This window comes from Hirsutella rhossiliensis, assembly GCF_020360975.1.
Source record: "Hirsutella rhossiliensis strain HR02 chromosome Unknown scaffold00004, whole genome shotgun sequence".
Lineage (NCBI taxonomy): Eukaryota > Fungi > Ascomycota > Sordariomycetes > Hypocreales > Ophiocordycipitaceae > Hirsutella > Hirsutella rhossiliensis.
Window position 1 is genome coordinate 4749268 of NW_025408670.1, and position 121896 is coordinate 4871163.

Sequence of the window (121896 nt, forward strand, 5' to 3'; positions counted from 1 at the left end):
ACGCCTATTTACGTAGTTAGGGCAGCCTAGTCCTAAATCGCCTAGATCTTTATAGGATCCGCCTATATACCTACGCCGGCGTAGATAATAAAGCCTAGGTACTTAACCCTCTTAACCCCGAATTCGTACTTATCTAGGTCGAGGTAAAGCCTATAAAGTTAGAGGCGCTCTAGGACCCTCTATACTTTCCGTATATAGTCCTCGTAGGAGCCGCTTATATAGATAAGGATATTATCTATATATATAGAGGCGAACTTATCGAGGAAGTCCTAAAGCACGTTATTAATATAACGCTAGAAGGTAGCGGGCGCTCTTAAGAGGTTAAAGGGCGTTATAAGCTACTCGAATAAGCTATAGCGTATATAGAACGCTGTCTTCTACTCGTTACCCTCTAAGATTTATACTTTATAGAACGCCTATTTTATATCTAGCTTCGTAAACTACTTCGCCTTCGAAAGGTTATAGAGCGTATCTAAGATTAAGGGTAAGGGGTAGCGGTCCGGCCTTATAATTGCGTTTAGAGCCCTATAGTCGCAATAGAACTATATCCCGCCCCTTAGTTTACGCATAAATAAGACCGGCGCTCCTACTTCGGAGCTACTTACTTAAATAAAACCCTTATCTAAGAGGTCCCTTAGCGTCTTCTTTAGCACTAGTAGTTCCGCGTATAATATACTATATAGTAGTCCGAACGGTGCGGGTAGTTCCTACCCCTTCTTATCGGTACGGAGTACGATCTTATAATCTACTCCCGGCTTATACGGGTTAAGCTTATCCGCTTCCTAGGACTTAAATAGCGGTAGGAGGTCGTAAAAGCGCTCCGGTATCTACTACCGTAGCTTAGAGGGCGACTTTAGCTTCTTCGCCTAGAGGGCCTTATCGATATCCGCTAAGCTAACTACGTAGACCGCTACGTTAGCCGCTGCCCGGCCTTCCTCCCGCTCTAACTATCGTATAGTTCCTATAAAGATAGAGGCAAGGACTTCTTATACCGAGTATAAAGCTCGTATACCTAGTCCTACGCTTATAGAACCGTTGTCGTAGCGGACCTACTATTACGTAGGCCTAAACTATAGCTTCTTTTAATACGGAACCGAGTATAACTCCATATATAATAACTAGGGTTTCCCAAGGATTAAGGGAAACTCTAGTTAAGGGATTATATAGGCTATAATAAGCTTATAGTAACTATCGACCTCTATAGCTAGCTATATAATGCCCTTAATTACTATACCCTCTATCGCGCCTAAGGCGCCCTTTACTCGCCTTAGGGCGATCTTTTCTACTAGCACTTATATCTCTTATATAAGCGCCTCGTTAACTATAGCGTAGTACTAGTAGCCCTCGTCTATAAAGGCGGCGATAGGTAAGGAGTTATTAACTATAACCTATATTAAAGTAGGCTCCTCTTCTATACGGGCGGATAATTCCTCCTTCTCCTTTACTAGTGCTAGTAATTAGGGCTCTAGAGCCCGTCTTTACTCTAGGGCTACTCTTTTTCCTCTAGGCCTAAGGGAGCGGAGTCCTCTTCGTCGTTTAAGGTAAGGAGCGGTTCTATCTTCGCTACTCGAACTACTATAGGCCGCTTAGCTAAAAGGAAAGGGCATTTTAATATAAAGTATATAAACGCGCCGTAACGTAGGCAGCGGCCGTTAGCCTTCTTTTTCCCGATTTCCTCGCTCGTTACCTACTTTACCTATTACTTAGAGAGCGGGATAGTATAGGGGATATTTAAAGACGACTTCCTACCGCGTTTAGCTCGGTCTATACGGGTAGCCGATATTAGGGTATCTCCGTTAGTATCGATAGTTAGCTATTCCTCTTATAGAGGGGCGGTAATCCCGTTACCGCTATATAGCGTGCGCTTACAAAGCTTCTAGAAACGCGGCGTCTGCTTATAGCCCTATACTACCTTTATTAACCGGCTTATATACTCGCCGTAGTTAGTAGGTATAATTATAGGGATAAGTAGCTCTTATAGGGCTAGCGTAATCGAGTTCTATAACTATATAAGCTTTACGCTATCTTCCTATACCGTGGTTCCCGCTACTTATAAGAGCGTCTCTTCGAAGTCGGGGAGGAATTCGCTAAAGGTCTACCCGTCCCTTTACTTAAGGGTCCGTAGCCTATCCTACGCCTTCTCCCGCTCCTATACGTTGCCGAACGTATATATAAGGTGTTAGAAGAAGTCCTATAGGTCGCGTCTGCCTCTAGGGCCGCCCTTATCCTAGAATCCGGAGATCCGCCGTATCTAGGGCTCCGGCAGTATATAGAGGAGCGAGTACTACGCTATATTACGATAACCATTTAGGCCCTATTTCTCGTCTATTATAAACTTTATCTATAGCCGACTAAGGAAGAAGTAGAAGGACTTAGGCTTACCGTCCTAAGTCGGCTAGGGAAGCGGCTTCTATATCGGTAGTGCCGCCGCCGTAACCGGTGTTGCTAAGGTCGTAGGGGTTAACGCTAGTCTCGTAGACAGCTCCCTTAGTATAGCGAGAACCTCGTTCTTCTCGCTAGCCGTCGCGCTTCTAATCGCTTCTAGGATAGCTATAATACTTCCTATCCGCCCGGGGGGTAGCGGGGTGCTCCCTTAAGAAAGCGGCACCCTTTCTAGGGAGATATCTATTAAATCTATTAGTTAATAGCTTATACTATTACGGAGTAGGCAGAGGCGTATACGTAGGTGCCGTCTATAGGATAATATTAATAAGCTATATAGAGCTCTTCTATACGCGGCTGGCCCGCCCCTATACTTATAGGATCCGGCCCTCCGCACGTAACTATACGGCTTAGGCCACGGCCTAAGCCTATTACCTATAATAGTTAAAGACTCTTATAAAGACCTACTATTAAAAGACTATAACTAAATAAGACCTAACCTAAAACTAAACTAAGATAGAGCTAATAACTAGCCCTTAAACTACGACCTTAGCTTAACTTATCGGTAGTAACGTCTACCTTATTATCGCGGCGGGAATAATAGGACCCCCTTAAAGTAGTATATAGGGTATAAGAGGGAGTAACTTAAGACTTATAAGGAGTATAAGGACTATTACCGCTATAAGAAGCCTAATAATAACTAGCTAGGCCTAACCTTAAACTTAAACTAAAGCTAGTTTAGATAGCTAGCTTATAAGATAAAGTAATAACTAAGGTCTATAGTAAGGTAGGACTTATACTAGTAGTAGCGTAGAGGCGTTTACTATAGCCTATACTATAACTATAGATCTAATTAAGGTTAAGACTAGCAACGATCTTAGCTAGGACTAAACTATAATAGCTATAAAGATACTACTAAATAAAGTTAAGAGCGTTAATAAAGTTAGTAGGCGATATAAAATAAGGACGCTTTAAGGCGGGCTTAGTACTAAAAGAACTACTAAGCTATAACTTAGCGTTAGAGCTAATAAAAGGTAATATAGTAAGCTCCTATATTAGCTTTAAGATAACTATAGGTATAGTAATAGTAGTAGACTCCTTAGCCTTAGCCTTAAATAGACCTTTAGACGTAATAGCTACTTTACCTTTACCTTTACCCTTACCCTTCCCTTTATTAAAAAGGGCTAGGGCTAGACCGGGCCTAGTAAGGTTAAAACCGCTACCCTTACTACCGTAGTTATTACTAGTAATAAGATAGAAATAGTTAGTAAGATCGTTAACTACTATAAGAGTATTTTAAGTAACTAAGAGCGACTTAAGCTTAACCTAGGCTAAGGTCTTAATAGTATTACTAAACTTACCTAGGTACTTTTTTAAGGACTTATATATATAGCGGGTATTATTTATAAAATAGGTAAAAGCTAAGGTAAGCGTCTTAATATTTTCGGCGATTATAGCTAGACTAAGGGCAGACTCGCTTAACGCGCCCTTACCCTTAGCGGTAAGGGCCTTCTAACTAGCGTATATATAAGTTTTTAAAGTAGTATAGTAAAAGCGCTCTTATACTAAGCCCTTAATAAGAAAGGGGCTATTAACCTTAGACTAAGCTTAGTAAAAGGTATAAGCGGCCTCCTTACCTTTAAAGGTAATTTAAAACTTAAATTAATACTAAACTTAGACTATACTATAGTAAGGTAGGGTTACTTACTTAGTAATAGGATTAGTTAAAGTCGGTATAAGTAATATACGCTTTAGCCTTTATAGCTAGTAAAGTTAGCGAAAAGTACTAAAGGTAGGACCGACCTAAGATAAGACTAAGACTAATACTTATAGGACTAGTTTTAATAGCTAGCAAAGGACTTATAAGTAAGCTTATTAGTAAGGCGCCCGATATATATAAAATAAGGGATAGAGTATTTTAATCTTACTATAGTAGCGACTTTCTTATAAAGAGGGGGCTTTAAAGGAGGTAAGCCGCTACTACTTAAGTTAGCTTCTTAGTTAAATATAGTAATATAACGGTAAATAAACTAAATAAAGTACTAAGGAGAACTAAGGATATAAAAATAATATAAGTAAGGAACTAAGGCTTATAAAAAAGATAATAAATAAAGAGGTAAGAGGAGATAGAAATAAAACTATAAGGGGAGGGTAGGTATATATATACGCGAGCTAGGCGCGCGTAATTAGTAACTACGTAATAGATAGTAAATATAAGCCGCTGCGCCCCCGATTAAGAAGTCGCGTAGCTAGACGGGAACCGATTTTCGATTAGTAGAGCTAGCCGACTAAATTTCGATTAGCCGGCCCTACCTAGGAGCGACCTATACTAGCGCCCGCCCGGTAACTAGACATTACCCGCCCTACTAACTAATAGACCGATAGGCCGATGCGGCCGCCGCCGCGGCTACGCGGTAGCAACGCGGGAGCTATAGAGAAGAGAGGCGCCTACGAGCCGGGCCCCTAGAGAGAGACTACTACCTATAACCCTAGGCCTAGGCTAGCGAGCCTAGGCTATAGCCGCTCGGGATAGTAGCGGCTATAGCCTAAGAGGGCCTACGCCGAAATATAAATACGCAGGAGAAGCCCGTAGTAGCCGGCGTAAATTTCCTATATACTACTACTACGACCTCGTTCGAGGCGGACCTATACTAAAAGAAGGGAGGGTTTTCCCTTAGGCACTTTAGTTTTTCCCTCTTATTTAATATCGAAGTTCTAGATACCTCTAGCTAGGTCCCTAGTATAATCTTAATAATAATAATATACCTTTTTATATTTATAAACTTTATAGTTTAGGTATATATATTTATTATAATCTTCTTTATTATATTTAACTTATTATATAAGCCTTTTAAAGATTAATAGTTTAGATACTTTAATAGGGGTATCTATACCCTAAGGAATATATAGCTTACGTAGTAGAGTCCTTAGTAGGGTCCTTAGTAGGGTCCTTAGTAGGATCCTTAATAGAGTCTCTAGCTAGCCCTCTTCTTAATTAGATAATCCCTTAGCCCTTATTTATCTAAGGAAGAAGGAGGAAAATTCGGTCTATAAAAGAGGTCTCTTTTCCTTCTTAGCTAATAGATAGTATTAGTATTATCTTCTTTTATATCCTCTTTTCCTAATATACCTTTTTAGCCCTCTTTGCCTTTACCTTACCCTACTTAGTACTTTCTCTTTTCCTTCGTTCCCCTTAGACCCCCTCGTCCTTCGGTATCTAGCTACTACTATTGCCGTTAGCGTAGGTATATCTTTAGGTATATGCCGCAGCTACTATTAAAACTAGTCTCTAGAGCGTAAAGCTTCTATTTCCCTTTCCCTCTATCTCTCTCTCTATCTCTTAAGAAGAGGAAGAAGATACGAGAAGGGCAGAGCTAAACGAACTACGCCGGTACTGCCGTACCTTTCCTATCGAGATAAGCGCTAGGCAGGGAAAGATTTCACCGACTTTTTTTCTTTTTCCCTAGCCGTTGGCCCAGCCGTTGGCCTAGACTATGGCCCCTGCCCCTATCCCGGCCGAAGTCCCCTGCCCGGCCGAAGTCCCCTTATACTAGACGGAGCTTTCTTTTTTTAACGAACCGACCTTTCCTCCCCGGCAGGCTCTATCTACGGCAGCTGCTTTAGTTATAGACGGGGACGTCTAGTCTTTATTATAGAGGGAAGACACCTGCGCAAGTAGCAGCAGCGGACATTTTCTAGGTTTTCTTTCTCTGCTAATACGATAACTTCTTCTATAGCCTATACGACTAGCAGCTTCCACGGGACCAGCAGCTCCACGGGACCAGCAGCTTCCACGGGACTAACAGCTCTTCGAGACCAATAGCTCTTCGAGACCAACAGCTCCACGGGACCAACAGCTCTACGGGACTAGCAGTCTCTATAGTCCGACAGCTTCCTTGGCTATAGTCTCGACAGCTCCTTCGGCCACAGCCTAACAGCTTCCTTAGCTACAGTCTCGATAGCTCCTTCGGCCACAGCCCAACAGCTTCCTTAGCTATAGTCTCGACAGCTCCTTCGGCCACAGCCTAATAGCTTCCTTAGATACAGTCTCGATAGCTCCTTCGGCTATAGTCCCGATAGCTTCCCTAGCTACGGTCTCGATAGCCCCCTCGGCTACGGTCTTTTATAAGCTCTTTCTATAGTAGTCTTCTTTGGCAGTCTTCTTTTTCGGCAGTCTCTTTCTTCGGCAATCTTCGATAATTTCCTCGGCAGCGCCTTTAGTACGGCAGCTTCCTTTGATTTTATTCCTTCCCGCACGATCAGATGGTCCTAACGGCTCCTTCGGCACTAATGGCCCGGACTAATGGCTCCCCTTAGCACCTATTCTAACTATCCGATTACGCACCTAGAGACTGTAGGCACCTCTCTTTTGCCTTGTTTCCCCCCCCTTTTTACTAGATTTCCTAGTAGACGATGTCGATAGATAACCTTTTCCGTCCCGGCAAACGATTTCTTCCTTAATAGACGATGCCGGCAGATAACCTTTTCCGTCTTAGTAGGCGATTTCCTCTTTAGCAGACGTCCTAGTAGATAGTCTTCTCTCGGCAGACAATTCCTTTATAGTAGACGGACCTTTCCCTAAGTAGACAGCTTCTTCCTCGATAGACCTTTTTCCTTAATAGACGACTTTCGCGATAGACGACCTTTCCGATAGCAATAATAGCACGTAAGAGATCCTTCCTTCCGCCCTTCCTAGCACGGTCCGCAGCAGCCGACGCGGCAGGCACCTTTAAGCAGTCTTAATAAAAGTATAAAAAATCCCCTTTTTAAAATACCTAAAATAAATAATATAAGAATAGCAATCTCCGGTATTCTCCTCCTAGGTATAGGTATTTGCCTAGGTAAAGCTAGCTAGACGTAAAAGTCGCTGGGGGAAAAGAGGGTATAATTTTTGAATTTTAAATGATTTTTCTAGGTATTTCTTTAGGGACTTTTTCCCCCTTTTTCTCTAAGATTTCTTTCCTCTGCCTTCCTCGTTAGCTTCTTCTTTCCTTTACCTATAAGGATCTCTTTTCCTTCCCTCTATTACTATTTCTTTCCGTTAGTCTCTAGTTAGCCTATTAGCCCGTTGCTTAGTCTATCCCTTAGTCTCTCGTTAGCCTATTCCTTAGCCCGCTGCTTGGTCTATTCCTTGGTCTCCCGTTGCGCTGTTTCTTGCCTGCTTAGCTGCTTAGCTGCTTGCCTGCTTGCCTGCTTGCCTGCTTGCCTGCTTGCCTGCTTGCCTGCTTGCCTGCTTGCCTGCTTGCCTGCTTGCCTGCTTGCCTGCTTGTCTATTTCTTTATTCCTTGGCTGTTACCTACCCGCTTACTTACCTAGCAGACGAGGGCGTCTGTTCTTTGTTATAGAGGAGTTTAACGGGGGCATCTATACCCTAAGGAACACATAGCCCGCGCAGTAGAGTCCTTGGCAGGGTCCTTAGCAGGGTCCTTGGCAGGATCCTTGGCAGAGTCTCTGGCTAGCCCTCTTCTTAATTAGATGATCCCTTGGCCCCTGTTTGTCTAGGGAAGAAGGAGGAAAATTCGGTCTATAAAAGAGGTCTCTTTTCCTCCTTAGCTAGTAGATAGCATTAGCATTATCTTCTTCTATATCTTTTCTCCGCTAATATACCTTTTTAGCCCTCTTTACCTTTACCTTGCCTTACTTAGTGCTTTCTCGTTTCCTTTATCCCCCTTAGACCCCCTCGTCCTTCGGTATCTAGCTACTACTATTACCGTTAGTATATATATATCTTTAGGTATATACCGCAGCTACTATTAAAATATCTTAGAGCGAGTAGCGTTATACTATTCCTTTACTTTAGTATATTTATAGATTTTATATATCTCTAAAAGATATTTATTAATAAACTATAATTATCGCGATATTTAAGTAGTATATTATAATTAGGTTCTAATAATATAACTTAGTCGTTTAGGTAGCGTTAATCGATTTTCTAATAGTCTAGTTCTATACTTAAGTAAGGTTTTAAAAGTACTTATCCCTTAAACTTAACTAAGAAAGCGTCGTATTATACCTTTATCTAAAAGTATATTATATAATCTAGGTAGACGTATAATATCTATAAAATATACTTATAGTACTTATAAGTAAGTAGTATTTATAGATTATCTTTAAATTCTTCTTATAGTTACTATTCTTATTATAAAGCTATAAAAGTATTAACTATAATAATAGCTATAGTATAGTCTCCTTTATATAGTACTAATTAATATTAAATTAATATAGCTTATTAGTTTTCTATAGGAATTTAAGGTATTTATTAGGTTCTAATTTTAAGTATTTCTTTAAATTCTTTAAAGTATAAAGCATATTCTTTAATTATAGTATTTTCCATTAATAGTAAGGGTAGTAGTATAAGTTCGTTCTTATCTTTTATTTCTTTAAGTATTTCTTATTCTTTAAAGCTTATATTATTAATACTTTATTATTCCTTTTTAGGTTATTATCTAAGTTTTATAAGTATAAGAGCTATATCTATATCTTCTTTATTATATTATTTATAGACTATATATTATTATTATTAATTTTTATTTTATATATCTTCCTAGAATCGTTTACTATTCTTTTTAATTTAGTCTTAGGAGACTCCTTTAAGATATAGGTATTCTAGTTCTATAAATTTAACTTATTTCTATATTTTAAGATCCCTTTATTATATTATTATAAGGGTCTTCTTTAATACCTTTAAGAACTATTTAGTACCGTTCTTATCGCTTAAGTATACTATATATTTATTATCGTAGTATATAGTCTAACTAAGGAGTTTATACTTTAGTTCCTATCTATTAATAGCGTTTAAGTATTTCTTACCTTTTAAAGCTAATATTTAGCTAGTTTTCTTCTCCTTATAAGGTTATTTATATTCTTTAAAGTAATATCTAAGTTTCCTATAGTTAAAATACTTTCTTTTACTTTTCTATATTATATCTAGATCTATCTTACCTAGGTTAGTTATATAAGCATAGGTAATAGGAGTTTTATACTTCTTTTTATAGTTAGCGCGTTAGTTAAAGTTATTCTTATAAGAAGGGTTTTAGTTTCCTCTTCCTTATTTCTTTTCTTAGCGTTACGTATACTATCTATCGTCGATTTATACTACTACAGCGATATAGTTTAAGAGGCTATTAAGTCGATCTTCCTTATAAAGTTCGTCCTTAACTTCTTTCCTAAGTCTATTATAGAATCGTAATATAAAGGGTTTATTATCTTAATTAAGTTTTAAGGTAACTTAATAGAATTTAATAGTATAGTCTAATACTAAGGTCCTTTATTAAAGTTCTTAAAGTCTTTATTTAGCTTCTTATTCTTTATTAGTTATTTTAAATACCTTAGTAATAGCTTCTTTAAATCCTTAGAAACTAATAAAGACTTTATTTATTTTACTATTTTATTATACTAGTTATTTATTAAGATAGTCCCTTATAATAGGTCTAAACTAAGCGAGTATTATTTTAGATAAATAATTTCCTATATAAAGTACCTTTTTAACTAGGTTTAAAAGTTTCGTTAAGTAAAACTAGTAGTAGGCCTTAAGTTAAGTAAGAAAGTCTTAAAGAGTACTATAAGTACTATTAAATAGTCCTAGCTACTTTAGTTTAACTACTTCTCTAAGGTCCCTAACTTATCTATTACCTCCTTTATTCTTAAGTAACTATACCTCTTATTAAAGGGTAATAATCTCGCGTATTATATCCTAAGGCGATATAGTAGCTCTAGAGTTAGTTAATCTAGTTTACTATATAGGTATATTAATAGTTATAATATTACTTAAAGTAACGCGGTATTATACTAAATAAGAGCTTTTAATATATAATAACTAGTATTATTCTTAAGGGATAAACCTATTAAGGGGGTTTATATTAATAGATATAATAGGGCGTAGTCTAAGCAATAATATATATATTACGTTAGTAATAAGTTAGAGGCTATAGACTATAGACTATAACTAAGTAATTAGAATTAAAGATAGAATTATAATAAAGATTTATATTAAAAGCTAGAGAGCTATCTATCTAAAAGAGTAAAAGTAGGTAGCTATATATACTTATAGAGACTATCCTTAGATTACGGCTAGGGCTATAATCCCCTTTATAGCTTACTATAGCTTACTCGTAAGCTATATTCCTAAGTAGTAATCTATCTATATAAGGCTTACTTAGCTTACGTATGCTCTAGGTAAGCTAAGCCTAAGTGACTTCTCGTCCCGACTATTATTCTAAGCCGCCTTATTACCTAAACGTGGCCGGCTCTCCTACGGCCCGCTAACCGTGGTCGTAATACTATAAAGGCGCCGTTAACGCGAGTAAAATCGAGAGATCTACCTTTAATAGTACTAATCTCTAGGTTCCGGGCTAAAAGGCCTAAAATCTACTACTTCTTAAGCGGACGGGTATCGCCGCCGGCCTTAACGATATAGCTAGTAAATTCCTTAACCTAATAATATATTAGAGGTAGCCTAAGGGCGGCCTAGGCAAGAACCTAGTTAGTAAGGTGTTTTTCCTACTCTCGGCTAAGCCTCTAATATGCCTCTTTTGCCTCCTTAATAGGCAGAGCCCCTTTAAGATATATATAGAGGGTCCCTCTTAGAATACCCTACTTTTAACTAGTATAAAGCTAAGGTATCCCGTTTTTAATAGCTTTAAGTGCTTCTTAGAGCTGGTTTTCGGTATACTTAGAAAGCCGAGGCATTGCTAATATAAATAGTATTTATTTTATAATTATAAGGCAAGAGATGCACGAGAAAACGCGGTTGCAATATAATGTATTTAACGACGCGATGGTGTTATGGAGAGTGCCGGTGTTGGGGTGTGCCGGACTTTAGGTGGGCTGACTTAGCTTGTTGTCATAATATAACGGAAGGCACCAGCGGCACATCCCTCTGCCTACCCCGTAACATGGGCGTTAGGTCAGGGGGGCCAACCCTCAGCTAATGTATATACACTAAGGATGCCCATTAGGAGCCCACCTAGGGAGCAACTGAATGAGCGCCCGAGTAAGCACTGAGAGGCATCCATGGCCCAGAGACCCCGAGCAAAGAGGTTCGCACAATCATTTCCGACGGCTGCACTCTCTGTCCAGAGCCGCGGCAACCTCCTTGCCGAACCGCTGGGCAGGTTTGGCTGCCGTGGCGATGGGGTCCAGAAGGGAGATCCATAAAGTCCCTCGGATTTCCTTGCGAGCACCCAGCCCGGGAGCAAGTGTATAGCCCAGTTCCTCCAGAGCTCCATGGAGCGCACCCGCCAACCGTCTCTGCGTGAGACCACGAACCACGGCCGACGCACCGGCGGCGCGTGTCGTGAACATGATCCACAGCGGCTCGTCCAGCTTCCTGCGAGCGTACCGGGACCTCGTCATGGCGGCTAGAGGGTGGCCCTTGGGGTCGAAATACTTCATGTCGAACGGGTGCAGGACGTGTCGAGAACTGAAAGCAATCTTGGCACGGTATTCGGCAGAAATCTTGCGCATCTCGGGCTGGGAGGTGAAGGGCCTCATCCTGGCATTGTCGGGTTCGATGTCGTTCTCGAGTAGAAACCGGACGTTCTCGCGCGTCGTAAGGAGCGTGCCGGATGTTTTGACGAATTTACGTGCGTCCTCGGCAACGTACCTCTGGACCCCGCCTCGCTGTTGGGGTCTGCCGCCCTGGACATTGTTGCGCGTATACGGTTTGACGAGTCTGCGTCCATCCTCTGGACGGTCGGTTTGGACTCGGCCCCGGTACTGAGCTCTGTCGCCGTGGACGTTGTCGCGCGTAGCGACGCGTGCACCGTGCGGTTTGGCGGATTGCCTTCGGTCCACGGAAATGTCCCTTTGAGCTTCGTCTCGATATTGGGTTCTGCCGCCCTGTCCTGGCGCAGCGGTGTAGAGGAGGCGCAACGATAAAGTTGGCAATGTGGAGGAGAGCTTTGGCCCCAGCCCAGGGAGAGTTCGAGCTGCCGCCATGTCGCCAGGAATGTCGACCCTGCCTCGAGCATTGTTGCCGCGCCGTCAAGACTGGAAACTGATCCTCATGAGATGCAGCGTCGTGGGCAGGCTTCGTCCTGAAGCTTAAGCTGGTCTTCACGATAACAAGCAAGTCCCTCCGCGGACCATCTGCGGCTGGAAATTAAGCACCTGATTAGGTAATTCCCCTGTGGCTTGACGCCTGCCAAGTTGCTGATCAGAGGGACTTGAGCCAATGGATCAGCTTGTCGTGAGATTGATAGCGACTTACAGCTCTTCATGCAGAGATCATCTGCTGCAGCTGAGTAGTCTGGTAGCAGCAGTGACTCCACGCACAAGTCCCGGCAAGATCAGGCAACCAGCCCTCCAGCCTCTAGCCCCAAGCCCAACCAGCGCTCGGTCCCGCATGCAAAGGCGCCCAGCCGACCACCACAAAAAAAAGCGACCCACCGCCCAGCGCATGCGTCGCCACACAGCTGCAAAACCGCACCGCCAAACTCGCGACCGACAACCCCCTCCTCCACCTTGCATCCTCAGTGCCTGATTACTGCATTCCGTCCTCTCGCCTTCTCTCAACCGCAACTCAGGGCCAACAGACCACAGGCAAGCAGTATGCCCAAGAACAAGGGAAAGGTGCGAAGGAAGCCCCTCCCCCCCTAACCCAATGCCGTGGTGCCCCGCCCCCGCCATGGCGGTTTTTGATGTCGCGCTGCTGACGTTCTGGTTGATGATGCACAGGGCGGCAAGAACCGCAGAAGAGGAACAAAGGAAAATGATGACCAGCGCCGAGAGTTGACCTTCAAGGAGGACGGCCAGGAGTACGCCCAGGTCATCAAGATGCTCGGCAACGGGCGCCTCGAGGCCTTGTGCTTTGACGGCAGCAAGCGCCTTGCCAACGTACGTCGATTTCTTCCCCGCGCTGATCCCTTGACCCCTCCCCCCTCTTCACCCTTTTTTCTTTATCTTTCTTTCTTTTTCCTGCTTCGTATAGAAGCCGCTCGACTGTCTTCGCCATGTCCCTGTGAGAAAGGGGGCAACATCACTCGCTCTCCTTCGCTCACTGACTGCATGGTGTGATCCTCCGCAAATTAATTATTCTAACGTGACATCCCATAGATCCGCGGCAAGATGCGCAAAAAGGTCTGGATCAACCAGGGCGACATCATCCTCCTCTCGCTCCGCGATTTCCAGGACAACAAGGGCGACGTCATCCTCAAGTATACCGCCGACGAGGCTCGATCTCTCAAGTCGTACGGCGAACTGCCCGAGCACGCCAAGATCAACGAGACGGATTCCTTTGGACAGGGCGAAGATGGCGAGGCTTACTTCGAGTTCGGCGACGCTGATTCGGAAGAGGACTCTGACGAGCCGGGGGTCAAGAAGGAGGTCGATATCGACGACATCTAAGCCTTGTCGCTCTGACATGCCTACACAAGGCTACGCGTGTTTTCTTGCGCGCTCTCACTCCCGCGCAGCACCAATGGCGAGTTCCCCTTCGTCAGGGCAGTCATCTCCCCTAATGGGCTGCTGGGGTCACACACTGTCTTCTCTCTCTGGCCCGTCGAGCACCTGCTGCTCACCGGGTCCCACGACAGGAGTGGGGGCGGAGGTTGGACGGCTGTGGTGGGAGAGACGTCACTGTCCGTCATCTTGTTTACTTGACGTTGTTTCTATCCCGTACTTATGAATATGAGAACTTGCTTGTCATCACTTGCACGGGCCGACCATCATGGCCCGATAAATAAATATATGCTTGTTCCCGTAAACGTAATCGTTCGCTAGCTTTGTCTCATTCTTTACTCCCAGACGGTATCCCCTGGATCACAAAGTCTCCCCAATGGAGAGAATACGGTTCCTTTTCTTCGTCCCCGCCGTTCCTCAGGTTCGCTTTGGGTCAGGCATCTGAATCAATCGACATGCTCGCCTGAGAGCCAACGGGTAAATCAGAAGCTCCACTAGCTGAGAATCCCCTTAATGCTGTCGGCACTGCCGCCCCTGCCCGCAGCACGGCGAGCAAGGAACAGATTTTCTGCAATACACATTCACCGCGATCACACATAAGTCGCCACAACGTGCTCGGCCAGCACGTCACGTACGTCCCTTCTCTTGCGCAGTCCATCTTCTCACCAATCATCGTCATCGGCCTCGTCGTCTGGATATTTGTGTCAGCAAATGTGTCGTCTTTTCATCCATGACTGGATACTCACCACTCTTGCTGACTTTCTCCTTTCTCTTCTGCAGAGCTGCTGCCAGAGCATCGGCCATGCCGCCGCCGCCACCACCTGGCGCGGCCCCGGCCTGCGGAGCCCCCGCGTCACCACCCCCTCCGACGTGTGCGGCGCTTCGGTCTCTGATCTGACTCCTGTCAACCTTCTTGAGTGCGCCAATGCCACCCGCCTTCTGGATATCGCCCAGCATGGCTGATCGTCCCTTGTCGGGGGATGCCAACGCTGGAGCCGACAACCCCGATGCGTAACCCGAGTCCCGATTGGGGGGCAACGGCGGAGGCGGAGGAGGGCCACTGCCGGATGGGGCTGGCATCGGCGGGGGCGGGGGCGGGAGCGGAGCAGTCGACGATGGTAGAGGAGGCGGCAGAGGAGCGCTGGACGACGGTAGAGGAGGTGGTGGAGGAGCGCTTGACGACGGTAAGGGAGGCGGCGGGGGCGCGTCTGATGACGGCAGGGGGGGCGGCGGTGGCGCGTCTGATGACGGCAGGGGAGGCGGTGGAGGAGCATTAGACGATGGCAGAGGAGGAGGAGGCGGAAGGGGAGGCCCGTCGCCGTTCGGCGGAGGAGGAACCGGCCGTGAACTTGATGGCGGCAGCGGAGGAGGGGCATTTCCGGTCGGCACTTTCGGCGGCAGTGGCGGAGGGGTCGGCGCATGCCCAGACTGGCTGTCGTTGCTTCTCGAGGGAGGCGGCGGCGGCACAGGGCCACGGCTGGGCGTAGGAGGCGGCATGCGCTGGCTTGCGAAGGGTGAGGGAACCCCGAATTTGTGGCTCTGGCTCTCGGGCTCGATCGGCGTCTTGGCAGGCCTTGGAGGAGGGGGCGGCCCAGGGTTGGCCAGCGGGGCAGCTTTTGGCTTGTCCTGGCTCACGAATCTGCCCGCTTCTGGCAGAGGGGGGGGGGCATTGAACCTTGGCCGAGGAGGGGAGGGCCCCCGGGGAGGGCTCTCCTCCCGTGGCAACGGGTCAACCTTGCCAGATCGCCTTGGTGCCGGCGGCGGCGGCGGAACTGCTCTCTTGGCCGACGACGGAGAAGAGGGGTTCGCAGCGCCGGCGGATGGAGGAGGTGGAGGCGGCGGCGCTCTTACGCTCCTCGAATCGTGGCCGTTTGTCGGGGGCGGAGGAGGCAGTGCTGGAGGTCCGGATAGGGTCGGGGGGCGCGGTGCCACCTGGCTCGCTACCTTGGCTTGTTCGTCCCTCAGAAAGTCAACAATGAATTCCTGGTTTTCCTTGATGAAGTCGTCCGTCAACCCTTTGTCACTCAAATCCTGACCAAAGTGCTCCCGCCACAGAGGGTCAAAGGCGTCAAGCAGGGCAAATTCCGAGGGGTGGTCACTGCCATTGGTGCTCGGGGCCAACATTGAAGAGTGATGGCCAGGATGCGCAGAGTGGTTGGGCTGGGTAGCTTGAGCTGGCGCCGGAGCGGATGAGTGACGATGGAAAAAACCACCTAGCAAGCCGTGTTTTGGAGCGGGCTGGGAACCACCGCCAAAGGGAGTCGATCTCGTCGCGCGGCTGGCGTTCTTCTCGCGTTCATCCATTTTCTTCTTGAACTGTTTTGCCTCCTTTTCGTCGACAAAGCTGAGGCCCGCCAGGCAGTCCTCCAACTCAAAGGTGTGGAAGAAGGTCCGGTCCTGGTTGTAGTTCCAGGTATCGAAGATTTCCTGGTCCCAAATGACTCCTCGTCCCGAGGGCTACGGCGTGATGGTCAGTGTCAAACTCGTAGGCTACACACTGAGCGTCGCACGCACCGATATGTCCACCATTTTGAGCCAGAATGTGTTGCCCACCAGATCGTTTGCGATGACGATAGCTCCCTGGACGCCCGTGTAGGTCCATTTCGATCGGTTGGGGTAGGCAACGTAGAGCCTCGCGACGGCCACGGCCTGGATTTTGTTGGACTGCTTGGGGACGAAACGCTTGACAGTGTCTTTGTCCTCGTCACTGAGGATGGACGGCATGGCGGCGGCGATACGAGGACGCTTGGGGTGATGCTGGAGACGCCTTCCAAAATCGTAGGGGAAGAGTTGGAAGCAAAGATGGCTTCATGAAAGGATGCGTCGTGCTAGATACGCGTGGATGGTCGAGCTGACGCTGCCGCCCTTGTCATCCGGAGATTGCTGTCGGTGGCTTCGGCGGGCGGTTGGGAGGCAGCCGAGAGGATTGACAAAGGCCAAAGCACGGAAAAGCAGCCGAAAGAAGAGAGTGTCGCCGCTGCACCGAGATCCGAGCAGCGATTTTCGGGTGTTCTCGCTAGCCGGGGCAAATAGCACGAATGGCGTCGAGGGGACTGCCGTTGCGGAGGAGAGGAGATGATTGTTGGTCGGTCCGTCTCCAACGAAGCACGCTGCCTGTAGCCCACCCGCAGCCCACCCACGCTGCGCGGCTTCAGCCACAGTGATGGAGTAGGCACAGCCACAGCACGGACAGGGTGGGTGGATCAAACGACTGCGTCATCGTGGAGTCGACAGGCGAATACTGAAGCTGTTCGCTCGCCTTCTTTCTTCAACTTGTGTGCCTTGCGACCGGCAATATTTTGCTTTCAAGTTCTTTGATTGTCCCAAGGCTGAACGAAACCCGTGTGACCCCAAGTCTTCTGCACAACTCATCAGCCTCGGGCCATGCCCCAGCCCAGCTGGGTGTCATGATTCGGCCCAGCATAGATACACAAGCCACCGTACAAGCAAGCAGTCGACGGCGTTTCCCTCCACAAACGTAATAAAACAAGTCTGACGAATAGCACTCAAGTTCGTACAACTTCCAACGACGGTCCATGGACGGGTGCCGTGTTCCAACGCTATTGCTACTTGTTCAGCGCCTCCATCTTGGCTTTGCGGTCCTGCTCGGTGCCCTCTTGCTCGGGCATCTCATTGGGAATGACAGGACCCGGGTTGGCACTGTGAATGGCGGCGGCCGCCGAAGTGTTGTTGCAATCGCCGTTGTCCTTGATGGGCTGGATGCTAAACTCCTTCTCCCCACCCTTGCCAAGTCGTCAGCCTCTGCTAAGTGCCGGGGGATGAACGGTTCAGCGCATACCTGCTTCTTCTGAGTATTGGAGGAGTCCATGATCAAACGGCGGTTATCTGCGATGACGGAGGAGAGACTCGAGGATGGAGGAAAGAACTCAGAGCGCGAGTAGTTGACCGGCCAGGGCGAGCTCAGACGGCCCCTCGGGCGTATTTGTAGAACCTGCCCCTCGCTAAAACGGAGGATGACGTATAGAGAGAGCATAATGAAACAGGGCGGGCGGGCTGCGGCGGCAGATCCATTCATGCTCACCCGGGTGGCTGCAGAGTCGGGATTGACTTGCCAACAGGCGATCGATTTGACAGTTCTAACTCACACTGTATACACTGTCTCACAGCACTGCACTCTTGTCCGCGTGTGCGTGGCACGTAAGCGTTCCCTGCTCCCTGAGGTCAACACACCATCTTTCTTCAGGCCGTCTGTCTGTAAGCAGATAGCTCGCCATGTCACAGTGGTTTCCCACGGGATGCCGGGCAGCTTCGGCTCTCGGTTCGTGGTTGCACAGTCGACAGTACTAAAACCACCCCGCCTGAGTCAAGGCTCACGGGCCGATGAGGGTGATCGGCACAGTGCGCATTCAACCCTCGTCAATTCCGAGACACCTGATTGGCGTCGCAACTCGACTTCAGCTTCCCACGGCGAGCCGACCTCAGCAGAGAGACGGCGCTCCGAACTCGACAAACTCGGCTCCGTCGGTGGCTTCGCAGCACCCAGCACTCACGGTGCCCCGTATGTCGACGAGCAATGCGCCGCAACCAGTGAAGCTCTCGCTGCCCCTGGTCAGACCGCCCTCCCCGTCCAGCTGTCCGGCGCTGACCATTCTCCAGGAATACCAACAGGATCTCTTTCAGGAGCTCCGCGCCGAGGATGAGCTCGTGGTCCTCGCCCGTGGTCTCGGGCTGATGCGCCTCGTCACGAATCTGCTGCACTCGTACGACGCTGCCGGCAACAACCTCATTGTCGTTGTTGGCGCAGACGAGCGAGAAAATGGCTGGATCGGCGAGGCATTGGCCGAGCACGCCGCCATCAGCGCCTCTCCCAAGGCCCGGGGCTTGACGGTGGTCAACACCGACTTCCAGAGCGTCGGCGCAAGGGAAAAGATGTATGCCGGCGGCGGCATCTTCAGCATCACGTCGCGCATCCTCGTCGTCGATCTTCTCACCGGCCTCCTGGATCCCGTCACCATCACAGGCCTCGTCGTTCTCCATGCCGATCGCGTCATCGTCACTTCCCTCGAGGCCTTCATCCTCCGTGTATACCGGCAGAAGAACAAGGTCGGCTTTCTGAAGGCCTTTTCGGACAATCCCGATGCCTTTGCCATGGGCTTCTCGCCCCTGGCCACCATGATGAGGAACCTGTTTCTGAAGAAAGCCTCTCTCTGGCCGCGATTCCACGTCACCGTCGCGCAGTCCCTCGAAGGCAAGAAGAAGGCCGAGGTCATCGAGCTCGAAGTCCCCATGACGGACTCGATGAGGGATGTTCAGAACGCCATCATGGAGTGCGTCGAGGTCAGCATCCACGAGCTCAAGAAAGGAAACTCGGGTCTGGAGATGGATGATTGGAACCTGGACAGCGCTCTACTCAAGAACTTTGACGTCATCGTCCGCCGGCAACTGGACCCAAACTGGCATCGAGTCAGCTGGAAAACGCGGCAGATTGTCAACGACCTGAGTGTCCTTCGCGGCCTGCTCAACAATGTGCTCACCTACGATGCGGTATCCTTTCTCCAGCACCTCGACACCATCCACGCCGCCCACTCGCCGCCTCCAGGGTCCACGCGCCAGTCCCAGTCTCCGTGGCTGTTTCTCGACGCCGCCCAGACCATATTCGACACGGCGCGGAGGAGGGTTTACTCTGCCAGCCCCAAGGCTGTCCCGCAAGGCGAAAACATTGACTCGTTGCGTCCGGTGTTGGAGGAGCTCCCCAAGTGGAGTCTTTTGGCCGAGGTCCTCGAGGAGATTGACCGCGATCTGTACTTTGAGCCCCCTGCCAGGGACGACTCGAACGGGACCATTCTGATCATGTGCTCGAGTACCGACACGTGCAGGCAACTGCGCGACTACCTACAAACAATGCACGTCAAGCCGAAGACGGACAAGAACGCGGAGGACGCGGACGATGCTCACACCGCCTCGGCAGCCTTTATGATGAGAAGACGACTGCGCAATTACCTGAAGTGGAAGAAGCAGTTTGCCCAGGTCAGCGCGACGCTGTTTGCGGAGAACCAAAAGGCGCTCAACGGCGCAGCCGACTCCCGACCGGGTCACGGGGGCACGAGAGGCGGCAAAGCCTCGGCGAACAAGAGGCGCAGAGTCCGAGGCGGAGGGAATGCCGGTGTATCGGGAGGGCGGACCGAGAACGGCGTCATTGCCCAGTACTTTGAGAAGCCCGCCGAGGTTGCCGACCTCATGGCGGAGGTGCAGATCACCGAGGAGGAAGCGTTGCAAAAGGAGGACCTGGCCGCCGACCCGCTCGAAAACATGGAAGACTTCTTTCAACTGTACGACATGCAGGACCTGGTCGTGGTGCACGCCTACGACGGAGACCAGGACGAGCACGTTCTGGAGGAGATCAAGCCGCGGTACATCATCATGTACGAGCCCGAGGCATCCTTCATCCGGCGGGTCGAGGTCTACCGATCGTCCCACAACGACAGGAACGTGAGGGTCTACTTTATGTACTACGGTGGCTCCGTCGAGGAGCAGCGCTACCTGTCGTCGGTGCGGCGGGAAAAGGACGCCTTTACCAAGGCCATCAAGGAACGGGCGAGCATGTCTGTGGTGATGACGGTCGATGCTCACGGCATCGAGGACCCGCAGGAGGCCTTCCTCCGAACCGTCAACACGAGGATCGCAGGCGGCGGCAGGCTGGCGGCGACGGCGCAGCCGCCGCGCGTCGTGGTGGACGTGCGAGAGTTTAGGTCGTCGCTGCCGTCGCTGCTGCATGGACGGTCCATGGTGATTGTGCCGTGCATGCTCACGGTGGGCGACTACATCCTGTCGCCGAGCATCTGCGTCGAACGCAAGTCGGTCAGCGACCTCATCTCGTCGTTTAGGGACGGGCGGCTGTACAGCCAGGCGGAAACCATGTTCCTGCACTACAGGAACCCGATGCTCCTGATCGAGTTTGACCAGAACAAGTCGTTTACGCTGGAGCCCTTTGCGGACCTCTCGGGCAGCCTGAGCAGCGTGGCGCCGACCAACGTGTCGTCGGACCTGCAGTCCAAGCTGGTGCTCTTGACACTGGCGTTTCCGAAGCTGCGCATCATCTGGTCGTCGTCTCCCTTCCAGACTGCGGAGATTTTCGAGAGCCTCAAGGCGCAGGAGGAGGAGCCGGATCCGATTGCGGCGGTGCAGGCAGGGCTGGACAAGGACATGAAGGCCGAGGACCAGGCATTTAACCAGGAGCCGCAGGAAATGCTGGCCGTGGTGCCTGGCGTGACGCCCAAGAACATCAAGAACCTGGTCCTGGCGACGGAGAACATGCGGGAGGTGGTCAACATGGAAGTCACGGAGCTAGAGCCCATGGTGGGCAAGGCGGCCGGCAAGGCGATTCATGGGTTCTTTAACCGCAACGTCATGGAAGAGGAGGATTGATGTGTATTCAGTGTTGGATATACGCGTGCGCAGAGGAAGAGTCACGGGAGGGAGGAGGAGCAAGCGTTCAAGAGAGACAAACGATACCCGGATTTTCACTTTAGCAGCAGTTGCAAGTTGTCCGTGATGATTGTACTTTGTGTATTGTCTAACAACTAACAATCGATTGCGGATGGGGTATTAAAAGTAAACGGTCCCATTCCAAAGAGTCCGTGGGTATCCCTATGCAGCACGCAGACGACCATAGGTCCAAAAGAAAAAATCATGACGCATCTCGTCGAAAGCAGTTCTCTCGACTCGTCGTGCCTCGGTCTCAATTGCCCCCCAGCACCGGCAGCCCAGCTTCTTACTCTGTTGTCGTCTTTCATTTCACATGTCTCCTCTTGAGCGATTGGTCAACTCATGGAGTGGATGGAAGAAGCGTGAGTGCGTGGACGAGCGGGTGGTTGCCGGCTATACGCGACTCCTAGTCGTACGCCGGCGCTTCCCGCAGTAGCCGCAGGTGAGGAAGGAGACGACGATGCCGCAGAAGGAGACGATGCCGCTGATAATGGCCTGGAGGATGCCGCCGATGCCGCTGATGACGGCCATGATGCAGCCGCCGATGGTCTGCAGGGCAGATCGAATCTGCAGGCGAGAGGGTCAGTCAGCCAGCTTCGACGGCGGATGAGGAAACGCAGATGGGGGGAAACGTACGCAGGAGACGACGGCGCCCATGGTTGCGGTGTGGCGCGACGAGGTTTGGTGGAGGTGGTGGTTGTGGTGGTGATTATGTTTGCAAGCTCTGGAAGAGATGGGATTTTGTGTGTGTGCGGGAGGATGAGGGAGGAGGGTGTGTATGGGAGGAAGAGATTGGGAGAAGAGTAACGAACTGTTTGCACGCAGGGGGGGAGCAGGGACACTCAGGCACATTTATATCCCCAAGTCGAGAGACCTGGTTCACCACCCACGCGCCACACACGATGCTTGGGGTTACATGACGGCCCAAGCAAGGCAAGCACAAGCGCCATTGGTCCACCCTCGTCACATCCGGCCTTCTTGGCTGTTCCCTGGCAAGTATCCATACACGCTCTGTGTGTTGAAACGGGCGGCGGGCTGTGACGTCAAGGCCTCCTCTGCCTGACGGGCCAAAGAAAATGAGGGAAGTCAGACAACACGCGACGGCCGATGGATACGAGGGGCGGGGCGCTGGCAAGGGGATAGATGCATTGGAGCTGTGGTCGGTACGAATGCATAGGTACCTGCGGGCTGCAGAGCGGCCGAGTGGTACAGAGGAGTGCGCACCGCGTGTGAAGCCGGTGCCTGCATGTCCGTGCGTGCATGCAATTACAGCGCGGTATGCATTTACAGATGCCGCCAGGCTCCTGCCATCTCGATGTCCTCCCGCCTCTCCGCCCCGCTTTCAAAATCCCCGGCGCATGTCCTCCGCCCCCCGGTCAAACCCACATGCACTAATTACAGTATGTACTTGACCGAAAGAACCTCCCGAACTGAATAAATCATCATCATAAAACGGTCCGTCCTCCAACGAGCGGACAGGGCTCCCCCCCCTGCCGCAGCCAGACAGCCGAGAGAGAGGGAGAGAGGGTGGCGTCACGTCACCATGGCGTGGGCCTTTGACGTATGCGGCTCGTCGTGCGTGCCTTGATTTTTCTCGACATGTTGTCTCTCTCTATCTTGCCGATCAGTCAGACAGGGCCGTGATGGCAACTGTGGTGTTGGTGCGCACACCGCCACCACCTTACAAGACAGGTAAACGCACAGCCCTTAATTACCGCCTCGTCGGAAAGCGGTAATTAACGCCTCTCCTCCAAACCTGGGCACAGGGCTCCCTAGGGCTCTCTCGGGCTCCAGAGACACCATCGTCTACCTGACGAATACGCCTCGGTCCGCCTGCAGTTTGGCGCCGCGACCATGTCTGTTCTTGCAGCCAGCCCCCAAATGCGTCTCCGCCATGACGTCGCCTCTCGCAAGTCAGCTGCCCTGCCCGTCACCGCCGACAAGTCAAGCCATCTGCCGTAGCAGCCATCGGTGTGCATGTGCCGAGCACGCAGCCGTCGCAGCCATTCGTCGCCTCTTCAGAACATGGGATTGCATGCATATCCATGTATTGGTACGCGGGGGGGGGGGAGAAGCTCTATCCTGTCCAACGCCGGGGGGAATCTCATCCTCGACAAATGCGGCACTCCCAATGGCGGCACAAGTCCGTACATGCACGCGAGGCCATCTCCCGAGACCATATATCCATATATACATGCACATGTAGTTCCATGTGCTCCTCGCCTCGCTTCATCGTCATGTTCGCACTCACCTCCACGCTCTGAGCCAGTTCTTCTTGGACGCCGTGGCCCAGCTGGCTCGCTGCATGTGCGCGCGCCGTAGCATCTCCCGGTTGCGCGAGTCGAGCAGCCCGAGCGCCCCGTCCTCTCGAAAGGCCAGGCCGCGCGGCAGGTGCGGGTGCTCGTGGCTCATCATCTTGATGCGCTGCACCTTGCGCAGCTTGGCCAAGCCGTACCAGCACACGAGCAGCGAAAAGCCCATCGATGTCCCCGTCACCACCCCGAACCCCCACCCCGTCTCTTCGATGAAGTTGTTGAGGTTCATGCCGTAGAGGCCCGCCAGGAACGTCCCCATGGCCAGCCCCAGCGTGCCCACGCTGAACTTGAGCTCCATGAGCATCAGCGAGTTGCGGTTGGCGTCGAGAATCGCCCGGACGCTAGCCGCGTGCCTGTCAGCGAAAACCCGCCACATTACACGGCAATTAGGACCTACAGTTCCTCCGTGTTGCGGATCCCGGATACCAGGTTGCCCGCCTCTTGCACAATCTCGTCGGTGAGCTTGTGGTACGACTCGAGCAGCATCTCCACCTCTGTGTGCTCGTCCATGCCCCGGTACAGGTCGTGCGTCTTCTCGGTGAGGTACATGGCCGCCAGGTCGTCGTCGGCCTCGAGTAGCTCCTCGATGGCGTCGCGCACCAGCTTGGCCTTTTGCTCAAACGTGCTCACCCGCTTGGACAGGATGAGCAGGACGCGCAGCTTGTCGCGGTCGATGTCGTCCTCGAGCTCGCTGAGGATGTGCATGACGGGCTCCCGGACCGCCTCGAAGTCGGCCTCCATCTCCGACGTGACCGACGTCAGGACCGCCTCGAGGGCGCGGAACTCGTAGGGCAGCCCGCTGGAGCCCTGCGACGGCTTCTGCTGCAGCCTGCCCTGGAGGTCGTACATGAAGGCCGACTGCGGGTACGACGTCTTGGAGCCGTAGACGTCGAAGAGGAGGACGCGGTCGTGCTTGATGAGCACCTTGAGGTGGAGCAGGTTGAGGAGGATGGCTGAGGGGCGGACGAGGATGTGAGGCAGGTTGGAGGAATCGATCTTGCGCAAGTCGCGGGGGAGCAGGCCAAACTAGACACGACGTCAGTCATCCGAAGAGCGGACACGGAGCCGGCGACGCATCCGCACCTTGGCAATGAGCTCCGTCTTCTTGAACTCGCCGTCGACCAAGATGACCTTGCCGTGCTCGTCCACCTCGGTGCACCGCAGCCTGGGCTCGAGCGCCGCCTTTGCCGTCTGGACGCGGCGGCTGTTGAACATGGTGGACGAGGGCGCGAGGTCTTCGTGCGAGGGGAGGTCATCGGGCTTGAGCGGCTTGGCACCCTTGCGCGCGGTGCTGCCCCAGAGCCTCTCCTGCCATGTCGCCGCGCGCTCCCGCTTGGGGGCTGCGGGCTCGCCAGGCTTGCGCGTGGCATAGGCCGTCGAGTAGAAGAAGCCGGGGCTCGGCTGCGCCTGGGCTCGCCAGCAGGCCGTCGACAGGAGGCGGGCGCTGCCCCCTCTGGCGCTGCCCCCTCGGGCGGGCGAGCCCGGCTCCCGCGCGCGCCGACAGAGCTGCGCACCGGCGGCGGGCGCGTGCAGCACGGCCTCGGTCTGGCATCGCAGGAATCGGAGCAGGCTGCGGGACGGGGCCGTCGGTCGCACTGCGGGCTGCATGCCGACGACGGACATGCCGACGACGGAGCGGCGTTGGGCGTGCAAGTCTGCCCTCGGGCTGCGGTGCGGGACCTTGTCGAGGCAGCGTTGTTGCTTGTCGAGAAGCCGGGATGGATGGAACTGCCGCTTGCCCTGTCGAGAGGCACTTTTTTTTTCCTGACATCGCTGTCGTGCACGGGCCATGTCGGGCTCCAGGGCCTATTCGCCAGTCTGGCCTGTCCTCCTCACGGCGTCATCAGCTCCATCATTGGACTCTGCAAAGTATCGATACAATTCTTTGCTCGGATGCGATCTTTTACCGGATTTGCCGCGCACAATGCAGGCGACAAGAGAGCTGCAACATGCACCCGTCTCTCAATGAGGCAGCGACTGCCGAAAAGCACACCCGGAGAGAGCTTCGTCCTCCTCAGCGACAGCATCGCACGACCGAACAAGGGGCTCCGGCATTCGAGGCCCCAGCCGGCCCCCCCCTCCGTCATCTTCTCCAGGCCATCAAGAGAAAAGGAAAAACTACACGTCACCTTGGCTCCCGACTTGCTCCGTTGCTGAAAGCCGTCATTTGCGGAACATTGTCGCACCGGGCATGTGAATCCTGCGACAACCTCGCTCCCGCTTATCAAGTCACTTGGCCGTCACGCAAGGCTCGTTTGCATCCCACTCGGCTCTCTGCTCGAACGGCGACGTTGGTTTGCCGTCTTTTTCACTGCCGTCGACAACTATTTCTTCCCCCCCCCGACCACGTTCCCATTCATGGGGCCTACGCTGGAGCTGCGGCATCGTGAATCTCAACACCCATACCTGCCAAGTCGAGAGCGTCGACACGGCCGTGAGCATACGGCAGATTCACCAGCAACGCCCTGCAGGTCATGAACTCAACCCCAGTCCGCATCAGGGGCAAGCGCAAACCTTCCTCGTCCACCGCAAAGCGGCCGTCGCCCGCCCCGCCAGCGCCCAAGAAGATGAAGCGGCCCTTGGCCTCGGTCCTCGCCAGCCGTTCGACTCGCCGCCGCCCGACCCTCGAGTCTCTGCCCGGCGAGGTCCTCGAGACGGTGCTGCTCTACAGCTGCAACATCGCCCTGCCTCGCGCCAGCCCCCTGCTCGGCGTCAAGCTCTCGGACCGGGTCACCCTGCTGCGCCTCTTCATCTGGGCCTTTCACGACACCTGGGAGCAGTGGTTCGGTATCCCCCAGAGTCAATCCTTCCATCACGTCCCGCGGTCAGCCCGCGAGTATGAAGTTCCGTGTCAGGGAGACCCCGTTCTCCAGGTATGCAGAAACACATGCTGGCCCCGCGACTGAGAGCACCGTCATCCACCATGTCGGCTGACTCGACACCCCCCAGAGCGCCATGCTAGAGCTCCCGTGGGTCAACATCGACTTCATCCTGCAGGCACAGCAGGCATGGGCAGACCGCTACGCCCGGGGCCGCTGGTACCAGCACAGCGTGCCGTGGCGCGGCGACAGCCGCGAGCTTCCCCACGACCACCGAGGCGGCTTCGGCCACTTTGACGCCCGCACCTGCTTCGAGGCCGACTACCAGCAGGCCCTGCGGACGCACCTCCGGTTCGAAGAGTCGCGCCAGTGGCGCGCACGCGACGTCCACCCGCACACGCGCATGCCGGCGCAGCTCATCGTCGGCCCGTGGGACGAGGAGAAGCTGCGTCGCCTCTTCTGGCTCACCCGCGGCGGCATCCGCATGGACGAGGATCTGCGGTCGCTGCCGCCCTGGGAGATGAGGCTGCAGTGCCTCGACAACGCCGTCATCTCGGCCCCGGAGCCCAGCGCGCTCGTCGTCAACTGCATGATGGGCACCTGGACCTTTGTCAACCTGCCGCGCGACGCCGTCACCAAGGCGCTCGCCAACCTCGACAAGCGGCTGGAGTGGGGGGGGGACTCGCGCGAGAGCAGGGTCGTCTTGCGCTGGGCTCGGAGCTCGCTGTCCCTCAGCCTGGGCTTGAGCGATTACCCGGGGCCGATCGGACGTTGGGCCGCGCATTAGGGGGGAAAGCGTGAGGAGCCATGGCTACGGCAAGAATCGGGTGAGGCAGGATGCCTCTCCGTGGAGCAGGATCCGCTACGGCGGCGACGCCCTCGTTTACACGGGATGGGAGGGTTCGTCCCGGGGCGCGAATCGATCAATACGGGTGGGAGATCGGGACACGTTGCGCTCGGCCGGCCGGGCAGCATACTTGGGGAGCCGCACAGCACACACGGGAAAGTGCTTGCTGCCAACGGACGACACGCCGTCTATCCACAGATTAGCCCGCTGCCTCGGAGCACCTACCTTGATAAGCAGGGGTAAACGAAGCCCAAATTGTGCACTCAAAACAGCCCTTTGCTCTTGAGAACTCGCTCGCTCGCTCCACGCCGGTGCTTTGCAGCCACCGCCTCCGTGCAGCATCACGCCGGGCCCGCCGGCGGTCGTGCCTGAGCCTCTGTGCCCTTGATGCCCAGCCCCAGGCCGTGCTGCCTTGTCGTTCCAAACTCCCCCGTTGGAGCCGCGTCGTGACGGGCACGTGGGCATGCAAGCCAACGCCCTCCTCCCGCCTCCTCCCCCGGCGCACGCCGACATGAGTCACCGCGGCCAGGGAGCCGGAGGGCTGCAGACCCAGCTCAGCCTGCCCAGCCGGTTGCTGCCAGCCCGCATGACCCAGGCCCCCGCGTCCCCATCTCCTCTGCGTCGCTTTCCGCTTCGCAGCCCTCGCTTGCCGGACGCGCCGAGCAGCGCCCCGGTCGTGACTCTTCCGCCGCCGCGCGCAGTGAGCACGGCGCATACTCTGCAGCACGAGGTAACCCCTTCCTTCGTGTCTCGACCCTGGCTGTGGCTGCTTGGTACGAGCCGGGTAGTGGAGCCCAGGTCGCAATCCGCCCGGGCAGACAGCGTGTTAGTCTCGCGGTGCCCCCGGGGTGCACGCACATCCCGCCGTCCGTGAACATCCCACGACTCCCATGCCGAGAGTCGAGCTGCCCAGCGAAACAGCCAGGCAGCAGCTGCCACGCTCGGGGACCCGCCTCGTGAAGCCAAGGACGCCCCCCCCCTCCCCCCCTTTCTCACCGTTCCACCACCCTCGCCCCTTATCATCAAAAGCGCCCGACGCAGTGAGCCAAGGACAAGACACTCTGCCACCATCGTGGCACCATCAGCGTTCCTCCCCTTCACATCACGCAATCCCATTCGTCCCACGTCGCCAGGCGTCGGTGGTGGGGGGGGGGAAGGGGGGGCACAAGGGAAAAATCCCGCCGGCCTCGACGGGTTGCGCATGACTCACTTCGCCAGGCCGATAACCCGTCGTCGTCGTCGCCCGAGATGCCAAGTTTCTGTCAACGCTTCCACGCCTCCCTCCCCTTTCCTCTCCCCCTCCTGGTTTCTTTGCCCTGTGGAATCATGCTGGCCCCCTGTCCCTCCCCAGAACGACCAGCAGGCCAGGCCAGCCCGTGAACCGCTTGGCATCCCTCCAACCCCTTTGGTGGCTGTCGTTAGTCAAGGGTAATGGGATAGCAGATAGACAAGGGGATGGAGGCAAGGAGATGTCAAAAATGGTGGAAATTGCATGCTGTGCCACGCCGTAACTCTTCTTCGCGCACCAATGTCCGCCGAGGGTAAAGGGGCCGTGACTCTGTCAGAAACCACACGTGACACCATAGCTCTCCCGCCCAGCACCATACGTAGGACGGACAACACACTCTCGGGTCGGGTCACGTTCCAGCGTCCGTCATCCACGAGGCCAAACACAAGGGTCGTCGTCACTCGTCGCCACCAAGGAGCCAAAGTCCGCGTTGCAAGCTGCAAGTGCCATTCACCACTCCCGAATGCAACCATTAGAGCACGCACTCGAGCCAGAGGCGCCCACGGTAATGTCCTCCCGGAAGCGACCCCAAAAGGCCAAGTCTTCTAGTCGTACAAACCAGCTCCCACCGTCTCCCGGCAGCCACCACGACAGCAGCCAGGGGCACATTCCCCGTCCTCACCCCATCCTTTGTTTCAACGCCCTTGCCCCCCGATCACGAGTGACCGACCGACCAGATTACCGTGCTTTTCAGCCCAATACCCTCGACGCCATCAACACGCTCTCTATGGGCTCAAGAGATGGAACAAATCACGTCTGGGTGTGGTATCGCTAGAACAAAGAAACCACCGTCACCCCGTGGTAGAGACGCCCCTTCTGCCCCCACTGCGTGCCAGCATTTCCCATCACGTACGCGTCAACGAAAGAGAATGTAAATCAGTGGCTTTTCAAGAGGTCAACCTTGTCACACACACGAGACGGGTGCCCGGTATGCGGATTCGGTGACCACGGATGCGATTGGCCAGATCATGTAAGCAGTAGCACAGCAGGCAGCCCTGGGTGCGCCATCAATTCAGAATGCCGTCCCACATGCCTGGCCCCCGAAGGCTGAGCGCAGGGTACACGGAAGCAGCCTCGGCGGAGCAGCAGACTCGCTTGCCCGTCCCTCCCAAGGTGGGACGGACGGGAAACTGCATGCCCGCCTCGGCCCTCACGTCTCCGGGGCGCACGAGAACATCGGGCCAAGCCGACGCAGACGATCCGCGGCGGCCGGAAAGAATGTCGCGGACATTGTCCTGCAGGGGGTTGTCGCTGGTCGACGCAGCCCGGCTTCGCTTGCGGCCGGTTCTGGCCGTCGGCGTGGAATTCGCAGAGCATCCGTGATTGTGAAGGTCTTGGAGAACTCTGGCGGCGTCCGACACGGCGTCCCGGGCCACGTCATCCAGCTCACGCTCGCGTCTCGCCAGCGGGGTGTCCAGGGACAGGTCGCCGAGCTTCGCCACCGGGCCGTTGTACGTCTCGGGAGAAGCCGACAGGCACCACTCGTCATGGTCCTCGGGAACCGAGGGGACAGTCGGCTTGGCGCATGCTCTGTCGTTCCAAAGCCTGGCCACTCGGAATCGCGACGGCACGCTACATCTGCCAGAGCTATTGTAGTGGGTCGCGCTAGCGAGGGACGAGACAGAGGAGGTGGACGAGGAGCGCGACGAGCGCGACGAGTCCGACACCATCGACTCCGGGGAGGACGCCGTGGAGACGGAGTTGGCGAGCGAGGATCGGCGGACAGGGCAGTAGACCTGTGGCGACGATGTGACGGAGCAGGGGAAGCGGTCGAGGCTCTGCACGGTGCTGATGCAGCTCGCATGCGCCATGGCCATGCCCATGGCGCCACCCTTGCCCAAGATTTGCGAAGCCGCACTCACTGCAGGAGTGCAGATTCCGTTCGTCTGCGGGGTCAGGCGCGGAGTCGGCAAGAGGCCGAGCGTCGGGGCCGAGCGACCCGTCGTGAACGCCGAGGTCGGAGTAGGTTCCATGAAGGCCGGCACGTTGACGGGCTTGGGGGCGGGAGCGGCCAGAGGTGGCTCCTGAGGCAGGTTGAGGATGCTCCGCGGCGACAGAACGGACAGGTCGCTCGGCCTGCCGGGGCTGGGCTGAGGGGCCGCGATGAGGCATTCGACATTGGTCAGCTCGGGATCCAGTCGGAGAATGATGTGCTTCCAGTCGGCAGTCTGGTGGGCGAGGAACTGGGATGTGCCGCCGGGTGACGGCGGAAACGGTGGCGGCGTGCACTTGAGGACAATGTCGGTCCAGCGATGGAACACATCGTCGGCAATGTGCAGCTTCCAGTTGACGGCAAGGAGAAAGGCCATCTCATTTTGGTTGATCTCGTGGGTGTTGAGACCCGAGATCTTGCTCCAGGCGCGCGCCGAGTAGTTGCGGTCCTGTAGGTACTTGGAGGCAAGGATGAGGGCGGATAGGAACATGCGGCGGCCGCACTGGAGCGCGCGGTCGGCGACGCGGTCATCAGGCTGCTCCGTGGTGAAGTTGTGCTTGGGTACGTGGGGCTTGATGAGGATGAGATAGTACAGTGCCACCTGCAGGGTGGAGTAGCTGGTGCGCGAGCGCCGGAGGGTCTCCTGGATAAAGGTGCGCAGTGGGAGGACGGTCTTGCTGCCGGGTTCATTGCGGCAGACGACCGAGGAGAGCGGCCAGACCGCCTCGACGATCTGGGTGGACGAGTCTGCGGCGGCGGGAAGGGATAAGTAAGGGATCGGGATGCAGAGAGACGAGCGGCAACCTACCAACCAGGTTGTCGACAAAGTTGATCCGGCGATCCGACTGCCGGACCAGCACCGGGGGCGCCGCCAGGCGTCCATGGTAACCGGCAGCGTTGCGGCGGGGATTCAGCCGCAGCTCAGGCGCGACGGGTTCGACCTCGCGCTGAGGAAGAGGGCGGCGAAGGGCGGCGGCGTTGTCGATGGGGGCGCGGCCGTCGCACGAGTCGGAGTCGGAGGTGTTCGCGGAGGAGGCGTCGTCGGGCGAGTGCGAGGTGGCGTCAGACCAAGCGGAGACGGAAGCTGAAGAGCTAAAGGAAGAGTTGGAGGGTGCATATCGGGCGGAGGTGGCGACGAAGGCGAGCGGATGATGGGCGTCGCACTTCATCTTGGTAAGATGAGACGGGTATGTGAGTAGGGGGCCTGGCTTGAGGTGGTGTTTCAAGCCAGGTTGTTATTGCGCGTGTAGTATTTCTTGATGATTCCAGTCGCCGTCAGGTTCCCAGGTCATCCAACCGAGGAGTAAGAGGGTCGAGGAGAGGGCCGTGCACGTCCGGCAGGCAGCAACGAGTTGCCGCAGGCACGGAGAGACAGGGTCCGGTTTGCGGGCGTGGATGCGATCTAGGCGGGTGTCTTGTGGACAGCCGAGTAGACGCAAAGGAGCGGACCGGAGGACGAGACTGGGACGACGGCGACTGGAATGGTAAGAACGTAGCTTGCACGAGGCATTGCGACAAATGCTTCGACAGACAAGCTGGAGAGTGGGGGACGGTAGCTTGGTCAGGCTACCATCGGAGACGTGTGCGTGCTCTTGGGAAAGGCTAGTGAAGAGAAATCTTGAGGGGGGGGAGGTAAGGTGTCGGTGGTGACGAGACGGCGGACGAGACGGCGGTGGTGGTCCGATGTGAGGTTGCTGGCGTTGCGATACCCGAGGATACCAGAGATGGTGCGAGCGAGCAGAGCGAGTATTTATCTGGGCAAGAAGGGGGTGCGTGGACCGGGTGAGTCTTTGGGAGGAGTCGACTGCCAGGCGGAGGTGAGTCGCACGCAACAAGAGGCGCGTGAGGTGAGGTGAGGTGAGGCGAGGCGAGGCGAGGTGAGGTAAGGTGAGGTGAGATGGCGACCAGGCCGGGTTGCGTGGCGTGGTTCGAGGCAAAGAGTGGGTACGGATGTGACTCGTTTTGCGCTCGGTGGCGACCGAGTGTTGCCGGCTGAGTGGGCTGGGCTGGTTGCGTGGGCTGGTTGCCAGCAGGCGACTTCGGAGGCAGTGAATGACTTTTTAGACTGGGGCCCTGTCGAGCTTGGCGCCTAAAAATGGACGGGTCGAGACAGGCTGCTGCTGCGCCTTTGCTCGAGCCAGGAGAGGGAGACGATTATGGACAGACGGTAAAAATATACCCAATGAAATGGTAATAAAAGGGGAATCGGGTGCGTGCCCGGGCTGGGGCCAGAAAAAAATGAAAGGGCGGCGGATTGCGAGCAACAGCAGATGACGGATGGTTGACGGCTGCTTATCGACGATGCCACCACAGGAAAGGGCGGAGAGGAGAGCGTCCGTCGCCGTTGGGTCCGTCGTCGTCTGTCGCAAGGTACAAGTGAATGCCGCTGCGCGCAGAAGAGACGATGGGGGAAACAAAGACGTGTGCTTGGTACTGGAACAGGCAGTGATGATGGAACATGAACAAGAGGAACCCGGCGCCGTGGAGTGGAGATGGGGGGGCAGAAACACCAGAGCAGACTTCGGCGAGTCGCTGGGGTTGGTTTACAGGCCGATATCGAACTTCATCGTGGCGACGCTGGAGCTCGATGGGGGAGGGAAGAGGAAGGGGGGGGAAAGAGAAGCATCGACGGCTAGCGAGGGCGAGCGGCCTGGTGGTTTTGAATGCGCTGAGCGCTGCTCGCCAGGTCGTCTCTCGCTGGTTGGCCGCCCGGGGGGGGGGAGGCAGGGGAAAGTGGGGGTGGCAGGAGGGGATTTAGAGCGCCATCAGTGGCCGGAGCGCGCAGCGGGTGGAGAAGGGGGGGGGCGCAGGGGAAAGGAGAGGGGGCCGGTAGCAGAGAGAGTGCTTGAGTGCCAGGCCAGCAGGGGGGGGGGACGGCGCGAGAGATGCGGCATGGCAGTCAGTACCTGTTAGTCAGGCGCTGGTCCATGGGCGGCGGGCCAAACGCCACCTGGGCGGGCGACGACAGAGCGTCGGTTTCGCCCTCTACAGTACAGTAGTGCCAAGCGCCTGTCGCCACGTCGTGCTCGTCTGGTCCAGTAGGTACAACGGACTGTGCCGTGCAAACACGCACACGCGCAACACGGGCCACGCTATACCACTGGTACTAAATAAAATATTGTACAAACTAGGTACCTTACATACAGCACATACAGTACATACAGTAGTACCTCAAGGGAGACAGCACATCTGTAGCTTGCTCGAGGCGGGCACCACCACGGCGTGGGAGGGAGGTACTGTACAGTACATGTCCAGCAAACCCACGGTTACAGCGACCGGAGCGCGTGGGCATGCCCGCTGGGGTGGGTGGGCGAGTGACAAAAGGTGACAAACCACCACCGCCGGCCAAGGTCACCACCCACCGCCGGCCAAGGTCACCCACCGCTGGGCTAGGTGTTGTTTGCGCTTCCAAAATGGAGGGGGGGACGCCCCAGGCACACCATTGGCCCCCTCTCCAGCCCTCTCCCCCCTTCCCCCCCCCCGGTGCCCTCTCTCAGTGGCCAGCCGGCCTGCAACTCCCCGCTACGGGCATAGCGCCGCCGGCCTGCCACCAACCATCGGCCTGGCCTGGCCCAGCCGACGGCTCTGGGTGGTGGACGAAAAAAAACTCGAGCATGATACAGACGAGGAGTCAGAGTCTGGCCCTCGTCGGCGCTGGATTTTCATGCGGTGCGCGAGGCCCCCCCGGACGAGACAAGGCCATCCATCACAGTCGACGGCTTGATCCGTTCAGGCAGACAAGGCAAGGCGGTGGCGCGGCGCTGCCTGTGCCATGTTTGACCGAGAGACAGACGGGCTTCGTGTCCCCTTTCCCTGTTCTTTGCCTGCGGGTGCCAGCTCCAGGCAGTGCGTGCGTGCATGCTGTGTGTGCATAGGGCAGGCAGCCAGCCTCTGCCTCTCCGGCACGCCCGGTTTGCGCTGCGAGGCATGCTCCGTCTCCTAGGAAGAGAGAGCACAAGGCTTTTTCTTCTTCGTCTCCTGCTTCTTGTCCTGGGACGACAGACAAGGTTTACGCCTCGCTGGTTTACGCCTCGCTGGTTTACGCCTCGCTCTCTCTCTCTCTCTCTGCCAGCACACACGGCTACTTGGATACGTGATGCGCAAATTCTAGTCCGGGAAGCTCAGATACCTACAATCACTGTTTGAATGCTGCATCATAGACGCCCCACCGGCGTCGTCTGTATTGGTAATGCCTCTCCAGAGTCGGCTCTCCTCCGCCACCCACGGCCGAGAGCGGCAACGTCATGTCGCCGCAACGGCAACTCTCAGGCATTAGTCAGTACCACATCGCCAGGGCGGTGATGCCTAGCGGGCATTTGGCATGCTTACTGTGCAGTGAGGCATCGCCAGAGCCCGTCGACGCGGGGCGATGCGGGTGCAAACTCTCATGATGCCTCTCCGCTCCATGCTCCGTCGGCCCGACGACTGGCAAATCTACTGTAGTCCTCGTTATTTCCGGACGTCTACTCTCTTGGTCGGCGCGGCTCTCAGACCTCCTCTCCTGACCCCGACGACGGAAACAGCCTTGGAATAGTTACATCCGGCAGCAAGGCAATATTGTCTCCCCCAAGCCATCTCCACCCTAACAAGGCATCCAGGGAACAAACAACCATTCCTCGACACTGGAGTGGCCAAGGAGATGCAGCGCAGAACGGGCCATGACACCACTATCCATCCATGTGTCTGCCCATCAGCACGCCACACACTCTTTTTCCTCACACACGCGGGCACACACACACATGTTATACATGCAGACATGCACTTTATCTTTGCCCACGCCCGAGATGTTTGGCCTTCTTTCCATTCGTTGCTTTCTCGCCATATCCCGCTGCACTTGTCTCGCTGGCCGGCACCATTGGCACCCTCAGACTACCCTATAGTTAGGCGACCGTTGCATGGAAATTCCTTGCCTTGCCTCCCACAACCGGTCGCGCCTCGGGCCGGCCAAACAAAGGGGCAAGTGGAGGAGGGTTGCTCAAGGCAGCAGAGTGCACGGATACATAAGATGCCATGTGTACGCCTTGAAACGGAGCTTGCTCGTCATCGCTGGCTGTCCCACCGGCGTCGGCGGACCCACGGCGACGGCGGCTTTGCTGCTAGCCAGGGCTGCCTCGGCGCGTCGACGTGTTGTGGTCCCCCCACGATCTCGTCGATACGAGCCCTGCAGCTGACTGCGATTAACAAGGTTCGGATGCGCTAGGTCTGACGGCCCACCCGGGTCCACGGAGTTACATATGGCAGACCACGACGACTCACGGAGGATTATCACGCGTGAATTTCGATGAGATGCCCAGACGGATCCCAGAGCAGAGTGCTTGAGCAGGCAGGCAAGTCAAGGTCGCATCGACACTGAGGTGAGTCGTCGTCGCCGAGGCGTTGGGACGCGGTATGTGACGCCCGGTGTGACACACGGCAGAGAACGAATGCCCGTGGACCGAGGGCCCTTTGTCCAGACCAGGCCGAGTCCGACGTCGAAGCCCGCCAAGACTCGCGTGAGGAGAAAGGGGGACATGGAACCGACTCCTCCAGTCAGCAAAGGAAGCAAGAGTCCCTGTCGCGAGCCGGCCATTGGTCCCCGGCATCGCCATCTCTCTGTCGCCCACATCCCGGGCGCGCCCGCCGACGGCGATTGGAGAGAGGCTGGCTGAGCATCGAAGTGATGAATAATATGTAAACGACCGGGTGAGACGCACGCGCGCGTGCATGTTTCTCCAACAGGCGACACGTGCCGTCTGCCGATGGATATGTCCTGTGCGCCGAGAGCTCATCGCGCACAAGGTGCCGCTGGCCTCTGTACTCCGTACCTGGTGTTTCTGCGCGAGACAGTTTCGGTTCTGGAATCTGTATCGCCGTCATCAATGTCTGCCTGCGCCCGGGGTCAAAGACGGGAAAAAACGAGTCACGGCGTGCGCGTGGAGAAAAAAAAATCGGCTGGGCTGCTGACGATGAATGGACGGGCACGCACAGTCAGTCACACACTCAGTCACACACTCATCCAGCTCCTCGTTTGCCGTGATGCCTGCGCCACACCAGCAGCGGCGCCCATGACTCAGAGCCCGTCGTCTGGTTGCCACAGCTTGGCTCAGCTCAGCCCAGCCCGCCGGCTGTAACCAAACTCAGCCCAGCCCGGCCCTGCGCAGCCCAAGCCTCAGCTCCCTCCTCACGCGCAGGTCCCGTGCCCGGTCCCGTGGCCCGCGTCCAAGGCTCGAGAGGCCAACTGCCTGCCTGCCTTATCCCCGTCTCATGGCCATGGAGGCCATGGAGGAGGCGAGAGACCAGGCTTCCGTCGCGCATCATCCTCATCGCCCAACATGCCCGCACGCGCCCACACACTCACCCACCACCCACCACCCACCACCCACCAGACCCAACCATTCATTGTCCCTTCAAGGGGGCCCGAGGCCAAATTATCAATCAAGGGGCACGATGGGGCCTCTATCGCACCCCTTGAGGCCTCACCGTACCTACTGTACACCACCAGCCGCGAGTCAGGCAGAGAGGCACGCTGACTCACCGCGCCAGTCACCTGTCCCGTTCCAAGGTCCAGGGCTCATGGACAATGGATCCTCTCGCACCCAACCAACCGCAAAAATCCCACCATGATTAGTCCTCGAATCCCCCGCGAATGCCTCGGAGCTCCTGGGGCCAAAAGAAAGAGCCTCGGCCGGTAACGGCACGCCTCCGCCCCGCCGAGAAAGACGCCCTCCCTGTCGATCCGATGCCATTTGCTCCGAGCAACGTCGTCGTCGAATACGAGAGAGCAACCCAAGGCTCTGCTGCTCTGCTGTCCCCCCCCCCTGCCCTCGGAGGGAGCCTCAAATCGGAATCGTTCCAGAGCTCGACGCTGCCACGAGTCGTTGTCGCCGTCTTTGAAACCAAACATGTTGTGAATCGCATGCGTATCCCACGTACAAAGGCAAACACACATAGCCCCTGGCCACCACCGCCAGTCAGTGCCCGAGGCCATATGGCGCCAGTAAAACATGACCACGCACACGCATCTCCACGGACCCGTGCCTTTGCCCACCAGCCGCCGCCGCCGCCGTCGCCAAAACGCCCACTCACCGGGTAGCTACCTTTGCCAGTGTGCATGAAAACGCATGTTGTGCGCTGTAGAATGCAAGGAGCCTGGACGGACATGTCACGTCGCACGGCAGAAGAAGCCTTTTTTGCACCTTGGTCGTGTCCAACTGACAAGCCACGATCCAGAGCAGAGCAGGATACATTCATGTGTCGTCGTCACACACCCACAAAGCACAGCAAGTACAGTAGACGAAACGAGACAAACGTCCAATCAATCACTTGCTCCCACGCGGACAATCCCGCGTTTCTGCCTCGTACAACCACGTCTGCCCAATATACTGTAAACCCGCCCATCACCAGCCCTGACCACGGAAAAAGGGGGCTTGGCTTGGCTTGACAGCCCTTCCCGGTCCAGCCTGGAATTTACTCCAGAAGCCATTCGCCGCTTCTCCCCTCGAATCAGCATCGGCCCGGCCGAGTACCGAGGGAGACACAGCGTAGGCGAACCGTCATTGCCCCTGAACCAACACCCAACCAACACGCAAGGGGACACGACAAAGCTCGTTTGCCCTGCACGGGCACGGCCGTAGAACAGCGTCAATCGTGAACCCAGAGCTTGCCTGGCTTCAAACGAGCCATGACGGGCCACGCGGGTGCTCTACGGTCCATCGTCTACGAAATCATCTGGCCGGCAGGACGCCAAAGCAGCCCGGCATCATCGTGGCCGCCGCAGGCCAATCTAGGTAGCACGCAAGAGCACAGAGGGCGCTTCAGGCCTAGGACAGCCGATTCCCATAAACCCCGGATCCTGCCATGTCGGCCACCGTCTATCGCCACTGTCAAGGACCCAAACAAAATACATGGTGGCAAGTGATTTGGTGTGTTTTAGATGGTCCTTGTCAACTGAGATCCCCCATCACTCGCAAATCCCAAGCAAAACTCCGCCCTTTTGTCGCACATGGAACGGCACGCTACATCCCGCCACCCGCATCGTCACTGCTGGCGTCTCTGCCTACTCTCTTGCGCCGTCAACGAGGTCAAGATGAGTCGTAGCGCCCAAGGCGGGCGGTGGCGAGAATTGCCGCAAGCTTGTTTATTTTCTCTCCCAAGACGAGAACCTAGTCTCATGTTTTAGTCTCGATACACAAACTGCACTCCCCGACAGCACAAGTCAAACCTTCGGTGCAGTTATTCTCATCCTAAGACGCCATGTAGGTGCTGGGGTCGACACCCTCCGGAGGAAACTCGCTGCGAACAAGAACCTGTTAGTGCTGCATCAAGCGGGACTCATATTTGGGCAACTTACGGAAGTGCCACCTCAAAGCGCTTCTCAATCTCCTTGAGCACCTCCGAGTCCTGGTCGGAGCTGACAAACGAGATGGCAAGGCCCTTGGTGCCGAAGCGACCGGCACGACCCACGCGGTGGAGGTACGAGTTGGCATCGCCCGGAAGATCGTAGTTGATCGCGAGGTTGATACGCTCGATGTCGATGCCTCGGCCAAACACGTCAGTGGCGACGCAGATGCGCTTCTTGAACTCCTTGAACTCCTTGTACCGTTTGATTCTGTCCGAGAGAATTAGCAGAGTACCACGGGTTGGCTCAAGTGCCTTCGACTCACCGCTCCTCCTGGCTCACGCCAGAGTGGACAGCGATCGAGGGAAAGTTGCACTCGCGAAGGAGCTTGTCGAGCTCCGTGGCGCGGATGGTGCTCTTGACGAAGATGATGACCTGGTTGAACTGAAGGTCGTCGAGGAGCTCGTTGAGCTTGCGATTCTTTTCCTTTTCCTCGAGCTTGAGATAGTACTGCAAAAGGCCGTGGAGCGTGAGCTTGGTATCTTCGTCCACGTAGTGCTCGGTGGGATTCTGCATAAACTTTCTGCAAATAGGCTTGATGGTCTCCGAGAGAGTGGCGGAGAACATCATCACCTGCTTCTGCTGAGGCGTGGCGCGGAACACGTCCTGGACGTCGGTGCGCATGTCTATCTCGAGAGTTAGATTTGCCAGACAAACGGAGGCGTGAGGGACTTACCGGGCTGGTCGAGCATCTTGTCGCACTCGTCCAGGACGAAGATGCGGACGCTCCCGAGGCGGAGCGCCTTATCACGGACGAGAGCCTTGAGACGGCCAGGAGTGCCGACAATGATGTGAGGGCACGAGTCCTTGTTCCTAAGTGTCTCAACGTCCGTCTTGATGGGAGTACCGCCGTAGAAGACACCAGTCTTGATGTCGGGCATGTACTTGCTGAAACGGTTATACTCGTCGCGAATCTGGTAGGCCAGCTCGCGGGTGTGGCACATGACGACAACGGAAACCTCTCCGTTGACGGGCTCCACCTGCTGAAGCGTCGCGAGGACAAAGACGGCCGTCTTTCCCAAACCCGACTTGGCCTGGCAGATGATGTCACCACCGAGGAGCGCCTGAGGGATGCAGGTTTGCTGGACTGTCGTGGGAGGCGATGTTAGATATACGTTCCACAGTAGTAACGGGCGTTTGTGCAGTGCGGTAGGGGCCCGTCCGTCCATCATCGCAGCGAGGCAATGGCGGCCAGGCGGGTGCACAAGTGTCGATCCAAGACTGGCCGGCTGGTTTCTGCGAGCCGCAAGACTCCCAGGTCGCGACCGTCGGGAGAATGGACAGGGCCCCAAAGGGCCTCTGTCACCAAGAGCTGCATTGAGCCTCGGCATCCCGTACAAAGGCTATGAAAAAAAGCATTACTTCGCTCCATGTGCCGGTCCCGCTCCATTCATGGGGAAAACATCATCGGGGCGGGCGAGACCTAGAGCTCTTTCGAAGTACCCGCTGCCGGGAATATATACCCTTCGGCAGCAGCCCAGATGACCATGTGAGGCGACCAAGAGCTCGAGTGGTCCGATGCATCTCGGCCGTGCGCTGATTCGCGTGCGAGATGGACGGACAGTTGCGGGAAGGGGGTTTGACGGCTGGAAGGGATATAAGAATGCATTCAGGACTGACCCTCCGATGGATGTTCGAAACCACAGTCGCCGATAGCGCGGAGAAGCTCGGGCTTCAGAAGAAAGTCGCGGAAGCCAGTCGAGTGGATGCCGACGTAGCTGCCCTTCTTATCGACGTCGGTGCCGGCAGACAGGTCGGCCTTCTTGCCGTTGGAGCCTGCAGCAGCGCCGGCTGCAGGCACCGGGACGTTGGCGCCAATCTCCTCATCGGAGTAGTCGATGAGGTCTTCCTCGTGCGACATTTTGTCGAGAATCGCTGGTGTTTTGGCTTTCCAAACGCGAGCTGTCGGGTCGAGGTCCTGAAAACGCCCGCCAATGTCGATGCGCGACGTTGAGGGGCGGGGGAGAAAGAAAAAGAGGCTTCCAACACGCGCCAAAAAATCTGGCGCGAGGGAAAGCTGAATGATTTGTGAGCCGCAAAGACTGAGGAGGTGGTTGTCGAGGTTGAAAAGGCCCCAGTCGTGAGCAGTTTCTTGCGGAGAGAGGTTGAGGGAGCGACGTTTTTGCAAGGCTGATTTGCTGCAAGGGAGTGTAGGCAGCTGTAGCCGCGCCCGCCAGACGGGATTGGCCCGTGCGCAGCTGCCAGTCACATGACCAAAGCCTGGCTTTGTCCGTACAGTGTGAACATATAATTCGTACACGCTAGCACTGTACGTACGTACTCTTTCTCACGATAACTCAAGTTGCAAGCTCCCACCAACCCACAAGAATAAACCCTGGAGCGGGCCGTGCTGGAAGCCAGGTTCAAGTTACCGGCCTTTGAAGCCTGCCCAAGCTTTCTCAACTCTTTGTTCCGCCGAGCCTGTCCCCCATGGCAAAGTCAAAGAGCAATTCGGGCGTCCAGAACAGAGCCATATACTCCAGAGCCTCCTATCTCTACCAAGCGGCCAGCTACCTCGCCTGCCGCGCCAATGAAGCTGATGCGGGCAGGCCACCCTCGGATGGAGGATCAAAGGATAAGCCGTCCCTAGAGAAAGGATCCCAAGGCGCGAACAATGCCCAGGTTTCAAGCGACAAGCAACGCAAACAGCTGCGCAACATGTCTCGCCGTGCTATCTCTGAAATGAGGGCCGTGACGCTCAAGACGCAGATCCGGCAAAGCCAGGCTCTCAAGCGCACCGTCTGCAAGTTCTGCGACACCCTGCAGGTCGAGGCCCACACGTGCCGCTCCACCATCGAGAACCCGAGCAGGGGCGGCCTCAAGCCGTGGGCGGATGTCCTGGTCATGCGATGCAGGACGTGCGGTAACGCGAAGCGGTTCCCCGTCTCCGCACCGCGGCAGAAGCGCATGACGCTGCGTTCCCCGAAGCACGCACAGGCGGGGGACAGGGGCGAGTCAAGCAATGTTGACCAATCGGGACAGAATGGTTGAGGACTCTGCCAGAGATGGCATCAAGCATTGCTCGGGCCTCGACAAAGTTCCTCGGGGATCGAGAACAAGGTATCGGGGACGAGGCATTTCGCCAGCCTGCCTTGAGCATGACCTGGGGTCAGTCTACAGGCTGGCACCCAAGGCGAGAGACTTGGCTTGCGGAAAAGGGTTCATGAAAAGCCAAGACAAGCCATCCAAAGACGGAGATGTCTGCCACGGCTTGACGAGAACAGCAGCTTCGAAGGCGAAGGGCTCAAAGGGATGGACGAGAAAGCCATTTAGACATTGGCTCTTTGCCTGCATTCAAGATATCAAAGAACAGTGAGTGAAGCAGGCTCAGATAGCATAGCCTACTTCCATAAGCGGTAAAATAAACAGCAATCCACGACACGCCATGCAGGCTTCCCGTAGGCTCCCCTCCAGCCCCCCAGTTGTCCAGTACGCAAGCCCATTATCATCATCTCACTTCGCCACCTCCTTGACGCTCTCCTCCCCAAGCACCTTGCTCGCCGCCATGAGCCTAGCCAACCAACCACCAGTCAGTTCTCGCCGAGGATCAGAGGGGGGCATATCAGTACTCACAGCCCAGCATGCCAGCTCCCCAGACCCCTCATCGACTCGGCCTGGACGCTCGTCATGCGCAGCAGGTTCTCCGTGTCCGCCAGATTGGCCGACAGCTGCGCGAGCTGCGAGTGCAGATGCGTCTTTGGAGGGGGGCCGTCCGTCAGCCCAAAAATAAAATAAAAATAAAGACAAGCAAACAAAACACAGCAAGAGAAATGCCAAGGTACAAAGCAGACTGGTCCTGGGCCCTTACCAGCTGTCGCGTTTTGACGACGCTGCCGCTCGTCGTCGCCATGCTCTGCCGGTTCAGGTTCTGCGTCGTGTTTATGTTTCGCGTCGCCATCGTGGCTGCAAGAGGACGGCTGTTTTCGACTGAGCGTCGTCAGTAAAAACCCTGTAACGGGAGAAAGAGGGCCAAAAACACATGCATTGACAGGACAATCAAGAGAGATGGATGGGGCCGGCCGCAACAGAGAGAACCCAGGCGAGATGGGCTGAGGCCCGCAGCAGTGGCGGTGATGCGGTGATGTGGCGTCCTCGAGCACGCCCTGGATTCGTCGTCGCTTCCTGCTGAGCGAGGGCGTCTTGTCGCAGAGCGTCGGCGAGGCGCGAGTCGCGTAGCTTTCCTTTGGCGCTCCGTCGTTGTTTGTGCTTGATGCCCGTCACATGCCCATCACGTGGGCCCGCATGGAGCACACTTGTTCTAGTGCAATCATTTCATCATCGCTGCTCGACACCACAACCGTGGCTACGTATTATCTCCTACTCGGCAGCCCAGAGAGCTCTCCTCATCAAAGCCCCCTCACACACCTCTGTAGCACTGCTTTTCACCCACTTCTATGCCTGTATCGGTTTCACCTACTTATTATTCAAGCCTTCGTCCCGAGCTCGACGAATCCCCTCCTCTCCCAACTCGCCACCAGCCAGCCTCTTGCCACGGCCAGGCACTCCGAGCTCGCTTCTCATTCTCCCGCAACAGCCTCAGTACAGTATATATGCCGTCTGGGTTGGTCCCATTTCCGCATCGCAAGGAGAGAAATAAATTATATGAAGACAGGGAATAGTCTGACGTAGAAGTGAGATAAAGAAAAAGAGGAAGAGACCTCCAGTAGTCTATGTTGTGTATGCCGCCCCTTGGCATCGCGACAACCCAGTCGCGCCTCTCCCTCCCCGTTGCTGCTGCAGATGGGCCGTTGTGCCGTAAAGGAGCTTCATCAGCTTGGGAAACGAGGGCCGGACCAAGTGCCACGCCGATCCGGTACTCTGCGCTGCACCGGCCGTGTCGTTAGGCCGGGTCCCAAGTAGCATTTCCCGAGTCGTCCAAACGGTGTCGCGGCGCGACTTGTGACTCGCTGTCATGTCCTCGTCCACGGGTGCTGCCCCCAACGCCACACGCTGGGGGCTCAATAACAATGTAGTGACGCCAGTTTGCATTCGCTATGGCGAGGGTCGATTATGTGCCAGAAGAAACAAGTATGGAGAGTTCGCATCCCAATGCAACATTATCAGGAGATGAGCCCCTCTCCTTTGCCATTTCCATGCGTATGTACGGGACTTGACCAAGTCCGTTCCGAATGATCAGAGGGCCTTTCGAGAAAAGGTCCAGAGTGAAGCGCTAGTTGCAAGTCGTTACTATCGTCCACGTTGAGCAGCAAGGCGTGCGGAAAAGCCTCAGCCCCCAGGGGTTCAGTCGCATCGCGAGGCACAGAAGCCGGTTGCCACAAGTGCTTCGTCCCGGCTGTTGGTTGTTCCAAGAGTGTATGAATGGAGGGGGTGATGAGGGACGACCCTCCCGCTTCGTCCGTAAGATGAGGTTGATATTCCAGTCCGGACCATGCCTCGACGGCCCACGTGCCGACTCCTTCACTGCCCAAAGCACACCGCCCGCCAACCTGCATAGCAAGCGCGGAAACCAGGGCCAGGATCCCCGCGCGAGAGACTTGAGAGTCGACCTAGTGGACGCCAATTGTCGGCCCATTCTGCAGGCTGCTCTGGCTGCTGTGCGCCGATTGTTCCGAGTCGAGTTCACCACTGCCCGCGCTAGCGCTCGCACTGCCCGTCAGACTACGAACGTTTCTCGGCTTGGGTGGACGAAGGGCGCTCACCCCGACATGTTGCTCAACCTGTTGCGGAGCCAGGGAGTTGGCCTGCCCCGACGGATACCGCGGTACAGGCTGACGGACGCCATCTGGGGGTGAGGGACGCCCATTCATCTGGGGACCGAAGCCGTTTGGAGGAGAGGGCCTGCCGCCGCCGCGCAGCGATGGGCTGTAAGGGTTGCCCGGAGACTGGCTGGCTCGCCGGGGAAGAGCGCCGTTCATGCTGGGCGGGGCGCCAGGAGCATGGCTATACTGCAGCTCGTCTAGCCTCGAGGCCGTCAACGAGTTTGCCCGAGAGCCTGCGGCCATGGCACCGCGGTCGACTGCGGCGTAGCGGTTCGAGGTGAGCGACATGAGAGGATCATCGAGCATGTTGTCCGTAAGCATGGACACGTTGTTGGCATGGCTGGGGCGACTGCGGCCGAAGGGCCGGAATCTGCCTCCTCTTGGCGGAGCGGGCGCGTCGAACTCGGGGTTTCGACGAAACTGTGCAGCCGACGGGGCTGTTGCCTTGCGGGTCTTCCTCGAGGTGACGCTCATCATGTCGAAGTTGTCAGGGTCGATGGTGGGGCCGCCCGTCACGGCGTTTGGATCGAAGTACTCGTCATCGTCGTCGTCATCGTCATAGTTTTGGGGTTGGTTGCGAATGGAAGGAGGTGGGCCGCGACGCGCTCCCGGCGGGGGTCCGCGCCTCATCCTCATCTCCTGCTCCCGAAGGGAGAGCTCGCGCTGACGAATCTGCAGTTCTCTCTCCCGAAGAGCTATGTCTTCGCCGCCGACCGAGGGCTCTTGACCCTCGGGGATATCATCGTACAGCACCAAGTGCGAAAACTCTTCGAGGTCGTTTCCATCCATCGAATTTCTTCGCGAGGGGGCTCTCGACCCTCCGTTCATCGACGGTGGCGGCCGAGGATAGCCATTGGGCGGGTGGCCGTTCGTGGGGGGCGGTCGGCGCATTCCCGCCGGAGCAAAATTTGCTGAGTTCCGCGGCCGGGGCTGGCGGGGAGGCATGCCGTTGCCGTTGGGCATTCCGCCCATCATGGGGCGGTGGCCCTGCTGTGAAGGCATTCGCGGGGGCGGAGCGGCCAACGTGGGCGTGCCGGGCGGCATGCCACCGGGCGGCATCTGCTGCGACGGGGCGTCTCCGAGCTTTGGCCTGGTTCGATTGACAGTGTTAATGTTGTGGAGGATGGCGTAAAGGGTCTCGATCCTGGGCACAGAGACATGCGAGTCTCGCGCCAGCTTGATGGGGGATCCGAGATACGTCTCAATTTCCATTGGCCGTCTCGCCACGAAGTCCTGCCACATGATGCTTTCCGGCAAGTTGGGCTTCGTCATGTCGTCCATGGTCCGCTGCTTGAAGTCGGGGGAGAGCTTGCAGCCGTTTGCCTCGGCTAGGCGTAACAATTCGTCAATAACGTCCGAGATCATGTCCTTTACTCCAACCTTTTCAAAGAGGGCGGCGTGGTTCGGCGTCTCGAAGAGCACACTTATGGGATGAAAGGCAATGGGCCTAGGCGGCGATGGTCAGCAGGGCTGTAGTTGCGCGAGGAAACGGCTCGCCGACTCACCCAATCACTCTCTCGTACTGCTGCTGGCGAATGTTTGACGAGACCTTGCACTCGACCTGGCCGGTGCTCAGGGTCATGGCCAGCGCCTGGGCCATGTCTTCCTGGATAGACTGTGGAATGTTGCTGTTTTTGTTGGCAGGGCCGACCCAGATCTCGGTGGAGCCCTTGTGTTCGAATTCGCTCTGGCCCAGTTGTGTCAGTTCGGCGCCGGAGACGAGCGATAGCACGACATTGGTAGGAAATCGCTCCTCGATGGCGGCCTCGACCCCGAGGGTGTGTGTGGTATTGATAAGAATGCAGGTATGCTGGGGAGTGACGACGGCGTCGATTACCGCGGCGAGATCGTACACATCAGGGAGGGCTTTTACGCAGAGCACGACGTAATCGAACGGACCGTCTCGAGAGTTGGAAGCGTCTTCAGGATTCCGAACAACTGGTTGCAAAGTCAGCAAGGCGTTGTGGAACCGCCCGGATCGAGGAGGACTTACCATGTCGGGGTTTGAATCTCTCATTGCCGAAGATCGGGGACCTGTTGGGAACATAGAGGTAAGCAAATCGGTTCGTGACGGCTTGAGTATTCGCCAAATCGGCGGGGGCGACATACTTGAAGGAAATGCCGTACTGGGCGACATGTTCGAAGCCCGACTTCCAGACGAGCGTAACGTCGCAGGCGTTGGTGGCCTGGAGTCTCCATGATAAGAAGGCCGAGACGGGATTCCCACCGACTGAGCAAACGTGCATTAGCTGACTGTCGTCCATGACCGAAGACGACGGGAACGCTGCATCGACAGCCGGTCCACCTGCTGCAGAGGGAAGAGGAAGCAAGGAAAAAGACGAGCGGTGGTGTGGAGAGGATAAGCTATGACCGGGCCAGGGACAGAGGGCCAAGGAGAGCTCTCGGTGGCGATGCGCAACACTAAAAGATGAAACCGGCGCGCCGGGGCAGCATTTTCAGGCGCCGACCAACGGCAGCGACGAGAACGGGCTGAAGGCCAGGGGACCAGGCGTGGGGAAGGGGGGGGGAGTCGAGGATGTAGGCGAGTCACGACATACCTGAAAGGACCTTGAGACGGGGCGTTTTCGGTGCCATGGTTCTGGAGCCGGTCAAGATGGGGAGCGCTTCTTTGGTGCGGCGTCTGACGAGGACCTGTCCCACGACGCGAGAAGCGGGAGAGGCTCCCTGTGTGGCTCAGGGATGCTGCTGACAGTCGGTCGCGAGGCTGACGGCGAGCCGTGTCGCAGGTACGAAGCGTGCGTGGATGAGGGGCGGGACGGCCAGCTGTAGACGGGCGGGAGCGCGATAGTGTCACTTTGGAGCTGCCAGAGTCGTCGAGACGAGTCGGGAGTCGAGTTCGACTAGAGGGGCGGAAGGCGAGCGGCCGAACGTGCGTTGAGCGAGCGAAGAGGAGGGGTGCAGCAGCAAGGTGAGGTGTGTGCGTGAGTGGTGAGTGTTTGTGTGGGCGCGCGCGCGTGCGTGTATGGTCGACAGAGTCCGCGTTATCGTAGGCAAGGCCGGACGGCTAGGAGGCAGCCCGACAGGCGGAGTCGTCCAGGGGGGTTCCAAAGGGGAGGGCGGGGGGGGGGGGGGGGGGTGATTAGAGCGAACGAGGACCTGTAAAACCCCTGCGAGAAGGGACGGCAGGAAGGAAAAAAAAAAGAGTCGCTAGCGGTAGTTGGTTGGTTGGCCCGGCAAGGGGGAGGGGGGTGCTTCAGCGGCGCAGACGAACAGGCTGTCGTCAATCGTTGTCGTCGTCGGATTCGCTTGTGCAAAAAGTAGGTCGAAACAAGGCCGGTGGGACGAGGGCGCGCCGGGTGAGTAGCGGTACCAGGCAGCAGAAGAGGCCCGGGTGGGCTGGTCGGACGGGTGGGAGATTATCTGGGGTCGTGGGACGTGGAAGCGGGATGAGGAAATGTTGACGGACAAGCGCGCAAGCTCAGCTGGACGGACATACAGGGACGCGCGCTACCTGTCCGCTGCAGCTTTCTTCTTCCCCTTTTCACACACACGCTCTCTCGCCATCCACGAAGAGAGCGAACGAGGGTATGAGGTGAGAGCCGTGAGAAAGGAAACGGGCGGGAGGGCAGAGGGGAGAAACGAGGGAAAGGCACAACAAGAGCAAAGGGGGGAGAGGGGAAAGGCAGCAGCAGGGAGAAGAGGTCGACGGCCCAAGACTCAAGCCGGAAAAGCGAAATGTCCGGCTGGGGGTCAAAAGAGGTATGCTAGGTACGGGGCAGGCAACGCAAACAGCCCGAACCACTACTGGTAGTACCTACTGTGCTGGGCTACGGGTGGCTGCGTGCCCTGTGTGTCGGGTGGTTGGCACCTGGAGTGCACTGTACGTGCGGCACGGTACAGCGCAGCACAGCACGACAGGTGCCTGGGGTGCCAGTACAGCAGTCCCTCGGGCACAACAGCGCGCCCACAGGACACGTAAACGTACCGACTGCGCGGCGATGCTCCCCCACACAGACGACACGACACAGACGACACGACACAGACGACACGACACAGACGACACGACACGTTTGTCTGCAATAATGGTCAGAGAGAGAAAGACGCCTTGCTCGCCCCTTTGACAGCAGAGAACAGAGAGGGATTGCGGGTGAGGGAGGGGAAAGGGGTGCCGCCGAGGCAGGGCGCTCCAAGCAAAAAAGCTGGAACAACAACAACAAAAACAGGCACACTCCCGGATCCCCTCCCACCTTCTCCCGTGCGCGCCAGCGGGTACTTGTGGTTCGGCGGGCCTTGAGCCTCTATGGATCCAAACACAGCACCGGCTAGACGATCGGGGGCACCTACATGTCGTAATAATAAGAGTCAGTCGTCGTGCATCGCTATTTGATGGGGCCTACGGAATATTCCTACTCCCCACCAATGATGTGGCACGGGTGTTTATCTCGTCCAACAGGAACGGGCGGTAATGGAAATGCAGCGAGTCAACAAGGGAAACGGCTCAAGGGACCAGTGGAGCAGCGAGACAGCTGCTACTGGCTTAGCCGGCGATGCCAGCGCTGACAGACGACGATCGTGCTGAGGAATGCTGTTGTGTATGGGGCTTCGAGTACCTATTTGGCTACCTGTTTGGCTACCTGTTTGGCCCCTAGCGCCCGCTAAGATGCTCTGTGCCCTGGCCTCGTTGACTTGCGTGTGTGTTTGCCTGCTGCCTCGTTGGACCGGCTTCTGCATCTGCGGCCGTGTGTCCTCGTCCTCCAATGAGCCTGGTGTCGTCCGTCAGCCAGGGGCGGGAGAGACGTGGGCGTGGGCGGCGCGGGAGTAGGTATAGATACGGCGTCTTGCACTGGCGTCTGCCTGAGAAGCGGAGGTGTGCGTGTTTCTCTCCGAGGAACTAAACGCACGGGCGAGTAACGAGACGGTCGGGCCGTTGCTGGCTATCGGAGGGCGAGTCTGGACGGGAGGGAGGGCGTGGGGCGCGCGTCGCTAAGGTATGGATGGCATGTGGGTGCGCAGCGGCGTGGATGGATGGGATGGAGCAGCTGAGCGTCGTCGATTGTTTGACGGGACGGGATCGGCGGGTTGAGGCCCAGTCGTCGCGCGCGGCACCTATCTCTTGGTCTGGACCGGCAGATTTATTAATGTGCGATGGGGTGGGTGGACGGCAGGGGAGGAGGAAGAGGGCGACGATGGCGACGACGATGATGATGACGATGATGATGACGATGACGATGGATGGCTGCTATATAACATTCACGGACAAGATGTTGTTTGTTGCGCCAAGTCCACTTGACTGACGTTGAGGTTGAAATTGCCCTATCTCGAGAAAAGGAGGGCACTGGCGTCCAAGTGACGGGTACTTGACGACGTGTCTCGGTGTGCGAGATGTGTCTATGGTGAATACATGCACATAATTCCTCGTGGCGGCACTCATCGGCCCCAGCCTTGGCAGAGTGTCGACGCCGACAAGCCGAGCAACGACCAGGCACGGTAGAGTGTCGCGCAGCGACAGCCTGATATGATGCACGAAAGCTCGTGATGACAACGGACAAAGCCCCCGGCCCTCCAAAAGCAGAGATGGCCGTCGGTGGCCCAACAGTCCACGACATATACATGTACCGTTCTGCATGTCAAATATATATCACGGCCGTGATATAGCCTGGGCACGACGGCGGAACAAGGCTCCAAGGGTGCTTCCGCCCGGGGGGCCTGTGCGTCCCCTTGTCGGCCGGCATGATGATAAAAATTGGCAGCAGGCCGCCATCGCTCGGCCTGCCGTTGATAGATGGAGTAGATAAGGCAGGCCCGCTGAGGATGCCATTCGCCAGGCGGACGGGTGGAACATGTTCAGGACATGCTGTATGTACATGTATGTACGTGCCGTGTCCCCTCACCATCGGCCAATGTCGAAGCCGTCGTTTATATACGGAATACGGAGTAGCTGCCAAGCCGTTTGAAGCCAATAGGTGACCATGTGGGGGGGGAGGAGGAGGGAGGGGGCCGTGGGGCTTTTCAGTACGTACCTCGTGCTAGTTGAGCCTCAAAAGAGTTGCGGGCTGGCACAGTACCTAAATTGTCCAGATTGCCGTTGGCTGGTGCTCTGCAAACACAGGGCGCTTCCTGCCTTGTCTGTGTCCCCAAGCTTTCCCGTCCGATCCACTCATGGCCGGTGGCACCACGTCGTTGCACAGCTAAAAATAAAGACGTCAGGTCAACATGCAATGCCTACAGGGCACGAGAGATTGGTGGCCCGCCAGGGCAACCTCGAAAGTGATGCAGTCCGGAAAAGTGTTGGGTATCTATCGAAGACGGGCAGGTGCTGGCTGGTTGGTACACGTGCCGACGGCCGCGATAAAACGGGTTACTGTACGGATACCAAGCACAGTCAGTACATGCTGATCCATGGATCGACAGCGTCCATGATTCATCTGTTTGCTTGTTTGCTCCTGCACGCCCAAGACGATGATCAAGGCACGGCCATTTTTTTTCCTTTTCCCCCCCTTTCATCTATCGCAGGCACAGATAGTGCCGTACTGTAAGCTGTCCGGACCAACACATCTTTCGGCCTCAACATGGCAAAATCGGGGCAAAAGTCAATGGCAAACAAGGGGCCTTGCGCAATCTCGATGGGGCGGGCAAAAAAAAAGATGGATGACGTATCCCCTCGGCTGCGCCCCTCACCTCGATTGATTTTGGTCCAGCTTCAGGTTTGATTGGCAGTTTTCTCCTCCCTTCTTGCTGATGCCGGGCTTTCTTCTTTTCTATGGTACAGTACTGTACTGTACAGTACATTTTGGGTGTTCTTTTTCGTGCTCGGCTGTGGTTGTTGCAGTGTCTGTCCCTCGGCATCCTGTGCGCCTTCTCTCTCTCTCTCTCTCTCTCTCTTTTTTTTTCTCATACGAGGCCCCGCACTCTCGACCAACAGGAAGCGCATGGAATACTGGGGCTCTGGTCAAGTAGCGCTGCATGCTCTTTACCTAGGCGAGGCGTGTGTACACTCCGGCACTGTGCAGCCGCTACTTACTGCACCCCCTTCCGCCGAGTCTAGACAGAAAGGGGAAGATGGCCGACATGGACCTTGGGGGCATCCAGGACGAGAGTCAAGGTATCTATCTTACCACATTTGGGCCTTGAGAAAAATGGAAATGCAAATCGAGGAACGCGGTGTTCTCGAGAAGTTCTCTCTGCTCGTTCTCGTACATTGAAGGCGACTGCAGTGCCGCAGGACTTGGTGCTCAACTGCCCTGTGCCCGCTCGCATAGTGCCGCGTGTCTCGATTCACACGGTATACCTGGTCCTGTCTTGCTTACCAGGGGAGCGCCACGGCGGGGTGGCGGGCGGCTGGATCCGTCGTCGCTTCCACCCGGCGAGAGGCCCAAAGGAGCCTTAGTGCCCACAAAGCACAAAGGGGGGTGGGTGGGGGTGGTGGGAGGAGGAAAGCCGACGACTTTCTCTCTCCTTGCTCCTCTTTCCTCTCTCACTCTCTCCCCCGGTTCCCCTCGCGTGCGAGCGTTTCTCGAAGAAGAAATGAACCGAGAGGGGGGAAGATGAGGCGGGGCCGAGGGTCCCGTCGGCGACACCGGGAACAAGGCCGAACCGAGGAGGCGAGTCGACCATCTCCCATCTCCATCGGGCAGCCTCGGCTTGCGTGCTCGACGGCCCCTGCCAGCCAGGTCTGCCTCGGCGTCCCGTTCTCATCTCCGTTTGCCTGCGTCTCTTCGGCCTCGCGGTGACGCCTCACGGTGACACACTCCGGGGTAGGTAGGATTTGGGGCGTTTTTTTCTTCCCCTTTTCTTTTCTTTTCGTCTCCAGCTACCAAGTACTATATCCGTACCTACAGTACAGTACAGTACACTAACAAGTATAGGTAGTACTCGGTAATATCCAACGACCTGAACCCCATCCCCATCCCCATCCCCCTCGGTCATGCAGCTACAGCAGCTACAGTACGACAGCAATAGATGCATGTGTGCCTCGCCGCCGTCAAACACCTCGACAAAGGGGCCAACGCCGACGACTTGTGCACGCTGATAGGCACATGCACGCGCGCACATGCCGAGCCCTTGTTGAGCAGCTGTAGATTTCCCAAAAACCAATCTGAGGAGGGTTTCCCCCCCCATGTCTAGCATGTGGCGCCGCCATGTGCCCTCAACACGAGCAAAACCACCTGCAGACGCCCTTGTCGATGCAGCGAACAGGCTTCCCCCCCAAAGGCCTTGCTGCCCAAGGGCAAACGGCCGAATCACTCACTGCAGTGCTGTGCTGGGGGCACAGTGTGATGCGCGTGTGGACTCACAACTTGATGCCTAGGCAATCTGTCCATCTTCTATATTGCACATGATGCTCTCTGGACGCACCGCGTCTCGACACGAGCCCGGCGGCCAGATATCTGCCGTCAAGGCACCGGCGCAAAGGCCCAACATGGTCAACTCTGGCCCACTGGTGAGCACCGGCTTGGCTTGACTTCACCCCCACGCCCCCCCTTCGACTCGTCTCCGAGCCGCATGGCTGAGCAAGACACCAGCCGCGCGCGCACTTGAAAGAAGCAGCAGCTACCTGTGACAGCTTGCAGCAGCTCCGAACGAAAGGGGGGCGAAAAAGGGGCGAGCAAAGAGGTGGTGAGCAAGGGGTTGAAGTCTTGTGAAGTCTCCATCCATCCACCCACCACCTACGCCAAGGAACCTAGAGAAGCGGCAAATGATCGACGGTGGAATCTGGCATCGGAAGCAATAAGCGCTTGTACGGATACATGTGCCTGAATTCTTGCTCGACTCTACCCAAGTCTTGGCCAATTGGCCCGCCTGTGCATCTCAGCTCCCGCCACGCTAACGACACGGAGCGCCGGTGCCGGCCCCGGCCCCGGTGCCCGTCCAAGTTTTCATCCTCGCATGTCCTTTCTTTTTCCTTCTTCTTCGCCTTCCCGGACACGTGTTTGAGGCGATATCTCTGCGTTGCGGATCGGCGCTCGTCTTCAGAGGCGGTCAGCCAGGCCATCTGTCTGTATCGCGTCCTGGGAGCGGGAGAGTTGCAATTTCATTCAACCTTGATCCAATTGGGGCCCATTCAGCAAATCTGTACGATACGGCTGGCCTGTGTGACGGCGCACGCCGTCGTCCTCACTCATCGATAGATATATCGACCACCCCCGGCGCTGCAATCTCTCGTATTTGGTGCCCCGGCCGCGAGATGCCGTCGACGGCCCGCGTCTCGACTTTTCTGGGCTACCGAGTCCAAGCCCTTCAGCAGCTGGCCAGCCGTTGAACTGCACCGAGACGATCCCGCTGTGGTACGCATGCATCATGGGCCTCCCCAGGCTGTAGCTTGTCCAGTGGTTCAGCGGGCAAACAGGTCCGGGAACAGGATTGATAATCAATCATATTGTCTTGACGATGCAGTTGCAAAAGAAAATAAGCAGGTGAGACCTTGCCAGTGGAGGCGGGCAGCCGCAGTCCGGCATCTGGTCGGACGAGCCGGTCCGCTGGTATCGTTGGGCTGCGGCGACCCGAACCAAGGCTGAATGTCGCGGACACACGCAACCCTGGCCCCCCAGCGAGACTGTGCGAAGACGGCGCGGGCCGCTTATCAACCAAATCTGTTCCTCCAGCTAACAGTCCTGGTGGTGATTCCCAACGCCATGCTTTGCCGACCACTGTGTATCCATCCATACCTTTGATTGTAGAGTAAACACGTCACGGAGTAAAGTCGAGAAAGGTGCCAACACAGGACGGTGATAGATGTCCGTCCGGATATTGATACCAACACTTGGGTTTACATCGGCATAAACGGCGGATGCATTGTAACTCTGCTCAACCTCCTGGATACGTAAAGCAATTGCACGCAGACCTTGCCCAACTTTGGCGGAATGGAAAACAGAACCGCCGCTGGGGAGCACCGAACGATCACAAGGACCTGCCGTTGTCCGGCTCGCCCTTATCCGGTGTCTTGGTGAAACTGTCCCCACGATGAGCTCCGAGTGAGTTGTCAACAAAGTCTACTTCGACCACGTCCATCCACACATCCTCGTTGTCGAAACCAGAGCCCGGTTTCATCGAATTGAATGGAGAAAATAGCCGAGTCATCAGTACGGATGAGCCCGCGAAGATGGCTTGGGGCCGCCGACTGGCAGCCCTGTGTGTGTGTGTGTGTGTGTATTTTCCGTCCAGCGGCCGTAAGGCCGCTCAGGTCCCGGTGGGGCACAGGACGTGCTGAGCTAGGCTATCGAGAAAATCCTGCCACAGTAGGCCTCACCCAGCGCTTCTTGCAAGGCCTCGCAAGGGCGAGCTGTCGGGCTCAATCCCCGGAGACGGCTTTCCTACCCTCCACCGGTAGGTTGTCGCTAAGCCCGTCAATACAAGTGTCCGTGGCTATCCTCTGCAGCCAGCCTTCCCGAAGTCCATCCAGCATTTCATCGGCTCTAAGGCGCTCAGTGTCGGAGCCTGGTGCCCGTCAGCGGGTCGTCCAGGCGCGTGGCGATTGCCACAATGGTCAACCCTTGGTTTTGTCCGGTCAGAATTCTCTCGCTCTCTCGCTAACGCTGCTGTCGCAGTCCATGCTTCGGTAACCAGGCGATGGAAATAGCGCAGGAGCGGCGGCAGGAAAACCCTCGAAGGAATCAGAGGCTGTCGTGCAGCTTGCCTTCAGGGAGAAAACCTGCGCAACCAGCCACCGTTGTTTAGAAGGGCGGGCCTTCCAATACCCACAGCTCCTGGTTCCGAAGGAAGCTGTGAGGTCCGTGTGGACGTGTTGTCGAGACCGGCTTTGCAGAGGAATATGAACTCTCCTAATGTCTTCCTCTGTGCTGTTAGGGCCACGATGGACCCGGGCAGCAAAAGCGCGGTCGGGTGGCCTGCAAATCCGGCCCCCTGCTAGCGAGCCGCTAACAGCTCTGACGGGGGAAGAATTTTTACAGGGGAGAGTTGCCGACTGGCAGCCCTGTCTAGCTCTGCGACTCCTCTAGGGTAAGTAAGACGGAAGGGCAATTGCGAGCCCAAACGCTGCAATATCCCCGGATTCAGTTGAACGAGGACCAAAATGTCCCACAGAATGTTTAGCACAACCCCGCGGGTCCGGATCCCCCCACACTTGCTGTCAACGAAGCGTCGTCCGTTTCTTGCACTTGGTCTCTTGGCCAACGGGACAACTTGCAGTGCCCGCTCGTTTTGGCACAAAAACAAGGGAGGAGGGCTGTTGTCTCCAGAAGTTATCGCGAGTCTGAAAAGTCAAGACAGAGAAATCCGGAAAGGGAGGAACCAAGGGTCTTTGAGGCACTCGAGATTGCTTGACATTTCTGCGCAATATTTCTCTCGCTTCTCTCCAACGACCCGCAGTGGTCCAGACTTCCAGGATTTAATCCCCTCCCTCAGCTTGTCTTGTTCGGCTCCGGCATGAACCGCAGAGTAGCCTAGGACGGGTGATGGACGCACGACACAAACACGCTAAAGCTGACTCCCACATGCCAATCCGAGTTTGGCCGGGCGACGTCAGAAACAGATAAACAAGCTTTTCTTGTGGATGACACTACGACGGTCAGCTCACATGTCAGGAGGCCGGACATGTCGACGACTCCACGGGTCACGACGGACCTGCGGCCCGGAGGCTCGGCAGCTCCACTTCTGCCCGGTTGAGACCCCGGCACGGTCTTACGCCGTGACCCATTGCGGCCGCCTGCCTGCAGATGCTGTCCGGCGTAAGCTTTCGCCATATGCCGTGCGACAGGAGGGCCGCCATGTCCTCATATCTGGGGGTTGGTCAGGTGTGTGTGACGGGCTCGAACCGGGCTAGACCTGGCATTAGCTTCAGCCCCTTTGTCTCCCCCTCTCCTCGGCTCTTGTCCTCTTCTCACCGCCGCCCTGGTGCTGCTGACGTCTGCGTCGTCGTCTGTCTGAGCCTCGCTATTGGGAGTCTGTGGTCACGTCGCCAGCATGTCGGAGGAAGCGCATCCCGTGTACACGCTGCATTACTTCCCCTTCTCGCTGTACTCCCTCATGGCGCGCTTCGGCTTCGTCCTGGGCCAAGCGCTGAACCGAGAGTCGGCCCCAAAACTCGAGGTTCGGCTCATCGACCTGCACCGGGATGAACACTTGTCGGAACCGTACCTTACCCAAGTCACTTGCAAGGGCCAGGTGAGTCTTGCCCGGCCGGTCCTCCTTGACCCTCAAGGCAGCGCCCAGCACTCGACTCGGCGTGCCGACTTGACCGCACCCTGCTGACCTGGGCCCAGGTTCCCGCGTTGACCTCTGCAGCGCTCGATTCAATGCTTGACGACAGTCGTGACATTGCCAAGTGGCTGTGTGAGAGGCAGCCGGAGCTCCTGCCTGAAGAGCACCGAGAGACCATTGAGCGTCTGATGGACAAGCTCTATGCCTTTCACTGCAAGGCGCTGCTGGTGGCGCCAGAGGACAGGAACCATGGTTTCCCGAACCAAGCAGCCGCCATGCTCGAGAGCACAGACTTGTCCGAGAAACATCGCCGGGCTCTTGAGATGAAGAGCATCTTGTAAGTGCGGGCTAGCCCGAGGACAAACATGCTCCCCTTGGAGCCCTCACCTTGGAGACTTGGCAACGACTGACCACCGGCATGAGCTCGCCCACGCTCTCGCGCATAGCCATGACAGATGCCATAGCCGGACCCTGGAACCAGACAGCATCCTACGGGCCGAGGAGCAAGCCCAGGATTTCATGCGGGATCTGTCAGAGGTCCTCGGCGAGTACGGTGGAGAGGACAGGACGTGGATATTCGGCGACAAGCCTACCATCCTGGACGCGCACGCAACCGCCCTGGCGGCCAGGCTGATTGATGCGAAGCGGCTCGACGTGTTATCGGAGGCCGTGCAACTTTACACCCGTAGGGTCCTGGAAACGGAGGAGTGGAAAGCCGTCACGCATGGGCGGCCGACCTTGTGGGACACGTCGATTGGCCATGCTGCGGACTTGGATCCTTTATGAAGTAGGCGAAGCAACTTGGCCTTGGTCACCAACGAAGGGTGCCTCGAGCTCTGCATGCTCTGCATACCAAGCAATGAATGACGTTTCACCAGCTGCCTCGAGAGCTTCACCGGCCGTAATAGACATTGCTGCGGGTTGGGGCTCGCTGGGTATGTGTTACACCCGAGGCGAAGCGGGCAAGTTCAGCCATGAGCATCATGACTTGCCGTGTGGCGTGATGGCCGGCGATATCCACGGCGAGGGTCAGCCACGTCCATCTGGGTCAGTGCCGGTCAAGAGCCGCCTGAGAAGCGAACGTAGAGGAGGCATGCAGGTCACCAACCCGGGCATTGGCATAGCATGGAGCTGGCCATGGAGATGTTGAAACACTAGCCATGGATATGAAATGATGAGGCCTGGCCGAAGGGAGAGCACAGAGCTGGTCCAGCGGATAGCGTCTGTGCTGCATGTAAAGCACAGCTCTATCGTGACATGATGGCGTCTCAACAGGCGGAGGATGGGGACCAGATGAGTCTTTTCCAAGGATAGAGATGCATATCCAGCGTCGATGGTCGCATCAAAGTCATGTCTCCGCCTGGGATGGCAGATGAAGTGTGTAGTACGTGAGATGGCCCATTCCTTGCATGGCCGCGGCGTTGACGGCGAAACGTTGAGGAGGACCCCTGCGACGCAGACGGCGAAGTCTTTTATTGATTTCAACAAACGTGGGCTCGCGTCGACTCGTATGCGTAAGCCACTCTGAGGAGAGGAGAGGAGGAGGAGAAGGAGGAGGAGGAGGAGGAGGAGGAGGAGGAGGAGCAGGCGGAGACGTTGGGGTGGTGCAAAAGTGCGTCGCTGTCCGTCGACAATGCCAAGCACACGGGCGGTGGGAGCAGAGACATCAGAAGACCCTGAACAAGAAGAAATGTCTTGCTCTTGTCGCCCACTCCGGCAACGCTGTGCTGGTCACGGCGCAAAAGTTCCAGTTGGTGGCACGAACGATGGAGCAGGTCGCCTGAGCCTTTTCCACTGTGTTGCATGAGCCGCGGAATTGTAACTTATACGGGGCAATTGACGGTAATGCATGTTGAAAGTATGCACCTACACATGTATATGCATGTATAAAGTATGCGCAAAAAGTATCGACGTGGTATCGAAGTGGTATCGAAGCGGTATCGAAGTGGTGGGAGTGTTGACCAAGTCGCCCGATCCGACTTGGATGTCGCGGTCAAAAGCTCAATGGGTTAGGAATTACAAAAAGATATAAGCTGACTCTGATAGTCTCCTCGAATAATGGCAGCCGCTCAAAACGAGACGCTGGCGAAGTCTGTTGCGGTGGACAAGCTCTGGCTTCATGGATCTTGTTGATACAAGTGAGTGAGTTTTGCACACCCAGCAAGGCCAAGGCCAAGGCAATAATAAGCTCCGGCAACTATGTAATAGCGTAGCACGTAGCTCTCCTTGGCCGAGTGAGAGGGGTGGATAGCCGCGTCTTTTGTCTCGCACGCAACCGGGAAGAGGGCGGGCGAGCTATCCGTTTGGCCCCGGCCAGCTGAGACTTTTCGGGACAAGGTGCTGCTGCAGAGTGCGCGCTCTGCTCTGCTTGTACCACAGCAGGCTGACGAAGACGTTGGTGGGAGGAGAGCGAGTGCGGGCCAGAGGTATTGGAGGTATTGGAGGTATTGGTTGCTCCTTGCTAGCACTTGTGTGTCTCTCAAAAGGTCCAGCAACTGCGCAACGGCTTTTTCGAGCAGGGCTACCGTAGCCACAGCTACGCCTGGATAGGCAGGTCGGCGCAGGGTCGACACAGTGCGTGCAGCCCGGATCGACTGCGCCGTAGATGGACGCAGGCACTTTTTATCCTTTTCGACCTTTATCGTGTTCGATGGACGTGGCAGCACTTTGTTGATTACAGGTACCATTACTATTTACCTTGACTCATGGTCTTCAAAGGCATGTAGTCTGTCCGACTGTATAACCAGCGGCATTTTCCGCAAGGGGGGGTTCCAAGCGATCCTCCCCGGTCACAGTGCGATCGAGACGGATAGAGCACAGTGTAGCTCAACCCCCCATCATCCATCATGGACCAGGGGGGGAGCGGAGCGTCAGCCCACGGATGGATGACAGCAGCCCTCCCAGGCGGTTTTTTTAGATAATCTAGTCCCAGCTGGAGCTCCCGCGGCTGGGTCCCCCCCCAGTAGGGGGCGTGGAGGGCTGCAGACTGCAGCGTGGAGGGGGCGCCATCGCTCATCGGATGTCGTACCTTTGGAGGTACAACCGCCCACCCGGGGAAGACGAGGTTGTGCAAGGTAGCCCCCCCGTCCATCCGTCCTTCCATCCATCCATCCCTTCTCCATGCCCACAGGATCCAGAGCTCACGGCCAGCCCGGTCTTGGCGCAGAGGTTGGCCATCTTTGTCTCCTCTCTTCTGCCTCGCCCCTCCAACGGCCTCTTGAAGCAGCAGAGGCGAGGGCGAACTAGGTCCAGGAGAAAAGAGAACGACAGGAAGCGTCGTGAGGCGAAGCAGGGCTTTCCCACATCTCCTTGTTGCTCCCGGTCGACACCAGAGTTGGTCGAGGGCGATACCACCGCTTCGCTCAACCATGGTGTCCTCGATGTTCCGCAAGCGCCATGAGGCCGAAGAGATCACGCCCATCCCGGCGCCCCTCGACTCCAACTCGTCGGGCGTCGATCATTTGCACCACCTGCAGCAGTTTGAAAAGGCTCACAAGCTCGACCCCAACCTGCCCATCGACGAGCTCAACGATGTCGACGCCGCCATTGCCACTGGCAACGCCGAAAAGGGCCTTGAGATTGAGCACGCCCTCATGGAGGACAACAGCCCCTATCCAGAGGTATGCCTCGCCCTTTCGCTTACACCCTCGTCCCCGTCGCGGCGCTGAATTTTGCCTGACACTCCTGCTCCAGGTCCGCGCAGTCGTGCGCAACTACGACGTCGATGTTCCCGCCAATACGGTCCGCGCCTGGGTCATCGGCATGGTTCTCTGCACTCTCGGCTCCGGCATCAACATGCTCTTCTCGCTCCGCAACCCCAGCGTGGCCATCACCACCTACGTCATCCAGCTCATCGCCTATCCCATCGGCCGCGGCTGGGATCTCGTCATGCCTGACCGGGTCTGGAACCTGTGTGGGCTCAAGTTCAACCTCAGGCCCGGCCAGTTCAACCACAAGGAACACGTCGTCATTGTCGCCATGTCCAATGTGAGCGCTTTGCCCCTGACTAGGCCTGTCGCGGCTCGCTAACACGCTCATAGGCTGCATATGGCGGAGGAGTCGTCTACGCCTCGGACGTCCTGATTGCGCAAAAGATCTTCTACGGCCAGGACTTTGGACCTGCCTTTCAGATTCTCTTCAGCATCACCACCCTGTGCACCGGCTATGGGCTCGCCGGTCTTGCCCGGCGCTTCTTGGTCTGGCCCGCCGCCATGATCTGGCCCGCCGATCTCGTCAACTGCGCCCTGTTCTACACTCTGCACGACCACTCCAGATCGGATCCTTCGAAAACCAACGGATGGTCCATTGGGCGCTACAAGCTGTTCCTCGTCATCAGCTGCGGCGCCTTCTGCTACTATTGGTTTCCGGGCTGGATCTTCAAGGGCTTGTCCATCTTCTCCTGGGTCTGCTGGCTCGCGCCCAACAGCGTCGTCGTCAACAAGGTCTTTGGCCCTCAGCATGGATACGGCCTGATGCCCATTAGCTTTGACTGGACCGTCATAAGCGGGTTCATCGGCTCGCCTCTCATCCCCCCCTTTCACGCAATCGCCAACGTCCTCGGAGGCATCCTCTTCTTCTTCGTCTTCGTCTCCATGGGCATCCACTTTAGCGGCGTGCTGTACTCCGAGTACGTCCCTGTCCAGTCTAGCGAGTCGTTTGACAACACGGGCAAGCCGTACAACGTCAGCCGCATTCTCGACGCCAACTATCAGTTCAACGAGACTGCCTACAAGGAGTACTCGCCCCTGTATCTGTCGACCCAGTTCGCCATGGCCTACGCCATGTCCTTCGCGGCAATGGCCGCCGTCCTCATCCATGTCGCTCTCTATCACGGTAAAGAGATTTGGAGGCAGTTCAAGATGGCTCGGCACCAGGAAGACGACGTTCACATGCGCCTGATGAAGAAGTACCGTGACGCCGAGGACTGGTGGTATGGAGGTACGTTTGCCTCTTGTCTCGCATCTTGGTCGGCCTCGGCCTCGACCCCTCCCGTCCTACCGTGCCCTCGACCGTCTCTTCCGCCGTGCTAACAGCAATCACAGCTCTGTTTGTAGTCATGACTGCCATTTCTTTTGGTGTCGTGGCAGGCTGGCCCACCGGCTTCCCCGCGTGGGCGTTTGTGGTTTGCCTCTTGATCCCCATCATCTGGCTCATCCCAATCGGTCTCATCCAGGCCATCACCAACATCCAGCTGGGCCTCAATGTCTTGACCGAGTTCATCATCGGCTACATGGTCCCTGGACGGCCCCTCGCCATGATGATGTTCAAGAATTACGGATACATCTCCATGTCGCAAGCCCTCTATTTCGCTCAAGATCTCAAGCTCGGCCACTACATGAAGGTGCCTCCTCGCGTCATGTTCGCCTCGCAACTCGTCGCCTCGATTTGGTCGGCCATTGTTCAGATCGGCGTCCTGAACTGGGCAGTCCACCACATCCCCGACGTGTGCAATCCTCAGCAGCCAAACAACTACACTTGCCCCAACGGGCGTGTCTTTTACACGGCGTCGGTCGTCTGGGGAGCCATCGGCCCGGCCCGCATCTTCAGCCACGGAGCCGTCTATGCCTCGCTGCAGTGGTTCTGGCTCGTCGGGGCTGCCACGCCCATCATCAGCTGGCTTCTCGCGCGGCGGTGGCCCAAGTCTATCTGGCGCTATGTCTGCACGCCCGTCATCTACGGCGGCACGGGCCTGCTGCCTCCAGCGACCGTGTACATCTTCCTCTGCTGGGGAGTCGTGGGCATCATCTTCAACTACTTCATCAAGCGCCGCTACATGGGGTGGTGGCTGCAGTACAACTACATCACGTCGGCCGCTCTGGATTGCGGCCTGATTGTCTCGACAATCGTCATCTTCTTCACCCTCTACCTGACGAGCACGAGCCCGCCAAGCTGGTGGGGCAACGCGGGAGTCTTTGAGACGCTCGACTTTACCAACGGAGCCGTCACGACGCATCTCAAGCCCGGGGAAACATTTGGGCCATCGGTATTCCCCTGACTGGGCGGAGGATTTTTCGAAGGGCGTCAGGGAGGCGGCCACGTCGGCTCGGAACCATTTGCACAGGAACTTTGAATGTACAGGTTCTGCATGATGGGCAAGGTGCGGAGTATGGGATTTGGACGGATGGATGGGCCTTTTTTTGCTTGTGTATATGTCTTTCTAGGCAGGGGAGAGACAAGGAGTTGCGTGCCAAAAGATACCTGAATCACGAATCATGTTCACTCATGGCGTCAAACTGGGAGGTGCTATTGGCTATATACGTGACGTCCGAATTTAGATGTTCTGAACCCGCCTAATCGTTGAACTGAATCTCGTCAGGCGGCCGAGAGGAGTTGGCACCTTTGTGTGCAGATACTTGGACTTGGACTTTGGCCAAGACAGAGGGAATTGCTATCCCATACCATCTAGCCATGTCTACGAGGCACGGAGCCTCTACCGGTGCTTGAAAGTTTGACTCAAAATATAAAGTAGTTAGAGTCCAATCTCCTTTGGGGTAGCGAGCTTGAAGAGAAGCATTGTGTTGCAAGGCCGTCGGCTGGCCGCTGCTCCATTGATATGTACAAAGTACTCGGTGCCACAGAATGCATCACGTGATCGAGCGTTCGAGGGTATTATCACATGACCCGGCGCGCCGCGCCCACCGAATCCGCCACCCCACGGCGAGATTAGGGCTAGGCGACTGCAATTCGACACTCCACCGGAAAAAAGCCCTCTCGCCTGCTGAGAACTCGCTCCATCGTCATTCAACCACACGCCCAACCACAACCGCCAAGATGAGTACGTTCGCCGTGCCCTGCCGAAGGAACCAGAGAGTCGATTGATGGGGACAGTACGCTGACCGTCGTCCGCAGCGAAGGGTACCTCCAGCTTCGGTAAACGTCACAACAAGTCGCACACCCTGTGCCGACGATGCGGTTAGTGCCCCCGAGCCCCGTCGCCGAGGCAGCGTGGACAGAGGGAGGGAAGGGCGATGGGGAGATACACACCGGCGACCCAGCAGCCCGAGACGAGACGCCGTGACGTGGAGGGAACCGTTCGAAGGGGTCGAGGTACTAACGACGGAATCCGCAGGCCGCCGCTCGCTGCACATCCAGAAGCATGAGTGCTCCTCTTGCGGCTACCCCGCTGCTAAGATCCGGAAGTGTACGTCCTTTCCAGCCCCTTGAGCCGCCGATTGATGGACGAATCCCCGCCTCAAGGCAGAGACGCTGACCGGTGGCGGACACGGACACAGACAACTGGAGCGAAAAGGCCAAGCGGAGAAAGACGGTCGGCACCGGCCGCATGCGCTACCTCAAGGACGTGTCGCGGCGATTCAAGAACGGCTTCCAGACCGGCCAGCCCAAGGGCGCCCGCGGCCCGACCAAGCAGGAGTCCTAGACGCACCCTTCTTCCCCCACACAACACTCTCAGCGGAGAAACAACATCCGAACCGTGACGGGACGATGCGATGACCCTTTTTGGTTTGGCGAAGGAGGGGGCGGTTGACACGAGCAAGCACGCGGCGTCGGAAGCTCGTGGTGGCAGCCGGCCGGGCGTGGGAGGCTGCGAGTGGTTGTGGACGTCGGCGGCCGGAGCATGGGACACGGTGTTTTTTCTGACATGTTTAAAAGCAAGAACACCAAGATGGACATGACTCACCCTTTTTTTCTCCTGGGTCTTTGAGAGATTGGGAAGTCGACTGATGTCTCTTGACTTGGCGACTCACAATGTCTCGCGAGTGTCTACCATTCCGTGTCTGCCGTGTCTGCCGTGTCTAGTAGAGCCTGGGACTCAGTCAGGAGTATGCTGTGATGTCTTGTCCTGGCAGAGAGGGGTTGCTGCCACTGCGTGATGCCTTGACCACATCAACATTTGGTGATGTCGAGAAGACCAGCCTTCCACGGCTCGTGCCCTCCAATGTATTCGACTGCTCTGAAGAATCTCTAATCCTCGATACCACCAAATGCTCCATCCCCCCCCCATCACGCCCCCCTCTCAAAGACCCTGACAGCCCCGTCACCCGCCACATGGTACAAATACTCAACATCCGCCATCGCATCCGCCGCCGCCCAACCACCACGACGCGCATCATCGTCGTCGTCGGCGCGCACCGCCACGCGCACCACGCCGCTGACGTCCCGCGCGGCGCCCGTGTCGAGCATCCGCAGCCCCACGACGGCGCGCGCCGCGTGCGCCTGCGAGAGCACCAGCGCGGCGTGCTCGCGCTCCAGCCGCGTGGCGCCGCGCCGCCCATGGAGCAGCGCGTCGTCGGCGGCGAGGGTGAGGATGGTGGCGTGCACGCGCTGCCGGGGTGAGTGAGTCGGTGAGCTTTCTTCAGGGGTATGTGCTCAACAGGGAGAGAAAGGATAGGGGCTGCAGAGCGCGAGGGGAGGAAGAAGAAGCGAAAAGGGGGGGGGGTATGTTACCTCGCGCAGAGAAAGCAGCATGTTCTGCACCGCCAAACTCGTCACCCCATCCCCCGGCCCCGCCGCCGCAAGCAGCGCATCGACCTGGTCAACAACCAGCACCGTCGCGCGGCCGCGCACGCCGCCCAGCGCATCCTCGATGCCGCGCCGCACGTCGTCGAGCCCGGCGCTGCCGAGCACGCCGCCCCCACCGGGGCCAGCCGACCGCGGCGCAAAGAGCGCGCTGAGCCCGTCGACGAGGACGAAGCGGCCGGCGCGGGCGTGGGCGTCGAGGTCGAGGCCCTGCGCGTTCCGTCCCGTTAGCCCGACCACGTACGCTCCGCACCCTTAAGAGAATAAAGGGGGAAAAAGAAAGAAAAAACTCACCATCCTCGCACCGCCCTCGCGCCAAAACGCCTCGTCCCGCATAAAGCTCACCAACACGACGGCAACTCCGTCCCCGTCCTCACCCTCGTCCTCCCGCCGCCGGCCGCCCAGGAGCGCATACACCCACCGCAGGACGAGCCAGTTGGCGCTCGCGCCCAGCACGCTCGTCACCACCACCAGCGCCGCCTCGGGCGGCAGCCGGCCCAGCAGCGGCTCCAGCAGCGGCGGCACCTTGGACATGGGAGGAGGGGTCTGGGGATGTGTGTGTGGATGGGCGGACGAGAGGAAGCGGGTGACGAGGGTTGATGCAATGGCCTCCTCGCCTCTCTTCTTTTGCCTCCAATTTTCCTTTTTGTCGTGTTTCCGCTTCTTGCTAGCGAACCTCTCAATGATTCTTGGGCGTGCGCTTTGGTGAGTGTCGTTATGTGTGTTGAAAGGCGGTGGCTGTAGGTTGAAGCTGGCTCGGTGAGTGAGGTGGGTGGGAAAAAGCTGTGAGATGCATGCAGCAGTGGCGGGGGAGGGGCGGCAGTACTTGTTCTTGTTAGATGGGCTGGAATCCGAGCCTCGTCGACCACCTCACGACACGAATCAATCTCGATTTCCAAGTCAAGCACGACCAGGTGCTCGTGCTCATTATATCTACTTACGCAGAGGCCATTCAATACATGGGGCCTTGGCCGGCGTCTCGTCTATAAACATGCCTCGTACAATGCCCGTCAAACGCGACAAACACCAGAAAGGAAGCATGACCTTGCACGCCATCTGGATTACCCCTGGCACGGAAAACAACAAACGCCCAGCGTCGTCGCGCGCCAGGCCGACGGCTCAAAACTTCTCCATGAGATTCATCCTGACCGTCCACATGCGCGCCCGCTTGCCGTAAATGTACAGGGGAATGGTAAACAGGCAGAGAATCAGCTGGATGATGCCGAGCCAGATGAAGACGCGCTTGGGCCCGTCCTCGGCCATCCAGTGCGCCACAAACAGGCTAAAGACCAGGCCGTGCAAGACGTTCTTGGAAAAGTTGAGCGTCACCAGGGCCTCGCCGGCGTACTGGCGGTAGCTGTCCACGCAAAAGGTGATGGACGTCGTCGAGCCCAGCGCGCAGCCAAACGAGAGGACGCCAAAGAAGATGGTGGGCACGATCCAGTGGTCCCTCTCCTGCGCCGACCAGCCGAAGCCCATGAGTCCTACGCACGTCGACACCAGCACCGGCACCATCATGACGAGCCGGAACTCGGGCTCGTACAGGCCGCCGTTGCGCCGTGACATGGCGCGGACGATGACGTCGCTGACTTTGCCCGCGACGCCCGTGCCCAGGATGCCGCCCACAAAGGGCGAAATGTACACGAGGCCCGTCTGCAACGCGTCGAAGTTGTAGATGGTCGGGTCGCGATAGATGATAGCCATCGTCTCCGAGATGACAATTAGCCAGCCGATCGAGCAGGCGTAAATGGCCGCCGACCAGAGCACGGCCGGGTAGGCGAACAGGACGAAGGGCCGCACCATGACCTTGAGCCACTTGTCGTGCTTGAGGCGGCCGTGGTACGGCCGCAGCTGCTGAACAAACGTCCGCGCTGGCTGCTGACGCAGATTATGCGTGTAGGCCTGAATCTTGGGCGGCGCCCGGAGCATCGAAGCGGGGATCTTCTCGTTGTCTAGATTGGGCCCCCTGGCCATGTAGTCGACATTCATGTCGCTCCCGGCCGCGCCGTGCGGATACAACGAGTTGCTCCTGCGCGCCTCCTCCACCTCGAGGGCATTGGGGTCCAACGCGGCAAGAGAAGGTTGACGAGCCGCGTCTCCCGGAGAGCGGGCTCCCTGAGGCGTAGAGGCCCTCCCCGAGGCCCGCTTCTCTCCATCGGGATTCGGGACCCATCCTCCAAGGCGGGGCGGGGAGTTTGGCGCGCCCGGAGACTCGACACCGTTGCCGCCCCCTTCGCTCGGGCGAGGCCCGGCCGCGGGCGCGAAGCCGACGTGCTGGTCGTTGTGGTGGCGCTCCGCCGCGCCGGGCGACGGGGCCCTCTCGGAGCCTCTACCGCCGGGGCCTGCCGAGGGAATGTCGGTCCGGAGCACGTTGCGGCGAGACGAGAGGCGGCGCAGGAAGCTGGGGCGCCTCGACGAGCGCCTCGTCGGCGTCCTGTCCCAAAAGGTCTCGGGCACAAAGAGGAAGAGGAGGATGAAGCCGAGACCAACGACCATGGCGACGATCCTGGGTGAAGCAAGTCAGTACTCGTCGGATTCTCGCCACGCAGGACCCCCTCGCGCGAGAGACGGCCGGGGGCGGCACACGCACCAAAAGACCCAGCGCCAGCCAAAGCGACCTATGATGGCGGCGCTGACCAGGGGGACCAGGTTCTTGCCGCCGAGCAGCAGCAAGGTGTAGATGCCGATGCGGTAGGCGCGCTCGTGGAGGAAGAAGATCTCGGCAATTGTGGCTGACGGGAGGCACTCGACGGGGCTGATGGCGACGCCCTGGAAGACGCGGGCGGCCAGCAGAGACGAGAAGCTTGGCGACCATGCCGCCCACAGGCACGTGCCGATGAAGACAATGGCACTAGCAAGGTACACGGGACGTTTGCCAAAGAGAATGGCCGTGGGGGACGCGAGGACCGAGCCCAAACCAAGACCCATCATGTAGAGACCCGTGGTGAGGGAGACGGATTCGACGTCGACATGGTAGTCGCGGGCCACGTCGGTGAAGCCGGCGGCAATGAGGGGCGTAATGCCGCCGCCAATCATGCAGTAGAAACCCAGGGACAGCAGGGCCGTGTCGCGGCGCCAGCTGGGCCAGTTGAGGGGGTCGTTGGCCGACTCCTCGGGCTGGGGGTCGAGGATGATGGCGCCGTCGCTCGTCTTCTTCTTGTCCTCGACCACGTCGGGCGGGGGCGGACGACGAGAACGGGGCGAGGCGATGGCCGAGACCGGGCGGCTGGCGCTTGGGCTCAGGGCGGCATCAACGGGGAAGGACGAGTGCGAGGTTCTTGCGCGGACATTGCTCAGACCCAGGGGCTCGTTGCGATCCGAAGCAAGCAGCAAGACGGAGCCTGCCCACGTCAGCATCGGGGGCAGTTGGACTAGCAGCGAGACTCTTACCGGGAACCTCGACCGTCTCCTGGTCGTTCAAGACTCCCATGCTCCACTTGGGCATGTTGCTCGGAGAGACATTTCGGGTTGCCTGGCGGCCACCAAAGAGGCGGGGCAGCTTCCAGCGAGCGGGCGAGTCCTTGAGGTCTTCCGAGGACGACATTGAAGCTGCGGAGGGCGGGATGGGCGAAGCGGAGACGAAGTGAGGTCTGCGGATGAGAGGAAGAGCGCAGGGTTATGGCAAGGAGAGGCTGGCGTGCGAGGCTACATGAAAGACAATGTGAAATATCCAAAGAACTGAGGAGAAAACGGGGAAGTAGAAGACAATAGGGCCGTCGTCGGAAGAGGACAGGTGGAATTCTAGGACGGAGGAGTCGAGGCGGTAAGAGATGCAGCGCGAGGGCCCCAGGCCGGCGGCGAATGGCGATGGCGGGCGGTATCGAAGCAGAAGTCTCAGAAGCGTGGCGAGTGAGACGAAGGCGCGAGCATGGCGGTGGAAGGACGACGGAGCGGTCGAGCCGTCGGGGTGTCTTGTGCGTTTGAGTCTGCTCAGTGGCCCCTTCTCGATGGCCAGTCCCGGTCGACCTGTCGTCGTGGGCGCCTCGCCTCGTCTGGATGAGCGTCGGCGAGCAGTTGCGAGCGATGGAGCGACTGTGACGGCGACGGTGACGGCGACTGCGACGGCGACGGTGACGGAGCAGAGGCGGACGAGGGCGATGGGAAAGCGGCGCGACGGTGCCGGAGAAGGAAGACTCGAGGGGCAATGGCAGCAGGCAAGGGCGTCGGGGTCCAAGACGCAAGGAATGCTCTGGGGTCGAGAAGAATCGAGCGGGCAAAAGGCGGAGAGGCGTGTTTTGAGTCGATCACCCGAGCACCGGCGTCGTTGTCGCGCCTGGCTAGGCGCAAAGTACCTCGACGGGCAACGCGGGCGGCGAGGTACATGGGCCTTGTTTTCTCGGGGCATCGGGGCATCTGACTCGCGAGCGAGGGAGGCTAAGGCATCTTGATGCGGAGATATTTGATTGTAGGGGCTTTGTTTGCTCGACGAGACTCGGGTAGTGTCTGGGCGCGGCTAGATGTCTGCTAGATGTCTGCTAGATGTCTGCTAGATGTCTGGGGCCCGTCTCAGTCGTCGAATCGACGAGTGTGCTGCTGCTGCAGTGCGTGCAGAAGCGGACGGACATGCCGGGCGACGATGATGGATGGACAGATGATGGATGATGCAATCTCGCCCCGGCCGACAGACCACGCATGACCCCGATGCGGCAGGGCCATGACTAGGCGCCGCCGTCCGTGCTAAGCAAAACCCGGGGCATCCGACGTGACAAATGGTGGCAGAGACGCGCACGAGGACCGAGGGCGAGGTCGAGAGAGCCGGCCAATGTGCCTGGGCCGTCTCCTTATCAAGGCCTTTTCATATAAATATAAATATATACATATACATACAATATATATATATATCTCTCTCAAAGCGAGGCTCCAGGCACATCCACCCACCCCGTGTGTCTGTCAGAGTAGTTAGCTATCTGGGCATGCCCCCTTTTTCGGGGTCAGGCGGACGGAACCCCAGACGCGGATCCCCCCTTCCCCCCCCGGTCGGATGAGCATTGCACAGCATCAGCTGCCAATTGGTTGCATGGAGACGACGCTCTTCATTCCTCATCATTGCTCATTCGTCGAAGCGGTATCCGGCACCTGGCACATGCAAAAATATCAACATGACTTTGCATGCATGCATATATACGAAGCCTCCCTCTTTGGGCGTCGTCTGCTTCAACCAACGGTTCTTTGTGCTGCTCCCTCACGTCTGTCAATCGTCTTCTTATCCACGAAAGAGAAAAGAAGGACAAGCCTCAGCAGGGGCGGCGCGAGGGGAAGTATTCCTGCTGCACCGTCCGTCACCACCGTCCTCCAGGCCTTGACGAGTGATGACAGGGAGCTGCTGCAGGGCTCTTAGTTCCAGTCACTCGTGCCCTGTGGCCGCCGCGGCCGCACAAGCCGCGAGTGTCGACTGAAGAAACGCTGTCTTCGCACCAGTCATGCCAGGGCACACACAGCTTGTAGAACGGGCAAGGGAAATGGCTGTTTCATCTGGAAATGGAAGTCTAATGGCCGTGTGCTTTGTCGTGCACAGCACCCGGGTGCCCGTCTCGCTTCGGAGAGGAGGCAGGCTGCCTGCGTCCAGGAAGAATAGCCTCTGAAGGATGAAGCCGTTTCGAGAGCGTAGACATGTGTGTGCAGACTACGGATACACTAGGTAGTTATTAGTTATATGAGTTGACCGTGTGTGTAGCTGCGGAGTACGTACGGGATCCGTGGATGCCCTCCGGCTCGCCGTCGGCCCCACTTTGCTGCGACGCCGGACATGGCCCGAAGCACGCCCCCTTTTCAGTCCGTCTCTCTCCAACTAACTCTCTTTCTCCATGCTGGGCCCTCCCAGCCTGGCGTGCATAAACGGCCGGTTCCTTGCTCCTTTGCATCCCCGGACACGCCAGCCAAGAGGCATTCATCATCGCTCAGCTCCCGGGATCGTTGCTTTACTGCAACTTGCGCACACATCAATGCCTTGCCGCCGTCCATGCCTCGATGAAGCTGCAGGGAGCAGTCAAGGCCCATTAGCCAGTCCCTTGGATTGTTAATTTACAAAAACAACGTGGAAACAATGCCAGTTCGTCGTCATCGGGCCCCCCTTTTTTCTCCCATCCCCACCACCAACTGCCAAGACTCCACCCCCTTTCTTTGGAATCGGCTTGGGGCCGAAATTTTCTGCTTTATACTTTTTTCCTCTCCTCCCTTGTTGCCACTGTAGGAGGTACTGTACCTGTCTGCACCGACGCTCGGCTTGCCCAGCCGCTCGCGCAAATGGCCCACGAGTCTGCAGCCATGGATGCAGTTTTCGCCAAAACGGCCATCCCACGCTGCACGGCCCTCGAATGCCGCCGTCTCCCGTACATGTCCACCTTCGTATTACGGCTGCCTGCCGCTTGTCTGTCCGTCCCATCGTCTGGAGTGCCGCAGTCGAGCATCTGGCAAGGCCGTGGTCGTCTTTCTTTGTACGGGCAAAGTCTGCGAGCCGGACGCGCCTGGCCCGCCAAGGTCCTCTCACCCCTAGCAGCTGTGCAGGTATGTACAGACCCGCTCTGTACTGCGGCGTCGTCCGTCTATACGTGCGCATCTATGCCGAGAGGGAATTACATGTACATGCAAGCAAGAAGCCAACAGTCACTGTGCCCTCTCCATTATCGAATGCTCATATACTCCCGCAGAGACTTTCACTAGCGTCGTCACGCATAAAACACGACGGCGGGTCTTGCTCGGGCCCCCTGCCTTCCGGCGCCGCATTGTGGCGCTCATTTGCTCGCCTCTGCCAGACAGTCTTGGGCTTTGCCCTGATATTGCGGACAAGGGCCATCTGATATAGGATGGCATGAGCTTAATAAGACTCTTAGAGCTCGTGTATGTGTGTGTCTATCTACCGCCCGGCACTCATATAGCCGGTAGTCGGTTGATGCGAGGTCAACCTTCGGATAACGGCAGAACCCCTGGATCGACAGCCGGGCAAACGCTCAGCTGCCGCGACATGTCAACGCCCAGTCTGACTCTGTCAGAAGTGAGAGATTCCAGCCCTATGCATATGTATACATGTTTGTTTGTTTGTAACTGCATCCCGCCCTCCTGTCAACGACACCCGGCAAGTGTCCGACCCTCTCTCCTCTCTCTCTCTGCTTCAGGGATGATCCAGCGGCTCCGGTACTTTGCACATCACGGCATGAAGCTACTTCCTACGGTGCATTACCTTGTCCCTCCCCTACGCCCTGACTTGCGCGCCCCGTCCGCTGGCCTCTTGGCAGGCACCGCTGGGGCCATGAGCGGGGAGTGCTGGAGTGCGGCGCGCGTGCCTGGGCTTGTGGAGAAGCAGCCGGCCGTTCTGGCCTGAGCCAAGCTCGCCTCTCGCAGAGCTTTGCTTGGACTGATGGCTGGGGTCGCCATATCAAATGCCCTCGGTGGGCAGGCCGACCCGCATCTATAGCTCGCGAGTGCTCGGTAAGCTATAGCCCTTTCATTCGTGGGCGTGGCCGTCAGGAGGGCCTGGGTAGAAGCATGTTCCACTGTAAGTATATAACCCGACGCTCGCTCTCACCCTCCTTCTCCCCTCTCTCGGCCCCTCCTTTGAAGCCTCGTGGCGGTACGATATCTACAGCTCGACTAAACATTCCTTCTCGTCGGACCCGTTCCTTTCCTCACGCCCCCTTGTTCCTCTTCGGGAGCATACTCCCCAGTTACCCCTTTGTTTACTGTGTTGTCTTTGTTCTCCCATTTCGCCCCCTTTCGGCTCGTCGAACCGTTTCCGTTCCGTTCGTCACGACACTCCTTGATATATACATATATCCCCCCATATACATTCGATATACAAAGCCCAACGTTGGCCACCACGAAGCAGTCAACATGCGATCCACTCTCTTGCTCGCCGCCATCCCGCTCGCGGCGGCGCTTCCCCATAGCCAGCCCGTCGGCGGCGTCCTTGGGCGACTGAGGCATTCGGTCAAGATGGACCCAGTGACGACCTACTCAGCTACCATACCCTCAGACATGTACTCGAAGTTGAGCGACAAGACAGGCGACACGGTGGTGGTCCCCCCCCTGGCGCCGGTCCCAGCCAAGACTGTCGCCCAGCCCGCAAACATCCCAGAGACCGAGTTTGCCGAGCCGGCGGCAGCAGCAGCAGCCGAGCAGAAAGAAAACAAGAAGGAGTCCAAGCCGGCGCCCAAAGATGAAAAAAAGAAGAACAGCGCCCAGAGTTCTGAACCAAAGGGAAAGGGATACCAAGATACAGCGTCGAACTTGCACAACTCCGCGCGCAAGAACAACCCCGTCAAGGCTGGGTTGAAAGATTTGACGTGGACCGATGACCTACATAAAGATGCTCTCGACTGGGCCAAGGGATGCAATTATACGCATGCCGAGATGAAGCTCGATAGCCCCGGCACTGTAGCCGAGAACATCGCTTGGCAGGAGCAAGGTGCCACGTTCAAGGACGAGCTGTCGGCTTTGAATGCCAGCTTTGAAAGCTGGTATGACGATGAATTGCCATGGTTCAACCCTGCCCAGCCCGACGTCGTGCAAACCACGGCCAGAGGCAACGTGGCTGCAGGCAAGAAGAAGGCCACCAGTGTTGGACACGTCAAGAATATTCTCAGCGATTCCTTCAACGAGTTCGCCGTCGCAAGTTACTTGTGCACGACGCTTAACATAATTGAGAAATCTTCTTCCGGAGTTCCGGTGGTGAAGAGAACTGTGACGAACGGCTGGTTCTCCGTTGCCCGATTCAGCGGTCCAGGTAAGCACACACGCCTGCAATCTCCCCCAGACTCGTGGTATTGACGCTGCCATAGTGGCATCGAATGGGCAAACCGACGCCTACGCGCCTGTGCAGAACTCAGTCTACCGCTAAGGGCTGTCGTCTTGGCCCATGCGGCGGCGTTGGGGGGGTTGAAGGAGTGACGCCTTGTTGCAAACCGCGAGAAGCAGGCCTTCTTTTCTTCTTCTTACTCTCTCTCACTCTCACACACACATACTCTCCTTCCCGGTCTGACTGGCCCGCGACACTGTCTCGGGGATCTGCTGGTCCCTGGGTCCCTGGGTCCATGGGTCAGGCGCTCTTTAGTGTAGTTTATAGTCCTTATTGTCTGATTCGCGTCAGGGTTGAACGGAAGATGATGAAGGGGGCCGTCTGGCGTAGGATGACGGCGGGTGATGTCGTCAAGACGCGCTCCCCCAGTCGGACTCTATCCATCTTTGTCTTATCTTGTTAGCTGCCGAACTGTCTCACCTTGTACGTTTATGCTTTACGTCTTGGCCAGTTGCTTGTTGCTCTTGCCATGTCGTCGAGGAAAGCCATGGTCATGGTACTCCGTAGTCGGACCCCGGGTTATCTGTAGTTCCTCGCCACCACACACACGGAATGAGTGACATGAGAGATACGGCGCTCTTCTTTTTCTCAACTGCAACTTCACTTCACGTCTCAGCAACCAACCACCAAGCTATAGCCGTCACACAAGTCGGTGCTTCAATCGGATATCCACCTCTCGACCGCGCGCAGCACGGCAGCCTCCAACCCGAGGCGGCGCAGCAGGGCAGCTGGGCCGCCCAAGCAGATGCCGCGGGGCTACGGGGCTTCGGGGCCACGGGGCCACGGGGCCGTGCTCGCCGTCTGGATGAAGGACGGAGAGATGGCCAAGTGGCGCTCTCGAGCGAGATGCGGTTCTTTCACCACGCGACCAGCCTCGGCGGCGTCGAGAGCCTGATTGAGTCGAGGACCATGTCGGACCACGGCGTGGACAGAAGGCTGCTGCGGCTGAGCATTGGGGTCCGAGGTCGCATTCTTGGAAAAGGTCTAGGTATATCTGCAGGATTGAATATGGTGGAACTCGCACCCAGCTCTGCTCGCTTCTAGAACAAGCTTGGACGAAAGGCAACATCAGAGCCGGCCAGCCAATGAGTATACCTGGAACCGAATCAAGCCAATGGGAAGCGAGTCCTCTCGAGGCAAAGCGGGGGATCTGGAGGACTGGCGGTGCGTGAGCAGCCCTTTCGTCTCCTCTTCCTCAACGCACCTCGTTTCCTCTTGACTCGGAAGTTAGGCAATCGGACATTTCACAACGTCTGTGGACGCCGCCGTCCATCCGCGACCAATCATGCGCCTTCTTAAGGTCCAAGATGGCAAAGTGGTCCTGACCAGGGATCTCACAGACGACCTACCCCCTTATGCCATACTTTCACACACGTGGAGGCATGATGACGATATGGAGGTTGCAACCAAAGACATTGTACAAGGCACAGGAGAACATAAACATGGATATGGAAAGATTCAGTTTTGCAGAAACCAGGCGGCTTCCGATTATCTTCAATACTTCTGGGTCGACACGTGCTGCATCGACAAATCCAACAGCACTGAACTCTCCACCGCCATCAACTCCATGTTCCGCTGGTATCAGGAAGCAACCAGATGCTATGTATACCTATCAGACGTTTCTGCCGACGCCTCTTCCGCCGAGACCCTGTTTGCGTGGGAATCGGCATTTCGGAAGAGTAAATGGTTCACCCGAGGCTGGACGCTTCAGGAGCTTCTCGCTCCATCATCCGTCGAGTTCTTCTCATCACAAGGTCAGCGGCTCGGAGACAAAAAGTCTCTAGAGCGCCAACTTCACGAAATAACGGGGATCCCAGTTGCGGCACTTCGCGGATACCCCCTATCTGACTTCACTCTGTGGGAGCGCATGTCATGGGCAAGGGACCGCACAACAAAAATCGAAGAGGACAAAGCCTATGCTCTACTTGGCATTTTCGAGGTCAACCTGCCCCTTATATATGGTGAGGGTGCGAGGAACTCATTCTTCCGGCTTGAGGAGGTGATTGAGAAGCGCTCGGCATTCGAGCGTGGACCATTACGAGGTATGTGTAGCTACCAAGACTGGCTTGAAGTCGCCGAGGCCATTCAGGCCAATGAGTCACGAGAATGCAAGGACATTGGAGCTGACTACCCAAACTCATTGCGAAAAAGTCGCTCGAGGGCTGCATTCGATGGTCCCATCTCCTGAAGAAGCGGACGCACGGGTTCATCACAAGGGGCGTATGGACCGTCTTGGACAAATGCTTCATGTCAAGTCGCCAGAGGCAAATGAGGGTAGACTCAGCGAGGCTGATGATTCTTGCCTTCGCTCTTTGTGGTTTCCCAACATTCATACTCGGCGCCTAGGTCTTGAGAAGCCCGCTGACCAGACCTGTCTCTGGCTTTTTGAGCACGAGCTATATCAGGACTGGCTCCATGGTCGAAATCGAAATGAGCATCGCGGCCTCCTCTGGCTGAAGGGCAAGCCAGGAACCGGAAAATCTATTCTACTGAAAGAGGCGTATCGCCGAGCTGCGCAGAGACAAGGCAAATCAGATTACTGCACTGCAGCCTTCTTCTTCAATGCCAAGGGAGATGAGCTGGAGCACTCGCCGCTTGGCCTTTTTCGCTCCTTGCTATTTCAACTTTTGCCCAGGTATCGAGAGCATCTCCACCGTTTCCGCGAAACCTGGGCAGAAAAGAACCCCGTGCGGGCTGAGCATGGATCCCAGAGCTGCTCTTGGCGCGTGCCAGAGCTGAGATCCTTCTTCGAGTCAATGTTTACCCAGCCGACGACCAAGCGAGCCATCATTTTCATCGATGCCCTCGATGAGTGCAGTTCGAAGAATACACGGTCTCTAGCTTACTTTTGGCGGCTTATCACGCAGGCGGCGCATGCTGCAGGAGCCGACCTAGACGTCTGCATTTCCAGCCGACACCTCTTCACTGTTACCTTGAGCGACTGCCCGAATATATTCATGGAGCTTTGCAACGACCAAGACATCAAAACTTATGTGGAACAAAGGTTGCAACTTGGAATTGCCCATATGGAGCGGAGATGGTACCTCCTGAGAGACAGGATCCTCAGCAAGTCCTCTGGCGTGTTTCTTTGGGTCGTGTTAGTGGTGGACGACGCACTCAAGAGCTGGGATGACGGAAAAGGTTTGCTGTTTATGCTCAACCAGGTTACCATTGTGCCTGGAGAGCTCGAAACACTATTCTCTCAGATGCTCTCATCAATCGACCCCAAAGACAGACATTTGACCGCCCGAGTCTTCCACTGGGCTGTTCTAGCTGGAAAAACCCTTCGTCTTCACGAATGGCACCACATCATGGCGTTCAGCAGACAACCACCACCCTCGTCTTTGCACGAATGGCGCATGTCGGACAGCTTTACCGAGACTGAAGACCAGCTAGAGAAGCAGATCAGGAGTATTTCGAAGGGCCTGATCGAGGTGAAGGTGAGGGCAGATGAGTTGCAGGATAGGAGCTTGGAAACAATATCCGTATGCGCCGGCGCAGGATCCCTCGATCTCGACTGCGGTGAAACTCGGGTCGTTCAAGTCATACACGAGTCGGTACATGAATTCTTCTTGCGCGGCGAGGGGTTCTTCGTACTGGATCCCAGCATAGATGCGTCATTATCTGTCGGCCTTGGACATCTTTCAATAATGGATACATGCCTGGACTATCTGGACATCACAGAACTGGATGCGCTCGTCCAGGCGCGGACTCTCGCAAGGCAATGTGGAAAGGATCAACCAGTAGGGGTAGGATCGCCGGCAGCAGAATCTGATTACGCGCGGCGTTCTGCACCCCCATTCTGCAACGGGACAAAGCTGATACAATGGGTTGGAGACGATGAGGCAAGGTGGAAATTTCCAGATTTTCTTCCCTCGTCACCGGGGCTGGGGGGATACTATACCGCTCGAGCTCAGGATCGTCAACAGGATGGCGCAAGGCAAGGTCGCAGCCCGCCTCTTCACAGCACGACGTGCAGAACCCACCAAAGAACCCCATCGCCACACGACAAACGGGCTCTAAAGATACGAGATGAGAGGCCCGTGCTGGAGAATCTTAAGAAGTCATCCGATTCTGCTAGACATATCGACATTGCTCGATGGTTGGAAATGTCGGCAACAGACGAGCTCGCTTCTGGCCAAATGTCTCTGCATGCTTGCGGCCCAGAAAGCCCTGATTCGATGAAGTCGTCGATTACATGCCAGTCCCAGGTCCTGGAAGACTACCCTGCTCTTCTCTCATACGCTACCTTCGAAGTGTTCGCCCACGCTCGGCTGGCTGAGGAGGCGGGTGTGGATCCGCGCCGCATCGTGACCCGTCTCATGAGCAAACATACTTGGGCTCGATGGGCAACGCTCAGAGAGGATGTACCTCCAGAATATGGACTACTCCACTTTGTTTCTGATCGGGGCCTTTCTTCATGGGTCAGCAGCATTTCTCAAAATTCCAATGCATGTAATTCGAGCCCGGGGGTAGAATTCAAGCTTCGCACCACGGATGACCCCTGGGCACGAACTCATAGTGATAGCGTCCCGGACAGTTCGAAAACTGGTTGGAGAGAAGCCCTTGGGCTCCATACCAGGAGCCCGATGCAAGGATCCGCCCCCCCGGGGGAAGAGGAAGGGCACTCGCGCGAGAGGAGACCCATACAAAGGTCAGGTAGTGTTGCAAGTTTCAGCTCAGCCGGTAGCCATACCGGTGACGTGGAAAACGCAGTCTTGGCGGGCGGTGTAGAGAGGGCTACCCTGTCATTCAAACCGGCAACCGACAACAAACCAGAGAGACGAGACCGATACCCCCGTTGCGACAATGATTACGGGAACACACGTGGCCGACAATACTGGACCTGCTCGGCTCTGACGGGCCATGATCTCCCTCTCCAGGATTCGACGAATCGCCCCGGCGAGGCTGATGTGTGCGGCTACTGTGGCCATGAACTCCCTAGATCCGGACGCGGTCCCAGCAACGGCGGCGTCATACAGAGGCACGCTACAAAAAGGGACTGGGACGAACGGATCCGACATATGCAAGACGTGCACAGGTCCAGAAAGTGCGATCCGCCAAGGAAGTTCCGCAGAATAGACCACTTCCGCCGACACATAAGGTGCCTTCACGCAGGGAAGATGGGAACCTGGACGAATATGCTAGAGGATTTGTGCGTGGTGGATAACGAGGACTTCGTCAACACGCTATAGCTGGACAGTGTCATGGTCCGAGGCCGACGCGATGAGCGAGGAGTTGCGCGAGAAGGCTACCGACTTGACCGAGCCGCTTTGGCCCTCGAATTCTGGATACATTGGTCCCAGTTGTCCTCTGCGTCTGGCTTAAGAGATATCCAGTCGGCATCTCGCTCTCAGAAAGGCCCCTGACAGGGTTCCCGCATCTAGGATTAGCGAGACAGCGACATACTGTTGTAGCAACGGTGAAGAGGGGATTTGCCATCTCCACGAGGCTCCGAGTGCTGGACCTACATATACTCGTCGGGGTAACATTGTTCGCCGTGTGCTCAATAATGAGCAACGAATCTGGGAGTCGACCAGGTTGTCGATTGATTCATTACGCCGTCGTCGGTTCACTTCCCCCGTCAACTTGTATTCAACTCTGGGAGACGAGAAGGTGACAATGAGCCCCCAGCTGGCCTCAAATTTATGACATGACTCGTTCAAGGAAAATTAAACTTACATTCCTAGCACACGGAGATAAACCCCACGCTATAAGATAACTGCAGCACTCCAAACCGGTCTATCCTACGGCCGTCAGTCGCGGCAGTGACAAACCGTCTAGGCCCTCAGGACGGGTCCCCTAAAGCCCCTATCCATGTTCTCGTCGAGGGCAAGCCTGAAGAGACAAAAGAAGGAAAAGGGGTGCATTGCTCAACCACGCATACTTTTCGCTGAGCCCATCCACTCCGCCGGCAACCAGATGGCGCGGCTCACTTGCCCACGCAATGACCCACCCGGCCCCCGCTCCGCCGCCGTTGGCACCCTGCGGCCCGGCCGTCGGCTCCGCGGCCCCTCCGCGGCCCCTCCCGCCTCCTTCTCAACATCACCCGGCCGGCCGGCCAAGAAGCATATCTTCTCGCCGTAAGCTCCCGCCCTTCCAATCCCCTTTCCTCTTGACCATCCCATCACCTCAGAAGATTCTAGCCAACCTCGTCCTCACCACCCCCCACCCGCCTCATCCTCCTCTGCCAAGCCAACGGCATCCATAACCCAGACTGTTTGGCCACGGAAAATAAAACAACTTTTCCCTGTCAGGGCGACGTTGATCCGGTCAATGTCAAAAACATCACGCCGCTCCGCATCGCCAAAGCGTCCTCATTACTCGTGGATATTACGGAAGCTCCCGGCACCAGTGCCTGCTTCTGGCCTCTCTTGTCTTGCTTGCATACATTCCATGGCGTTTTGAATAGACTTCGCTCGTCCCGTGGGGTTCATCATGCTCGCCCACATGTACCAGATGCTCCAGACCAACCCAACTCCCTGATCAAGCCCTCCCGTCATGACAGCCACGCCATCTCTCGAGTATCCCGGCCGAATGCCGCGGGCTCTCGCAGATCCAGGAAGAGTGGAATAAAGAAGAGTGAGAAAAAGGGGATAGTCGTAGCGACTTGCGCTTGAACGCCAGCCAAGCCGCCTTCTCTGCCACAACACGCCCTCTCATTCGATGCGCCTCGTGTCGTCTCCCTCTGGCGAGACCAGTTTGGTCGACCAATGATGACCCAGTTGGTCCCTTGCCAGCTCGCATCTTCCAGTGCCTCACATGATGCTACACTCTCCCTCCTGCTGCTTCTCGATGCGGCTTCTGGATATTCGTTCGCGTGGTCTCGGACGGCCGTGCTTGCCTGCTCTCTTGAGGTCCTCGAGCCTCTCTCGTGCCTTGGGGAATTCTTGTGCTGTGCGTGCGTGCCGCGTCAGTATCTTCACCATCTCGCGCCTACTCGCCACGGCAAAACGCCAAAGAAAACTCACCAGCAGCACGCCAGTACCACCGCTTGGCATCCTCCAAGTTGGCCGGGACGCCGATGCCCACCTCGGTAAAGTATCCCATTGCGTACTCGGCCTTGGCCAGCCCGGCGACGGCCGCCTTTCTCGCCCACAGGTACGCCTCGGTGTCGCTCTGTCCCAGCACGCCTTCGCTGCCCGTCAAATACCAACCGCTCAGCGCCAGCTCCGACTGGTGCTCCTCCTGCGCCGCCGCTTTGGAGTACCAGAAGATGGACTGCCGGGGGTCGATCGGGCACCCCATCAAGCCGTACTCAAACACGCACCCGAGCCGGTATTGCGAAAACTTGTACCCAAGCTCCGCCGCGTCCTGGAAAAGGCTCAGCGCGTAACGCTCGTCGCGGATGATGGCGTCGTTGGGCTGCGCCGACTCGTACAGCAGCCCGAGCTCGTGCAGCGCGTGCGGGTTTTCGCCGTCTGCTCGCTCCGCTGCCCGCCTCAGCCACCCGACCGCTTCCCTCGGGTTCTTTTGCTGGCCCAGCAGGCCCTTGAGCAAGATCATGCCCAGCTTGTACATGGCGGGCGGATCACCCAGGGTCGCCGCCCGTTTGTACCACTGCATCGCCTTGAGCGGATCCTTGCGCGTCCCACCGCCCTCCTCATGTCCAATTTCGCAGCACACGGCCGTCCGATACGCCGCCGCAGGGTGGCCGAGCTTCGCAGCCGACTGATAGAGCGTAAAGGCTTCCTTGTTGTCCGGCTCGTGGCCGAAGAGGCCCTTGCCGAGACCGTCGGCCATGGAGAACATGGCGTCTTGGTTCTGGGCACTTGCCAGCTTCTTGAGTATCTTCTGGGCGTCCAACAAGTAGCGCTCGCGGGTCCTGGCTCGCTGCTTGGCGTCCGGCATCTTGGGCGCCAGGACATCAGCGGCCTCGATCAGCTTCCTGGCTAACTTCAGGGCCGAATCTTGATCCCCGGCATTGGTCTTGATGGCCATGCGCAGCCTCTCGAGCTCCTGTGGCGTCACCACTTCATCCGCTTGCATTGGAGCCGGCTCCATGACTTGATGGCCGGCTCGCAGGACCGTCCGCTGCTGGGGCGGCGGTTGCTGCTGCTGCTGCATCGGCCCGGCTTGTTGCACGCCGCCATAGTTGCGAACCGGAGGTGGTCTGTCGTTCATGCTCACCATGGAATTCGCCATCAATCCAGGACGCACTGGCGTAGGGTGGGAAGGTAATGCATCGGGGTTCGAGTTCTGCGACATATTCGTGCCCGTCCGCGATAGGCCATCGCTGCCGGAGTAGCCTCGCGGTGGCGGCGGCGCCATCTGCTCGTAGCCACCAGACTGGCCATACCCCCCTCCGAACTCGGGTCGATAGGGCTGGACCTGCGGCACGGGGGGAACCGCGGGCATGTCGGACGCCATCTCGAAGACGGCGGCCTGAGGCTCACGGACGTTGGCCGCGGACTTGGCATGGTGCAGCCTCGGCATCTGATGCGCGCCGCGCTGCGGTTGCTCAAAGGAATTTCCTCGAGCGAGCCCCGGCACGCCGTCGATGTCTGGCAGGCTGGATCGGCGGCGATGAGAATCGTTGAAATAAGAGTTGAAGACATCGTCGGACGACAGTGTCTGCTCGTGCCCATATCCGCCGGCGCTCTGGTATCCGCCGCCCTGACCGTTCCGCGGCAGCCCTTGAGACTCGGGAGGATAGATTCTTCGTGGAGGAGGCCGATTTCCCGATGCGGTCGAGGGCCGCGGCGGTACGCCACCCCGACCAGCGGGGCCATTAAATGGCATCGTCTCGGTTCGCTGCGGCGGCGGCGGCATGTTGTGCCTCGGGTCAGAGTCGTGAGCAGGCGCCGTCATGCTTCGAGCGGGAGGGTTCGGATCGCCCGAGGGGTTTCCTCCGTTAGGGCCGGACGGGTAGTCGTGGCCGTAGCCCCCGTAGCCGTTGGGAGCCTGTCGAGGAGGTGGGCCCGGCCTTGGGTCGCTGTAGCCACGAGAGGGATAATTTCTAGGCGGAGGCCCTCTATTGCCGTTCATAGGCGGGCGTCCATAGTCCCCTTGCGCAGGATGGCCATTATTAAGAGCCATCCCCGACATCTGGCCAGCGAGGTCCTGGTCCATGCCATAGGCAGGGTCGTGGCGACCGGGTCGGCCGTTGGCCATTGGCGGTTGCCGACCGGCTGGTAAGGAGTGCGTCGTGAGCGAGACTTTCCCGACGGATCCTCGGGGAAACGAGCTTACCACCATGATCTGAGTTTTGGGGATGCGGACGAGCGGGCAGCCCCCGGGCAGGCTCCGACCCGGGGTCCATGCCCCTCGCTCTCGACGGGTAGGGATCGCCTCGGCGGCCGTCGGCAGTCGAAGGGCGGGCTGCTGGGCCCCCTCGGCCTCCCGGACCAGGCGGGTAATAGTCTCGCGGCTGACCGTAGCCCTGGCCTTGCTGCGCGTAGCCTCCGCCACGATCGTCGTGGCCGTATCCATCTCCGTAATCGTCTTGCGATCGGCGCGGCGCGTACTGGCGGGTGGGCGGTGGCCTGTCGTTGAAGCCACGGGGCCCAGGAGGATGCGCGGCCGAGCTGGCGTACGGGCGCTGTGGCCCACTAGCTTCGCCGTATCCTCCGTGGTAGGCCATGATGGCCGGGTTGCCCGCGACTTAGCGACAACGATGACGAAGACTGAAGGCGTCGCGGGCAGGCGTAGTGATGGTATGGAGAGTGCCCCTCGTGGGGAAAGAAGGGGGATTGGGTGATGAGGTTCAGCGCGAGATACCTAGACGATGCTAGAGATGTTGCCCAGAGGAAGAAAAGGAGTCGAAGTTGGCCTTGGCCGTGGGCGATCGCGGATTGGCCGACGGACAGGGGAGAGAACTAGCTAGTGGCGCATCGGTAGGGGCCTTCCGGGAGTCGACAATACGTCCGTCGCTGGCGTTTCGGCTGGGAGCTGATCGGCGGTTTCAACACCCAAGCGACCTGGAAGCGGGTACTGCTGCTTTTCTTGGCCGAACAGGTGGCTCTAGCCAGTGTGGGTTCTCCGGCATGCGCGGGAACGCAGACATACACTCTCCAGCAGCAGCCAGAGTCGCGGACCAAGGCCAGCCGCCGAGTGAGTGCGCGTGGATGAGGCACGAGAGGAGGGTGTTTGTGTGCGCGTGTCTCGTGATGATGAAGGGGGGGAAGAGAGCGAGAGAGCATCATTTGAACGGGAAAGACGCAGGACTTGGGACTGGTACCTGGGTATGCGCACGCTACCTCGACGGTACCTACCTACAAACATGCAGCAGAGCGTGGGGTCACGCTCAGTGGACACTGCTCGAGGGCCTCGTGGGCAGGGGAGGGGGGCGTGATAGGCGCCTTGGCCAGGCATGTGAGCCGCCTGACCACAGGCATGGATGAAATTTATCGAATGGGCGCCTGCCAATGACTGCGCCGGAGAGGCCTTTCAAGCAGAAGACTGTAAAAACTCGCGGCAAGGTTCTGGACCTCGATACATGCTTTTCTCAAGCCGACGCGACATGTCGGCGCAGGGAGTGGTTGGTGTCTGTGGGATTCATCTGCTGAGAGGTACCTCCCAGGTACCCCCTTGCGCGAGGTACACGGCCAGCGTGCCTACAGTCATACACAATTTGTAGGTGATGGAATGAAAACAAGCAGTATTAATTAATTATAGCACTTCTCTCGAGAAAGTCTGACCACCCTTGCGACTCTGATGCACGCAATCGCAAAGTGTAAGCCTCTCGGGCTGGCGCAACGCCCGGCGGCCCAAGCGCCAGCTCTCTGGCCACCACCTCGAGAAGGATGAAGCACTTTTGAAGAGTTGGAAGCGCCAAAGCGACAAGATCCAATGGGATTGCCCGCCCAGTTTCCTTGCCTGGGGGGCCGAGAGACTTCCACCAACACCTGCAAAGCAGAGCTTTGGGCTGATGATGACACGCATAGCACTGGCGTCTTCGTCCCCAATCAAAGAGCCCCGATTCCTGATACTGTACGTCTTCCCCATGCAACAGGCGCCTCTTGCCTGCGGGAAGCCCCGACATCAACAAGGGTGCCCCCCGGCCAATGGAAGTGCACAGCTGATACAGTGCAGTTGTACATAGCCCGCAGCTCAGGGGCGTTTGTTCGTGGTGCCAACAGGGAAACGATTGGCGCTGTGCCACATGGATGCTGGCTGCAGTGTTGCCTTGTGCTGCAAGGAACCGAAACGAAGCCTCTATCGCGAGACTGACGGTGGCTTGTTTGGCCATGGAGTCAAGGAGAGTCAAAAAGGAGTCAAGTCTGCGACCGACACGTTTGCGCAGCGCTGACGTCAAGACGTAAAGAGGCCGTGTCGAGCATGCTGGACTGTCATCTTGTCCGGCAGTTGACTGGTTACTAGGCATTCCAGGAGCTTCAGAATGCCGCCCAGGCAAAGCACCCCCTGAGCTGACTCCCGCTCGCTACAGCGCGCTGACAGCATTTCTGGCGCGACTAGACGCATCTCGCTAGACGTTTCAAAGATGCTTCTAGAGGTCCACTACCTTACCGTCGTAATGGTAGATATTGTAGTCGGCGCAAGGCCGAAACCGCCATGCGTGCTCCTTGGGTACAAAATGCGGGAGCCCTTGTTTGGGCGCAAAGTGGCCCCTTTGTTGAATACCTGGCAGATGTCGTGTGATCGCTAAAGTCGCGTGCCGTCCGGGCCGCTCCGGGTATCTGGGATAATGCATCCGGTTCTTCGATTGGAGACTCCAACGTCCTTTGACCCTGCGAGACCCTGAGCCATGAGTCGCCTGCACAGTAGTTCCAAAGGGAAGTCGCTTACTCGCTTCTTGGCGATGTAACAACTCCTCACGCAAAATCCTATTGTGCATCCAGGGCGGCACGAACATCGACTCGTCCGTAAAGCCCCTCATCTCATCGCAGGAGCCCGTCACCATCTGACGCAAAGATCGGTGCGCAAGACCCATTTCTCCCCTGCCGTCACTTCGCGGCCTTCGTGCTGCATGTAAAGGTCCACAATCAGCAAGCGATGCGCAATCAGATTCATCACCGGCACGACTCAATCCAGCAGGCAGGCACCAGCGTGAGGCAAAGGCAAAGACTCACCAGCAGGCAGTCGGCACCGTGCTTATGGAGAAGAAGCATCCCCGTCTCCAGCGGCACGGCAATCTCCTCGGCCGACGACTTCCGGTCATGGGGGTAAAATACCGTCTCGCCGCCGACGCAGCCCTCTGCCGCCGAGGTGAGGTAGAGCAGCAAGGTCCAGGTGGTGCGGGCAGGCGTGGGCGGTTCCGTCGGGAGGGTCACGTCGTTGTGGTCGTCGTCTGCCGTTGGGCCTCGTTGTTAGCCGACCATACAGAGAAGAGGAGAAGACGATGGGGTCCAATTTGGGTATCCCACAGTGACAGTCAAAGTATTGCCCTTTGGAGTAGCGGTATACCCTGATATTCGGGCTAAGTCCAACGGGCTCCCCGCCCCTATTCCGAGAAGCAACAGCACACCGTCAGCCTCCAATTGCTCTCCAGAGCGGAAAGACGAAAACTGACCACAAGTCTCTGACATGGGCGCTCTCGGAGAGAGCCTCCCTCAGCCCCGTGTGTTCCCACAAGCGCCCCGCAAAGGCAGCATCATCGACCTGCAGCCTGTCGTTGACACGCACCGCATCGCCGCGCTTCGGCCGCGCCGGCGTCGTCTGCAGCGGGAGCGTGCGGAGAAAGGCCACATAGTCGCGGCACAGGGAGCGCGGGAAGAAGGACGGGACGAGGGCGATTCTGGGCGTGGCCGGGTGCAGTTGCGGCGTGAGGTCGGCGACGGGCAGCGGCGGCTTGAACTGCGGCCAGGCGGGCGGCGATAGAGGTGGTGCTTTTGTCGGCGCGGGTGCAGAGGATATCTGGGATGGGCGCTTGGAGGATGACGATGCCTTGGGCTTAGGCATGATGAGGAGGGTAAGCTTGAGGGTTGAAGGCGACACCGAGGTCCGAGATGCGGGAGAATTGGAGCGTAACAAGCGCACCTCGTAAGATGGTCTCGGAAGGGCGGCGGATATGCTTAGTAGGGGGGATGAAAGTAGAAGCACGCAAGTCGAAAATATAGCAGCCCCAGCCGCAACAAGGCTTCCCTGGTCCACGTGGAGCATGCATGCGGCAACAAATTAAACATGCTGCCGACAGCCCTCCCAACTGGCCAACAGCTCTCTCGAGGCGGCCGCGTTTAATGCGACCCGTGCTTGCATGCAGTCTTGCACTCACACGCCCCATCCATCAGGGCTCCAGTTCGCCATGACTTAGTAAAATCGGCAAAAATTGGGTGGATATTTTCCAAAAAGAAATTGACATACAGCAGCCGGTGTTCGCTGGTCGTCACCGACCCAACTACTAATCTGCCCCTTACATGCTTATTTAGCCGAGATCGGACGGGATCGGAATTTCTCATGCAGGTATGGCCGTATGTGAAAGTATGGGGGTGGAGTATGACCTATGACCTGCATGGTCATGCGAGTGACCTCGCCCTGATGCAGGTGATGCAGCCCCATCCCTGCTTGACCTTCAGCGCCCGCCAATCAACAGGGCTTTACGGAGTAGAGGAACCTCGAGATGCCGGATTCTTACTGCCCGCACCTCGGACTTTGACGAGCCGCCCTGACAATACGGCCAAGAGAGGAGAGCACAGAAACTCTCGAATATTACACCGTCTGCCCGTCTCATGCCCTCGTCCAATGTCCTTCGGCACGCCCACCATGCCCCCCAACGTCGGTGACGAGCCGCCTTCTCCTCCCCCGGACCAGGCCTCGACCTCCTCGACCTCCAGCACGTCGGCCTACTCGCCCTTGGCCCGCCAGCTCCGACAGATGGGCCTCTTCGTCGCTGGCGCAACCTTCCTCGCCGCCTCAGTCGCCGTCTCGCGCCGCTCCGTGCTCCGCCGCCGCCTCGACTCCCTCCCCGCCTTCCACACCTCGAACCGCCGCGTCCCGGTATTTGACGGCTCCGACCGCATCGGTCTCGCCGCCCAGGCCCTCGGCCTCGCCACCCTCAACGTCATGAGCTTCGGCGTCCTGCTCACCGGCGGCATCGGCTGGGGGTTCGACCTCTGCTCCGTCGCCGAGCTGCGCCAACGTACCCAGGCCGCCCTCCAAAGGCCCGGCAGCATGGACCCAGAGGCCGAGAGGGAGATGGAGGAGATGATGAAGTCGCTGCTCGATAAGCTCGGCATGGATGCAACACCCCCGGAAAAGCCCCCTACGTCGGGCGCAGGTGGCGACGTCCCGCCCAAGAAGTGATGGTCGCTTTCCTCATCTGGCCTCGATTTCGGCGCGCATCTCTCTTTGTTCTATACCAAACCAATGAAAACTGAACACAGCGGTAATGCGTCATCTTCCTATACCCAGCGTCTATGTAGACAACCCGTGAAGCCACCAAGGTTCATCGGACATACTCAGCATGAAGCATGACCGAAACCCGAAGTTGGATTGCGCCTCACGCAGGCCGTTCCAGACATGTTCCGCAATGAAGCTGCACCCAAGATCAACCCTCGAGTCCTGGAGCCTCCAAGTTGCTGTGCTCGTCGACAGCCGAAAAAATACAAAACCTTCAATGATCCGCCTTCTCCAGATCATGCTCTATCATCGCAAACGCCGTGTGCCTCCAGCATGCCCGAGCATCTGGCCCCAGGGCATCCCAATCCAAGCACGATCCACCGTCTTTCCGAGAAAAGGAAATCAAACGAGCGTCTTACCTTTTGCAACACCAACCATCCGTCTCCATCTCGCAACACCCATGAGCGTTGATCGTCTCTCACTTCTCCTTCCCCTCCTCGGATTTGACGCTCCTCTTCATCTCCAGCATCTCATCCATGCCCTCCAAGCTCCCCCTGCGGCCCCAGTTCTTGGGCTGCCTCTTGAGAAAGGCGCCCACGGCACCGAGATAGCCCTCGTGGCGCAGAAAATACGCCTGCTTGGTGCCCTTGCTCCAGAACTTGATGGCATAGCTCAGCGTGTTCATGGTCTGGCGGTGGCCACGGATGAAGGAGCCGCCAAAGTAAATGTCGGACAACTGGTGGATCTGGGACTGCAGCAAGGCAATCTGGCCAATGTTGTTGGAGATGGCGTAGAGCAAGGACCGCGAGACGTCGCCGTCGGAGAAGCTGTCGCTCGGGGGGCCCCCGTATCCGTCGGCGGCGGCAGCCTCGGCCGCGTTCTTCATGCGAAAGACTTTCCCAAACGACGAGGCAATGGCCGTGTTCTTGAGGCCGATCTTGCCGTAGTCGGTGCCGTATATGTCGCCGACGAGCATATCGACCTTTGCGTTGTCGCCGTGGCCTGCGAGGTCCAACATCTCGTCAAAGGTGCGGGCGCTCGTGAGCATGGAGAGCAGGCCCCAGAGGGTGCCGCCGCCGAGCGAAGTGCCGCCGACTCGCTGGTAGGAGCGCGGGCCGGTGACCTTGAGCATGGACACGCCCGAGCCAATGTTGACGAGCATGTAGGGGTATATGGTCTCGCGAGGGCTGACAAAGTGCATCGGATCGGTATCGGAGTAGGTAAAGACCTCGCGGGGAATCTCGGTGATGAAGAAGTCGAGGCCTGGGACGGTGTCAGCATGCTTGCAAGCGGCACGGGGTGCTTGTCGGCGCACCAATGATGAGACACTCCATCTCGTCCTCGCGCAGCACGTTGACGCCCAGGGCATCCCGGATCTTGTCGTAGAACTTGTAGGCGCCGCCGCCCGTGGCCATGACGCACAGCTCGCCGGGCCGCGGTCCGTTGAGCTCGAGGTGCTTGTCGCGCAGGTGCTTCATGAGCTCGACGCAGTCATCGACGCGGTCCGTCTCGAAGCTCTGGAAGTTGAGACGGCCGCCGGGCTCGGTCGAGTGAGCCTCTCGCGAGAAGTAGACGAGCTTGATGAGCGAGCCGCCGATCTAGGAGGGGCATCAGCCGGGAAAGCTCTCGGCGCAAACAAAACGAGAGAGGGAAGCCTACATCAACGGCGATGTGGCTCACCACAGCCGTGTGGTTGGGTAGTCGAATATCGCTCGTCTCGTGGTGCCCGGGACTGCCGGCGCCGTTTGCCAGGCCATTGCCGGAAGCCGGCGTGGAGGTGTCGGGATCGACGATGAAGGCGCCCTTGACGTTGATCTTGACACTGCCGGGCCTCGTGATGGTGCTGTCAATCTCGTCGGTCGAAGTGACCGTCTTGGGTCTCTGCGGCTGGTTCCGTCGTTGCTCGTGGTCCTCGGCGGCGGGGGTCATGATGAAGCTCGGCGCGCGCGCTGCGGCGACGCATTGAGCCTGCGCCGAGAGATGTTCGCTTGATGTATGAGCCCGGTAGCGTCACAGCGACCTTTGCAAGCAAGACCTGACGTCTGTGCCTTTGAAGTCTGGGCGCTGCCGGCAGCGGGGAGAGTTGGATGGCGAGGATGGCTGAGATAAGCTCGGATGCCGGCGGCTCGGAGGGCGCAGCAGCTCCAGCCGCTTATCGATACCTCTCAACCGGTTGGCCGAGGCTCACAAGATCCCCATACTTGTCCATTCCAGGTGCTAGCTTCGGGCCCCTTTTTACCGAGGCAACATGCGATTCTGGCAATAATTCGCCGGTGGACGGACGGGCAGCCGACGCAAAATGCCTCCGAACCATCGGACTCTGGCAATCGACTCGACTCGACTCGCATTGGACTCGATCGTCGTCTGCATCGCCTCTTCAATTTCTCTTCGTTGAGCTCGTCATAATGATACAAGCAGATTACGTCATACATGCAAGAACAGCCTTCCAGAATGTCCAGCGGAAACAGCGGCTCCAGCACCCTCCAGCACCCCCCCAGCAACCCCCCCTACTTGGTTGGACCGGTCCAGCAACCCTCAACGCAAGCAACCATTTTCCTCAAAACCCGCCACCCAAACCGAGCATAAAACGCCTTGATCATACAGTACCGCCCCCCCTCCTCGTCGTCGTCGTCTCAAGCCACGCTCAGAAAAAGTTGCCGCCGGGCAGGGCGACAAAGACGGCCGTCACCGCGCCGCCGAGCAGCACCGACGCCAGCAGGGCCTGCACAAAGATGGTGTCCTGGATCTGGCGCAGCGCGGGCTCCTGGATCCAGACTTCGCGGTCAAAGACCTTGCGGACGACGTTGCGCTTCTCGTACCGCACCACCCACGGCTCGTCCTCGTAGCTGTTCTCGGACCCAAACGACTCGAAGCTGTGCTTGCCCATGTCCTCGCCGTCGTCCTGCACAAAGAGCTCCCACGGCCGCACGTGCCGGTGGTGCATGCCGTGCAGCACCACGCACATGCCCTTGTAGGCGGCGACGAGCGTGCTGATGCCTAGCACAAAGGCAATGGCCGACAGCGCGCGGTAGCCCCGGCCGAGGCGGCTCAGCGTCATCACCATGGCCATGATGAGGCCGCCGACGATGAGGCCCACGCCCAGCGCGCGGGCGAAGAAGACGCGTGCCGGGTTGCCGTTGCAGATGGACCAGCGCACAAAGTTGGGGTGGGCCTGCTGGCGCAGCGAAGAGTCGACCATCTGGAACAGCGACCGGAGAGCCGTCGGGTGCGTCGTGCGTGAGAGAGCGTGGACGGCCGCCTTTTGCTGCCACGACGCCAGGTTGAGCTGCCGGGGCGCCCCATCCATGATGTACGTTGCGATGACGCGGTTGATTTCGTCGCGGAAAGGCTGGATGGTGACTGTGCACTCCTCGGTCAGCGGCAGCCCCCCTCGAAGAGGCAAGACAAGTCAAGACATACAAGGCTGCTTGGCGCCCGCAGCGGCAAAGGCATCGGCGGCCTGGGACTTGTGGGTGACCTGGCCGCTCGAAGGCATGTTGCTCGGCCCCGTGCAGACGGAGCCCTGGTCTTCAGAGTTCTTGTGCGGAGTGCGCGGAGGCGTGCTAAAGGGGTTGGAGCCGTCGGCCCCGGCCGTCTGCTTCTCAAAGTCGGTGCCCTTGAAGATCTTGGACGCCTGCGGCTCGGGCTTGCGCTTCTCGGCGTACTCCTTGCGGATGCGGGCAACGACGTCGTCCTGCATGGCCTGGGTCCAGACGGGGGCGAGGCCCGTGTCGGCGGTTGCGGCCGTGTCGAAGCGCTTGCAATAATCCTTGTACCACAGCCAGAACTGCAGGTTCTCGGCCGCGTGCTCGATGTAGACGAGGTAGTTCATGAAGTCGCGCACAGTCATGGGCTATGACAGTCAGTCAGACCAGTCCGACTTGAGCCGTTGCGGGCAAGGCATGGCGCATGCGGCGGTACAGGGGGCTCTCGGGCAAACTCACAGGACACGTTCCGCCGTTCATGATCTTGTCAAAGGCCAGGGAGTCCGGGATGCCGGCCGAGCAGCCGGACTGGCCCGAGCGGATGGACAGCTCGCGCTTGGCGTCCTCCGGGAGCGAGTCATTGCTCGGGCGGGCGGCTTGGCTCGGGAGAGACTCCTGGCTCGAAGGAGCGTCTTGGATCGGGAGGGGGTGGACATAGGGGGGACGGGTGTAGGTGATGGGGAAGAGCTTGAGCATGATGGGCTATGCAGGGAGACCGACGGCGCGCTGAGATGCGGCGTTAACGGGCAACAAGAGATGGAGAACAGTCAAGGTGAGAGAGAGCCGAAGAGTGTCAAGGCCCAGCTGCCATTTGACGAGTCGTTGGACGGACCATGATGGGGTGGCCTGCTTATAAGTATAAGTATCACTCTTGCAGCACGACAGCAGCAGTCGAGGTCAGAGCGCAGCCAAGGCAGCTCAGCGACGCCCAAAGCTGGCCGTCAAGTCGACGCCGCAAGGGGGGCCGCGGCCAGCTAGGCAAGGGGAGGCCGGATGGAAGAGACCGGATGGAGGAGGGTGGCGGGTGCACGGGGCAGGCCGTGTAAGTCGGCCAGCCCGTCCGCCAGCCCGCCCCAACGTGCGCCGCCAGCTTGACGCAAAGTCCAAGCTTGTTAGGCATGGGGAGACGGCATGGCCAAAAGCGGCTGAAGGACCGTCTCGAGCTGGAGGGGCCCAAGGCAGCAAGCCCCCCCTGAGCCCTCTACGGAGTAGAAGCGCCGCCGACGGAAGTGAGCCTGCCGAGGAACCGAGGACCATGTAAGACCTGAGGACGACGACGACTTCCGCGGAGCCACCAAGATGACCATGTGGGAGTCGAGCGTTGGCTGGGCTGGGTGCCGTCAGCTCTCTCTTGGCCCGTCTCCATCCCCCTGCAGAGTCCGAGCACGCAGCGAACTATCAGGTCCAACAAAGAAAAGAAAAAAGAAAAGGGAAAAAAACACAACGTCAGCCCGGCGCCAACGGCAGCATGTGGGCAACAGGGATCAACAGCTTCTAGACCCGCGGCGGAGAGTCCACTTTTTCTTTTTGGCCTTCTTTTTCTCGTGGGAAGAAGTGCTGCTCGTTTCTTTTCGCTTCTTGTCCTCTTCTTCGGCTATGTTTTCTTCTGTTGGTGTCTCTGCTTTCGTATTTGCTGCACTTTCCCCAGACGGAGCAGGCCGAGTCGGAAAGAGATCCGGGCGAGGGAAGACGGCCAAGGACGTGGGCACGGCGACTAGCAAGAAGAGGAAGAAGGAAACGGACGAGCGAGGAGAGACAGGGCGTCGAGACCACTGATCGATAGCCCTCTATTTCCAGCCCTGTGCTCGCCCAGCTTCTCTCTTTCTTTTGGTGGCGCCGCCATGGTCGGCTGGTTCAGCCAAGGCCAGAGGGGGCCTTTTGCGCGCCTTGAGTTTCTTCAGAATCATTCTAAACATTTGTAGTTTCTTTTCTCCCGGCGTCACAGAGACATGAGAGGGGTCCAGCGGCACCCAGTCCATTCATTGCTCCATGTCGTGAGAGACAGAAGTCGTGAGAGACAGAACATGGACAACCCGGTGGCCGGTCGGCTCGGTTCCACGGGATTACACACGGCCGTTTGCTAACATGAATCATCACGAGGCAGGCCGTCAAAGACCCTGCGGCCGGCCGGGCTGAGTCGACATGGCAGTCGAGGGGAAACCCTGACGCCCACCGTCGCTTAACGAAGCCCGGTTCGCCATGTCTTGCATCAACGCCCCCGCGTTCGTGCGACCTTGTGTCCTTTTGGCCCTTGTCCTTTTGGCCCTTGTCCGAGTTGACCTGGTTCCACTGGTTCCAGGATATGATCCGTCCACCGTGGAGACGCGAATATTCCTTGCATCGGCTTCCCTGCCCTTGGTCCCCTAATGGTCGTCACGCCGCCTTGAGCACCAACTCAACTACAACCTCTCGCTTGCCGAATTGGTTCAATAGTAAAAGGCTTCAATCCCGTCCTGCAAGCCTCGCACGTCTCCGGTGACAGCACGGCGGAAAAGGGTCCTTATGCTCTTTCAACAGGCCAATGCACGAGGACAAGAGCTTACAGTACGAGGCACTCATATACCAGACGTCATGTCGTCTGACAATGCAAGAAAGAATCACAGGTTCCCAATATTAAAGTCTCGGTGCTATCTACTCGTCAGCGCCACCACCTCCGCTACATCCTGACCCCAATGACGGCCAATACAAAGCCATCGCGACTCGCTTAGCAGATGATGATTCAACGCTGCTTCATGTATTGAAGCACCCTCGTCGCGTCTTGACGCGCCTTGATTAGCTCAACTTTGCCGCCCGCGAGCAAAGTGCTGTGCAATTCTCTCCCAGATTCTCTCCCCCGTACACGTGTCCATCAATCCTGATCCCGGTTCAAGCCGAGTGCAAGTTCAATGCCGTGAGGCAGTGTGTCTTTCAAAAAGGTCTTCGAGACGTTGAGAATGATGCCCATCATGACGGGAATACCGCTCATCAGCTTCTTGATAGGGTCATCCGGATTGCCGGTGGTGGCATCGCCTCTCGCACCCTCTTCGGCGTACTTGGCCTGAGACTGGACAATGTCGCTGTTTTTCAGGGACCCATCGTGATGGCTGGCGTCGCGGGCCTTTGCCAGTCCATCTTGCGCTTCTTGGGCGGCGGCTCCGGCGTTCTCGATGGGGACGGCGATCCCGCTGCCGGCTAGGAGAGCGACGACGGAGAGGGCGAGGATGTACCTCATGTTTGGTTACATACACGGCAAGGTAAGGGTGTAAACGGGGCAGTGTGGCCACGAGTGACGCCCTCGATTCTTTGAAGGCCAGCCGATGCGATGTGGATTGAAGGCCTCATATATACTACAACGACTGAGAAGACATCTTGATGGAGCATTGTCTGCGCTTTTTCAGCGCAACTGACGAGATATTTGATCTGAAGCAGTGGACGCTTGGAATGCTCTTTGAGGCCCGATCGTCGAGGAGAAAGATTGAGAGGTTGTTTGAGATTCTAGCGAGACTTGTGTCAGTCACAGATCCGAAGCCGACAGGTCCGATATGATGTCTCTCAAGGTCGGGCAACATGCTACATTTACGGCGAGCATTACCCGTGACGCAATCGATGGAGACAGCGCCGTATACAGCAGGCAACATATATGCGTCTCGTATCTTGGCCCAGCAAGTTCAACATACCAGCGAGGAGAAAAGTCTTTCCTCTTTCCCGAGAGGATATTATATCCAAGCGTCCGGTCTCATGATTCATAGCCGAAGTGATCTGCAAAAACCGAAACTCACGGGCGACACTCATTCCCCGCGTGCGGCACTCATCCTCCCACGTAACTGGCTGATTCAGAGGCAATGGCCGCCGAAAGGTTCACGTCAGCTCTCCGGATGAGCATATGCCGACTTAGCGGCGAATAGAGATGCGTGTCCATGGGGTTACGCAGGTGCGGGCCTGTAAATGTAGGACTGACGGAATGCATGGGCTGCATCCGGGACATTCCATCAATCGCAGCTTTTGCGAGGCAGCTGAAGATTTGCATTGATACGTGTTGAAAGGGAGAAGGAAAAGGCCATGACAGACTTGGCCTCGCAGCCTTTTTCCAGGTGGACCGAATTTTTGCTCTCGATAGAGCGTCTGCCAAGATAGAGAGCGCAGGCGGCCACGTCCATGTCAGAACGAGAAGATGTAGATCGAAGACGACGGTAGGGACGCCGTAGCGAGTGGTTGCATCTTCAAGTAGGCAATAAAGTACATTACTTGGTCGCGTAAGAGCGGACGAGGCTCTCGTCTTGCCGGAGAGGCGTCATGGTTGATGAGTTGCTGGTGTGCTGCGGCGGTGACGGCATACTTCAGGCTGGTAAGAGAAGGAGAGTGACGAGGACAATATACGCCCAGATGGCGAATCGAACCTGACTACGTATCCGCTTTCTCAATATTTCAAGAACGGCGCGTAGAATAAGCCGCTTTCAAACAGTCGAGGTGATTGGAATATCAACCAGCTTCCCACTTGCGCCAACGCGTATCCTGCGAACTGAGCAGGCTGCACTGGTCCATTGAGTTGAGTCATGACCGTATATATACATCTTCCTCGCTGTTGAAACGTCTCTGTTCCTCTGAATCTTCGTTTCCCGCCCTGCGATGTCGTCTTGAAAAGGCACATCGTGGTGCGCAGGTCCTTGCTTGATTCTTTGAGCTCAGGCGCTTTCTGAGAAGCGGCGTTGCCTGACAACTCGTGGTCACATAAAATGCATGTTACCCATAAGCCTCAAGGCACTTATGAAAGCCATTTTGCGTAATAGACTTGTACTATGTGTCCCTGCGTCTGTCTATGTATGGCAACGCCGCGTGATCGGGCGCCAGACTGCACGTCCTGAAACCCTTCCCCTTCTATTTCAAATGAGTTCGCGTAGCCTGCGAATAGCCGATGAGTGATTGCGTCGCGGACGCCGTGATATCGACGTTGGCGAGCAAAATGGTTTTCCGTGTCCAGACAGTGGCCACCATGCCTCCCGGTTCGTGTACAGACGGGCTCCCGTCAAGGCCTCAACACCGGTCTCTGCGGACAATGACATTCCACTTGCTCGGGTGAAAGGCCTGGCCGCCGATGTCTCTTGGCTCCGGGTTCATCCACTCGACGCATCTCGTGACGAGGAGTTGCGCGCCGTTTGCAATGTCCGAAAACGAGCTGAGCTTCTTGGGTCTTCCGTCCTGGATATTCGCAACGTTTGCTCCATCAGCACTGATCATGGCCGCAAGCTGTCTGGGCCATCGCGGCTGGAGGCTCCTCTACCACAGAGCCCTGTGGCACTTACGTCGTTGCACCACCAAATGGCAGAGTTGTAGGAGCAGCTCACGCGGCCGCACCGTGAAGGACCGGGCTCGCTCCCCGGCCGTCCTCGAACCCTCCTGAGGTGCTCAATGCCCTCTTTGATGCGCCGGACGGAGGCGGCCTGCCATCGGCCGCCGCAAATACTGGTGCCGAGGTTCCAGTCCGTCCCCTGAAGCGACGACGAGTTGGCGGAAAGCTTGGCCGACGGCGGCGGCTCCTTCTTTGGCTCTGGAGCGATGACGAACTCCTCCTCGTACTTTGGGTTGATGAGCAGGAGCTCCCGGTAAATCTCCTCAATGGTGCCGTTCAAGCGCATCATGCGACCGCTGGGCGAGACCTCAACCTCCCATTCGGGGGTGAAGGCCGCGTAGCCTTCGATGGGGTCATCGAGGCCAATGACCTTGAGTTTTCTCCCGTCAGCGGTTTGCGAGGCGTCATGCGGTGAGCGCAGCTGCATCAGCCCTTACCTTGGCGACGAGAGCAGACAGGATCACTGCTACGGCTCCTGGGGTATTGCAAAAGATTTTCATCTTGATCTCGGATTTCTCTGCTTTAAAAGCTCTGCGGTAGGCAGTTCCCAGGGTTCCTAGACCGGACAAGAAGCGCTGTCTAGACTGGTCAACACGGAGAGCCTGCATGGCGACTGGATACAATCGTGACTCCTCATCTGCAACTTTGAAGAGGGGAACAAATGGTACTTTTTACTCGAATTTGAAGCAGAAATGTGAACCATACGTTGCTCGCAACTTGCTCATTGGCTGGCTTACCAGAACAAGAGGGGGAAGCCTCCGTGACGAAGCCGGGCGACCAGTGAGGCCAACGGGAGGGACGAACCGTCTCGACCCTGGCCTGTGGTAGTACAAAGGGGTCGAGCGGGTGACTCAGGGGGGCAAAGCTACTTGCACCGAGCAAACACGGTTCACAACGACAGGAAGGCTTGAGGCACATGCTCCCGGACGCGAGGAGGGACGCACTTTATATAGGTGCCGTTTGGCAGAGAGCAGGCGAGGGCGTGAGCCTGTCACGGGGCAGAGCACTGTGAACCACGGAGAGGGACAAACGACTCGCTGTGCAGCCATGCAGGGACAGCTTATAATTAATATGTGATGATGTATCGGGACCTTGCCGTGGACAGCTTGTGAGGCTCGCACCGTGTCCGTTACGGCGGGCCCAGGACATTGGGATGGCTGGCTGGAGCGATGTTGAAGCAAACAATGGCATCGAATTTGCGATTTTGGCTGTAGCCAAGAACGGTCATTTCGGTTTGCTTCAGGCCCCTCGGCGACGTTCCGCTGGCGTCGTACCAATCTATGCAATGCATGTATGCCGACTACTTGTCGTCGTCCTGCTTCTCCACGTTCCCGGACATGGACGCCGAGGCCGGTTGGGCTCCGCCCAATGCCCAACATCAGCGACCACTTGGGGATGCGTGAGCGTCACGGACAGGACCTCTTCAACCTCTTTATCGAGAGCTTGGCATCTCCCACGGGCAAAGAGAGGGGATTTGTTGGCGACCGTGTGCCCAGACCACGTATGCCGGTGTCCTGTATGCCACCAGGATGGCGCCCTCAAATACGAGCCGACAGACTGCAGCCGGCGGTCGGTTGAGCTCACACACGGCCAGGCGTGCATGTTGCCAGGGACATATGAGCCGTCAATTATAATTGCTACATGTGACTGCTGCAAGCCCACGATTCGTCCCAACCAACCACGGGCGTCATCAGGCGGCCTTTGGCCAGGAGGCTTGGCCCAAGGCGCTTTTCCTCATTTTTCCAGGACCACTCGTCATAATGGGAGGACATGAAGGCCGCGTCTGATGTAAATTACCCGTCTTGTATCTCGCTTTTTCCCCATGGTAATCGTAGGTTCAGCATTGTCCTGGACCGCGTGCATGTCAGAAGCCACAAACTCCCCGACCAATGCTTGATGTTTCTTCCCGCACCGTGCATGACCGCTCAAATGCCTCCGATACCTTCAAAGCATTGCCGTCTCACGACAGGCTGGCAGCAATTTGACCGAACTCGGAGCCGCTGCCTCCTGATTCCAGTGACAAGGCCTTTGACCAGGCCAATCCAGTAGATGGCGAGGTACACGAGACCGGAGAGCGGTTGCTTAATACTAGGCCAACCTCACCACTCAACCTGCGAGACTTCACGGCTTGGGAGATTGACGTTGAGCGGGGAGGACAGGCATGGGAGGCCGACGGCTCGCAGGGGCCCCCTGTTGCTGACCCGTCGACTCCAACATGGCCTCCCCGACATCGCCCCATCTGTTCTGCAGTTGATAAGATGAAGTTCCAACGGGCTGTCCTTCTTCATAGAAGAAAATGAATTATTAGCGCCTGCATCACCTGCCAATATCGCTACAGTGTGGATGCTTGGCCTTGTCGCCCTTATTCGAGAGCCGCGCACCCGGACGTCGTCGTCCGGTCGTGGGAGAGTCGAAACCGGCCCCAGAGACTCTGGGAGACAGTAAACCAATGCAGTCTCCATGTGCACAACAGGGCGAATGTACGGGGACAGCTCGAAAGATTCAAGCTGGTATAGCGTCAACGTTGTAAAGGATATTTTGATAGTTCTGTTGCAACACGTAGGCGCTACTTGACTTTGATTTAAGGAAATCTGCGCCGAGTAGAGTAGATGATTACCGAATACGCCGGCAAAAGCGAAACCGGATTTGACAGTTGTCTCTGTTGGTGCGGCTTGTGTCGGATGCTCCCATCGACGACACTCCTTGTGTAGCTAGAGCTTGGACCTCGCACTCCGGAGCTTCCAAGCCGGCTCAAGTTCGATTCCGTGCAAATCCTTTGCAGAACCTCGGGGGTCATGAGCTGCTCTCCCGGCCAACGTCAATTTGCCAGGGTTACTTGGGCCAGCTCAGTATCTGTCGTTCATCGTCGGCCCTTGTCGGCACATCCCTGACAACGTTTGTCTACTCGGACGCCTTGTCAGCTCTTAAATTTCCAAGAAGTGTTATTTTGTCTGAAATGGGATTTGCCGAGGATCTATGGACGAAAGCCCCCCCCTCAGCTAAAGTCGCTCCGGACGCCATCACTACGTCGTTGAGCCATTGGTAGCATGTCCCGTTAAACAGGGGAAGATCGCAGATGTCGGGTGGGAGCTGTGTCGTCGGAACGGTTCGTCTCCATAGTGAAGAAGCCTGATTCTCCATTCGCAAGTATTGTGCATCGCGGACGGCGGCAACCTTGAACTTTTGTCAACGAAAAGGCCTATTCTATCGTCGAGGGAAACACAGAAACGCACCAAACATGCGAAACGAGATTATTGTCGTTTCTGTCGACTTCCCAGGCCGGGGATACTGCGCGCAGGCTGCAACCTATTGTCGGCATGCATGATGCATTAACCTGAAGCTGCCGGAAACACAGACAAAACAAGCAAAATCCAATTGACTCCTTCACGCGGTTGCCAGGTGCTCTCTTTGGGGTAATCCACACGTGGTGTCTCCGCACGCCCTCGTGTTCAACGTGTTGCGAACGACCCATCCGAGAAGATGGAGCTTCAACGGTATGGGAAGACGTCGCTCTCGCGGCGGACGACGCCGGCCAGCGCGGTTGGGAATCGGCGTAGTCCAAGGTAGCCGAGCTTGAACAAGGGCTCTGGCAACTTCAGCCTGGATAGCTTGGATGAGATGATTTGGGCTGGACCCTCGGCGGAGCGGAGTCTCTCGTTCCATATCTCCTCGATTCGCTGGTGATGGCCTCGGGAGTGCCCAAGGCACACCCAAAGACCGCGAGTCGAGGGCTCAAGCAATTTGATTCAAGAAGATAGAGCGTCCTTGGGTTAGAGACGCGAAGGTCTCGGGATCTCGAGTCGTTGGGAGATGCACCAACCTGTTTCCGTCTGCCGGCGAGCATGCGGCAGAATGGCTAAGCAACACTATTCATCCGAGCAAGTTAGCATATAGGCCTGAAACACAAAGTATTCATTGGGTGAAGTACCTGGGGTGCCCTTGATCCTGGAAGCGTGTGCAGTTGCAGCTCATCCTCGGGGGAGGCTGTCGGAGGAAGCGTCCCGAGCTTCAGCATCACTCGCTGCCGATCCTTTGCATGACACAGAACGACACAGACAAGTGCGCAGAAACCGTTGCAGGCTCTACGGCTATTGTGATCTTTGTCTTGTCGACGAGGCGAGCTTACGCAGAGGCATTCGCCTGCGCGGCAGCCTTGCAAGCCCTCTCGAATCCCCCTCGACCTCGCTTCATGCCAGCCTCTCAGAATACAGCAGACACCTGGAGATTTGGCCAGCACAAAGAAAAGGGCCCTGGTCATATGACCTGCTCCTGTTTAGCCCCTTTTGCTGCCTCAGCAAGTCGTGACGGTCCGGCAGATATGTGGGGGGCGGTCTGCCAGCTGGCAGTTGCCTTCCTGCCTCCTGTGTGTTCCCCCCCCCCGGGGTCACCGCCTCCGTCCCTCCTTCCTCTCCTCCTCGAGCCCCTCCTTGGACTCTCTCTCAGCACCACAACATTAGCCCACGCACGCACAAATTCCTTTTTTTCCTCCTCTGAGAAGGAAAACACCTCGTCTCCCCGTGGGCTCTGCATCTTCGAGGCTTTCTCGAGGGCACCGCCTGCTTCCTTGCACAACCTCTTCACTGCCGAGCACCAGACTTGATCGCTTCCCTCACCGCGCCTCAACGCGTCGAGGGGCTGCCCCCCCGAGAACTTTCACCAACTTCAACCGGCTTCCTCTGCTCACTGTCGTCTGCATCCTCGGTTGTCAGCTTACACCCCTTTCTTGCAAGGTTCCATCACTTGTTCGGCGAGTCTGTCAAAGAGCCTGTGCACTGACAACTGCAGCAGGATCTCGCCTTTCTCAAGATGCGTCCTGATACTCTCCGCCAGCCGGGGAAGAAGCCGTCTCTTGGAGACGGGCTTGAGCTGGACTTCATGCGCAAGGCTTCCTCGTGCGAGCCCATCAGCAAAGCTTCCACGTCGGATGATGAAAGCTTTAATGGTGGTGAGCACATTTTTCTTTGCATTCTCTCTCATCTTCATTGCCCTTACCTTGCCTCACACGTCCTTTCCCTCTCCTATTCACCACCTTCGCGTCCGAGATCACGCTCTCATCTTTGATTCCCTCTCATCAAGACAAGAAAGGCTAACGTGCTGCAGGAACACGTGGCGAGACCGCGAGCGACACGCTGCTCCGGAGCCCCAAGGCTCGGTACGGCTCTTCAGCCTCATATTTGTCGCCAGGTACGGCGGCTAACATGCCCTTCAGAGCTCAGCTCAAGAAGCCTATTTCGGCTGACGGTACTCCCGTCTCGACTCGGTATGATAATACGTCCTCTGCGTTGTTTGTGTTGTGCAGTGACTGACGGCCCCAACAGCAGCTCGACTAATTTCATGGTCGGATCCAGTGAAGACGACGACGTCTTCGCCGATGGCTCAAACGATGGCTCAAACGATGGCTTTCGCGGCCCATCGAGCCCTCGTCGGGGAAGCGAAGTCGCTGTCTACCAGGAAGATACGCGTGACAAGGTCGACCCGCAAACCATGTATGCGGGCTCTTCCTGCATGTTTGTTGCCAAGTAAGTCGCTCTCGACGTCCGCTTTGCTGCCTTGACATGGACTGACTCTGGCTAGTCTTCCGCAACAGTTCCACGACCGAAAGCTCGAAGAGGAAGTGACTAAAGCTTTCAGCCAGTTTGGTATTGTGTTTGTGAAGATCAAGCGTGACTCCAGAGGCATGCCGTTTGCCTTCTGCCAGTATACGGTGAGCCGGTTTCCAGAATCCCGAGAAAGCCCGCCGAATGTCGCTGACAACTGCCAGAATGACCAAGACGCACAGTCCGCGATGAGACTTGGCAAGGGCATTATGATCCTCGAGCGACCTTGCCGCACCGAGATGGCCAGAGCACACTGTGAGTTGATGCCGTCGGCTGTAATGGAGAACGGTCACTAATTTTCCCGTTCAGCGTCCTTCATCGTGTACAAGTATTCCGGACAGCGGATTCGCCTTCACGAGGCCCGCGATCTTCTTCGCCGTCTCGGTCAGATTTCCAAGGCCGAGTACCTCAACGAGGGCCTCCGAGCGGTCGCACGCCTTCCGCAGACTGTCGTCGTGACGTTCAAAATGTACGACCCGAGACGCGATCCTCCCAAGGTGAGTAAATCGTGGCTCTTCCCCGTGTTGACGAGGCTGAGGCTAACACGCGACGCCAGATCTTCGCATTTGACCCGACCTACTGCGTCAAGGTTTTTGACCCAAAGGCACTCTCCGCCAAGGAAAGCACCCCGGTTGCCGCCCCTCGCGAGGGTACCTTTCTTAAGCAGTATGACAGAGACCGACGCTCGGCGTATGTGGGAAACCTCCCGCCGAGCATGACCAAGGATGTCCTCAAGTCTCTTGCCAGCTCCTGTGGCGAAGTGGTGGACGTCCAGCTTCATCACAAAGAGGTGGCGGGCGGAGGTGGTGAGTGAACTCGTCCACTCTGATTGAGGCTTTGCATCTAAAACGCTGACACTCGTCCAGGTCTCAGAACTTGCTTCGGGTTTCTCGAATTCAGTCGACCTGATGCGCCTGATGAGCTTGTGGAGGCAATGGTGAGTACAGTGCAACTGACCATCTCGCGCATCCAACTAACGTTTTTCTCCAGCACGATACTGACATTGACGGCTATCGGATTCGAGCTGAGCGAAAGCAGTCTCGGTCTGCCGAGGCTCCACGATATGTCCCGCCGCCGGCCTGCGAGATATCGTATCCACGATACTCGACTGTCTGCGCGCGTGCTGGCTCATTCGAGCTTGAAAAGCCCTCGGATGGTGGCTATGGCACTCCCTCGGGGAACACGGGTACGCAGTCTCGTTGCAAGCTTTATGCATCGAACTCATATACCCCAGGGCGCAGCCGCCAGTCTCGTCCTACCGTTCTTGGCTCCGACTCGTCCCCGGCTCGTGACATTTTCGAGCCTCCTGAGACGACCTTCGCTGGCTCGCCATACGATGAGGCTCGAACGTCTCGAGCAGAGTCCTTGGCCGTTCCAGGCTCGTCAGTCAAAAAGTCTGTTGAATTCGACTTGCCTTGCCGCAACGTGTCTGGCTCGTCTGCTGATTCGGGGCCTAGCGCTGCGCCTGTCAAGATGGCTTCCAAGCCCACCACTCCCAAGGCCGCCAGCGTGCCCTCGACCTCGTCTGCCAGAAAGCGTCCTGGCTCTCGAGACACCGAGGCAACGCCCGCACCGCCGACTGCGATGCCCTGGCTCCCACCCTATCCCCCGTTCGGGTACCCATACATGGGAGCGCCGATGACGCCTCAGGCAAATCCTGGCCTCATGTACGCCGGTTACATGCAGCATCCCATGTACCATACGATGTACGACATGTATGGCAACATGATGCTCTCGCCGCCTCACATGATGCCGGCCTTCAACCCAGGACCTGTTTTCAACGGAACGCCGGCCCGCTCTGACCGCGACAACAAGTCCACTGTCGAGCCAGGCTCGGAGACTCCCGACGGTCGCAAGTCGGAAGGAAAGGGCAAGGAGCCATCGCTTTGAGGGTCTCATGCCATCTTTCTCCACCGGTTCTCGACCGCAGAGGATTCTGCTTCTGTGCAAACGTTTGCCAGAGCTCACGGCGCGTACTGTTTCGTTTCCCTGGTTTTTCTTCCCCTCTGTCCTCGGTTCTTTTCCGTCTCGACTTCCCTTCTCCTGGTTTCGTCCGGTCTTGGTTGCGCTTTTGATGGGCAAGGTTTCTGAGCGTGTTTGCGTCTCAACAGCCTTGGCGTCAAGCTGCATTCCACTTCAATTTTTCTCGTCAGCAAGCAAGACGTATGAGGGAAGGATGGTGTGCCATTACCCGCCGCAAACACGCCCTGTTTTCGTACTAATTTTGCCTTTGGCGCGCCAACCTGTCGTCAGCGCGGTCGCGGCTGGACAACCACGTCCTCTCAGCACACAACTTTTCGGGTGAGTGTGGCGAGACAATGGATGTGAGTACAGCAGACGATTTTGTTGGAGTTTGGTCGGGATGGCTGAGTAGCAATGGATAAGCAACACAGGCGCCCTCACATCTAGGTTTCTACTGTTGACAAATCTGGCTACTCTGTCTCATCTTGGCTGTATGTCCGAGTATTGTAATTCTGGAAACACCTAGGAGCAATGGGCTCAGGGTCGAAACCGATGGAGGCTCTGCTCCTCTTCGGAGAGGCTGGAGGGAAGGCTTGAGGGTGAAGCATCGGCGGACCGTGGAGGGAGTCTGGGGTCATTTGATCTTGATTGGGAGGAGATGATGGAGTTGCCTCGAGCTTTTCCAGCACCAAAACTAGGTCAGGTCAGTAATGAAAAAGTTGCACTATTTGCCCACCGGCAATCTCTGTTTGCCAGTAGCGCGCACATGTTCCCTACCTTGCTGGTGGTGACTGTATCGCAAGAAGTACGAGCAGTTTGCCTGGCTGCTCGATTGACTGCATGACAAAGCCGCTGCGACGAGGATGGGAGCACAAAATCAACGACGGTAGGACGGTGATGCAAGTACGTGATTGGCCTCGCTTTGTGATGTGGAGGTGGGCAGCCCTGGCGGATCCACGTGCGCTCTTATTAGTTACCCGCGGTGCGGGGACGAAGATTTTCGTTTCTTCATCACATCTCAGTTCCCCAACGGCTGGACAGTGCGCGGAATCTTCAGAAAGCGGCGATTCGTCGATCCCCTGACCGCAGCACCGACATCATGGGACAGCCATCGTTTTCGGCGTCCAACGCCATCATCTACCTCACCTATGGCGTCTTCCTGTGAGCACAAGCTGTCGAGACTGTGCGGCGCCAACATCTAACCGACTCGGCCCAGGATTACTGGGACGAGCATTGCCTGGACCATGAGGTTCCAGGGCAAGAAAGACTTTCTCTCCGGGAACGGGACTCAGTCCGGTCAGCCTTCCGCTCTCTTTTGCATGCCCCTATTCTCTGTTAATGCCGTCTGCGCGCTGGTCGAGGATGCTGACTCTTGACGTGACGCAGCTTTCCCGCTGGCTCTCAACTTCATCGCCTCTTGTGAGTAGAGCCTCTCGCTCGCCTCGAAACGGAGTTTCTCTGGAGCGGTGGCTTCTTCCAACCGTGGACGCAGCCCGTGCTCAGGCGCCTCGGCTGGGTGAAGTATATGATGCGTTTGGCAATGACTAGGTTCGTACCCTAGGTCTCTGTTTTCGCCCCTCGACGCATGGGCTCTCCCTGCTCTCTTTCTGTTGCAGTCTCCGGACCCGCGACTTGACGCAACACCTGACTTCCTCGCTTTCACGGGCGGAGTCCATCTGGCCTGGACAAGATGCGCTGCAGATGGGCGAGAAGCAAGAAGAGGAGAGGGAGAGCTCACTGCGTGAGGGGCGGGGATGCGGCTCACTACGGGCGCGGAGTTTGAAGCGGTGCCCGTCATCCAACCCTCCAGGCTGGCAGCCTGGAGGGAGATGGCAGCCCGCCGAAGACGAAGCTGAGATTGCACCGTCATACTCGATCAAGTTAATGCTTGCGTGGGAAACGTGCTGCCGCTCTAGACCTCCAACCCTTTCCCCCCTCCCCCCACCGCTGAGATTCGAACTGACCCCAAGCAAGCACTCGGCGCCGGAATCCTCTTCGCCTACCCGGAACTCGCCACCTTCGCCGGCGTGCAGGGCGTCGTCGTCTACGCGCTCGCCTCTTCCTTGCCCATGCTGGTGTTTGGCGCCCTTGGTCCCATCATCCGACGCAAGTGCCCCGAGGGCTTCGTGCTGACCGAGTGGACGCGCCAGCGCTACGGCACCGTGGCGATGCTTTACCTCAGCTTCATGACGCTCGTGACGCTCTTCCTGTACATGGTGGCCGAGCTGTCGGCCCTGGGACAGGTCATCGGGGCCCTGACGGGACTGGATAAGTTACCCGTCATCGTTGTTCAGTGCGTGGTCACGACCATTTACACCTGTGAGTCTCGCTTCACCGCATGAAATTGGGATCGAATGCTGATGGAGAGGATGCACTCCTGCACAGCGCTCGGGGGCTTTAAAATCTCCTTCCTCACCGACGTCATCCAGGGCGCCATGGTTGTCTGCCTCATCATCGTCGCCACCATCACCGTCGGGGTCAAGACGGAGATCAAGCCGGAGCTCATCGATTCGTCGGGCCTCACCAAGCCCTCGCTCCTCGGCTGGCAGCTCGTGTACATTCTTCCCGTCGCCATCCTGACAAACGACTTCTTCCTGTCACACTTTTGGCTGCGGACCTTTTCGTCAAAGTCGGACAAGGACCTGTGGATCGGCGTGTCCGTGGCCATGGTGACCATCCTGTGCGTCCTCACGCTCGTCGGCTGCACGGGGCTCATCTCCGCCTGGTCGGGAGCGTGGCCTGGCAACCCTGCGCAACCGGGGTCTCTGGCTTTGTTCCTCTTGCTCGGGCGGCTGCCCAACTGGGTCGTCGGCATCGTCCTCATCATGGTCGTCAGTCTCAGCACTGCCGCCTTTGACAGCCTTCAATCGGCCATGGTGTCGTCGGCGTCAAACGACTTCTTCCGCAACCGCCTTGGCATCTGGTACATCCGCGGCATGGTCGTCATCGTCATTATTCCCGCCGTCGTCCTGGCCCTCAAGGCCTCGTCCATACTGCAAATCTTCCTCGTCAGCGACCTCCTCTCGGCGGCCACCATCCCTGTCCTCTGCCTGGGCCTCAGCGACCGCCTCTACTGGTGGCGCGGCTTCGAGGTGGTTGTCGGGGGGCTCGGCGGCATTCTGGCCGTCTTCATCTTCGGCACTGTATACTTTGGCGACGCGCACGAGGGCGGCAAGCTCCTCCTCCTCCAGAGCGGCCTCTACTCCAACGACTGGAGTGTCTTTGGCGCGTTTGTTGCCGCCCCTGTGGGAGGCGTCGTCTCTGGCTTCATCGCCCTCGCCCTGCGCTTGGCCTTTCAGCTTCTCAAGGCCAGGGTCAGGGGCGAGCGGTTCGACGCCTTGGATCGGCCCATCGATGCTCACGTCCCCGTCGCCGACGCAGATGTACAGCCCGAGGCTGTAGCGACCCTGAAAGCGGGCAAGTTTTTCTGAAGAGTACGCCTCGCGGTCAGGTGCAATGGCAACGCGTATATACTCGGGCTCCTTTGTACAAGCATGGACCATGTGCGCATGCGTGCATGGCCTGTTAGGACGCCGGCGTGACGTATCAGAGTAGACAGGTCTCGAGCTTCCATCTGGCTCAAATGACAAGCAGCGGCTAGATTCGTGGTTGCGTCCAGTCCTCGCCCGGAAGTGACGCCATGCTATCGTACATGCAGAGAGTTCATGGCCGCGAGCTCTGCGCTCCCCTGTTACACTTCGCCTCTCTCCATGCGTTGCCTCGACCCAACTCATGTGCACGCCTCAGCGTCACCGGCCAGCATCGCGGACTGGGCGCCGGCAAAAACAAGGCAATTTACATTCGTTTCGTCGTCTCCGGGCCCCAGCCCGCTCTCCTCGCCTGCTCCTTGCCAATGATGGCCTGTTCCTTCAAATACCCCTCGAGCGTCGTGGGCGACATGGTGCCCCATATCCGCCACGGCGTGCTGACAAAGGTCTTCTGGTTGACTTGCCTGGACAAGACGACATACTCGGTCTTGTCCTGTAGCTTGAGGGTGCCGGGGATCGTGGCGCCGGTGGCGATGGTGTACTTGGAGGCTTGCTGGGTGGAGCAGATAGCCACGACGGCCTGCTCGGTGGCCATGGTCTTGTCGTAGGGGTTGAACTCGTGGATGCGGTGGGACATGAGGCGCGGATAGAGGAGAGGGCGGTTGTATTTGACCACCTCGAAGCGCCACCCTTCGCGGTTATCTCTGCGGTCGATGGCCGAGATGAGCTTCTTGGCGCAGCCCGCCAGGCAAATGTTGTGCAGCGTCTGCTTGTCGCCATGGGCAAAGGCCTCGAGCATCTCGCGATACATGGCTTTTGCGGTGGGCGCAATCTGGCCGCGCCGGACCTTCCACTTGGGGCGCGAGGTCCACGAGGCCATCGAATTGAGCTTGTAGCCGAGCACAGAGCCGGTCTCCAAGAGCCACTGCTTCATGCGGGCCCACTGGTAATCAAAGAAGCGGGAGGGGTTTCGGGGACATTGGGACAAGGGCATGGCAACGAAGGTGGCTGGAGAGGTAAGAGAATGGTCAGCTTTTCTTGTCGTTTTATCATTGAAACTCTTTCGTGGCGTCCCACGACAAACAAAGCTACAGCAGCAGCAGCAGCCACCTCTCCCAGACCAGCCAATGCAGTGAAAGCGAGACCAGGAAAGCAAAACAAGAGGGATAAGAATGAGAAGAAGAATGTGGGCGAAGACGCACTCGGAAACAGGGGCCCATCGCCGTCCTTGAAGTAGTCGGCGTGCGCCTCCTTTTGCATTTGTGACAGGCTCAGCTCCCGGTTATTTCTGGCGGTGATCATGCGATTGGTGCGTTCCACCTCGCGGGCAATCTGTTTGCGAGACGGCGCCGCGTAATGGCGGCGAGCCGCTGCCGCCGCGGCGCAGATGGCCGGCGACGATGATGGACACCTCGGCGGCAGCAGCAGCAGCAGACGCCGGGCCGGGCTCATCGCTGCTGAGGCCATGGCTGGCAGGAAGGAGGGGGCGAGTGCGTGCGCGCGCTTCTTGTCGTCGGTGAGTCGTGAGTGCGCGCGAAGGGTACACCGGCGGCTCGGCTCGGAAATCTTCTTGGAAGTTGGTTGGTTTTGCTAACCGATATAATAGACAGGCTAGTTCGTGATCGGCCTCAAAAACCTCGGCCGGGGGGGGAAAGAGAGCTAGGGCGGGTAATTGGTATCCCCGCTCCGCGCATGACGTGCAGGAAGCTACCCGCGCAAAAAAGCCGGGACTGTCCAACACCATCGAAGCGCGGCCTTGCATTTCTTCCACGACGGTCGTTTTGTTTCGCACGAGCGGAATCCTCGCTCGAGAACGTCAAGCGATTTCCTTCCTCCTAGGCGGGGCCCACCGCGTCCCTTGGTCTCATGGTATTCAGCCTGCGGTGAGCCAGCTGGGCTCTGCTTCCCCCCGACTTTGCAACATCGTTGCTTGCCCGCTTGCTTGCTTGGCGAGTCAGGCAGGTGGCGTCTCGGTACGGGCAATTGGGTGGTTGCGCCTCGTCGCAGTCGTCGCGCAAGACATGAATGCCACGCGGCCGCTTCTCGCCAGGGGCTTCCTGGCGCGGAGCATAGACGAGCTGAAGCGCCGCTCCTCCATTGGTGCGCACCCTTTCCCTCTATCCGCCCAGCTCCCTTTGCCCTCCACATGCTGACGGTTCTTTCTGGCGCGCAGCGTGGAAGCTCGAGGCCGTCAAAGGCCCACAAGGCTCCCGCCCCCTCTACGACTTTCGCGATCAAGACTCTGTGCGCGACTGCATCCTCATGTCCGATCACCTCATCGGCGGCTCCTCCCAAAGCAGCCTCGACTTCGTCTCCTCCGCCGCCTCCGAAGACGCACCCTCACCCCCGACCTCGAGCGAATCCCACTCCCCGCCCACGTCGTACGCCCGCTTCCAGGGCCTCATATCCACCTCGCTCCCCGCCGACCGCCCCAACATCCAGCGCAGCGGCTACGCCGCCTTCCGCACCCCCGACCAGGCCCCGACCGTCTTCGGGCGGTCCATGTGGGACATTGACCCCTACACGTACCTGGCCATGAGGATCAAGTCGGACGGCCGGGCCTACTTCATCAACCTACAAACAGAGGCCGTCGAGCCCACCGACCTGCACCAGCACCGCCTCTTCGCCAAGCGGCCCGGCCAGTGGGAGACGGTCATGGTCAAGTGGAACGACTTTGTCCGCACAAACTACGGCTTCGTCGTCGAGCCGCAGACGGAGCTGCTGCGGCAAAAGGTGCGCAGCGTTGGCGTCGGCCTGACGGACCGCATCGAGGGCCCCTTTGAGCTGTGCATCGAGAGGGTGTGGGCGACCAACCAGGTCACCGAGGGAGCGACGGTTATCAAGTCTGAGAAGAGCCAACTCAAGAACCGCAGAGGCGAACGGATCCAGTGGTAGGGTTTCGGGGGAGTATCCGACGTCGGCTTGTTTCGGTACGGGGAACAAACAGTTTCACGTCCGTCTGCCATACTTGGCAACTTTTCTCAATTACACCTCCCCATGTCGGGAAGCTCAAAGTATTGGAGTGAAATGTTACGGTTTGCTCAACAGCAAATATCACTTGAGCCAACGGCACACGCATCACCCCCCTTTCCCCGGTGTATCTATCTTCGCCTTCTCTTTTGATTCCCCCAGCACCGCAGTTGAAGTCTACAGGCCCCGGATCCACGCTCGCCGTTGCTAGACAAGGACGGCGAGGAAAATAAGCCGGGATTGTTCGTCATAGTAAAACGGCGTGCAGTTATTCTGTTAAATTCAAAGGGCCATGGTCGTATGTTTCTCCATCCATCTGGTCCGCGAGGAGGTCCCCCGCCTCCTCGACCAGGCCACAACCACAATCTAAGAGCCTTATAAAGCCTTTTTAAAGGCTTTAAAACCAGCTGGTCGGCTCATCTGCACCATTGTGTACAGCTGACCTGACCAAAGTTAGCAGCAAGTTGCAGTCATCAACTTGTCCGTCCAACCATCAGGTCAGCACCGTTGAACACAATCGGTTTATTTTAGTTTAGTTTAGTTTAGTGTATTTTCCGTCCAGCAACTTTTGGTCGCTCAGGTCTCCGCAGGGGAGCACAGGACGTGCTGAGCTAGCAGGTGTCTACATGCTACATATCGTACACTTCACCCACTATCCAGCATTTCATCGGCTCAACGGCGCTCATGACAAACCTGTTGCCCGTCAGCGGGACGTCCAGGCATGAAGAGAAAGCTGTCCCGTGGTCAGATCAGCCAATTTGCTTCTGGGGCCTTGCAGCCCTTGATGACCTCGGCGATCGCATGGTCGCGAGACCTTGACGCCGCCGAGAACGGAGCAGGTAACAGAAAGGATTGAGAGGAAAAGGTAGGGTGAGAGAGGAGAATGATGACCGTCTAGTGGCGTGGGCAGATCCTCCGAAGAAGGAGCTCGCTTTCGCCAGCCTGACGAATTTGTCAAAGTCCTTGCCGATTGCGCGGTTGATGGCTGCAGCCGGCCAAGGTGCAAGCCGCATACGATGCCGTGGCGCAACCTTTCTGCAGTAAAAGATGTGTGCTGGCTCTTTCGTCTTCCGCACGAGCACGTCAGTCGCGCATTGTCGTGACCAAACCTTTCGTGGTAGTCAGCAAAATCCCCATGGTGGGTTCTTGCTGCAAGCAAGTTACGAAGCAGGGGCCGAGAGCGCCAATTCTGACGGGCAGCTGGTTGTGGCTTTAAGCCTCAGGTCTCTGTATCGCTCCGGCGCAGAGGCTTCCCACCAGGCCTTGAAAGCCTCTTCCGGCTGCTGTCGGGCAATCTTTCGCAGGTGCGCTAGCGTCGGGACGTTATCAGCGGGTTCTGGCAGTGATGCTCCCGCCTTTGCCAGAGCATCAGCCTCCTCGTTGCCTGGGATGTCAGCATGGCCGGGGATCCAATGGACCTCCACAGCTCCGTATTTTCGCGCCAAAGATTGAAACTCAAGGAAGACCTCTTGCGAGGAGTCGCTCGGCGTGCCCGTAAGCATGTTGCGGTCGCAAGGTTGTCGAGGCAGACAAAGATGCGGTCAGTTTCTGGAAGGCTCACCGCAGCCTTCAACCTCCAACGCACCTTTCGCCTCAGCGTCGAAAATCTCGGCGGGCCCGAGACGGCCCTTGTCGCGCAAGACGGTGGATCCGTCCCGATGAACAACATAGCCATATCCGGCGTGGCCTTCGGTAGAACGGGACCCGTCGGAATAGACGACCAGAGTTCGGGGCGATAGTGCCTGGAGCCAATCGCGAAATTTCTTCGCCGTCTCATTTTCGATGCACTCTGCAGAGGCGCAGTCTGCTCTTCGACAAATCCGCGCTGCAGCAAGGCAGGCCTTGGGCAGCTTGGTAGCAATTCGTCGGAGCGCCGCAGCCTAGTCCGGAAGGGTTTTGGCTGCTTTTGGTACTTCAGCTTGATCATTTCATTCAGTATAGGGCTTTTGGCCTCGACGTGCGCTTCACGAGCGGATGAGCTTCGTCCAGGGATTTGAGACGCGCAGCAAATGCAGTCCGGCGCGCCTCGAGCAGCAGAGGGACCGGCGGTATCCCTGCCTCCCGGTGCAGAACATTCGTTGGTGTAGTTCTCCACACTGGCAGGATAGCCCGAAGAGATGTGTAGAGTGCCTTGCTCATCTTCTTTACGAGGTGTCCGATCCTGGACGGTCCTTCCTTGCCCGGCTTGGTCCAGCGCGGGCGCGTAGAACCAGGATACCAGACCTCCGCCGCGTAGAGCAGCACTGGAATGACGCAAGCGCAGACCGCTCGTCGCACAGCGCTCGGTAGAGGACCATGCCTGGTGTTTGTCAGTCTCCTGAGATGGAAGGCGACTGCTTGCGCTTTGGCCGTCCATTTCTCGACATGAGTCTTGAAAGACAGAGTGCTGTCGAGCCAGACGCCGAGCCAACGCATCGCCCGGCCCGGCCGTTTCTCAAATTCGCCATGGAGCACTGGCGGCGCCGTCTTGGGCGTCGTTCGAGAGAAGTGCATCACTTCTGTCTTCTCAGGGTCGAAGGAGATCCCGTTGGCGGCGCCCACGATACAAGCTCACGCACATGATGAGATGCTTCGGCGGACGTCTCATCCAGGCTATCGCCGACGCAAAGGATGGCAGTGTCGTCCGCATAGCCGAAACGCCCTTTTGAGCTGCCCAAGCGGTAGATTGGTTCCGTATACAGTAGGAAGAGGATCGGCGAGACTGGCGATCCCTGTGGCAGCCCGCACTGGAGAGGCGATGAATTCGTTGCGATATCTTGATAGCGGATGCGTGCCGACCTGTCTTGCATAAACGAGCCGACCCATCGCGCGAGGTTCGGTGGCCACCCTGCTCCCGTAGGCGAAGGATCAATCTGTTGCGGAGGACTGTGTCGAAGGCGCCCTGAATGTCCAAAGTCACCAATGTTGCAACCTGCTTGCAGGCAAATGCCTCCTCGATGTCATGAATCAAGGCAGCAACGAGATCCACGGCCGATCTCTTCGGGAGCGCGCCGGCTTGTTGTGGGTGTAGTACGCCGAAATGGACCGAGGCCCACGCTAGACGCCGTGCGATGAGCCGCTCGAGGCCCTTGCCGAGACAGGACAAAGGAGATGGGGCGCCAAGCGCGGGGTGTAGAGATCCCTGCGCCCCGGCTTGGCAATCATGACCACTTCTGCTTCTCGGAAGGGCTTCGGATGGTGGCCAATCCTGAGGCAGCCTTGATATAGCTGGTGGACGAGACTTCCGATCGCATGCCAGACAGCGCGGAGCATCCGCACCGTAATATTGTCGGGACCAGGGACGTATTCCCGGTGCGTAGCGTGGCGTCGCGGGTCTCCGGAGAGACTCGGTCGGTGAAGGGTATCGTCCTATCTGTGTTCACGGAGATCCACGGATCTGGGATGTCGTCGTTCGCCGTGCGCCGTTCCAGAGTGGCTTGTCGCAAGGCGGTGGCCTTTTCCAGCTGCGTCTCATACACTCGGTCGTCAATTTGCAGGGGAGGAGCTTGAAACGGACCTGGAGACTTCAGCCAGCGGACCGCCCTGAAGACGGAGGCGCTATCGGTGAAGCTGTCAATCAAGTTACGCCAGTAAAGGCGCTTGGCCCGGCGCACCACGCTATGGAGCTCCCTCTTGGCTAGCTGTACTTCTCGGTCGAAGCCGAGAGAGTGAACTCTCCTCCACGCGCGGTAATTGGCCGCCGCCTTTGCGCATTCTTCAGTCCACCACCGCGCACCATGCGTAGTCTTACGGGCAGGTCGACCGGCAGCTCTGGCTGCACAACCAAGAAGGTTCACGAGCGCCGACGCAAAGCTGTCGAGCTCGGAAGGAGATGCCGTGGTGATCGGGATGAAGGCGGCACCGGCCTCCACTAATTCAATGAATCGCTTCAATTCCTCGTCGGAGTTGAGATGGATCTTTCCTATTGGAAGGGGTGCCAGAACTTGTCCTGGCAGCGTGATACTAAGGGTAAAATGATCGGAGCCGGTTGCTAGATGATCCTCGACAACAGCGTCGGCCAGAGGTATGTTGCAGAAGGCGAGATCAACCGTATTGCCGTGTGCGTTGGTCGGGACATCGACAGGATTCAGTAAGCCGAGTCGATTGTCCATTGCCCAAAACGCTATTTCTTCGCCGCGGTCCTCTCGTCGACCGGCCTGCCAGCTGGGATGTTTGGCATTGAAATCACCAGCAACAAGACACTTGTCCGGTACGGTCCACTGAAGCAAGATTTCAAGGGCTCCGTCGTGGTACGGCTGCCGATAGAAGTTGACGACTGTTATGCCGTTGACGGTGAGCCAAAGGATGTCACGAGTCGCCGCAGGTCTCTTTTGATCAGCGACGAGACCTGCGGAACGCCGGACGTATGTCATGACTCTCGGGCGAGTGTCGCGGCCGTCCCAGTCGTTGACGGGTGAGAAGGTGTCGTAGGCCTGATGCGTCTTAGTGAGGCATCGGCCATCTTTCAGTCCTGTCCATGGCTCCTGCAACAAAATAATGTCGTATTGTTCCGAGTCGGCCAACGCAAGGGCACAATCGTGTGCCGGCGGAATCTTGCCTACGTTGGCTTGGAAGATTCGCAAGATCCTCCTATCGCTTCGATTGCGTGGAAAACAGCGAGGCATTAGGGTAGCGTCACAGGACTAGTGCGTCGTTTCTTCGATGGGACGACAGGGAGGAACTGGTCGCCGTCCCTTACATGCGGCGGCGTTGTGGCCACAACGATGCATGGGGTTGACGGCGCGGCTGGCTCGTAAATGGCGCCCATGTCGGAGCTTCCATCTCCTCCAGCTGCCCGCGGCGCCGTTGACTCCAAGGAAAGTATCTGCGGCCTGCCAGGGCTCTGATCAGACTGGTCGGACACTCTGGCCTTTGAGTCTGCCGCTTCTGCTGCGCAGAGAGCTGAACTCCCATCTGCCGTACCAGGCTCTTCTCCTCCTTCGTCAGGCGCCGGACCATGCCGTGAACGCGCTTGGGGCGGGCAGGGCATTTGGGGTCATCCGCGCAATGGGGTCCAAGGCAGTTTGCACACTGCTCGAGGGCGGTGCATTCTTGGCTACGATGGCCGGTTTTGCCACAACGCCTGCAGCGCGCCGTTCGATCGCAGCTGTGTCGAGCGTGGAAATCCCAGCACTTGTCACATTGGCTAGGAATGCTGGGCTTGTTGATATAGCGGGCGAACCGGCTGGCGCCGAACAGTCGCCAGGGTCTCTGCGTGGGTTCCAGGAAGGATACAATAAGGGTCTTGGTAGGCATATCGCCCGAGTCGTGTCGCGAGGTCCGTATGCTGATGGGCTTCAGTCCGGTTTGGCAGGCAATTTCTTCTTTGACCGCCTCATCGAAGTTGATCTCAACGCCGCGTAGGTCCGTGAGCCTACGGGGCAATCGGCTACGGCATACGAATGCCATTTCTGGCTAATCTCTACGGCCGTCGCGTCCAGATCTACGGCCCAATCCGCCTGTCGCTGCACGAGTAGTTCGCGCGTGGCCACATCCGATGCCAGGATGGCCCAACCCGTGTTTACCGGGAAGGCTGCCGGGATGCGGCGTAGGTCGATGCCGACTCTAGCGGCGATGTGGGCCCGGATAGCGTATCTTTCATGGTTTCGGGCCGGAGCATCGGCGTCAAGTCGGACAAAGACACGCAGGTCTTCCTTGGGTGGGACCACGGGCGGTCGTCCTTGAGACGAGTGGTGGTTTGCTGTTTTCGCTGTGGTGGGGCGGAGGCCGTAATGGCCAGCTGTCCTTGTGTCGTTTTGCCGGATGCGAGAACGCTGCTGTACGTAGGTTTCGGTGGTTCCTCAAGGTCGGCGAGCGATTGAGTCCAGAGGTTCAGAAACTTGGTGGCAACTTGCTTTGCGATGCTATTGTGGGAGCCGGACGTGAATTGTTTGGCTGTCTGTTCGAATGATTCGCTAAAGGCCCGAAAGACTGCCAGCTTGGCATCATGGGCTGCCGTTTGGTCGCGAGCGATCTTTGTAGCCGCTTCGATGATGGAGACAGGTGCATTTTCCGTGGACCCGGTCGAACCAGGGCCATTCGGGATTATTTCCGGCTGCGTTCCTTCCGCGACGGCAGCGTTGGGCGTGTCGCTGGGAGACGTCGGTCGAGGGAGCTGCTGAGCCGCCAGGGTTGAGACATTTGGGCGAGCCTCCGCCGGAGAGGACAGTAGGTGCTGAGATGCACGGGCTGCTAGATCAGGTGGCGATTGTATGTCGACAGCACAGGAGCGGCGCGCGAACCTGAGGCTGGTGCCATGGCCGCTGCCGGCGCTTTGCGCGGCGCTGTTGCGGAATTTTCAAGAGCACTGTTAAGCGAAAAGCTGTATGGATAGGCTACTTCCTTAACACTTGCGTGCCAAGAAAGTAAAAATGCAGGGAAGGGTTGTGAACACAATCGGGGTGAAGCAGTCGGTCGTTCCAGGGTAGGTGAACTCTGTGGGCCGATAGTACGTACCATACCGCATTAAATGACTGCGTCAGCCTGGATCCACTTGATGAGGTAACCTGACGCATCGCAGCCCATTGGGAGCTACCACGCCGAGAGCTGACGACGACAAGGCTTCTCCGAGCCACGGCCTGCGAGGCAAACAACCTGTTCCTGCACCGAGCCCCTTCGCGATACTTCCAGTCCCTTCTCAGCCGCCGCGACCTGTCTTCGAGGCATTTCCCAGCGCGCGGCGCGTGCCTTGCGAACCGACCCGCGCGCATCGCATCCCTGAGCGGCGGAGCATAACTGCTTCCTCGCCACCTCTCGCCCGTCATGACTTCGCTGCGCACCGCCGACCATTCCAAGTTGGTCTATTCGACATGCAAGCTGGCCCTCCAGCCCATGCGCTAACGAGCCGCCGCCCGCAGGACCGACCAGGAGCTTGCCATCAGCATCAAAAAGGCCACAAACAGCGACGAGATATCCCCCAAGCGCAAGCATGTGCGTGCCTGCATCGTCTACACCTGGGACCACAGGTCTGCCCAGGCCTTCTGGTCCGGTATCAAAGTGTAGGTTACCGCGCCTCCGCGACGTCCAGTCCGACGGCTGACTCGTCACTTCAGCCAGCCCATTCTTGCCGACGAGGTCCAGACGTTCAAGGCCCTCATCACGATCCACAAAGTCCTGCAGGAGGGCCACCCATCGGCCCTCAAGGATGCAATGATCAATCGCAGCTGGATCGATGGCCTCAACCGAGCAATGGCCGGAGAGGGCGTTCGCGGCTACGGCCCCCTGATCCGAGAATACGTCTACTACCTGCTTGCGAAGCTCTCCTTTCATCAGCAACACCCAGAGTTCAACGGCACCTTCGAGTACGAGGAGTATCTAAGCCTCAAGGCCATCAACGACCCCAACGAAGGCTACGAAACCATCACCGACCTCATGGTCCTGCAGGACAAGATCGAACAGTTTCAAAAATTAATCTTTTCGCACTTTCGGAACGTGGGCAACAACGAGTGCCGCATCTCTGCTCTGGTGCCTCTGGTCCAGGAGAGCTATGGTATCTACAAATTCATCACGAGCATGTTGAGAGCCATGCATTCAAGTAAGCCTCGTCCAGTCCGGCGTGCCCAAGACCTACATGGCTGATAAAAAGGTAGTCACCGGCGATGACGAAGTTCTGCAGCCCCTGCGCCAGAGGTACGACGCACAGCATTATCGCCTCGTCAAGTTCTACTACGAGTGCTCCAATCTCCGATACCTCACCAGTCTCATCGCCATTCCCAAGTTGCCGCAAGACCCCCCCAACCTCCTGACCGAGGACGACGAGGCCCCTTCGCTGCCCGCTCGACCGAAACAAGAGATTGAACGTCGTCCGACGCCTCCGCCTGCACCCAAGTCGGAAGAGCCCGGTGAGATCTCGGAATTCTGGAAGAATGAGCTGGACCGTCAGAACAGAGAATACGAGGAGCAGCAGCGCGTCTTAGAAGAGAGGCAGCAGGCAGCGCTGCTGGCGCAACAGCAAGCGCAGAGACAGGCGCAGCTTGACTTTGAGGAGCAGCAGCGCCGACTCATGGAGCAGCAGCAGCGAGAGCAGGATGCGCTCTTGGCACAACAGGCGCAGTGGCAGACGCAGGGCCGGCTGGCCGAGCTGGAGCGAGAGAATCTCAACGCGCGGGCTCAGTATGAACGCGACCAGCTGATGCTGCAGCAGTACGATCAGCGTGTCAAGGCATTGGAAGGAGAGCTGGCGCATATCCAAGGCAGCTTCGGACAGCAAATCTCTAGCAAGGACGATCAGATCCAAGCGCTGCAAGAGCAGGTCAACACCTGGAGGACCAAGTATGAATCTCTGGCCAAGCTGTACTCGCAGTTGCGCCACGAGCACCTTGACCTCTTACAAAAGTTCAAGTCAGTGCAGCTCAAGGCGGCGAGCGCCCAGGAGGCCATTGACAGGCGCGAGAAGCTTGAGCGCGAGATCAAGACCAAGAACCTCGAGCTGGCAGACATGATCCGGGAGAGGGACCGCGCTCTCCACGACAAGGACCGACTCAACGGCAGCAACAAGGACGAGGTAGAGAGGCTCAAGCGCGAGCTCCGTATGGCCCAGGACAGGGCCGACAACCTGGAGCGCAGCAAAGGCAACGAGCTGTCGACCATGCTGGCCAAGTACAATCGTGAGCTGAGCGACCTGGAAGAGGCCTTGCGCAACAAGTCCAAGGCCTTTGAGGACGCTCAGGCTAAGCTCCGAGACGGCAGCTCCGACTTGGAGCTGCTGCTCCGCGACAAGGAAGAGGAGCTCGAGGTGTACAAAGCAGGCATGGATCAGACCTTGATCGAGCTGAACGAGCTCAAGCAGAACCAAGGCGTCACGGACAATGCGCTAGACGGCCAGATTGACGCGCTCATCATGTCGAGCCTGGACAAGATCAACGACATTATCGACTCGGTGCTGCAGGCAGGGGTCGCGCGAGTCGACGACGCCATCTATGAACTCGACTCGTCGATGCAGGCGGGCAACCAGAACGCATCGCCGTCGTACGTGCTGTCACAGATCGAAAAGGCGTCTGCGAGCGCAATGGAGTTTGCCACGGCTTTCAACAACTTCATCGCCGACGGGCCCAACAGCACCCATGCAGACCTCATCAAGGCCATCAATGTCTTCTCGGGCGCCATTGCCGACATCTGCAGCAATACAAAGGGCCTCTCGCGGCTTGCAACCGACGACAAGAAGACGGACTCGCTCATGGGCGGCGCGCGCCAGTCGGCGCTATCGACGGTGCAGTTCTTCCGCGGCCTGCAGAGCTTCCGGCTGGAGGGCATGGATCCCCTGCAGAAGACGGACGTGGTGATCAACAGCAACAACGACGTCCAGATGAACCTGCAGAAGCTCAACAAACTGGTGGAAACCTTTGCTCCGGGGTTCGGCAAGCTGGCGAACAACAAGGGAGACTTGGGAGACCTTGTCGACTCGGAGCTGAGCAAGGCGGCCGACGCCATCGCGGCAGCGGCCGAGCGCCTGGCCAAGCTCAGGAACAAGCCCAGAGACGGATACTCGACTTACGAAGTCAAGGTGCACGATTCGATCCTGGACGCGGCAATGGCCATCACCAGCGCCATCGCGGAGCTCATCAAGGCTGCCACGATGACGCAGCAGGAGATTGTCCAGGCAGGCCGTGGCTCGTCGTCGCGGACCGCCTTCTACAAGAAGAACAACCGGTGGACGGAGGGCCTGATCTCGGCGGCCAAGGCGGTCGCGTCGTCGACCAACACGCTCATCGAGACGGCAGACGGAGTGCTGTCGAACCGCAACAGCCCGGAGCAGCTCATCGTGGCATCCAACGACGTGGCAGCGTCGACGGCCCAGCTCGTCGCCGCCAGCAGAGTCAAGGCGGGTTTCATGTCCAAGAGCCAGGAGAGGCTGGAGCAGGCCAGCAAGGCGGTTGGTGCAGCTTGCAGGGCCCTGGTGCGGCAGGTCCAGACCATGATCAAGGAGCGCAGCCAGGACGAGGACCAGGTGGACTACGCCCAACTTGGCGCCCACGAGTTCAAGGTGCGCGAGATGGAGCAACAGGTAAGTGTCGGCATTTCCTTGGCCCGTGACGATCCTCTCTCCACCCCCGTTCACATTTGCCTCCCGCTCCACCGCTTGCTGCCCTTGCCACCCGGACACAAGATCCAACCGCTCCCCCATCCATTCCAGCTGTCCAGGGGTTCCCGTGGCATATCAGCCACTCTGGTCATGTGCTAGCACCAAGACGAATGCAGACGTGTGCATACGTTCCCCTGTTCTGGCGTGCCGGGCCTAAGTCGCGGGGAAGATGCGACTTTGGTGTCTGGCTCTCCACGAGACCCGTCGGCGTCGGACATGTCCGGCGCCAGTGCAAGCCACGATGTCTGTGTTTGGCGCCTGGGCGGCCCGGGCAACAAGTGTCTCCGCCGCCTTGAGAACCATTCGGGATAGCTGCCACGGGTAGAACTGGACCCCCAGTTATGCCTGGACAGCGCCGACCTCGGAGAAACCCCATGGGAGGGGGCGATGGAGCCCGGTTACTTTACTGGATCCCCGCACAAGACTTGACTATTTGCTTTTGGCAAAGGAGCAGATGTGGCTAACCAACGTCCGCGCTTGGAAACGGGGCTTTTTAGGTCGAGATCCTGCAACTGGAGAACTCGCTGGCGGCGGCGCGGCACCGATTGGGCGAGATGCGAAAGATCTCGTACCAGGAGGACTAGACTGGCTCTACCCCAAACCAAGCGCGCGCTACTTTGCAATGCGAACAAAGGATGCTGCTGCCTGGATGCGCGTCCGCCTGCAGTGTCCAGTGTCCGCGGCGGCTGCGCAGCAAGAGGACATGGCAGAGAGGCGAAAGCGCCTGGCCTGTGCGGTCTATTGTGGAGCATGGTCTCCGGAGACGGGATGGGGCGGTGTTGGCCTCGGCCAGACTCGTCACTTGACAGGGGACGCGTGGGCGACGTTGGCGTGCAATTGGCAGTGGAGAAGCATCA

At 57.4% G+C, this 121896-nt stretch overlaps 34 protein-coding genes across 34 annotated transcripts; 14 read left to right on the forward strand and 20 right to left on the reverse strand.

Moving 5' to 3' along the window:
- Window positions 1-11430: 11430 nt before the first annotated feature.
- HRG_04756 (uncharacterized protein) lies at window positions 11431-12321 on the reverse strand (the record flags this gene model as incomplete). The annotated part of the gene is made up of 1 exon (XM_044863227.1): window positions 11431-12321. One exon carries the CDS (start codon window positions 12319-12321, stop codon window positions 11431-11433), a length of 891 nt encoding a protein of 296 aa, XP_044721841.1.
- Window positions 12322-12933: 612 nt separating this feature from the next.
- HRG_04757 (translation initiation factor 1A / IF-1 domain-containing protein) lies at window positions 12934-13728 on the forward strand (the record flags this gene model as incomplete). Its single annotated transcript, XM_044863228.1, has 3 exons — window positions 12934-12954; window positions 13060-13218; window positions 13438-13728. The coding sequence occupies 3 exons, from the start codon at window positions 12934-12936 to the stop codon at window positions 13726-13728; spliced, it is 471 nt and encodes a 156-aa protein (XP_044721842.1).
- Window positions 13729-15055: 1327 nt separating this feature from the next.
- HRG_04758 (WH1 domain-containing protein) lies at window positions 15056-16506 on the reverse strand (the record flags this gene model as incomplete). The annotated part of the gene is made up of 4 exons (XM_044863229.1): window positions 15056-15355; window positions 15634-15956; window positions 16032-16239; window positions 16297-16506. The coding sequence occupies 4 exons, from the start codon at window positions 16504-16506 to the stop codon at window positions 15056-15058; spliced, it is 1041 nt and encodes a 346-aa protein (XP_044721843.1).
- Window positions 16507-17348: 842 nt separating this feature from the next.
- Window positions 17349-17611, reverse strand: HRG_04759 (uncharacterized protein; the record flags this gene model as incomplete). The annotated part of the gene is made up of 2 exons (XM_044863230.1): window positions 17349-17525; window positions 17582-17611. The coding sequence occupies 2 exons, from the start codon at window positions 17609-17611 to the stop codon at window positions 17349-17351; spliced, it is 207 nt and encodes a 68-aa protein (XP_044721844.1).
- A 692-nt stretch (window positions 17612-18303) lies between these two features.
- HRG_04760 (ERCC4 domain-containing protein) lies at window positions 18304-21168 on the forward strand (the record flags this gene model as incomplete). The annotated part of the gene is made up of 2 exons (XM_044863231.1): window positions 18304-18351; window positions 18400-21168. 2 exons carry the CDS (start codon window positions 18304-18306, stop codon window positions 21166-21168), a joined length of 2817 nt encoding a protein of 938 aa, XP_044721845.1.
- A 453-nt stretch (window positions 21169-21621) lies between these two features.
- On the reverse strand, window positions 21622-21885 carry HRG_04761 (uncharacterized protein; the record flags this gene model as incomplete). The annotated part of the gene is made up of 2 exons (XM_044863232.1): window positions 21622-21795; window positions 21865-21885. 2 exons carry the CDS (start codon window positions 21883-21885, stop codon window positions 21622-21624), a joined length of 195 nt encoding a protein of 64 aa, XP_044721846.1.
- Window positions 21886-23475: 1590 nt separating this feature from the next.
- HRG_04762 (corA-like mg2+ transporter protein) lies at window positions 23476-25166 on the reverse strand (the record flags this gene model as incomplete). The annotated part of the gene is made up of 3 exons (XM_044863233.1): window positions 23476-23884; window positions 23941-24569; window positions 24627-25166. 3 exons carry the CDS (start codon window positions 25164-25166, stop codon window positions 23476-23478), a joined length of 1578 nt encoding a protein of 525 aa, XP_044721847.1.
- Window positions 25167-26017: 851 nt separating this feature from the next.
- HRG_04763 (uncharacterized protein) lies at window positions 26018-27149 on the forward strand (the record flags this gene model as incomplete). The annotated part of the gene is made up of 2 exons (XM_044863234.1): window positions 26018-26416; window positions 26493-27149. 2 exons carry the CDS (start codon window positions 26018-26020, stop codon window positions 27147-27149), a joined length of 1056 nt encoding a protein of 351 aa, XP_044721848.1.
- A 2355-nt stretch (window positions 27150-29504) lies between these two features.
- On the reverse strand, window positions 29505-31599 carry HRG_04764 (cyclin domain-containing protein; the record flags this gene model as incomplete). Its single annotated transcript, XM_044863235.1, has 2 exons — window positions 29505-31177; window positions 31239-31599. The coding sequence occupies 2 exons, from the start codon at window positions 31597-31599 to the stop codon at window positions 29505-29507; spliced, it is 2034 nt and encodes a 677-aa protein (XP_044721849.1).
- Window positions 31600-38652: 7053 nt separating this feature from the next.
- HRG_04765 (DEAD/DEAH box helicase domain-containing protein) lies at window positions 38653-40668 on the reverse strand (the record flags this gene model as incomplete). The annotated part of the gene is made up of 5 exons (XM_044863236.1): window positions 38653-38701; window positions 38760-39017; window positions 39073-39433; window positions 39484-39894; window positions 40428-40668. The coding sequence occupies 5 exons, from the start codon at window positions 40666-40668 to the stop codon at window positions 38653-38655; spliced, it is 1320 nt and encodes a 439-aa protein (XP_044721850.1).
- Window positions 40669-41237: 569 nt separating this feature from the next.
- On the forward strand, window positions 41238-41798 carry HRG_04766 (RNAse P rpr2/Rpp21/SNM1 subunit domain-containing protein; the record flags this gene model as incomplete). The annotated part of the gene is made up of 1 exon (XM_044863237.1): window positions 41238-41798. One exon carries the CDS (start codon window positions 41238-41240, stop codon window positions 41796-41798), a length of 561 nt encoding a protein of 186 aa, XP_044721851.1.
- Window positions 41799-42260: 462 nt separating this feature from the next.
- Window positions 42261-42705, reverse strand: HRG_04767 (DASH complex subunit hsk3 like domain-containing protein; the record flags this gene model as incomplete). Its single annotated transcript, XM_044863238.1, has 3 exons — window positions 42261-42318; window positions 42381-42502; window positions 42616-42705. The coding sequence occupies 3 exons, from the start codon at window positions 42703-42705 to the stop codon at window positions 42261-42263; spliced, it is 270 nt and encodes an 89-aa protein (XP_044721852.1).
- Window positions 42706-44314: 1609 nt separating this feature from the next.
- HRG_04768 (ketopantoate reductase panE/ApbA domain-containing protein) lies at window positions 44315-47122 on the reverse strand (the record flags this gene model as incomplete). The annotated part of the gene is made up of 6 exons (XM_044863239.1): window positions 44315-44485; window positions 44534-45974; window positions 46033-46465; window positions 46521-46561; window positions 46637-46757; window positions 47086-47122. The coding sequence occupies 6 exons, from the start codon at window positions 47120-47122 to the stop codon at window positions 44315-44317; spliced, it is 2244 nt and encodes a 747-aa protein (XP_044721853.1).
- Window positions 47123-56407: 9285 nt separating this feature from the next.
- On the forward strand, window positions 56408-57430 carry HRG_04769 (Thioredoxin-like protein; the record flags this gene model as incomplete). Its single annotated transcript, XM_044863240.1, has 3 exons — window positions 56408-56608; window positions 56707-56981; window positions 57109-57430. The coding sequence occupies 3 exons, from the start codon at window positions 56408-56410 to the stop codon at window positions 57428-57430; spliced, it is 798 nt and encodes a 265-aa protein (XP_044721854.1).
- Window positions 57431-60012: 2582 nt separating this feature from the next.
- Window positions 60013-62639, forward strand: HRG_04770 (OPT oligopeptide transporter protein; the record flags this gene model as incomplete). Its single annotated transcript, XM_044863241.1, has 4 exons — window positions 60013-60264; window positions 60338-60631; window positions 60685-61582; window positions 61678-62639. 4 exons carry the CDS (start codon window positions 60013-60015, stop codon window positions 62637-62639), a joined length of 2406 nt encoding a protein of 801 aa, XP_044721855.1.
- Window positions 62640-63415: 776 nt separating this feature from the next.
- On the forward strand, window positions 63416-64022 carry HRG_04771 (ribosomal protein l37e domain-containing protein; the record flags this gene model as incomplete). Its single annotated transcript, XM_044863242.1, has 4 exons — window positions 63416-63419; window positions 63494-63556; window positions 63714-63785; window positions 63877-64022. 4 exons carry the CDS (start codon window positions 63416-63418, stop codon window positions 64020-64022), a joined length of 285 nt encoding a protein of 94 aa, XP_044721856.1.
- A 584-nt stretch (window positions 64023-64606) lies between these two features.
- HRG_04772 (elongation complex protein 6 domain-containing protein) lies at window positions 64607-65656 on the reverse strand (the record flags this gene model as incomplete). The annotated part of the gene is made up of 3 exons (XM_044863243.1): window positions 64607-64927; window positions 65051-65332; window positions 65417-65656. 3 exons carry the CDS (start codon window positions 65654-65656, stop codon window positions 64607-64609), a joined length of 843 nt encoding a protein of 280 aa, XP_044721857.1.
- A 585-nt stretch (window positions 65657-66241) lies between these two features.
- On the reverse strand, window positions 66242-68666 carry HRG_04773 (major facilitator superfamily domain-containing protein; the record flags this gene model as incomplete). The annotated part of the gene is made up of 3 exons (XM_044863244.1): window positions 66242-67628; window positions 67713-68463; window positions 68513-68666. 3 exons carry the CDS (start codon window positions 68664-68666, stop codon window positions 66242-66244), a joined length of 2292 nt encoding a protein of 763 aa, XP_044721858.1.
- Window positions 68667-68738: 72 nt separating this feature from the next.
- HRG_04774 (uncharacterized protein) lies at window positions 68739-69445 on the reverse strand (the record flags this gene model as incomplete). Its single annotated transcript, XM_044863245.1, has 2 exons — window positions 68739-69114; window positions 69168-69445. 2 exons carry the CDS (start codon window positions 69443-69445, stop codon window positions 68739-68741), a joined length of 654 nt encoding a protein of 217 aa, XP_044721859.1.
- A 3504-nt stretch (window positions 69446-72949) lies between these two features.
- On the forward strand, window positions 72950-73955 carry HRG_04775 (cysteine-rich secretory protein family domain-containing protein; the record flags this gene model as incomplete). Its single annotated transcript, XM_044863246.1, has 2 exons — window positions 72950-73841; window positions 73897-73955. 2 exons carry the CDS (start codon window positions 72950-72952, stop codon window positions 73953-73955), a joined length of 951 nt encoding a protein of 316 aa, XP_044721860.1.
- A 1243-nt stretch (window positions 73956-75198) lies between these two features.
- On the forward strand, window positions 75199-77525 carry HRG_04776 (heterokaryon incompatibility protein (HET) domain-containing protein; the record flags this gene model as incomplete). The annotated part of the gene is made up of 5 exons (XM_044863247.1): window positions 75199-75312; window positions 75376-75880; window positions 76260-76776; window positions 76825-77353; window positions 77415-77525. The coding sequence occupies 5 exons, from the start codon at window positions 75199-75201 to the stop codon at window positions 77523-77525; spliced, it is 1776 nt and encodes a 591-aa protein (XP_044721861.1).
- Window positions 77526-80671: 3146 nt separating this feature from the next.
- On the reverse strand, window positions 80672-83496 carry HRG_04777 (sel1 repeat domain-containing protein; the record flags this gene model as incomplete). Its single annotated transcript, XM_044863248.1, has 6 exons — window positions 80672-80808; window positions 80885-81872; window positions 81942-81974; window positions 82044-82425; window positions 82498-83044; window positions 83106-83496. 6 exons carry the CDS (start codon window positions 83494-83496, stop codon window positions 80672-80674), a joined length of 2478 nt encoding a protein of 825 aa, XP_044721862.1.
- A 2273-nt stretch (window positions 83497-85769) lies between these two features.
- Window positions 85770-86774, reverse strand: HRG_04778 (2OG-Fe(II) oxygenase superfamily domain-containing protein; the record flags this gene model as incomplete). Its single annotated transcript, XM_044863249.1, has 4 exons — window positions 85770-85838; window positions 85946-86163; window positions 86240-86316; window positions 86386-86774. 4 exons carry the CDS (start codon window positions 86772-86774, stop codon window positions 85770-85772), a joined length of 753 nt encoding a protein of 250 aa, XP_044721863.1.
- Window positions 86775-87575: 801 nt separating this feature from the next.
- HRG_04779 (uncharacterized protein) lies at window positions 87576-88115 on the forward strand (the record flags this gene model as incomplete). The annotated part of the gene is made up of 1 exon (XM_044863250.1): window positions 87576-88115. The coding sequence occupies one exon, from the start codon at window positions 87576-87578 to the stop codon at window positions 88113-88115; it is 540 nt and encodes a 179-aa protein (XP_044721864.1).
- A 514-nt stretch (window positions 88116-88629) lies between these two features.
- HRG_04780 (fumble domain-containing protein) lies at window positions 88630-90080 on the reverse strand (the record flags this gene model as incomplete). The annotated part of the gene is made up of 3 exons (XM_044863251.1): window positions 88630-89414; window positions 89467-89749; window positions 89811-90080. 3 exons carry the CDS (start codon window positions 90078-90080, stop codon window positions 88630-88632), a joined length of 1338 nt encoding a protein of 445 aa, XP_044721865.1.
- A 715-nt stretch (window positions 90081-90795) lies between these two features.
- On the reverse strand, window positions 90796-92332 carry HRG_04781 (Regulator of G protein signaling superfamily; the record flags this gene model as incomplete). Its single annotated transcript, XM_044863252.1, has 3 exons — window positions 90796-91511; window positions 91572-92004; window positions 92096-92332. The coding sequence occupies 3 exons, from the start codon at window positions 92330-92332 to the stop codon at window positions 90796-90798; spliced, it is 1386 nt and encodes a 461-aa protein (XP_044721866.1).
- A 2152-nt stretch (window positions 92333-94484) lies between these two features.
- HRG_04782 (uncharacterized protein) lies at window positions 94485-94847 on the reverse strand (the record flags this gene model as incomplete). The annotated part of the gene is made up of 1 exon (XM_044863253.1): window positions 94485-94847. The coding sequence occupies one exon, from the start codon at window positions 94845-94847 to the stop codon at window positions 94485-94487; it is 363 nt and encodes a 120-aa protein (XP_044721867.1).
- Window positions 94848-96646: 1799 nt separating this feature from the next.
- On the reverse strand, window positions 96647-97570 carry HRG_04783 (uncharacterized protein; the record flags this gene model as incomplete). Its single annotated transcript, XM_044863254.1, has 3 exons — window positions 96647-96859; window positions 96916-97332; window positions 97400-97570. 3 exons carry the CDS (start codon window positions 97568-97570, stop codon window positions 96647-96649), a joined length of 801 nt encoding a protein of 266 aa, XP_044721868.1.
- A 4198-nt stretch (window positions 97571-101768) lies between these two features.
- On the forward strand, window positions 101769-104449 carry HRG_04784 (RNA recognition motif domain-containing protein; the record flags this gene model as incomplete). The annotated part of the gene is made up of 11 exons (XM_044863255.1): window positions 101769-101907; window positions 102063-102114; window positions 102172-102222; window positions 102284-102481; window positions 102537-102666; window positions 102724-102814; window positions 102869-103056; window positions 103116-103365; window positions 103426-103496; window positions 103550-103745; window positions 103794-104449. 11 exons carry the CDS (start codon window positions 101769-101771, stop codon window positions 104447-104449), a joined length of 2022 nt encoding a protein of 673 aa, XP_044721869.1.
- A 1171-nt stretch (window positions 104450-105620) lies between these two features.
- On the forward strand, window positions 105621-107952 carry HRG_04785 (urea transport protein; the record flags this gene model as incomplete). The annotated part of the gene is made up of 6 exons (XM_044863256.1): window positions 105621-105682; window positions 105738-105817; window positions 105908-105940; window positions 106496-106596; window positions 106672-106840; window positions 106907-107952. The coding sequence occupies 6 exons, from the start codon at window positions 105621-105623 to the stop codon at window positions 107950-107952; spliced, it is 1491 nt and encodes a 496-aa protein (XP_044721870.1).
- Window positions 107953-108316: 364 nt separating this feature from the next.
- HRG_04786 (tim44-like domain-containing protein) lies at window positions 108317-109476 on the reverse strand (the record flags this gene model as incomplete). The annotated part of the gene is made up of 2 exons (XM_044863257.1): window positions 108317-109017; window positions 109212-109476. The coding sequence occupies 2 exons, from the start codon at window positions 109474-109476 to the stop codon at window positions 108317-108319; spliced, it is 966 nt and encodes a 321-aa protein (XP_044721871.1).
- A 554-nt stretch (window positions 109477-110030) lies between these two features.
- On the forward strand, window positions 110031-110904 carry HRG_04787 (complex I intermediate-associated protein 30 (CIA30) domain-containing protein; the record flags this gene model as incomplete). Its single annotated transcript, XM_044863258.1, has 2 exons — window positions 110031-110109; window positions 110183-110904. 2 exons carry the CDS (start codon window positions 110031-110033, stop codon window positions 110902-110904), a joined length of 801 nt encoding a protein of 266 aa, XP_044721872.1.
- Window positions 110905-114119: 3215 nt separating this feature from the next.
- Window positions 114120-115726, reverse strand: HRG_04788 (endonuclease-reverse transcriptase domain-containing protein; the record flags this gene model as incomplete). Its single annotated transcript, XM_044863259.1, has 2 exons — window positions 114120-115601; window positions 115658-115726. The coding sequence occupies 2 exons, from the start codon at window positions 115724-115726 to the stop codon at window positions 114120-114122; spliced, it is 1551 nt and encodes a 516-aa protein (XP_044721873.1).
- A 1994-nt stretch (window positions 115727-117720) lies between these two features.
- Window positions 117721-121623, forward strand: HRG_04789 (ANTH domain-containing protein; the record flags this gene model as incomplete). Its single annotated transcript, XM_044863260.1, has 5 exons — window positions 117721-117752; window positions 117816-117956; window positions 118011-118492; window positions 118548-120961; window positions 121537-121623. The coding sequence occupies 5 exons, from the start codon at window positions 117721-117723 to the stop codon at window positions 121621-121623; spliced, it is 3156 nt and encodes a 1051-aa protein (XP_044721874.1).
- Between the last annotated feature and the right edge of the window lie 273 nt (window positions 121624-121896).